The sequence below is a fragment of the Gopherus flavomarginatus genome, chromosome 2 (genome assembly GCF_025201925.1).
Source record: "Gopherus flavomarginatus isolate rGopFla2 chromosome 2, rGopFla2.mat.asm, whole genome shotgun sequence".
NCBI lineage: Eukaryota > Metazoa > Chordata > Testudines > Testudinidae > Gopherus > Gopherus flavomarginatus.
In genome coordinates this window covers 141,771,637-141,895,056 of record NC_066618.1, presented here as the reverse complement: position 1 = coordinate 141,895,056, position 123,420 = coordinate 141,771,637, and the positions used below count along the sequence as shown (strand labels likewise).

General features: G+C 43.2%; 1 protein-coding gene across 6 annotated transcripts; it reads left to right on the top strand.

The window, feature by feature from the left end:
• The first annotated feature begins 1,998 nt into the window (after positions 1-1,998).
• On the top strand, positions 1,999-116,291 carry RETREG1 (reticulophagy regulator 1). 6 transcript variants are annotated; one of them, XM_050937503.1, is made up of 10 exons: positions 2,073-2,088; positions 7,307-7,584; positions 29,095-29,201; positions 31,952-31,982; positions 83,150-83,276; positions 87,199-87,283; positions 91,701-91,838; positions 104,172-104,236; positions 109,476-109,602; positions 111,512-116,291. In XM_050937503.1, exons 2-10 carry the CDS (start codon positions 7,556-7,558, stop codon positions 112,021-112,023), a joined length of 1,221 nt encoding a protein of 406 aa, XP_050793460.1. In that variant the 5' UTR covers positions 2,073-2,088; positions 7,307-7,555; the 3' UTR covers positions 112,024-116,291. The 6 variants fall into 6 exon arrangements, with proteins under 6 accessions (XP_050793462.1, XP_050793460.1, XP_050793459.1 ...); XM_050937505.1 differs by lacking the exon at positions 7,307-7,584 and having other exon boundaries at positions 1,999-2,088; XM_050937502.1 differs by lacking the exons at positions 2,073-2,088; positions 7,307-7,584 and adding an exon at positions 2,803-3,080.
• Positions 116,292-123,420: the final 7,129 nt, after the last annotated feature.

The following is a 123,420-nucleotide window of genomic DNA, read 5'->3' as shown; positions in this document are numbered from 1 at the left end:
TCTCTTTTGGAAGGTCCTCAGCCCATAGTTCAAAATGCTCCTTTTAGTTGTAAATCCACAGTCCAGCAAATCAGGGAAGGAAAGAGGCAAACTGGAGATATCTCAGGGGTCTTTTATATCCTTTACCATGTGCATGGAATTTTACCATCTCAAACAATGCTCACAGCCTCTGTTTGTGGAAAGTTACGGACCCAAGATGGAGTCCAGGCTCATATGAGCATATCACATGTCCTTGCATGCTCTGATGACTCATAGGGGCAACCATTACCCATATTCTTGCCGAGGCATCTACAGGAAGGCTTACAGGGTAGGATGAGTTTCTTCTATGGCCCATTGTTACAGTGAAGTATCCTTCATGGGCCATCAACCCATAGCTGTCTATGCAAGCCTCCTGCTCTCCAGGATGGAGGCTCTAACAACCTCCACCAATTCTGGACCCTACACTTCTCCACTGGCCTTCACCAGGCCATGGTGCAATGCAGTCTGAAGGTCCCACCTCTCTTAATTTTCCCCACACCAAAGTGAATAACAACACAGGCTGAACCTTAGAAGAAAAGGCTCCTGTCCCATCTACATGCTGCTCTGCCCCCACCAATGTGATGGGTTGGTACCCAATACCCATAGTTTTCTGCGCCCAATGCCAAGACACATTAAGAGGAGCTAGAGCCACCAGTGCAGCCTGGATGGTGCAGAGCAAATGATCCCAGTCAGTGGTGGCATGTGAGGCACATATTATAAAATATTTCTAGCCTTAACAAATGTATAATTTAATAGCTATTGCAAGTGTACCTTTTTACAGTGAAGAAGCAGTAGGCCAGGGGTCTCAAACGCACAGCCTGCGGGCAGCATGCAGTCCACAAAGTTATTTTCTGTGGCCTGCGAGCTCTTCACAGCCTCCCCGCCCTCCCCCAGCATTTACCTAGAGTGGCTCCGGGGCAACGCGCACTGAGGACAGGGCACCTCCCAGCCTACCTGCCCTGCCCCCGCACCACTTAGGAAAGCCAAAAGAATGTGGGGAAAGAGAGGCACAGGGGTGTGTGTTGATGTTGCTTCAGGCACCACCCCCAGCAGCTCCCATTGGCCGCAGTTCCCCATTCCCAGCCAATGGGATATGCTAGGGGCGGTGCCTGAAGCAACAGCAACACATGCTCCTGTACCCTTGCTCTCCCACCTTCCAGCCGCTTCCCAGAGGCTGCCTGCGCCAGCCCCTCCTGCAGTCAAACCCCTTGCCTTGAGCCCCTTGCCGCACCCTGCACCTCGACCCCCTGCCACACCCCTCCTGCACCCCAACCCACTGCCCTGAGCCCCCGCTGCACCCCAACCCTTCTCTGAGCTGCCTGCTGCACCCTGCACCCAACCCCCTGCCATGAACCCCCTGCTGCCCACCGCACCCCAGCTCCCTTCCCTGCACCCAGCCCCCACCCTGAACCCACTGCCACACCCCACACCCCTCCTACACCCCACACCCCTCCTGCACACCACACAAACTCCCTGCCCTGAGCCCCTGTCACACCCTACACCCCTCCTGCACCCCTACCCACTGCCCTGAGCCCCCGCTGCACCCCAACCCTTCTCTGAGCTGCCTGCTGCACCCTGCACCCAACCCCCTGCCATGAACCCCCGCTGCACACCGCACCCCAGCTCTCTTACCTGCACCCAGCCCCCACCCTGAACCCACTGCCACACCCCACACCCCTCCTGCACCCCACACAAACTCCCTGCCCTGAGCCCCCGTCACGCCCTACACCCCTCCTGCACCCCCTGGAGGATTTCAGGGAAGGTGTTGGAATGGGGGCAGGGAAGAGGTGGAAAGAGGCGGGTTGGGGCGGGGGGGGGGAGGTGTCAGTAATGCCAGCCCTTGTGGTCATTTGAGTTTGAGACCCGGGCAGTAGACCAACCCAGGAGCGGGAGCTGTCACTGACTGTTGGCTCCTCCTGCAGCTACTTAGGGCCCGCCCCACGGGGCAGGGGGAAAGGCAGGAGGAGCACAGGACGCAGGCCCCCCCCTCTGAGTTTAACAGCTGCAATCGTCTCCGGAGACCTCCCTGCGGTTCGCACAGCACCACCCTTACCAATGGGCTGAAGTGTGGTACGCTGCCGTGGTAACAAACCAGCTTTGTGAGGCACGTTTAGCCCTACCCGGCCTGAGCCTCACCCAGCGCGACCAGCTGCCAACTTTCTGGCCTTGCAGTTCCCGAGGGCTGCCCCGCAGTTGTGACACTTGCAGCGAACCGCAGGCTTCAGGGTTGTCGCGTCACTCACATCGCATCTGCACAGCGCCCTCGGCAGCTCTGAGGCCCTCGGGCTCGGCTGCGCCTAACGCCCGGGCTCAGGAGCCGCCCCAAGGGGAGCCCACTTCCTCCCCCTCCCAGACCTCGCAGCCCAAACCGGAGCAGCTTCCTCGCGGCCTCCCGCCCCGATCCAGCGGTAGCGGGCTCCAGGAAGCACATTTATGAAGCAATCGCTCCCCTGGTGACGGGCACCGTTACCCGGACCTGGGCGGAGCCGGGGAGAGACACACGGGGACGAGGCATTGCTGCTAGCAACGGCGACAAAACGCTCGAGCTGTGCGCGCGCGCCCCTGCCTCGTGTGCTCCCCTCCCAGCACCTGCCTCGCGCAACCCCCTGCCCCGGCTCCTCCCCTCACCGCTCCCAACGGCTACCGGCCCCGCGGTGACGTCAGCCGCTGCCTGGCAGAGGGAGCTGCTGTGCGCGAGCGCGGAGCCCACCCCCGCCTCCCCCAGGGGCGCCGCGCCCTCGCCCCGCCCCCTCCCAGCTCGCACCCAGCAACCGCCGCCGAGACATGGCGAGTGCGGGGTCGCCGCGGCAGCAGCGGGTCGCAGAGGCGGGCGGTGGCTGCGAGGTCCCCAGGGCTCGGAGCGCGGCGGCCGGGGGGCCCCAGCAGTCGCTGCCGGAGCCAGCGGCTGGAGATGAAGAGCTGGAGCAGGTGTCAGGCGGGGCCGCGTCCGCGCTGCTGGGGGAGACCGGGCTGGCGCTGGGCGGCTGCATCGCGGCTGCTCTGAGCTGGGAGAGGCCGCTCCGCAGCCTGGGCGGCTTCGTCTGCGCCAACCTGCTGTTCTGGTGAGAGCGTCTCGCCGGGCGCGGGGGGCCTGGGGGCGATGCCCCGCCCGGTCCCTCGGAGAGACCCGACCCCCCCCAACCCCGCTCGGAAAGTGCCAGCCTAGACCCCGACACACCCCGCCCCCCTGCAGCCCTTCCCCAGCAGCAGAGCCTGTGCCCAGTGCACCCTGCTCTCCGTTCTCTATGGGCGAGACCCCCGTCCCCTCTCCCCAGTAGGGCAGAGCTACCCCCATGCACCCTCTCCCCTTATTCTCCCCCCACACCCCCTATGAGGGCACTGCCCCCTTTCCATTCCTCTCCCCAATACACCTCATTCCTTCCCACGCGGGAGACCCCCACTCTGCCCCTCCTGCCCTTGGGAGAGACCCCAGCCTTTCCTTAATATCGCCGTGATACCCAAGGGAGAGATTCCTCAGCACTTTTTTCCCTTCCTCTCCCACCTTGCTGTCCAACACCCAGGACTGAACAGAGTACAGTGTTTCCTCTCTGCACTTATTTTCATCATTTTTGTCCTTTCCCAACAAATCCATGCTATGGGGATTAGACTCACCCAGGCACCAAATATCATCATCAGAGTTTCCAACGCATTTTGGGGAGGGAAGTGAAGCTCATGAAATTAAACCCCAATCGGGAAATGAGCTCTGCACTGGTAAAGTGGTCCACTGATGTGGAATTGATAGTAAGGGGAGTGAGGCCAGAGGCATAAAGTTAAGCATGTGTGTGTTTTGCAGAATCAGTAGTCTTATTTAAAAGCCTATTGCAGAATAAGGGCTTTCTGTATTTTGTGTTTTGTGCAGCAGCAAGCATATTTTCTGTGATTGACTCAGTCTTTTCTAGTTGGTTTAGGTCAACTTTGTGTACAAACAAGGAATATTTATAATTGAAATAGGCATATTTGCATTGTGTTGAAAATCCACCCTGCGTGCTCCACCCTCAAATCTTTATAATTTAAGTAATTTATTCCTATAGGAATATTCTACATTTTTCTACTCGTGTTTCAAGTCGTCTTTGATCTGTGGTTGCACCAGTGCATAAAAAATCCCTACATCTATCACCAGGTCTTACATGTATTCTGTGTTCATACATTCAGCATTGTATATATACATACATCTTAGGGCTGAATCTTTTAATACAAGTGAGACTAGGGCACCAAGCGATGTTTTCTCCCATAGGATCGTCCTCTTTCCTCCTCAGTATGGCAAGTAAGAGACAAAGCAAAAAAACAGGTGGATTATTGACAACTGCATTCAGTGCTGTATGACCTTGGAAATGTTCAGTTTTTAAATAGTATGCAGTCCAAATCATAAGGAAAGAACTTGAGTATTTTCTTAAGCATCACACTACACAGGAAAATATTCTGTTGAATACAAAAATATAGGCCTGTACTCTTTAATTAAAGGGAATGTGGTGTCATTTGCTAATTTGAAAGGAGAGAAATGTTCTAGTGCCGAGGCTAGACTAAAGAGTTCTTTCCTGGCTTACGAGATTGAGCTTCAAATGAATTATGTATCACCTAACGATCGCAATTCATAATATACATTACTATACTTGCTATAGCAGGTAAGTCTCTTGCATTAAGAAAATAATTATGAAGTTGTACCATCATTTTCTAGATCTGTCAGATCCAGTTTCTGCAACAATGGTTGCTTACAATCCAAAAGGGCCATAATGCCTTGTTGACCTGTTTTTAACCAAGCTGTGTAATGATGAATAGTAGTATTGGTAATAGCACTAAAGCTGGTTAGATTATAAAATAATTGTATTAAATTCTGCATTTCAGGTAGAGATGGTTGCATTTGTTTAGGGCAGGGGTCGGCAACCTTTCAGAAGTGGTGTGCCGAGTTTTCATTTATTCACTCTAATTTAAGGTTTCGGGTGCCAGTAATACATTTTAATGTTTTTAGAAGGTCTATTTCTATAAGTCTATAATATATAACTAAACTATTGTTGTTTGTAAATTAAATAAGATTTTTAAAATGCTTAGACGCTTCATTTAAAATTAAATTAAAATGCACAGACCCCCGGACCAGTGGCCAGGACCCGGGCAGTGTGAGTGCCACTGAAAATCAGCTCATATGCCGCCTTCAGCACGTGTGCCATAGGTTGCTTACCCCGGTTTAGGGCATCACAGGGCTTCCCATTTGTCATTGAATTTGAGCATAACTGAGCATAAGGAATAGTCAGTTAGGATAAGGACATTTGGTCTGACTTGAACCTGTGGATTTGTAGATGGGTGCAACCATTGTTACCTCTGTTCCTTTAATTAAAAAATTGTTTGTTTTTTCTGTTGTACTCATGTATACTGTTGGTTTTGATGGTCTTATTGGCAGCTTGCATTCTACTATATGGCTACTGATATTTAAGTGAAATGGTTCTGTCAGAATTTCTAGTTCATGCTACATTCCTAGTGCCAAAGAGAGACAGAATGAAGAAAACCTGGCTTTCACTGCAGAGCAGTGCTTCTTGGGGCTTCATCTGTCTTATTGTGCAGGGGAAATTGAGAGGTGGGGGTAAACTAGGAAAGATTCAGGGGTGTGAATGATAGCCAGTAGCTTTGGCCTGGAGCAGCGAACCACGGCCAGTGTGAGCCGCGATTGGCTGAACCTGCGGACACGGCAGGTAAATAAACAGGCCTGTTCCAGCCTGCCAGGGGCTTTCACTAAACAAGCGGCGTCGGAAGTTTGGGAAATGCTGCTGTAGATGAATAAAAATGATGTAAATAACTTTTAATGAGTTTAAATGAGTATTGGATGGTGAGACACTTTATTCTTTTACTTCTCTGAATTTTCTTAAACCAATTAGTTTATATAATACCACTGTAGTATATTATCCATTCATTGTGTTTTGTTTCCAATTTTTCTATCCATGCATATACAGTAGTGTAATTTACAAGTGTAAATGGACTTACATTGTCACATTCAAAAGTTGCTGCCACACAGTAAGGCTAAAATTGTTTGTGACACAGTTAATTTAGCCTCTGCAAATATGCGTACTTATACATTTTACGAGGGAAAGAATGATTCTATATGGATGTGTGTATACATTTGTTTTTGTTTGTGTGTGTGTAAAATGCATCATATTGCTGCAATTGTCTTACATTTCCTAGAGACATGACAGATATGGATTTATGTGGCTTACAGTCCGCTGTGGGATAAAGTGATCTGCCTCAATGTGACTTTGTGTACTACTCAGAGTGAGCAAGAGTCCATGAAAGTTGTTGACAGTAACACTACATTAAACATTAATTGACATGAGGAAGTATATCTGCATTTACACAGCTTCTTCACTGAACAGGGTGGAGGGTGCGTGAGCTGGCTAGACTTCTCAAGAAAAAACAAGTGTAATCTTCTTGGTTTTTTTTGTGCTTTTTTTTTTTTTTTGGTCATTATATGAAGCCTTCTTTGTTCATCTCCTGAAAGAGTGCAGTGACACAAATATCGGAAGAGGAAGCAGCAATTCATCATCCATCCGAAGTGTCTGTATGCGTGGAGACTATGCTAAGAGAGTTTTTCCACCTGATACCATGAAATCAAACTTACTCTTGGGGGAATTCTGCACCACTTTGCATGTGCAGAATTCATATCCCCCATAGAAGAAACAGCCAGAGAGGTGCTACAGTTATACCTTTCCCTCAACAGGGGCTGTTATGGTGCCAGGACAGAGGGCAGCCAGCTCACGGGCTGGCTCAGCCAGCTGAAGAGCTGGAGGTGGCAGTGTCTGTGTTCCTCACAGCACTCTGCCTGCAGGGCCAGATGAGGAGGCACAGGATATAGAGGGACAGACAGAACAGGGCACACAGAGCTGCTGGGGGCTCACGTAGACTGGAGTTCAAAAGTGTTCCGGGGGGGACAGACTAGAGTGGGAGCACAGGAGCTAGTGGGGTGACAGCATTGAGCCAGGGGCTGAGTGGGGTGCAGGGACACATGGGGAGGGGGGTGTGGCTGAGTGGGAGTGCAGGATGACCTCAGGATGGGAGGGAGGAGTGCAGGGCCACATGGAGAGGAGGGTCCAGGCTCCTTCCCAGCAATTGTTCCCCTGTCCCTCAGCTCCTCCGTTACCTCACTCGTCCAAACCTCTGCACTGCTTATGAGGGGTGTGGGAAATACGTTTCTGTATTGCTGTTTAAATGAATTATTACTCAAAGTTCTGTATTAATATGCCTAGTAAGGAATCTGTTTGTCAGAAAAACATTTCCTGAACCTGTTTTGTTGTCTGTATTGTTACAGACATACTTGCTGACAGGTATTTTGAGTGCACTGCCCTCGCCTGCAGGCACTGCCCCCTACAGCTCCCATTGACTGGGAATGGGGAGCCGCGGCCGATGGGAGCTTCAGGGTGGTACCTGCAAGCAAGGGCAGCACATGGCAGAGCCACCTTCCATACCCTACCCCCAGGAGCCACTGCTGGACATGCTGGCCACTTCCAGGAGTGGTGCAGGGCCAGGGCAGGCAGGGAGGCTGCCTTAGCCCTGCTGCATGCTGCTGCCACCTTGGAACCGCTCGAGGTAAGTGACTCTGGATCAGAGCCTGAACCCCTTTTGTACCCCATGCCCTAACCCCCTTGAGCCCCCTCCTGCATTCCAAACCCCTGCTTTGAGCCCCCTTCGGCACTTCTCCTACACCCCAACACCTTGCCCTGAGCCTCCTAACTCCCTGCTTTGAGCCCCTGCTGCACCTTCCTGCACCCCAACCCCCTGCCCTGATCCCCCTCTTGCACTCCACACCCCCTGTACCCCAACCCCCTGCCGCACCCCATACCCCTCCTGCATCCTAACCCCTTGTCCTGAGCCCCTTCCTGCACACCACACCCCCTCACACACTCTGCACCCCAACCCCCTCCCCCAGCCCTACATTCATTGCCCTGCATACAATTTCCTCACCCAGATGTGACATTTAGGCCAAAAAGTTTGCCCACCCCTGATATATATGTTGCTAAAGTATTTGATGTGCATTAAGACTTGTGATTAAAGGAAAGTGGATTCTTCTCCTTATTTGAAATCTTCTAATAATACTTGGCATTTATAGTGCTGACCGTGCAAATATCTCAAAGCAATTTACTAATGATTTTTAGGTGTGAACACTCCTGTGAGGTAGGCAGATATTGCTGGGCTAGTTTTTCGAATGTGCACACACACACTGTAAACAACGTCACTGGTATATGCCTATAGGCAAGTCACATGTACATAAGGATTTGCTTGCTTGTATTGGAATGTGCATACATGCTATATGACAATCTGCTCTTTATTTTAACATGAGGAAGAAACTGAGCTACTTGACCTGGTGACTAAAACCCAAATTTTTAAAGAGAGGTATGTGCCCTTGCATATGCCCTCATGTAGCATGCTATCTCTTCCTTCTACAAAAGTGCACATGCATATTTGAGGAGGGGAAGTTCATGTTTCAGTCTGGTATGTAAAGAGTTGTTCATAGCCACCCTAGAAAATTTGGTCTTCTATGACTTCCCCATTGTCACCCAGGAAGTTTTTGTCAGAGCAGGGAACAGAACCTCTAACCACAAAACAACCCTTTCTTTTTGGCCTTGCCTACATGAGGAGATTTTGTGCTTAAACATGATTTGTACCAGTTTAGTTAGCTGACATGATGCTGACCACAACTTTGCAGTTAGTGTAGTCAAGTATAAGTCATGTTCAGCAATGTCAGCTAACTCGACTTTTTAAAAATTGAGCTAAGATTTCCTGGTATAGTGGAGGCTCATCAGAATAAAATCCTCCCTTGCACACACTTTTGTACCAGGGAACCTCCATAGTACTCCTGTATGCAGGAGAGGTAGGTATGTTGGGCTGCTAATGAGATTCTCTTCACTCTTTGCACACAAGTGTAGTAGTCTGTGTGCTGTCTCTGAGTATGCTTAGGCAGGCCAAAGAGGGGACACTGGATCCACACTTAGGCATAGCTTCCCCAAAGGGTTTAGTGAAGGATAGCATCCTTTTATTCCAGTCTATAGTTAAAAGTAATGTCTGTGGAGGAGCTGCACAATAATCCTACTGCCTAATCTGGGTTGGGATGGTTGTTTTTCCCCTCCACTCCTTCCCTGCTCAGTTCCTTGCATAAAGATGACTTAGATAGTTTTTGGAGTGACGATAGGGTGTGAATTTCCTCCAAATGATCATCTAAATCACTCCCCGATGCTGATATGTTATCGGATGTTTTTGAATGTCTCGTAACAAATAAATTAGAGAGCCTTTATATATATATATCTATATAGATGTTCTTTGCTGTGTTTAGTTTAGTTTAAGCATAAAAAGAGCAGCGGTCCCAATTTTCAGATCAGTTACTGAAATTGCAAGTAAGTAAATGTAGATAGCTCACTCCTTAACATGTTCAGCTTTGCTTTAGTTTATTTCCTTTTTTACAAATTTGTATTATATGTTTCAGGAATAGTATAACAAATGTATAAAGAGCAAATTGGACAGTCCATACCAAAAGAGATTGCACTCTACATGCAAATATAAATTGGGGGACCTCATATGCCCCTTATTTATTTATGAACAGACATTGTGATAAGTCTGGGGTCTGCAGCTCAATAATATTCTACAGGTGGTGAAATCAGGAGCTGGTGCTGCAACTCACCAGGAAGTTTCCCCTCATATATCTTTTGGGGGTAGGGTGGGGGAGTTCTCTAATGGGGACATGGGCTGTGGTCAAGAATAAATTGTTTTGATTCAGTTTAAGGTTTATTGGAATGAAGGAAACTTGTGATTTGTCTTTGACTTGGTTGAGATTAACCTTTTGGTTCAAAGTGAAGTTTTATAAGAAGAATTGGTATTCTGTGTATCTGTCATCCCCATAGTTTGCCAGACAAGTGATGAGGTCTGAAGACCTAGAGAACAGTGGAAGCCCACGTTTCCAGAAGCACATACTGTACACACTTTTGTAAATTTTGGAGTATGAGAAGATAAATTTCTCCTGTGTAATTAAGAGTAAAACAAAGTTTTTATGTTTAATGTTTATTCCTATTTATTGTATATGTATTTTATGTTGCGTTGTATTTAAAAACTGGAATATATAAAAATCTACTTATTTTGTTTTACATTATCCAGCTAGAGCATTGTTTGTTAATCAAGGAAATAAAAGGGCACAAGTAACCTAACTTGTTCATCCATATGTTATGGACAAACCGATCGGTGCTTCTGAGAAATGAACTAAACTTTTGATAAATGTACATGCCAAATGCACATCTAAACACTACATAATGAGTCAATCAATCAGTGAAATATAATGGCTGTAAGAATATAGAGTGGCATGGCATTGTGTATAGGTAAGAATTTGCTGACAGAATGCGTCATGGTTAATCCTTGTCTGCATTTAGGACAATTACTTGTAACTGATAATAGAAATTCAGCAATGGCTGCAACTGAACTGGTACTGAACACAGCTTAACTGTAAGTACCAAACAAAGTATACCGTGTTCTGCATCTTTTCTGAAACAGTGGTTACATTTTGCAAGGATCAAGTGTTTACCTCTTCCTCTCTCAAGTGGCAGTTTTAATGCTGTTTTAGAGAGCTTAAAAATCAATTGTACACGGAGAATTTAAATTTTTCTTTAAACTTTTGAGAGATGCCTGTTGGCATAATGTTTCATAGCAAACTATTGGGTGCTATAAAATAGTGGCTCTCAACCTTTCCAAACTACTGTACCCCTTTCAGGAATCTGATTTGTTTTGCGTACCTGAAGTTTCACCTCACTAAAAAAATTACTTGCTTACAAAAGCAGGCATAAAATACAAAAGGGTCACAGTATTGTATTATTGAATCATTGCTTACTTTCTCATTTTTACCATATAATTATAAAATAAAGCAATTGGAATGTAAATATTGTCCTTACATTTCAGTGTATTGTATATAGAGCAATATAAACAAGTCATTGTCTGTATGAAATTTTACTGACTTCGCTAGTGATTTTTATAGTCTGTTGTAAAACTAGACAACTGTCTAGATGAGTTGATGTACCTCCTGGATAGGGTGACCCGACAGCAAGTGTGAAAAATCGGGAAGGGGGTGGGGGTAATAGGTGCCTACATAAGACAAAGCCCCAAATATCGGGACTGTTCCTATAAAATCGGAACATCTCGTCTCCCTGCTCCTGGAAGACCTCTATATACCCTCCTCCCAGAGAAAGATATACCCCTGATTAAGAACCACAGATATAAAATATTATTGTTCCAAGAATCTGAGAAGATACAGAAAAGCATGGTCTCAGCCCTGCGTACAGTAGAACTCAGAGTTATGAACTGACTACTCAGCCACATACCTCAGTTGGAACCAGAAATATGCAATCAGGCAGCAGCAGATAGAAACAAACCAGTACTTTGTTAAATGTGAACTACTTTTAAAAGGGGCGAGGGGAGCAGTTTACAAAAAAAAGTTTGACAAGGTAAGGAAACTGTTTCTGTACTTGTTTCATTTAAATTAAGGTGGTTAAAAGCAGCATTTTTCTTCTTCATAGTAAAGTTTCAAAGCTGTATTAAGTCAACATTCAGTTATAAACTTTTGAAAGAACAACCATAACATTTTGTTCTGAGTTATGAACATTTCAGAGTTACGAACATTCCTGAGGTGTTCATAACTCTGAGTTCTGCCATAGTTTAAAATGTGCCTTAGGTATAGATCACAGGGCCTAGAAATCATTTAAAAAAATTATACTCTTTTTAGTTTGATTTTTTTTTTAAAACCAACTTCTGACTTTCTCCTATTCTTTTACAGAGATTTTTCTCAAGAGTAATTGTTATAGGAAGATTTTGCTTTACTATTGCAGTTAGGGTGAACTCATTCAAAAGGGAAGCATTTTTATTCCCATTATTTCTTTATGCCCAAAAGACAAGGGGAGTAGGGAGGCTAAAAGGCTTAAAATTAATCCAGGGCTGTATGGTGCCATAATTTCCCTGTTTTTCATTCATAGATTCAAAGGCCAATCGGGACTATTGTGATCATCTAGTCAGACCTCCTATATATACAGGCCATAGAATATCCCCAGAATAATTCTTAGAGCAGATTTGGTCTTGATTTAAAGATTTTCAGTGGTGGAGAATCCGCCACAACCATCGGTAGACTGTTCCAGTGGTTAATTACCCTCACTGTTAAAAATTTACACCTTGTTTCCAATCTGAATTTGTCTAGCATCAGCTTCCAACCAATGGTTCATTTTATACCTTTCAGTGATAGATCAAAGACCCATTATTAAATATTTCTTCCCCATGAAGGGACTTGTAGAAAGTAATCAAGTCACCCTTAAATCATTTTTTGTGACTCTTCTCTGAACCCTCTCCAATTTACCAAAGTCTTTCTTGAATTGTGGACACCAGAATTGGATGCAGTATTCCAGCAGTGGATAAGTAAGTAGAGAAATAAAATAACTTCTCTACGCCTACTTGAATTTTCCTTATTAATGCATCTGAAGGTTGCATTAGTCATTTAGGCCCCAAGTGCAATGCTGTGGCCTATGTTCAGCTGATTATTCACCACAACCCCCAAATCTTTTTCAGAGTCACTGCTGCCCAGGATAGTCCCCCATCCTCTAAGTTTGGTGTACATTCTTTGTTTTCTTTGACCTATTATCATGACCGGGACGGGGGCGATCTGACCCACTGGTCAGAGCAAGTGTCCTGTGAGGAAAAGGGTTTTCTTTGTAAGATTTCAAAAATAATACATGAAACACCAAGTGAACCTTCAGCGAGCAGGATAGTTGTAGTTTAAAAGTGACTGAATTAACCTGCCAAAAGATCTTTAAAGGGCCCTGGGAATTGAAAGTCCAGCTTGCAAGCAGGTCTGTTTGTGCACAGATGCTGGGTGGAGAGCCATACTCATGCCTAGTCCTGATGAATCTCTCTGCTACATTAAGTCTCAGGTGGCTAGGTTGGGAGATGTTGCGGGTAATTATGGGTGGAATCAGGATGGTACCCTTTGTTGATGTTTTTAAGAAAAGGCTTTGTCCTATAGATTCATAGACTCTAGGACTGGAAGGGACCTCGAGAGGTAATCGAGGTCCTGTCCCCTGCGCTCATGGCAAAACCAAATACTGTCTAGACTATCCCTGATAGACATTTCTCTAACCTACTCTTAAATATCTCCAGAGATGGAGATTCCACAACCTCCCTAGGCAATTTATTCCAAGGTTTAACCACCCTGACAGTTAGGAACCTTTTCCTAATGTACAAACTAAACCTCCCTTGCTGCAGTTTAAGCCCTTTGCTTCTTGTTTTATCCTTAGAGGCTAAGGTGAACAAGTTTTCTCCCTCCCCCTGATGACACCTTTTTTAGATACCTGAAAACTGCTATCACGTCCCTTCTCAGTTTTCTGTTTTCCAAACTAAACAAACCCAGTTCTTTCAGCCTTCCTTCATAGGTCATGTTCTCAAGACCTTTAATCATTCTTGTTGCTCTTCTCTGGACCCTCTCCAATTTCTCTACATCTTCCTTGAAATGCGGTGCCCAGACCTGGACACAATATTCCAGTTGAGGCCTAACCAGCGCAGAGTAGAGCGGAAGAATGACTTCTCGTGTCTTGCTCAAAACACACCTGTTAATGCATCCCAGAATCACATTTAGTTTTTTTGCAACAACATCACACTGTTGACTTATATTTAGCTTGTGATCCACTATAACCTCTAGATCCCTTTCTGCCGTACTCCTTCCTAGACAGTTTCTTCTCATTCTGTATGTGTGAAACTGATTGTTCCTTCCTAAGTGGAGCACTTTGCATTTATCTTTATTAAACTTCATCCGGTTTACCTCAGACCATTTCTCCAGTTTGTCCAGATCATTTTGAATTATGACCCTGTCCTCCAAAGCAGTTGCAATCCCTCCCAGTTTGGTATCATCTGCAAACTTAATAAGCATACTTTCTATGCCAATATCTAAGTCATTGATGAAGATATTGAACAGAGCTGATCCACAACAGACCCCTGTGGAACCCTACTTGTTATACCTTTCTAGCGGGATTGGGAACCATTAATAACTACTCTCTGAGTACGGTTATCCAGCCAGTTATGCACCTACCTTATAGTAGCCCCATCTAAATTGTATTTGCCTAGTTTATCGGTAAGAATATCATGCAAGACCATATCAAATGGCTTACTAAAGTTTAGGTATACCACATCCACCGCTTCTCTCTTATCCACAAGACTCATTATCCAATCAAAGAAAGCTATCAGATTGGTTTGACATGATTTGTTCTTTACAAATCTATGCTGGCTATTCCCTTTCACCTTACCACATTCCAAGTGTTTGCAGAGGATTTCCTTAATTATTTGCTCCTTTATCTTCCCTGGCACAGAAGTTAAACTAACTAGTCTGTAGTTTCCTGGGTTGTTTTTATTTCCCATTTTATAGATGGGCATAATATTTGCCCTTTTCCAGTCTTCTGGAATCTCTCCCATGATTTCCCAAAGATAATAGCTAGAGGCTCAGATACCTCCTCTATTAGCTCCTTGAGTATTCTAGGATGCATTTCATCAGGTCCTGGTGACTTGCAGGCATCTAACTTTTCTAAGTGATTTTTCACTTGTTCTTTGCGAACAAGGGGCTGGTAACAGGGAGTTTCGCAAGGGAGTTCTCCAGGTGAAGGAGGAATAAATACAGCATCTGTGGGGTAAGTGACTGTCTGTAGTGTGTGTTTGTTTGTGTTTGGGGGTTACTTGCTGTGTGCTGAGCTTGTGTTTGTCAGTCTGGTGGGTGGGTTGGTTGGTTGTTTGAAGGACCATGTGCTGTGGCTGGCAGTGGATGCTGTGAGCTTCACAGGAAGGTTGGAAAGCTAGAAGCCTATGGTAATTGGCTGAGCCTTAATCAGGGGGCGGGGCATTCACTCAGGCCAGGGCTTTATAAAGCCATGCACAAGCGACCAGGGAGCTTTGCAACCAGGGGCTACTAACAGAGTGTTTCGCAAGGGAGTTTGGAAGGGGAGCAGGAAGGGAGTGGGGGTCCCTTGTCGGTTCTAACCATGCCCCTATATTCCCCTTAAAACCTATAAACCAAACTACATTCAAAACTTCTTTCTTTAAATCATCCTTTCATTAACTAGGAGACAATGCAGGCAGAAGCCTAGCAGCAGGGTGGGGGCTATCTAGTTTATTGCACCAAGTGTAGCATGTATGATTACCCGCCCTGTGGACAGGGCAAGGTGCAAGGAGCTCCTGGCCCTCAGAGACCATGTATGGTCTTTGGAGGCCAGGGTGGCGGAACTGGAGGAGCTAAGAGAGGCAGAGAGGTATGTTGATGAGGCTTTCTGGGACACTGTAGAATTGTCCCACCTCCAATTGTACAGCCCTGGCAGGATGGCCACCTTAAGGTCTGCTATAGTGTGGCCAGGGAGGTTGAAGTGCTCTCCTACAGGTTTTTGTATATTGCCATTCCTAATGTCTGATTTGTGTCCATTTATCCTTTTCCGTACGGAAATATACAAAAACCTGTAGGAGAGCACTGTGAATTAGGGCAGAGAACAAGTTGAAGACTGCCTTCCAAATCTGGTATGGCCAGGATGAATCTCTCATGACACCCTTCGGTTGACCAAACTTCAGGACCAGACTTCAAAGAGAAACTGCTGAGCTTCAGTTCATCTGCAAATTTGACACTATAGCAGACCTTAAGGTGGCCATTCTGCAGCAAAAAAACTTCAGGACCAGACTTCAAAGAGAAACTGCTGAGCTTCAGTTCATCTGCAAATTTGACACCATCAGCTCAGGATTGAACAAAGACTGTGAATGGCTGTCTACCTGGCCACTGCATCCGATTTCAGATTGCTGTCCAGAGCGGTCACAGTGGTGCACTGTGGGATACCACCCAGAGGCCAATACCATCAATTTGCGGCCACACTAACCCTAATCCGATATGGTAATACCGATTTTAGCGCTATTCCTCTCGTTGGGGAGGAGTACAGAAACCGATTTAAAGAGCCCTTTATAAAGGGCCTCGTAGTGTGGACGCGTGCGGCGTTAAATCGGTTTAACGCTGCTAAAATTAGTTTAAACGCATAGTGTAGACCAGGTCCTAGGACCAATTCTATTCAATTTATTCATAAATGATCTGGAGAAAGGGGTAAACAGTGAGGTGGCAAAGTTTGCAGATGATACTAAACTACTCAAGATAGTTAAGAGCAAAGCAGATTGTGAAGAACTTCAAAAAGATCTCACAAAATTAAGTGATTGGGTAGCAAAATGGCAAATGAAATTTAATGTGAATAAATGTAAAATAATGCACATTGGAAAAAATAACCTCAACTATACATATAATATGATGGGGGCTAATTTAGCTACAACAAATCAGGAAAAAGATCTTGGAGTCATCGTGGACAGTTCTCTGAAGATGTCCACGCAGTGCGCAGAGGCAGTCAAAAAAGCAAACAAGATGTTAGGAATCATTAAAAAGGGGATAGAGAATAAGACTGAGAATATCTTATTGCCCTTATATAAATCCATGGTACGTCCACATCTCGAATACTGTGTACAGATGTGGTCTCCTCACCTCAAAAAAGATATTCTAGCACTAGAAAAGGTTCAGAAAAGGGCAACTAAAATTATTAGGGGTTTGGAGGGGGTCCCATATGAGGAAAGATTAGAGACTAGGACTCTTCAGCTTGGAGAAGAGGAGACTAAGGGGAGATATGATAGAGGTATATAAAATCATGAGTGATGTTGAGAAAGTGGATAAGGAAAAGTTATTTATTTATTCCCATAATACAAGAACTAGGGGTCACCAAATGAAATTAATAGGCAGCAAGTTTAAAACAAATAAAAGGAAGATCTTCTTCACACAGCGCACAGTCAACTTGTGGAACTCCTTACCTGAGGAGGTTGTGAAGGCTAGGACTATAACAGGGTTTAAAAGAGAACTGGATAAATTCGTGGTGGTTAAGTCCATAAATGTCTATTAGCCAGGATGGGTAAAGAATGGTGTCCCTAGCCTCTGTTTGTCAAAGGATGGAGATGGATGGCAGGAGAGAGATCATGTGATCATTGCCTGCTAGGTTCACTCCCTCTGGGGCACCTGGCATTGGCTACTGTCAGTAGACAGATACTGGGCTAGATGGACCTTTGGTCTGACCCGGTACAGCTGTTCTTATGTTCTTTTTTTATTTTATCTTCTAAACCTACCCCCTTCCCATTAGCATTCACTATGTTAGGCGTTCCTTCAGACTTCTCAGTGAAGACCGAAACAAAGAAGTCATTAAGCATCTCTGCCATTTCCAAGTTTCCTGTTACTGTTTCTCCCTCCTCACTGAGCAGTGGGCCTACCCTGTCCTTGGTCTTCCTCTTGCTTCTAATGTATTGATAAAAAGTCGTCTTGTTTCCCTTTACTCCCATAGCTAGTTTGAGCTCATTTTGTGCCTTTGCCTTTCTAATCTTGCCCCTGCATTCCTGTGTTGTTTGCCTATATTCATCCTTTGTAATCTGTCCTAGTTTCCATTTTTTATGACTCCTTTTTTATTTTTTAGATCATGCAGGATCTCGTGGTTAAGCCAAGGTGGTCTTTTGCCACATTTTCTATCTTTCCTACCCATCGGAGTAGCTTGCTTTTGGGCCCTTAATAGTGTCCCTTTGAAAAACTGCCAACTCCCCTTAGTTGTTTTTCCCCTCAGTTTTGATTCCCATGGGACCTTACCTATCAGCTCTCTGAGCTTACCAAAATCCACTTTCCTGAAATCCATTGTCTCTATTTTGCTGTACTCCCTTCTACCCTTCCTTAGAATTGCAAACTCTGATTTCATGATCACTTTCACCCAAGTTGCCTTCTACTTTCAAATTCTCAATGAGTTCCTCCCTATTTGTTAAAATCAAGTCTAAAATCATATAAATAAAGATACATGGTCTGCATTGTTATAGGCAAACTCTGCGTAGGGGAGAAGTGAACATCTATTGTCCTCCTGGTGTTTACAGCATCACAGATACTATTCAAAAATTGGTTGACCCTTTCTGTTTGGCCGTTGGACTGGGGATGGTAAGCAGAGGAAAGATGCATGGATTCCCAACAGGTGTTGTGCCAGTACCGGGCTATGAACTGAGACCCTCAGATTGGAGGGTGTTGCATTCTGGAAGGCCGTAAAGACAGACTACATGGTTAATCCAGAGCTAGGCTGGCCCTTCAGGAGAGGGAAGGGATGAAGTGGGCCATTTTAGTAAATTGGTCATGGCTGTCAAAAATGTTTTAAAATTGTTGGATTCTGGTAATTCTGTAATCAAGTCTAGGGTGATGGCTGCCCAATGTCAAGATGGGGTTTCCAAGACTGGAGGAGACTGCAGAGCTAGTGGTGTGATGTTTTGGTTCAGGAACAACTATCGCAGGGGACAATAAATGACTGCATCATCAGGTGCATCCAGGGTCACCAAAAGGAGCAGGATATTAGTCATTGGGTATTGAAGTACCCCAAATCTCTTGCTAGGGGAATATTGTGGCATAGTTATGGGACTGCAACCCATGAATGTAGATACAGTTCCTTACACATGTGACACTTCCCGGGAGTCATGCTGCTGCTTGTGGATAATAGCTTGTTAATAAGACAGAATTCCTGAGGCAGAGCATATCAATCTGCGTATACTGTGGTGACAAGCTGCACTGAGAAAGTTACGGGATTTGAGAATGAGGGTTGGTTCCTGGATGGGGCCTCGTGGGTTGGTACCACATCTTTGGGACAGGGCATTCGCCTTGCCATTTTCGGGTCTTGGGCGGTAGGTGATGATAAAATTGAATGGTGAGAAAAAATTGGGCCCACCAAAGCTGCTGTTGGTTTAAGGCTTTCACCATATGTAGATATTCCAGGGAGTGCTGCCATTCTGTAAAGTAGGTTATTATCTCCAGGTGTTCCTTATCAAGTATTTTGTAGCTTAGTTTTTTGGGAGTGAACTTCCTTGAGTAGTAAGCACACAGGTATAACACACATTTGGGACCACATCACTGGGAGAGGACAGCCACAATCACTGTACTAGAGATGTCAGCTTCTCTTGGTAGTCCATCGATCCAATGCAGTGATGACAAATCTGAGTAAATCATCTATTGTTGGTCTCATGGTGTGCTCTCTGATGGCTATACAAGCCAATTCTAGAGGTGCACATTTGGCTGCAGATGTTGCATGGGAAATTCGCAGTCAGTGGGTTGTACACTGCTGGTGCTCTGTGACATCGTTCGCGTGCCTCTTGTAGACACTGGCAGCGGTCTTCCTCAAAGGCGATGCAGGTATTTCTGACTGTTGCTCGCCACTGTGTTCTGTCACTGGTGGCATCCTCAAGGTCCCTGGGTTTGATACTGCTATACTGCAGATTGGCTTTGATGTGTCCTTGTAACGTTTTCATGGACGACCTATATGCCGGATGTCCTGGGAGAGCTCACCATAGAGAAGCTGGCGGGGGATTCTTTTGGCATCCATGCGGCTAACATGACTGGTCCAACGTAGCTGTGACTTCATGATGATCATTTCGATGCTTGTCATCTGGGCTCTCTCGAGGACCTCAAGATTGGGCAGTTTGTCTTGTCAGTGGATCTTCATGATGTTGCAGAGGCAATGCATGTGGAATGATTCGAGCTGCTTGATGTGACACCTATATAGTGTCCATGTTTCACACCCGTACAAAAGAGATGAAAGAACAGCAACTCTGTACACAAGCAGTTTTGTTAAAATCCGGATGTTGTAGTGGTTTAAAACTTTGACACGCGGATGCTGAGTGCCTGGCTTGCTTTGGATATTCGTGCGTTGATCTCATTATCCAGTGATCCATCACTGGATATGACACTGCCCAGGTATTTAAAGTTCTCCGCTACTTTAAACTGAGTACCATCTATGGAGATACTTGGGACAGAAGCATTTGATCCAGGTACAGGTTAATGGAGAACTTCTGTCTTTCCGAGGCTGATAGTTAGTCCGAAGAGTTGCGAGGCCTCGGCAAACTTGTTGACAATGTGCTGAAGATCATTTTCAGTGTGAGCCATGAGGGCACAGTCGTCGGCAAAGAGTGCCTCAAGAAGGAGTTTCTGCACTATCTTGGTCGTTGCATTCAGGCGACGGAGGTCAAAAAGTGAACCGTCGTGCCGGTATTTCAAATGTATACCTCGATCCAGATCTTTCATTGCATGTTTGAGGACGCATGCAAAGAACAGGTTAAATAAGACAGGAGCGAGAACACATCCTTGTTTCATGCCGTGGTGATATTGAAGGGGGCAGATGTGGCTCCATCAGACAATGCTTCGCCTGTCATGCTGTCATGAAAAAGCCGTATAATCTGGACAAATTTTCTTGGGCAGCCAACTCGTGTTAGAATAGTCCAAAGGGCTTCCCTGTTGACGGTATCAAATGCCTTTGTCAGATCTATGAAGACAGCATACAGGTGCATGTTCTATTCAATGCACTTCTCTTGTATTTGTCTGACAGCAAACACCATATCGACTATGCTCCAGCCAGGTCGAAAACCACATTGACTTTCAGGTAGATTTTCCTCAGAAATACTGGCTATTAGGTGGTTCAAGATGATGCGGGCGATGATTTTCCTTCCAACGGAGAGGAGGGATATGCCTCTATAATTTCCACGTTCTGCTTTGCTGCCTTTGTTCTTGAAAAGAGAGAAAATGGTAGCGTCGCGGAGGTCCTGTGGTATGTTTTCATCCTCCCAGATGCTGATGATCACGCTGTGTAACGCTGCTAGTGCTGCTGGACCTGCTTCTTTGTATATCTCTGCTGGTATCCCATCTTTTCCAGGAGCTTTTCCTGAACTGATCTGACTAACCGCTTTCTTAATCTCATCTATAGTGGGCAGAGAGTCAAGATCTGTCAGAGCAGGTTGTTGTGGAATTTCATTGAGGACGTTGTTATTTACGGTTGATAGTCTATTGAGAAGGTTGCTAAAGTGTTCTCGCCATCTTTCGTTGATGCCTTCTTTATCTTTAATCAGCGTTGTGTTGTCTGTTGAAAGCAGTGGGGTGATCCTTAGTTTAGAAGGTCCATAGACAGTCTTAAGAGCATTGAAGAACATCTTTGAGTTGTGGGTCTCAGCATAGTCCTCGATTTCTTTGGCTTTGCTCTCCCACCAATTGTCTTGTATCTGACGGAGGTCCTTCTGTGTTTTGCTCTGAAGGTACTTGAAATGGTCCCGTTTGGAGACTGAGGAGGGATCGTTCTGCCATTCTATAAAGGCTTTTCTCTTTACTTCCAGAGCTGAGCATATTTCTTCAGCTTCTACAACAAAGGCAAATGTAATATTGGCATGAGCCAATATGGGTGCTTTAGCAAAGGCAAGTTTTAGCTGAGTGTATGCATGCTGGGCCTCGGGAGACCAATGGAATTGGATGTTTTTCTGGACGACAGTAGTAAGGGGTTCAGTTTTATTTTGAAAAGTTCAGGATAAATCATTTGATAAAAATTGGCGAATCCCAGGAAGTGTTTCAAGATGTGTACTGTGTGGCGAGTTGGCCGATTTTGTATGGCTTGGACCTTGTGTGGGTGTCTCTGGTTCTCTTCTGGGGATAAGATGAAGCCCAAGAACTCTTTGAAGGTCTGATAGAAGGAAGGCTTCTCAAGCTTTTCATAAAGGCCGTGCTGCCATAAGCATTCCCTGGCGCTTTGGACATGAGCATTATGATGATCAGGGCAGTTGGAGAAAATCAATATGTCATCTAGGTCCCAGTATGTCTTGGAACACATCATTTATAAAATGTTGGAAGGTGGCAGGGGCATTGGTCAACCGAAGGGTGTTATGAGAGATTCATCCTGGCCATACCAGATTTGGAAGGCAGTCTTCAACTTGTTCTCTGCCCTAATTCACACAAGCTTCTGTGCCTCCCGAAGGTTCAAATTAATTAATATATGGGCAGCCCCCACACAATCCAGCAACTCAGGAATCAAATTGCAGGCGACAACTCCTGATAATTATCTGATTCAATGCAAGGTAATCAACACAGAGTTGGAGACTGCCATATTTCTTCCTGACAAAAAGTGGTGCACCAGCTCATGAGCTTGACTTGCCGATAAACCCTCAAGCCAGGTTCTCCTGGAGGTACTCTTGGAGCACTGTCAGCTCGGGTTCTGATATGGCATAAATTTGTGTAGAGAGTATTTTTCCTTCCGGCTGCTGCTTTGTTGAGCAGTCGTAATCCTGATGCAGAAGTAGTTTCCACATTCTTCTATTCAAGAACATCATTGTAGTCTTGGTATTTTGAGGGAAGTTCAGATGTAGCTTCAATGGAAGGTTTTGCCTGGACAGCCACCCCCATCTGAGTCTCAAGGTTTGGATGTTGGGACAGCAACCCCTGGTCTCCAACAGTGTCGATAGAAAACAGACTTTTTGTGTTTGTCACCAAGTGAGTGGATTGTGGAGGACCAGCCAGGAGATACCAATGATCATGGAAAACATGGTGAATGGATCACATCAAACTGTAACGTTTCCGTGTGCCTCTGAATCATGGTCTCCAGGGGAGCTGTTTCCTCCGTTATTGGATCAGAAGACGGGGAGGAGCTATCAGTTAATTGCTATAAGGTCAGGAGTGGCCTTAGGTTTCAGATGTATCGATGACTCAGATGTAGCTCACTGATTCAATCAGGGCTGGTAAGACGGGATTTTATAGGGGCACCGCAGGTATGTCCAACTGGACCAGCACCTAGAAGTGGAGAACCCATGGGCAGGGCTCCAGGTGCATTCCAGTCAAAACTGAAATGTGAGGGAGCTCTTTTCTCTGACTCCTTGGAGTTCATAGAGGGCAGGCAGAAATGGAGTGACCTGACTCACCGTAACAGAAGCAGAGATGGTGCTGGCGTCATCGTTCCTTTTTTTCTATGGGGATGAGCCATTGATGGCCCACATCTGCCCACATTGGTAGAGACCTGCAAATTTGCAGATATCCGCAACATGTTTGCGGATTGTGGATGGATGTGGATCCAAATTTTATGTGTAGAGCCCAGCAATCTGCAGATATATGCTTTAGATCCAGGGGTCATGTTTGCAGATCGGATGCAGATACAAATTTTGTATCCGTGCAGGGCTGTATGCATTGGCTTGGCTGGAGGCAGTGGTGAAAAGATCACAGTACCTGGATTGGAGAGTCACAAGACCTCCGTTTTTTCCCTCTTTGTTCTAATAACAGATTGTCTATATGGATGGAAAGATCCACCGGGGCATCCAGACTCATGAACGTCTCTACCCGGGCTAATTTGTCCTTCATTTAGTCTTTCAGGTCCACCAGAACAACTAACTCTGTGCTGCCTTGTTCCAGTCAGTATTGGCCATGAGGCGGTGGAATTGCACAGCACAGGAGGCTACTGTTCCCTGCCCCTGTTGGAGCTTCCTTAGTGTAGCCTCTGCTGTTCAAGCTCGGTGTAGATCATCAAAGAGGACTGACATGCCTTGGAGGAAGACTTCCCAGTTGGACACTACTGGTCTATTGCACTCCAAGAAGGAGGAGGCACAGTGTAAGACTTCCTTAAACAGCCAGCTGATAACCAGACTCATCTTTGCACAATCAGTGCTATGGAACTGAGGGGACGTCATGAACAGGAGATGGAACTGGTTTATAAACTCTGGGTATCACTGGTGATTATTGTCAAACTGTTCTGGCTGTGGTGTGATGCTGACAGTCCAGATGCCAGCTCCTGCCCAGGTTGCAGGCATTAGCTAAGAACTGACAGCCTTGTAGCTGGAGACCAGGCCAGGTCTCCTGTATGTTAGTTTTGCTCAAAATAGGTGTTTGTCTTATAAGAATGAATTTAGTGTTTAGACTCTATGAAATGCTTGTAAGTTGCTGCATGCATTAATCTCACTTGTAATGTGTATATTCCATGTTATAAGAAAATTTATAACTTTAAAAATGTTTGCCCTCAACTTGTGAATTTAGGCATGGGAATCATTCCTCCTCTCCCTCGTTCCAAACGACTATCAAAATCAGATAGGCCATCAAGAATTATTGCAATATAAATGACTGGTTAATGGTCCTATCACACCTTGGAAATACTACATGCAAGGAAGTCCTGTGGGCTTGGAAGATGAATGGAGGAAATAAAACAAAGCCACAGGAAAATTTTCCATCTTTTTGGCCATTTGAACTATGAACGGCCAGAGACTCTAAACTGAAGCCAGAAATCCCCAGGGATGGACTCCTGGGTCTGCTCTGCAAGATACTTTTCATTGATAGATCACTACAACTCTGTCACTCTCCGGATTTAGATAGTAACTTTTGTGTGTATATGTTTGTTTGCTTTAACCTGTAAATAAGAGTCATTCCTTTTTTGGATTGGCTACCAGTGCTGCCTTTGGTGTAAGATCTAGGGTACCAGTTGATTTGGGGGTAACTGACTGGTTTCTTGGGACTGGGAGCAACCTAAATGAGAAGGAGTACTGTCTTATAAAACCCCTGAATCACAGGTGATTATCATCAAACTGTTCTGTCAATGGTATTGGGGAACAGGGCTGTACGAGCCATATATGGACGGTGATGTGTCAACATGCAACTGCATGACTTGGTCCAGCAATAGCTGGTTCTCCAAGGTCAGATGGATGACACGGGCCTGTAGGGTTTAGTTGTCCGTATGAAGGCATGTAGTCCACTCATATGTGTCCAGTGCTCCCAAAGGGTTAGCCAGGTCCATTCTGCTGGCAGTGGGATTGCTCCTGCGGCTTAAGTGGTCCATGCAAAGTGTTGTGACCAGGATGTGGGCAGTCTGAACTAGTAGTTGGTGCAGGAGTTGGGAGTCAGGCCAGATCCAATACCACGAGCTCATAATCCAAGACAGGCCAGAGGGCAAACCAAAATCAGGTATCATGAGGCAGGCAGGGCCAGGGTACCAGGCGGTCGGCAGCATGCAGTAGGAGCAGGGATCTCAGGGGGCGCAGCCCAGGGAAGCAAAGAAGGGAAAACCCAGTTGCTTGGACAGCTTCCTGTTTCTGTGCTGGGTTTATATAGAAGCTATGAACCAATCAGGCTGCATAGCATCCTGTCAGTCAGATTCCAGGACTGGAGTCTTCTGTCAGATTTCAGCTCCTATTCTGACAACAATTAGCAGGTCACTGAATGACAGTATGGAGCTTACTAGCTCTGGAAAGCCCTGTGGACAAGTGTTCAAGACCTGTGGTCCCTGCACCTGTCCTCTTAATTATTTACCACTCCCACATTTTTGTGCAATCTGAAAACTGAGTGATTTTTTCTTCCTGGTCATTGCTAAGAATATTAAGTAGCATAGGGCCAAAAACTGATACCTGCGGGACCCCTCTAGAGACGCACCTGAGCAGCAGTGATGCTCCATTTACAATTACATTTTGAGATCTGTCAGCCAGTTTAATGTGTGCCATGCCAATTCTGTATCATGCTGATTTTTAATTCAAAAGTCATGTGGTACCAAGTCCAAGGCATCACAGAAGTATATTACATCGTTACTGCCTTTATCAACCAAACTTGTAGTCTCATCAAAAAATTGGCACAACATTAGCTTTCTTCCAGTCTTTTATAACTTCCCCTGTGATCCAGGACTTGAGAAACAACATTAGCAGTCCAGAGAACTTCTTAACCAGCTCTTTTAAAATGTTCTTGGATACAGCTTATCTGGGCCTGGTGATTTTAAAAATGTCTGAAAAATTAGAATTAATTAGGACTACTTTGACTCACTGAAATTTGTAAGCTTGCAATGCTTAGGTTATCATACAGCAAGTATCGTGGCTCAAAATGAGCAATGACCCCATCAATACAAAGTACATATTTGGGGTGGCCATGGCTCTCAGACCTTCACAAAGGGACCTATTTTCAAAGGTAATGAGTCACTTAAAGATGGAAAGAGATGCCTAATTAGATTTCTTTTCAAAGCACCTAGATGTCTAAATCCCATTCACTTCAATGGAGTTGAGCACCTAAGGGCTTTTGAAAATCCCATTAGGCACCTATTTGCATCTTCAGATGCCTATTACCCTTGAAAATCTGGACCCAGGTGCCATGCAATGGTGTCTGCTCACTGTCTTTTAGAGGTCCAATACACTTTTCTTGGACTACTGGGTCATGAGACCCCATTTTCTCAGGGAATAATGTGGACGATTCACACCATATACAGTCTCTTCAGTAAGTTAGACATCAGGGCAAGTCTTCACTGCAGCCAGATTAAATGCTCATGTTATTTCAAGGATGTTTTCATGGTACAAAATATTTGAGGAAATATTGGGACAACATAGTTTTGGAACCATTATGGAAAGGGGTTTTGAATTAAGGAGATCTAGTACTTGCATGTCAGAGAGGGTGCATGTGTACCTTGTGGTATTATTCTCTGTACACTTGCTAGTTTCTTACGGGCAAGCATGTATGCTGAAGCACACCAAAAATGCCAATTTGTGGTACCATCAGAGTGACTAATTTTTATAATTCACATCTTTTCTATTCACAAGAAAGCTAATCCTATGGAGTTGACACATTGTATGTGTGTGAGAAAAAGAGAGACAGACACTGAGGTCTGGTCTATACTAGGAAATTAGGTCAATATAACTACACCACTTGGGTGTGAAAAATCCACAGCCCTGAGTAACTCAGTTAAACAGACCTAACTCCTGGTGTATACAGTGCTAGGTCAATGGGAGAATTCTGCTATTAACCTAGCTACTGCCTCTTGGGCAGTTGGAATATCTACGCAGATGGGAGAAACCCTCCTGTTGGCGCAGGTACCATCTTCACTGGAGAAGAGACAATCACTAATATTGCATGCCTGTAATCACTGAGGAATCTAGCACACTAGGTTAATTCTGGGTAAATCATCTGCCTGATATACTATGGAATTGTTTTAAATGTTGCACCCTTCTTTGGTTGTTGGGGACTGGAGCTACCTATTTATTTTATTTATTTATTTATTTTCAATAAGCAGAATGCGAGTTTACTTCAAAAACTGTATATTGTTCCCTCTTCTGGGCCGAAGTGGTTAGCTAATATTTGGGGCCTTGTTGGGTTGTTTCCATTAGAAGGAGAAATTGATTATAAGAATTAGGTATTTTGTTGATGTAATGTAGTTTATTTACAAAGATTGTACATAAAATCCGGTCTCTCTGAGCAAACTAGAAACAAGCACCAGGCAGTTTCTGTGCTTAGAAATCCAGTGTGCCTTTCTAACAAGTACTGTTAGATCTGTCTAAAAGATCTGTCTCTTGGTTCCCTCCCAGGTGCGCACTCACCAAAACTTGTCTTGCTGTTGGCTTCTTGCATGCAGACTTGAACATCTGCAAGCAATCAGTCCACAGTCTCTGGGGAACCCTCAGTTAGGGTGACCAGATGTCCCGATTTTATAGGGACAGCCCCAATTTTTGCGTCTTTTTCTTATATAGGCTCCTATTACTCCCACTCCTGTCCCGATTTTTCACACTTGCTGTCTGGTCACCTTACCCTCAGTTCATATATCTTATTTTCTATTTGGCCACATGACGTGGGCCAGTGTCTTGGACAGTGGCTTCCTTTGTTTTCAGCTACCACTATGTAAAGGAGCTTTAAATTGTTCCTTCTGTTTATCCTGAAAGAAAGGAGCATAACACACCCCATCACCTTTAATGAGGTCTATTAGTGTTCATAGATCAAAGACCTTCTTGCAGAGAGCCATTAATATCTTCCAGTATAATAATATATTTTTTCCACTAAGTGAATTTGGATCCTGTCAACCTTCCGATGATTTCTTGTAGGGATAACTCTAGTGGAAAGTGAAAGATCTGCAAGTGAAAGAGAGAAGATTCTAATTATTTGATAAATGTTTCTATACATACTTGCATGCCAAGATCAGCAGTAGTATGGTAAACAAGTGTATGCATGCTCTCTAAGTCAGTGGTTCTCAAATGTTTGTACTGGTGATCCCTTTCACATAGCAAGCCTCTGTGTGTGGCCTCCCTTTTAAATTAAAAACACTTCTTTACATATTTAACACCATTATAAATGCTGGAGGCAAAGTAGGGTTTGGGATGGAGGCTGACAGCTCGCAACCTCCCCCCCACGTAATAACCTTGTGACCCCCTGAGGGGTACCAACCCCCAGTTTGAGAACCCCTGCTCTAAGTCCAACTTCTCTTGAATGGACATGGTTACCATTTTGTTATGAAAAAGAAAAATAAATAATAAAATAATTAATAAAAATAATTAAAACTTAATTTCTTTAAAAGCAAATTGTGGTATTATACCCTGAGCAGTATAATTGTCTAATCTTTCTATAAAGCTGGATCAATCCTTATTAAGTAATTGGACTTCCATATGAATTTAGTCTGACCATAGATTAGATATTTAGGGTTGTTGCTGATTCTGTATTAAAAAATAAGCAAACAGAAGGGCTTTTCTATGGGGTACGGTAGTGTGCATCAGTGGCACATGAATTCTAATGCACATGAGCATGTCACTTGTTAGTTGGCCTATGTAGACCTTGCCAGTTTACATTAAAAGTTCTCTAATACCCATTTCAAACAGTACTGTTAAGACACACTAAGGAACTTTTAGTGTGCAGCAGCAGGTTCTCTGAAGACCAGTTAGTGCGCAGCATGCAAATGTGTATTAGAATTCACACCGCACTAAAGTGCTCTACCACATCATATAAACAAGCCCATTCTGTCCTGTTTTCCTTCCTATCCTTTGTTCATGTTGATTTTAAAAAAAGGCTCCCTAGGATGTAACGCCTAGACGATTTCAATTACAAAGCTTTTCCCCCTAGAACCTGTGGAAATGCCCATGGAACACTTGAGCATATTTTGTTTTTGAGGTTTTTTCTTGTTGCTTCTTAGCTAAAATGTTTCATGGGTTTTTTTGTTTGGTTGGTTTTTTTTAAGAATGTTTCCGCTATCAAGTTCAAGAGATGCTTAAATATAGTTTTTTTAGGCCAGGGTATAATGGCCATACTATACTATTATTCAGTGTTTGCTTCTTGGAAATGATACTGAGAAGAGCAAATTCAATAGAACTATTAAAGCAATGTCAATATACATTTATTTTGTTTGTACTTGGTTATTCAGGTTTGGGTACAATCATGGTCCTATATAAAGTAAGTCTATACTATAAGTTAAAACATCTAGAGTGATTTTTTTTTTAAATATATCCTAGGTTCCTTGCACTGACTCCCTGGAGAGTATATCAACTGACTTCTCTCATAATACTTGGGGTTGTAATTATGCAGATAATGAAGGATATGGTATTGTCTCGGATAAAAGGTAAGGCAATCATCAGTTTCGTAATTTACCTTTAATTTACAAATGTTTGCCTATGCTGGCTCTCATCTTACTGGTGCTCCTATTCTTTGTTTAATTTTTGTGAATGTGTAATGTGTCATAGTAAAAGCATTAAATGTGTAACATTTTCTGAGACAAATGACTAGTAATCTCTGAAGAAGTTGTAAAAGGAAATTCTACTCTGAAAAATCACTTTCAAATAAAGTTGTACTCATTATGTCATTGCCCATGTTTCATGACTCTTGTTTCCTGCAAAGTGTATAAAAAGTTTCTAAAGGTATGTTTACCCTACAGTGTAAGCCCAAGGTTCAAACTCAGGCTCAAGCCTAACCCCCCTTGCATCTACACACAAATCACTATGACCCAGGGCTCGGACCCAGCATCCAAGGATTTTATGGGTATATCTACGCAGCAAAGAAAAACCCCATGGGCCAGCTGTCTTGGGCTCGGGCTGTGGGGCTGTTTCATTGCTATGTAGACGTCCAGGCTTGGGCTGGAACCCAGGCACTGGACCTCCCTCCCACCCCCCTATCCCTGGCTCTGAGCCTGAATTAAGCTGGGAACCTAGGTTCAAGCCCTATTGCTTAACCATGTAGATTCAACCCCACTGGACTTGTGCAGTGGGAGTACATTAAAAGTATTCCACAATCCCAGAGATCAACTTTCTTTGTCCTCTGGGACAGTCAGGCTTGGTGAACAGTCATGTTTTCTCACACTGCACCATGAAAAAAGAATTAGAGCAGTCACATTTGGGGCGGTGTGGTGAGAGGCGCGCTAAGAAGTCTAGGATATGAGTGGTTGGACTCAGGCCCATGTAATGCAGTGTAGGCACCGGCCCCCCAGATTGGGACCCAGGATTCAACAGTTTCTAACCTGGAATTACAGATGAGTGTAGATGCTCAAGCCTTAGGCTGATAAAAAGTTGAGTCCGCCAACCCAAGTTCTGCTATCCCGGGACTTACATTGCAGTATAAGCATACCCTAAAAAGTAGCAGAAGAGTAAGGAAGTATATTTCCTATCTGTGCTGCTGCTTCAGATAACTGAGGCCTTGGTGTTTTCTGTTATGTTACAGGTTTTATGTGATCTTTAGTAATGAGTACCAGCTAATCATTTTTGGCACCTAATATTACTGATCTGATTGGAAGTGCAAGAGTGTACTCCTATTTTATTATTTGGCAATCCAGCAATGTTAGATAAGGCCAATAAAGCTCTATGTTGCTAACTGTGAAATCATGGGATAGTCATATTTCACCTGAGCTAATATAAAATGTCTCCAGTGACTTCAGAGGAAGAGTTCAGGAAAGTCCAAAACTACTAATTGAGTACTTTCATGAAGAATCTGTCTTTTAGCTTGAACCAGAAACTTCATTAGATCTGAAATCAACAAATTATCACTTGAACTAAAAGAGAAAATCTGTTAGCTCTTCGTGGGAGAATAACTTTTATTTAACTCTAGCCAACCACTAGATGGCAAAACTGTTGTAGTATAATGACAAATACAGAAAGTGATTGTCACATTTTTGGATTGCAAAATTAGATTACATTTGGATAACAAAGTTAGATTACATTGGGTATCTAATCTTTCTAGTTTAAAGACAGACCAGGTTAAAAAACTACATTGATTTTTCATGAATATTTCAAACTGTTTTGAGATACGAAGTTTACAGAAAACATGTTAAAAGAACAGGAGTACTTGTGGCACCTTAGAGACTAACACATTTATTTGAACATAAGCTTTCTTGGGCTACAGCCCACTTCATTGGATGCATAGACTGGAACATACAGGAAGAAGATACTTATACATACAGAGAACATGAAAAGGTGGAAGTAGCCATACCAACTGTAAGAGGCCAATCAATTGAAATAAGCTATCATCAGCAGGAGAAAAAGAAACTTTTGAAGAGATAATCCAGATGACCCATAGAAGGTGTGAGGATACTTAACATTGGGAAATAGATTCAATTAGTGTAGTGCCTCAACTATTCCCAGTCTCTGTTCAAACCTAAGTTAGTTGTATCTAATTTGCATATTAATTCAAGTTCAGCAGTCTCTCTTTGGAGTCTGTTTTTGAAGTTTTTTTGTTGTAAAATTGCCACCTTCAAGTCTGTCACTGAGTGGCTAGAGAGGTTGAAGTGTTCTCCCACTGGTTTTTGAATGTTATGATTCCTGATGTCAGATTTGTGTCCATTTATTCTTTTGCATAGAGACTGTCTGGTTTGGCCAATGTACATGGCAGAGGGGCATTGCTGGCACATGATGGCATATATTACGTTGGTAGATGTGCAGGAGAACGAGCCCCTGAGGGTGGGGCTGATGTGATTAGATCCTATGATGGTGTCACTTGAATAGATATGTGGACAGAGTTGGCATTGGGCTTTGTTGCAAGGATAGGTTCCTGGGTTAGTGTTTATGTTGTATAGTGTGCGGTTGTTGGTATTTGCTTCAGGTTGCGGGGGGTGTCTGTAAGCAAGGACTGCTCTGTCTTCCAAGATCTGTGAGAGAAACATGTTGATTTTCTGAAGCATGTTACTCCATTGTTTAAAATGGAAAGGGTGAATGATTTTTTTTTTTACTAGTTATATGGGTAAATGTGACTTGTATTATAGAACTACAGAGATTTTTAGAGTAATTCTTCTGTAATTTGGAGCACTGTTGAAAAACTGAAAGGGGGGAAAACAGTTCTGCTGTATATATCAGTGCTATTTTTCATTTTATGCTTTGCTTATTTCAGGTGCACAGCTATGGAGGAGCCTCACTGACAGGTAGGTGCCATTTAAAAATTCTGAATTTTACAAATGATTCTCCCAAATAGCTCACAAAACAAGAACTTAAGTTATTTTGACCACAGTGTAGTTTATTATTCTATATTGCTGGCTGTTCACATGATGCCTCAGTTTTAAATAGTATTCTTTGTGAAAGTCATAACGTTTTTTATTTGAATTGTATCACAATATATTATTCAGTCAAGTATCAGATTTTACAAAGCAACCTTCTTTTTGAATGTTACCATTTTCTTTAAGAAGTATTTTCCTCTTCTGGGTTTTCTGCCACTTACAATGTGTTTAATTTGAAATTACTTCTTGAAAGATGCTGGATTTACAGCTCTGAAGAGTAATGTCTTCCATTCTTAGAAGTATCAGTACAAAGTTCCCCTCTCCATTGCATGTCTGGTTAGTAGTGACCAGCACTAGACTGAAACAGTACAGTGGAACCTCAGAGTTATGAACACCAGAGTTACGAACTGACCACTCAATCACACACCTTGTTTGGAACCACAAATATGCAGTCGGACAGCAGCAGAGACCAAAAAAAATAAAAATAAAAAGTACAGTACTGTGTTAAATGTAAACTACTAAAAAATAAAGGGAAAGTTCAAAAAAAAATTTGACAAGGTCAGGGAACTGTTTCTGTGTTTGTTTAATTTAAATTAAGGTGGTTAAAAGCAGGCTTTTCCCTCTGCACAGTGAAGTTTCAAAGCTGTATTAAGTCAGTGTTAGGTGGTAAACTTTTGCAAGAACAACCATAACATTTTGTTCAGAGTTACAAACATCTCAGAGTTACGAACAGCCTCCATTCCCAAGGTGTTCATAATTCTGAGGTTCTACGATAGATCAATTCAATGCTCTGTCAGTTGCTAGCATCTCTAAAATGGCTACCATGGATACCAATTAATGATGGTTGTGAAACCTATTACTAGGCATTGGACTATCACAGCTGGCTAATTTTGTCTGTCTAAACCCCCTATATTTATCCCCCACACACAAATGTTTGTATAGTGTCATTGGGGTAGGTTAGCTATATTTCATTAGTGGATGAAATTAATCTTATGTACAGTCTATGAAGTAATTTGGGAACCTTCTGAATAAAAATGCTATAGAAATGTAAGGCATTGTTACTTTACATAGGCTACCAAACAGCTGTTAGATGGTAATGATTTTCAGTTACCTTACTACTGACAACATTTGAAACAATGGCCTTGAGGTGTAAGGCACAGACTTAGTGACATCATTTAAAAATTCTACTCAGCTCTAGCTGTGCGCTGGAAAGCTAACAATCCATAATGTGGACACGGAAACACAAGATTCAGCTTTTATTCTTTTCTAAATAGGTATTTATGTCTTCCTCATTCAGTATTGTTGTATCGCAGTGCTTCCACTGTTGGATTAGACAATGTAATGCAGGTCTCCTCTTTTCTCTCATCCTCTTTGTAGGCTGTGTAGTGTTTTGCTTTGGTAGTTTTTTAAAATACATAAATGCAGCTGTATGCTTACATTAGTGCGCTTGGAATGGAAGGTGGTGAAGTGTGTTTACCACAGAATCTTTGGACCCACATCCAATTTAGTTTGCAAAGAGAGGCTTCTGGATCGTAAAGGAAAATGACTCCTTAGAGAATCAGGGTAGTTAAAACATCATTCCAAGACCCTTTGTCCTCTGAAAATGACAGGCAAAGGGACAACTCTCCTGGGCAGTTGTCAACTAGAGCATTAAAGGATAAACACCATTAGTAAATCCTTCTTTAAATAACTTATCTCCATATTTTTAAAATATATGTACCTATAATACTTTACTGATGAATGAGATCAACTATAAATTAACAATAATACAGGTTCTGAACTGCATATTTGAGTGTTATGCTCAATCTTTGCCATATCATTCCTTCTTTCCTGTTTTCTTTGCTGAGAATTTTTTGGTATTGCATTATTTAATATTGTGGTATTGGATAAGGGCTAGATCCTAACCTCTGCTGTGCTGGTGCACAAGGTGGAGAGAGGGGAAGAAAACACAAGGAATCTCTTCCTCCCTGTGCAAGTAGATGGTCCGGACCTCTGCCTAGGGCTGGAGACTGTGAGGCATTGAGTTGGCCTGCACACTACAGTTCCAAAGAGATGCTGACTGCTAGATAGAAGGTGTGTCCATTGCCAACTGGCAACTAGCCCTTGTACCTGGTCGATGGAGCATACACTAGCCAGGAGCATCTGCTGCCTCGATCAAAAGGAAAAACAGTGTCTAGCAGCATATTGGCAGTAGCCCTGCCTGTGCTACCTTGATCTATAACTATATGATGGCATTATGTAAAGTGCTAAAGTGGCATGTCTGTCCCCTACTCATGTCCTTTATGAAAGGGGAGGATTTTCCTTTAAGTATTTGTAGTTATTTTCTGATTTACTGTCTAAAAAAAGTTTATAGAAGATAACTAGTAATGTAGAACAAAGTAATGTATTTAATAAGGTTATTCACATCTTAGTTTTGATTTCAGGCATGCAAATTCAAGTGAAATTACATTTGCCTATTTAATAATATACCTGTGTGCTATTCATATGATAAAATTGCCTGTACAATTTATCACATGCTTATGACCGCATCAGTGCCAACTAAGCCATCTCTTGGGAATTGTTCTGATGTTACAAACTCATGAGCAGCTTCAAATCACCCCCATTTTGTGCCGCTTACCCTACCACAAAAGCATTTCCTCCTTTTGCTTCCAAATGTGGAATTTCCTCCTCCCTCCTCAGATTACCCTTGCCTGAGTTCCAAAATAGGTGGGATTCAATCCTGGGCCAGTAACAGTTTTTTCTAAACATAAAATATGATAAATTTACATTTCACTGCCATGCAGAGTTAGAAATGGAAACTTTATACGTTTGGGAAGGGGATATTCTTAGTTTTCCAGTTGATTACAGAATTTGGATTTAAAGGAGTGACCAATTTTTGTACAGAAAAGCTATTTAGGCCATTTTTGGAGGTATTTTTAATGTAATAGTTTTAATTTCTTTCCCCCTTTGAATCCTGTACAGCTGTATTCTTGGCAACTGAGGCATATGGCTTTAGAGTTGGATGAATAAAAAAGTCTCAATAATCATTTTTTAAAGTCCTCTAAAACGTTTTAAAGAAAGCATGTTTTAATAATGTGGTGCATACAGAACATATCATGGTGTGGAGTGACATAAGTTTTATTGGCATGCATTTGGCACAACCTATATTATTTGCTTACAACTTTGCCACTGGTGAATGATGTGATCACCTCTAACACATGCCAATAAAACATTCATCCTTCACAACACCAGGTATTCTGAAGGGAAAAACAGTTCAAGAGAGTTAGCACTTTTTCAAAGAGACATTATTAAGGACACACGAGCAAACTATCCTACTACGTAGGAAAGATAGGAAGTATGGTAGGAGACCACCCTAGCTTAACTGGGAGATCTTCAATGATCTGAAACTCAAAAAAGAGTCCTAGAAAAAGTGGAAACTAGGTCAAACTACAGAGGATGAATATAAACAAATAACACAAGTATGTAGGGACAAAATTAGAATAGCCAAGGCACAAAACCAGATTAAACTAGCTAGAGACATAAAGGGTAACAAGAAGACGTTCTACAAATACATTAGAAGCAAGAGGAAGACCAAGGACTGGGTAGGCCTGTTACTCAATGAAGGGGGAACACAGTAACAGAAAATGTAGAAATGGAAGAAGTGCTAAATGACTTTTTTGTTACTAATTTTTTTGGTGAATAGTGAAACAATTGGACATCTAACATAGTAAATGTCAGTGAAAATGAAGTAAGATCAGAAACTAAAATAGGGAAAGAACAAGTTAAATATTACTTAGACAAGTTAGATGCCTTCAAGTCACCAGGGTCTGATGAAATAGATCCTAGAATACTCAAGGAGCTGAGAGGAGAAATATCTGAACCATTAGCAATTATCTTCAAAAAGTCAGGAAAGATAGGAGAGATTCCAGAGGACTGGAAAATGGCACAATATTTGTCCAGGTATATAAAGAGGAATAAGGACAACCTGTGAGTTACAGACCAGCCAGCTTAACTTCAGTACCCGGAAAAATAATGGAGCAAATAATTAAAAATCAGTGTGTGAAGACCTAGAAGATAAGATAAGTAACAGTCAGCATGTATTTGTCGAGAACAAATCATGTCAAACCAATCTAATAGCTTTCTTTGACAAGCCTTATGGTTGGGGGAAGTGGTAGATGTGGTATATCTTGACTTTAGTAAGGATTTTGATAATGTCTCGCATGATCTTCTCATAAACAAACTAGGGAAATGCAACCCAGATGGAACTTCTAGAAGGTGGGCGCAAAACTGGTTGGAAAACCATTCCCAGAATTTTCAGTGGTTCACAGTCAAATTGGAAGAGCATATCGAGTGAGGTCCCTCAGGGATCAGTTCTGGGTCTGGTTCTTTTCAGTATTGTCATCAGTGATTTAGATACTGGCATAAAGAGTACGCTTATAAAGTTTGTGGATGATACCATGGTGGGAGGGGTTGCAAGTGTCTTAGAGGATAGGATTAAAATTAAAAATGATCTGGAGAAATGGTCTGAAGTAAATAGGATGAAATTCAATAAGGACAAATGCAAAGTACTCCACTTAGGAAGGAACAGTTGGTTGCACACATGTGAAATGGGAAATGACTGCTTAGGAAGGAGTATTGTGGAAAGGGATCTGGTGATCATAGTGGATCACAAGCTGAATATGAGTCAACAGTGTAACACTTGCAGAAAAAAAAAAGCAAACATCATTCTGAGATGTCTGTACTTGACCTTATTAGGGAGTGGAAAATAAACTTGAATTACAAGAGTTCCATAATAGTAATTCACCATGCTTCTCTGAACGTTTATTCTGTTGCACGCGTAAAATTTTCAACATTGGCTGTTTGTTACTTTTTCCCCCTGTACTCTTACTGCTTGCCATTTTAATACTTGAACAACTGGTAGAGAGAACTTATAATCCTTCAGTCATTTGGCTTGTCTTCTTAGAGGGTATTTATAAACTATATTGTTCAGAGAGTTCCATAGTGTCACTTACAACACAGAGAGTACTTTCAGTATTAAAGAAAAAATGACAGTTTGTTTAAGTGGCTTTTCTGGATCATAATGCAAGTGACAGTTTAATGAGAAATTTTCATAGAACCTAACTCATTCCACAAATGCAATATGCTAAAACTTTCTATAGACCTATTTTCTAGTAAGCAGGAAAGACTACATTCAAAGTAAATTACACCAGTTATGTCAAACTCAAAAATCTAATGGCCAAATTCTGCCAAATATATAAATAGCATTTTTAAAAAGTACAAGTCCAGATCCTTTCTGACAGGAAAAAAAATGGTGGCAAGTGGGGCTATAGGGAGGAAATATCCATGGGGAGATTTCCTTGAAAACGTGGGTGGATTAGGGAAAGGTATACTCCCCATGGAAAAGACTACATGGTTCAACCTAAAACCTTGTCGTGTTATGTGACATATGTTTGCATGGAGCATTTATCTCCTATTTTCAGGGATCATTCACCACAGCCACTGCCAGTCACAAGTATCAGTCCTTTTACGCAAAGCTGGTGAGCAGCAATCTAGTTACAAGAATATGCATGTGGTCCTGTACAGAGATGGTGTAATAAAGTAGTTGTTCCTAAGCTTTGATCCATTACTTCGAATCTGAGTGTCTGATAATACTTCAGATGCCTTGTTGTGCTTTCTGGTGCTAGAACATGGGCATAGAACCTCCAGTCTTCTTGCTGCTGCCCTGACATCATCACCCTTTTCCATGCTGTTACATTTTGTTTCAGAAAGCTAATCATTTTAAACACTTTCCCAGTATCCCCTTTGCTTTTTTTTTTTTAAAGGCTTGTAAATTCTATAAAGCAAAATGTTCAGCTATAGGCAATGTACTGTAGATACAGCAATGAAAATAAATATTTTCAATTAAGAAAGCTGTTTTCTTGAAATCTGTGACTCGAGAAAATATTTTCAGCACTCATAACAAACCAAAGTTACATAACGAGCTAATTACTATTAATTGTTTCTAACTTCAGTTTGTAAATCACATTGCAAATTTCAGAAAGGAGAAATTTCAGAATTTTAAAAGAAAAAAGAATGCTGGCTTCAGTTAAATTAAGGATTCCAGGAATGTGTTTCACATTACTGTTATAGTGAATGAAATGAGACACCCAGAAACAATTACTAAAATATTTTTTGTTGCTCCTAAATAAAAATGTTAAAGCTTAGTGCCGTAGAGTGAGGGCAGAGAGAGAGAGGAGATGATAATGTGTGAGAGTGAACTTAAAAAGTGGTAGGTTTTGACCTTTACTTGTATCCTGGTTCACTAAACACAAGCATTAGATTACAAAACGTAATACGGAAATTATTTACAGAGGCACAAGAACCTACAGTGACAGCTTTTTTTCTCTGGGTGTCTTGTGCAAACATCCAGGTTCTCATGACAGTTGAGGGTGTGCTTACTAGCACAGCATCTGATTAGTCACTTAACTTAGCAAGGAATGTCCTGGCACATACCTTATCAAAGCATGTGAATATATCAACAGAATAACATGTTTATTTATTACGAAGCATTTCAACACACAGTCTAATGAAACAACTTCGTTTTTGAACAGTGTATAGAATACTAAGTGTTATGATACTTTATTTGAGTTGGTCTTCCCTATGAACAGATATTCAGTGTGTTTATCTATTGAAATATATTTTATTCTCCTTAAACTGATTCTCTAGCAGTTTAGTCAGTGCATGGACAATGTTCAAAAGTGTAATGTTGTCTGTCAGACTTCAACTATTTCTCATCTTGCACTGAAAAAGATTGAAGCTAATATAGCCAACTTTTTCTTTTCATGCTTAGTAGTATTACTTTTGTTTTATTTATTATTTTTTGAGACCAGGTGATCAAAAGTATCCTTGAGATTAGTCCATTACAAAGTTCCATGGTGATTAATATTTAACATAGGGAGAAAAAGGATTTTAAAGTATAAAATTCCTTCTCAGTCCACCCAGATGCAACTGCCACTCATTTAAACTGTGTCATGACATAACTCTCAGTCTCCAACCAGGAATGAAGCTTAATCTAATAAAAATGATATCCTTTTAAAACTTGAAACTTTCTTTCATTGCATAATTTCCCGTGGTAGTACACGTGAAGTAATTCACTGAATTCATCTGTCTGCACTCTGGTCATTGCTTTCTGTACTGTCAGAATGATGCTTAAGAGAAGTTCTTTATGAATGTTCAAGAAATCCATTTATTTCTGTAACATCCAAAGAGGCTAATGGGGACAAAATACATGTTAAAATAATTCTTGGGATTTCCTTGTCCTTTAAGGCATACAACAAGAAAGGCATTTTCAACAAACCTCAATAAAATTTTAACTTCCATGGAATCATAGAAATGTACAGCTGAAAGGGATTGTCAGAGGTCATCAAGCCCATCCCTCTGAGGCAGGACCAAGTAAACCTAAATCATCCCTGAAGGGTGTTTGTCCAACCTGTTCTTAGAAACTTCCAATGATGGGGATTCCACAACCTCCGTTGTAAGCCTATTCCAGAGTTTAACTCCATTATAGTTGTTCTTAATATCCAAGCTAAATCTCCCTTGCTGCAGAATAAGCTCATTACTTCTTGTCAGGGCTGATTAATCTTTTGTGGGCCTGGCACCAAACATATTGTTGGTCCTTATGGGAGCAATGGAACATGGCACAGTGAGGTCGTCCCCAGAGCGAGGGACTGGCCAGGGACAATGGGGCATGGCAAGGTGGGGGCAGACCCGCTCCACCCAATGCTAGGGCACTGTTTACACACCAGAATTCGCCAGACATGCACTGGCCCACCCGGCCCTGTGCTGCCAGTGTGCCACTTCCCTTTGGGAACAGACCATGCTGCACCACACAGCACACACTCCCCACAGCATCCCCCAGACCCGCTGTGCCCAGCACCCCCCACACACACAAATGCACAGTGCCCCTTCTCAGCCCCACCACAACTGCCCTGCGCCCCACACAAAACCCCCACTCTGTAGTGCTCCAACAGGCACAGATCTCCCCAACTGCCCAGTGTCCTTCCCCACAGCCCCACCATCACAACTACGCAGCGCCTCACACAGACCCTCCTGCTGCCTAGCATCCCAAAACACACAAATCTCGCCCAGCACCTGAGCCTCTCACCTCCTCACAGCTCAGCATCCCCCCCAGAGACCCACTCCCCCATGCCCTACCAAGCCCGTGCAGCAGGGATTCCCCCTCCCAGCACACTGCTAGGGGGGTGTCATAACTATAAAGGGAAGGGAACAGCCCTCCTGTGTACAGTACTATAAAATCCCTCCTGGCCAGAGACTCCAAAATCCTTTTACCTGTAAAGGATTAAGAAGCTCAGGTAACCTGGCTGACACCTGACCCAAAGGACCAATAAGGGGACAAGATGCTTTCAAATTTTGGTGGGGGGAAGGCTTTTGTTTGTGTGCTCTTTGTTTTGGGGGTGGTTCACTCTTGGGACTAAGAGGGACCAGACATCAATCCATGCTCTCCAAATCTTTCTGAACAACTTTCTCATATTTCAAACTTGTAAGTAACAGCCAGGCAAGGCGTGCTAATTTTATCTTTGTTTCCTCAACTTGTAAATGTTCCTTTTGCTAGAGGGTTTGCCTCTGATTGCTGTACTTTGAACCTGAGGCTAGAGTGGGTTCCTCTGGGCTCTTTGAATCAGATTACCCTGTAAAGTTATTTTCCATGCTGATTTTACAGAGATGATTTTTACCTTTCTTTCTTTACTTAAAAGCCTTCTTTTTAAGAACCTGATTGATTTTTTCCTTGTTTTAAGATCCAAGGGGGTTGGATCTGGACTCACCAGGAATTGGGGGGGGGGGGAAGGGACAGGGGGAGGAATGGTTAATTTCTCCTTGTTTTAAGATCCAAGGGTTTGGATTGGTGTTCACCAGGAACTTAGTGGAGAAGTCTCTTAGGGCTACCCAGGGAAGGGATATAGTACTTGGGAGGGAGATATTTTAGGGGGGATGTAGATAGTTTCCCAAATGACTCATAAATAATTTGGGTGGTGGCAGCAAAACCAGATCTAAGCTGGTAGTTAAGCTTAGAGGGTCTCATGCAGGTCCCCACATCTGTGCCCTAGAGTTCAAAGTGGGGAAGGAACCTTGATGAGAGGCTGGACAGCTGAAGCTTGGGAGCACAGAGCATCCCCATCCCCCAGGGCACCACCCAGCCCTACCTGCCTGGTGCTGATGGTGCCCACAGCGGAGGATGCATTTTCTTGCATGAGTTGGGGGCAGGCAGCTGCCAACTTCCCCATCCCGCTGCTTCCGCAGAGTGGCATGGAGAGATGGGCCCTGCCCCCAGGGAGCCCAAAGTGGACAGTCACTGACCTGGAGAGGCAGCAGCTGAGGGCTCCTCTCTGCCAGCACCTGCCTGCTGGTGATGGGCACAGAGAGGAGCCCTCAGCCAGCCACCGGCTGAGAAGAACAGGCAGTGGGTGGGGGGAGGGATCAAGGGGTGGGGAGGAGCCGGCGGACAGGGCTGAGGCAGAGGGAAGCTCTGGGCAGACCAAGAGATGTGAATGGTGGGGGGGGGGGAGCTGGGGATGGAGAAGAGCCAGCTGCTCTGGGTGCACTGCAAGTGGAACAGGGCAGGGCAGGGCCCCTTTTGAACATGGGCCCAGCACCATGGTGCCACTGGCATCATTGTAAACCCGGTACTGCTGCTTGTTCTATGTTCAGTGGACATAGAGGACAATTGATTGCAATCCTATTTATAACAGCCCTTAACATATTTGAACACTGAGACCTCATCAGTGCCAAGCAGAGGGAGACAGTTACCTTCCTTGTCTTATTTACAACACTCCTCTTAACACATGCCAGAATATTAGCCTTTTTCACAAATGCCTCAACATTTTGAAAATGTTGACTCAGAGTACTCCCACCTACCCGCTTTTCCCTATTTTGTAGTTGTGCATTTGATTTTTTTCTTCCTAAGTGAAATGCTTTGCATTTGTCTTTTATTGAATTTCATTTTATTGATGTTGATCAGTTCTCTAATTTGTGAAGGTCTTCTTGAATTCTAATCCTCTCTTCCAGAGTGCTTCAGACTCCTCCCACCTTGGCGTCATCCGCAGATTTGCAGTGCATAGACTCCAGTCCTTTATTCAAGTCATTAATGAAAATATTGACTAGTGCTGGACCCAGGACTGACCCCTGTAAAAACCCCATTAGATATGTCCTCCCAGCCTGACAGTGAACCATTGAGAACTACTCTTTGAGTACGGTCTCTGAACCAGGTTTGCACCCATATTTTAATAATTTCATCTAGACCACATTTCTCCAGTTTGCTTGTAAGAATGTTGTGGGACTGCGTTAAAATCAAGATATATTATGTCTGCTGCATTCCCCTTAGCCTGGGGTGGGCAAACTTGAAGGCCACATTGGGTTTCTGAAATTGTATGGCGGGCCGGTTAGGGGAGGCTGTGCCTCCCCAAACAGCCAGGCATGGCCCGGCCTCTGCCCCCTATCTAGCCCCCGCCCCGGCTTCTTGCCCCCCTGACAGTGCCGCCAGGACTCTTCTCCCATCCAACCCCTCTCCCCTGTCCCCTGACCGCCCCCAGACCCCCCATCTCTGACTGCCGCCTGCTGCCCCATCCAACCCCTCCTCTCATTTCTGACTGCCCCAACCACCCCTTCTGCCTGACTGCCCCTGGACCCCCTGCTATCCCATCCAACCCCCCATCTCCTTCCTGATTGCCTCCCCTAGGACCCCTGCCCCCATTCAGTCCCCCTGTTCCCTGCCCTTGGACTGCCCCAACCCCATCCGCATCCCCACCCCCTGACCACCACCCTGAACTCCCCTGCCCCTCTATCCAATCCCCTCTTCTCTCTGCCCCCTTACCCCACTGCCTGGAGCACCGGTGGCTGGCAGCACTACAGCCGCACCACCCAGAGCACCAGGACAGGCACCTGCGCCGCCCAGCTGGAGCAAGCCATGCCACCGCGCAGCACAGAGTACCGGGTCAGGCTGCGGCGCTGCAGCTGCACTTCCCAGCAAGAGCTCGCAGTCCCACCAACCAGAGCATTGCACTGGTGGCGCAGTGAGCTGAGGCTGTGGGAGAGGGGGAACAGCAGGGGAGGGGCCAGGGGCTAGCCTCCTGGGCCAGGAGATCAGGGGCTGAGCAGGAGAGTCCTGTGGGCTGGATGTGGCCCACAGGCCATAGTTTGCCCACCTTCTGCCCTAGCTAGTAGTCCAGTAACTGTGTCAAAGAAGGAAATTAGGTTGGTTTAGCACAATTTGTTCTTGACAAATCCATACTTGCTGTTCCTTATTATCCTGTTTTCCTGTATGTGCTTACAAATTGTTTAATAATTTGTTCCATTATCTTTCCAAATATCAAAATTAGACTGACTGGACTATAGTTCCCTGGGTACTCTTTATTCCCTGTTTTAAAGATAGGTATTATGTTTTCCCTTTTCCAGTCTATTGGGACTCACCCGTCCTCCTGGAGTTCTTGAAGTTAATTGCTAACAGTTCCAAGATTGCTTCAGCTAATTCCTTAAGTACCCTCAGATGAATTTCATTAGACTCTACTGACTTGAATACATCAAGCTTTTCTAAATATTCTTTCCCTATTGTGGCTTGGGTTCCTTTCCTTTTGTTGTTAATATTAATTGGGTTGAGTTTCTGGTCACAATTAACCTTTTTAGTGAAGGCTAAAACAAAATAGGAATTAAACACCGCAGCCACCTTTATATCCTCAAATATTACTTCTCCTTCCCCACTAAGTAGCAGATTTACACTTTCCTTCATCATTGTCTTGCTCCTAATGTAGTCAGAGAACCTTTTCTTACTGCCTTTTATGTCTCTTGCTAGGTCTAACTCATTTTGTGCCTTAGCCTTTCTGATTTTGTCCCTGCATGCCTGCGCTCTTCTTTTGTACCCCTCCTTAGCAGTTTGTCCATGTTACCACTTTTTGTAGGATTTCTTTTTGATTTTCAGGCATTAAAGAGTTCCTAATGGAGCCACATCGGCTTCTTACTAGTCTTGCTATCTTTCCTTCATATTGGGATAGTTTCCTTTAATGTTGTCTCCTTGAGAAACTGCCATCTCTCCTGAACTTCTGTTTTCCTTAGATTCTTATTGCCGAGGGACTTTACCTACTAGTTCTCTGAGTTTGTTAAAGTTAGCTTTTTTGAAGTCCATTGTCCTAATTCTGCTGCTCTTGCTCCTTTCCTTCTTTAGAATCATGAAATCTGTCATTTTGTGATCACTTTTATCCAAATTGCCTTCCACCTTCAGATTTGTTTCCAATTCCTCCCTGTTGGTCAGAGTCAAGTCTAAAATGGCTGTTCCCTCCCTCCCTCCCTCATTACTTCCTCCACTTTCGGAAACAAAAAGTTGTCCCCAATACATTTCAATAAGTTTTTGGAAATTGTGTTTTGCTGTATTATTTTTTCCAACAAATGTCTAGATAGTTAAAGTCCTGCATTACTAGCAGGGCTTGTGATTTGGTTATTTCTATTTTGTACTAGAAATGCCTCATCCACCTCCTCTTCCTCAGTTCATGGTCTGTAGTTGCTCCTTTCCCTCATGTCCTCCCCTATTTTTTTCCCTTTCATCTTTACCCAGAGATTTCAGCTGGTCTGTCTCTTACCACCTACTGGACCTCAGAACAACTGTACAAAATTTTAACCGTGTGATGTATAAAGCAAGTTTATTTCTGTTTTTGTATTTTATTTTTGTGTATTATGCATTGTAAAGTCCTGGAAAGGCGCACAGAGTAGCTATTGCCTAAATTCAAACTGAGCACCTGCTACTACCATGAACTTCCAGGAGAGGTGTAGGTGCTCAATGCTGCTCAGGATTTGGCCTTTAAACAGCTAGGCTACAGGTTACAATTTAATATGCTACATCAGTAATGGGTGTAAGAGTGTTGTCTGTCTGCACTTGGAAACTACTGGACTTCAGGGGCATTTTTAAGTGAGGTCACTTTTAAACAAAATTTTTTGTCTTTTAAATAAGACAGAATTTTAAGCTGCATTCTCCGATGTTTCCTTTGAACACTGGCCTAAGGCAGATAAATGTAAGGAAAATGTCACCATTGTTGGTTGTGAAAGCACCAACTGAGCCTGACCAATTGCAACACAGGTTTCTTAAAATCTCATGCTGTGGCTGTACAGGAATGAAAGAAGAGATTCCTTGTTTCCACCACAGTGTCTGGAATCTCATCAGCAGACCACTTTCACATGGTTGACTGCTTGTTATTAGTCCTTATTTTTGCTAGCAGTGGCAAGTGTTTCCTACTATGAGAAGTTTTTAGCTAACTTTCCAGATGGGATCATTCAGATTTGGATTAATCTGCTGGCAGCTGTAGGTGCAGTTACTAGAGAGGACAAATACAAATACAATAACAAAACACATACATAGTTACACTGATTTTGAAAATGACCCAATTCACTATTCTTCTTCGAGTGCTTGCTCATATCCATTCCAATTAGGTGTGCGCGCGCCGCGTACACGTTCGTCGGAGACTTTTTACCCTAGCAACACTCGGTGGGCCAGCAGGTCGCCCCCTGGAGTGGTGCCGGTATGGCGCCTGATATATACCCCTGCTGGCCCGCCCGCTCCTCAGTTCCTTCTTACTGCCCGTGTCGGTCGTTGGAACTGTGGAGCACGGCTAGCCGTTCTCCACCTCCCTAGCATTTCACTCTTCTGCATTTAGTGTATATAGTTCAGTTATTATATCAATAGTTGTAGGTATAAAGTTAATTTAGTGTAGTTGTAAATACTTATACTGAGGATCGGGGGTTCGCCCCTTTTTCCTCCCCGCGGTGCCGGGGCCCATGCCCGGTTCACCCGGCTTTAAGCCTTGTGCGGCCTGTCATCGGCCGATGCCAACAGGAGATCCGCACGACTCCTGCCTGAGGTACCTAGGCGAGTCCCACCTTGTGGACAAGTGTCGGATCTGCAAGGCGTTCAAGCCCCGAACGAAGGAGTGGGACAGTCGCCTGAAGCAGATCCTGATGGAGGCAGCGCCGACTCCCCTACCGTCGGCACCGACTCCGGCACCGGGACCAAGTGTCGCCTCCGCTCCGGACCGCCCGGTGCCGGCGAAGGCTCCAACTTCCCGCGCGGCACCGGCCCGGCACCGTAGCCGGCACCGCTCCCTCTCCCCAAGGAGCAAAAAGCACAGGGCTCCTGCGGTGCCTGCCACTGCACCACAGTCAGAGCGTGCCTCAAAACCTGACCGCCCGGCACCGTCATCCGCCGCGGCACCGAGTGTCGTCGCACCGTCGACTCTGGCCCCTCAGAGACCGTTGAGTCCGGTGCCTTTCAGCTCCCCAGTGAGGACAGGGGTCGAGTTTGTCGCGCCCTCCATGCCGGAGGAACTTCTCAGCGGCACGCGACCTCATCGCACTGACAGAACCCGAGCTGCCCCAACCCCTGGCACCGCCGGTGCGGGTTATCCAATCGATGGGCAAGCCCGCCATGGTACGGCCGCAATCACCGGGTACTACCGGGCATCGGTCCCGCTCCAAATCGAGGGACCACTCCCAGCGTCGCCGCTCGAGATCTAGACGCCGCTCACAGTCCCGGGACCACTACCTGCGGCACCGGTCGTACTCGCGGCACCGTTCAAGATCCCGGTTGCTGTCGTACTACTCTCGGCACCGGTCTAGATCACAGCACCGACGTTCCTACCGCAGCCGGTCCCGGCACAGCAGTGGACGGCACCGGTCGACCTCCCGGCACCGAGTTGGTAGCAGGTCCCAGTCTAGATCGCGGTACCGCCATGACTCCCGGTACCGTTCACCGGCATCGCGCAGCGACATCGGGATGCGCAGGGGCCTGCCACAGTCATCGATGGCTCCTCCATGGCCTTCGAGGCACTCGTCCGCTTCTTCCCATACGGACAGCGCCTCTTACGGGGGTTCGGATGTTCACGCCTGCACGGACCAGGGTCCACCGCAATGGTCCTTTTGGACGCCCTGGGCGTACCACCAAGCCCAGGGCGAACCTTCGGGACAAGCTCGCTCCAATCCATCGGAGTGTCGTGCACCAGAGACCACAGTCAGTTGGCCCCCCCCCCCCAGGTATGGAGGAAGACCCCACGGATCCCCTGGTGCAGCAGGATGCCCGGGAAACGGAGGCCCCTCTGGACGAGGCTTCCGTGCAAGAACCACTCCTCCTTGGGGTGTCTTTGTCCTCATCCCCGGATGAGGCGGTAGCGGGCACATCTTCATCAGGGCCCCCGCCGATTGATCTCTGGGCGCATCAGGACCTGCTGAGGCGAGTTGCCCAGAACATAAACCTTCCTGTAGAGGAAGTCCCAGAAGTAGAGGACCCGGTAGTAAGCATCCTCTCGGCAGAGGCACCGACCAGGGTAGCCCACCCCTTCATTAAGTCAATCCAGGCGAAGACGGACACCATCTGGCAGTCTCCGGCCTCCATTCCACCCACTGCCCGCGGCGTGGAAAGGAAGTATATGGTACCATCCAAGGGGTATGAGTACCTCTACGTACACCCCGCTCCCTGCTCCTTGGTGGTACAATCAGTCAACGAGCGGGAACGCCATGGCCAACAGGCTTCTGCACCAAAATCCAGGGAAGCCAGACGCATGGACTTGCTGGGCCGTAAAATTTATTCTGCTGGAGGCCTTCAACTCCGTGTGGCGAACCAGCAGGCCCTCCTGAGCCGTTACAGCCACAACACCTGGGAAGCTGTCGGCAAATTTACAGAGCTGCTCCCCCAGGACTCACGCCAGGAATTTTCATCTCTCCTGGAAGAGAGCAGGAGGGTCGCCAGGACCTCGCTACAGGCGTCCTTAGATGCCGCAGATTCAGCGGCGAGGACTCTGGCGTCGGGCGTAGCCATGCGCCGTATATCGTGGCTGCAGTTTTCCGGGCTACCGCCGGAGCTACAATACACGATCCAGGACCTGCCATTCGACGGGCAGGGCCTCTTCTCTGAAAAGACGGATCCCAGACTACAGAGCCTGAAGGATAACCGGGTTATCATGCGTTCACTGGGAATGCATGCGCCCCAGACTCAGAGAAGGCCATTCTGCCCCTACCATCAGCGCACTTACCCCCCGCCTCGCCCCAGACAAGATTTCAACTGGAGGCAAGGCCGGCCAAACCGTAGACGGCAGTCAGGTCCTCAAAGGGGTAACACTTCCGGGTCCGAAAAGCCACCGCAGGGACCCAAGGCGAACTTTTGAAGGTTCGCCCGAAAGCAGCTTACCAATCCCCCCTCTGGATCCACTTCATTTCCTCAACCGCCTCCGCCACTTCCTACCGTCATGGTCCCAGCTGACTTCGGATTGTTGGGTCCTGAGCACGGTGCAGTTTGGTTACCATCTTCAGTTTGTTTCTCCACCCCCCTCCCACCCTCCCTCCTCGTCCCTCTTCAGGGACCCCTCTCACGAGCAACTTATCGTCCAGGAGGTTCGCAAGCTCCTGTCCGTGGGACTACAGAGGAGGTGCCAAGGGAGCTAAGGGGCAAGGGGTTTTATTCCCGGTACTTCTTAATCCCCAAGTCAAAAGGGGGCCTACGACCCATCCTGGACCTGCGAGGCCTGAACAAATTCATCAAAAAGTTCAAGTTCCGCATGGTATCCTTAGGAACCATCATCCCTTCCCTGGATCCCGGAGATTGGTACGCTGCTCTCGACATGAAGGATGCGTACTTCCACATTGCGATCTTCCCCCCGCACAGACGGTATCTCTGCTTTGTGGTGAATCAGGACCACTACCAGTTCACGGTCCTCCCCTTTGGGCTCTCCTCGGCCCCCCGGGTATTCACCAAGTGTATGGCGGTCGTCGCGGATGCCCTGCGACGTCGTCGTATCCATGTCTTCCCTTACCTCGACGACTGGCTCGTTCGAGGCACGTCGGAAGCGCAGGTGACCGGGCACATCACCATCATCACGGAGCTGTTTATGAGCCTAGGTCTGACCATCAATCCGGACAAGTCCACTCTGGTGCTTACGCGGAGCATAGAATTTATAGGGGCAGTACTGGACTCCAACCTCGCGACGGCCAGCCTCCCCCGGCACCGATTCCAAGCCATAGTGTCCATGGTCACAAGCCTGCGGGCCTTCCCGACCACATCTGCTTGAACGTGCCTCGCTCTCCTGGGGCACATGGCCGCATGCACCTTCGTCACCAGACATGCAAGACTCCGCATGCGCCCGCTGCAGACCTGGCTCGCATCGGTCTATCGACCAGGCAGGGATGCCATAGACACAATCGTAATGATTCCACCGAATGTTCTAGGCTCCCTAGGCTGGTGGACAACGCCCTCCCAAGTGTGTGCGGGCCTACCGTTTCACGCCCCACAGCCCTCAGTGTCCCTGACAACGGACGCATCATCGCTGGGCTGGGGTGCGCACCTGGGGACCCTGCATACACAGGGTCTGTGGTCGCAGAGAGAGTTGACTCTTCACATCAATGTGCAGGAGCTACGGGCCGTTCGCCTAGCATGCCAGACATTCCAACGCCATTTGCACGGCCGTTGTGTTGCGGTATTCACGGACAACACAATGGCCATGTATTACATCAACAAGCAGGGCGGGACCCGGTCCTCCCTGCTGTGTCAGGAAGCAATACGTCTGTGGGACTTTTGCATAGCCCACTCTATTCATCTAGTGGCCTCCTTTCTCCTGGGAGTGCGGAACACCCTTGCGGATCACCTGAGCAGATCCTTTCTGTCCCACGAATGGTCCATCCGTCCGAACGTCCTCTATGTCATTTTCTAGAGGTGGGGGTTTCCCCAGATAGACCTGTTCGCCTCCAGATCGAACAGGAAATGCCAGGTGTTCTGCTCCCTACAAGGTCGCTCCCCGGGCTCCCTGTCGGACGCGTTCCTCATACCGTGGACGGGTCGTCTTTGCTACGCCTTTCCACCCTTCCCTCTCGTCCATCGAGTCCTGATCAAGGTCCGGAGAGACAAGGCCCGCCTCATCCTGATCGCTCCGGCATGGCCACGGCAGCCTTGGTACACCATGCTGCTCAATCTGTCCCTGGCGAATCCGATTGCCCTACCTCTTTGGCCGGACCTGATCACGCAGGACTTCGGCAGGATGCGCCATCCGGATCTACAGTCCCTCATCTGTCTGCGTGGCTCCTGGCTGGTTAAGCCAGTCCGAGTTGCACTGTTCCGATGCAGTACAACAAGTGTTGTTGGGCAGCAGGATGCCTTCCACGCGTTCAACCTACCTAGCGAAGTGGAAACGCTTCTGCTGCTGGTGCAGTCAGCACGGCCATGACCCACTCGCCATGCTAGTCCCCACCATCTTGGACTACATGTGGTCTCTCAAGCAGCAGGGCTTGGCGATCTCCTCTCTACGCGTCCACCTCGCGGCTATATCCACCTTCCACCCAGGCGAGGCTGGCAAGTCCGTATTTTCTCACCCAATGGTGTCCAGATTTATCAAGGGTCTGGAGCGACTCTACCCTCAGGTCAAACGGCCTACCCCTACTTGGGACCTGAACCTGGTTCTAACCAGGCTAATGGCACCCCCCTTCGAACCCTTAGCCACATGCTCGCTGCTGTACCTATCCTGGAAGGTGGCCTTCCTAGTCGCTATTACGTCGGCCCGGTGAGTCTCGGAGCTTCGGGCTCTGACCGTGGACCCTCCATATATGGTGTTCCATAGGGACAAGGTACAGCTGCGACCGCACCCGGCGTTCCTCCCTAAGGTCATCTCCGCCTTCCATATTAACCAAGTCGTCTTCCTGCCAGTCTTTTACCAAAAGCCGCATTCATCCCGAAGAGAGCAACAGCTCCACTCCTTGGATGTCCGAAGGGCTCTCGCGTTCTACATTGAGAGAACTAAACCTTTCCGGCGTTCACCACAATTGTTTGTGGCAGTAGCGGAATGCATGAGAGGCATGGCAATCTCCTCCCAGCGTATCGCATCCTGGGTCACATCCTGCATCAGGACATGTTATGACTTGGCCAGTGTGCCAACGGGACCCCTTACCGCCCATTCTACCAGGGCTCAGGCTTCCTCGGCCGCGTTTTTGGCTCATGTCCCCATACAATAAATCTGCCGTGCGGCCACATGGTCTTCTGTACACACCTTCGCATCACACTATGCGCTGGTACAGCAAGCTAGAGACGATGCTGCTTTTGGCGCAGTGGTTTTACAGTCCGCAACGTCTCACTCCGACCCCACCGCCTAGGTAAGGCTTGGGAATCACCTAATTGGAATGGATATGAGCAAGCACTCGAAGAAGAAAAGTCGGTTACTCACCTTTGTAACTGTTGTTCTTCGAGATGTGTTGCTCATATCCATTCCACACCCGCCCTCCTTCCCCACTGTCGGAGTAGCCGGCAAGAAGGAACTGAGGAGCGGGCGGGCCAGCAGGGGTATATATCAGGCGCCATACCGGCGCCACTCCAGGGGGTGACCTGCTGGCCCACCGAGTGTTGCTAGGGTAAAAAGTCTCCGACGAACGTGCACGTGGCGCGCGTACACCTAATTGGAATGGATATGAGCAACACATCTCGAAGAACAACAGTTACAAAGGTGAGTAACCGTCTTTTATCTCTGGCGTTTACCTTCAGCACATTATTTTAACAAGGGAGCCTTGTAAGTTTTTTGAGCCAAAGCCATTTGAAACCCTGTTTAAACATAAAAATATAAATACAACTCACCATGCTGTCTAAGTTGCATTATATGAAAAAGCATTTTTGGTTGACATGCGCAGGTATTACAGGTCCCATTTTACTTCACAAAGTCAAAGGCCCAAGCCTGGAGAGAAATACATTTACGTCTGTTAAACTTTTTTTAAAAAATGATAAGTGTACTTCATTTATTGACCAGTATATTCAAAAAAAAAATCATAGAATCTTATTCTGTTTTCTCATAGACTATGTAATTTGTAATCTCCAAAATCCGGTTCAGGGAACATAAACTTTACGTGCACATCAAGCATTGTTTATAAACTCTGTTCTTTGATTCAAGGAAAATACGAATTCTGTAGACGTACAGGTGGAGTTTTTATGATCTCCAAGTCTGATTCAGGGAAACTCATATGCTTTGTGAACACAGCAGGTCAAGCTTGTAAAATGTGGTTACCAGCTATAGCTCATATGGAAAAATCTTCACCGCTTATTTTGGAGGGTTGAGCCTACACAGTGCCTTTATTTTGTTTGGGAAGTTTCTAAATCAGAATAGAAAACTTGAAAAAAACAAAGTGTGTGTGCATGTGTGTGTTTAAAAAAATCATTCCAAATAGGTCTTCTGACAGGAAACTTGGACAGTGTTAGATCTCGCTCTGCGTTAAAGTAACACAGGCTTTTGATGCATTGAATTAAAGTTTGTCAAATCAGCACTTCATATCCTTTGCTTTTTGTGTATTTTATATAAGGGCATAATATTGTATTATGAGAAGATGAGCCTCCTGAGCAGAGTGGCTTCAGTAAGTCATAGCAATTCAGTATTAATCCTAACATTGAAAAGAATCAAGCAGCTAATTAAAGCTTGATTTCTTTTCCGCAGAAAGAGCTAATGCCATTTTTTAAGAAAGACTTTCTTTTCATCTGAGGCAGATAGAACCAAATCACTCTGGTTTTATTCCTAGCAGTTGCAGAGGTGAGGAATATTCCCTTTTTAATGTTATGGTTCATTATCCCACTGTGTTCTAAAGTTAAACGGTCACTATCTCTAGCTTAGTTAGACTACAGCATGTACCCCACAGTACCTTAAATTCTGAATAAGTCTTCCTAAGTTCTTCTGGTGTCCAAATAAACATGATTTAACATTGTCATATTAGCACTGTTATGCTGCATGTTATTTTATATGATCTCTTGGGCAAATGTAATGTTAAACATATACATTGGGGTAGACTGCAGTGAGAAGTGACAGACTAACTTAACTAGTCAAGGAAGTACAGGCACTGAAATAGAATCACGTTTGTGACAACTTAGTGGAGGAATGCTTCTGGTGCTATGGATAAATACACAGTTTAGAAACTATAAAAGTGGTGTTCACTTGAGACATAAACATAATTTTCATTAAAAGATCTCAAACTCTTTAAAGATCAGTAAATGTTATTCTCATTTTACCTTGAGTTAGACTAAGAGAAAATTTTTGCGACTTGCTCACTGTCAGATGGTAAACCAGTGGCACAGTTGACAATGGAATCTAGTTGTCTATTTGTCTTCTAAGCATTAAACCAGAATGTTTTTCTTAAGGACAACTTAAGGCAAACTGTTGTCTTACAAATACCAAGCAGCTGGTATATTAACATGCTGATGCTTTTTCAAGCACTTCAGGTTATCAGTCCAGAGTTAGACCTTGACTTTGATCCTGTGGTAAGTTTGACACTTTCTTTCCGCTGGAATTTCCCCGGCTGCACCTCAAATAAGTTAAATATCCAATCAGGAAGCTGACCTCCATACCCTCCCACTTGCTTCAAACATTAGCTGTACTGAGCCATGTTCGTTTGCCTTGGCAAACTGGTGTGTATGATCTGAGTTAAACACAGGCATTAGTACTGTGTAGCTGCATATTTCTTATTTACCTTAGAAATTCTGAATGATTGAATGATTCCTCACTACCTGAGCTGGCTTACATATAACATTGTCTTTTAGTGGCCTCCGCTATCTTCAAGGGGTAAACTGCTGTTTGCCTCTCATGCAGGCATATACCAGGTTTGATAGTTGTATTGGAATATACAATGTGCCAACAGTAGCTTAAACACTTTTTTCAGGTCTGTATAATAGCTTCTCATGCAATTTGTCTAGACACTCGAAATATTTTAAATATTTTAAACTAGTGAGCCTTTGAGCAATGTCACTTGTTATCTCAGGCTAATTTCAAGGATGTAGTACAGGATTCATGAGTCACATCTTTGAAGTTTTCAGAGTAGCAGCTGTGTTAGTCTGTATCCGCAAAAAGAACAGGAGAATTTGTGGCACCTTAGAGACTAACAAATTTATTTCAGCATGAGCTATCGTGAGCTACAGCTCACTTCTTCGGATCTTTGAAGTGTATACACCGTTGCCTTAACAAAAGACAGCATATATGTTACACATTTATCTATTGCAGGAATCGGCAACCTTCGGCACACAGCCATCATGCGGAAGGTTGCTGATCTCTGATCTATTGGTTTGGAATTTTCCTGCTCTATAATAGGAGTGCCTGTCTTTCAAAAATATACACATAAGTAGGCCAATAAGTTACCACAAGATAAAATCAAATAAGCCAGTAATAGTATCAATATGACAAAGTAATTTTCCACGAGTGTCTCACACAACTACTCCCCTTATCCATCACCCATTTTTACAGATTAGGGAGAAAAGATGACCCTGAAAGCTAATAAACTTGGGCAGTTACAGATCCGCCGGTAAAGCACATTCCAAAAAATCTCAAATTCACTGCTTGCTGAGTGAAATACTCTCTTACTGCCTTCATCAGGTAGGGAATGTGAGAAGCCTAGAGTGCATGCTGGAAGGATGGGGGCTGTGACTTCCCATTCGCCCTTTGGTCTTTTGCTTAGCTATTGGCTGGAGCAGGAGGTGATGGGGCCAGTGAATTGGCTTCCAGATGTCCCTTCACTGCCTATTTAAGCTAGCCTAGGCTTTTCAAATGCCTCTTGCTCTCCAATTAGCTGCCCTGCCCTCCTTCCCCTTTGTTGTAGTTTAGGAGCAGTCCCTTTTTTGTTGCTAGGAGTCTGACTGATTGGCTGTTTTCTAGGGATCAGGGAGGAATTTTTCTCCTTGAGGCCACATCGGCAAGTAGTTCAGTGGTTTTTTGTCTATCTTCCGCACAGCCTCCTGGATGTACAGTTAATTGAAAACAATAGGTAATTGGAAGTTTTATATAGTGACGGTAGGACTACTGCCTCATCATATGCCCGATGCATGTAAAGTCTAAAAGCAGCCGCTCCCAAAGGCCAGTGGGACTCAGGATTTCACTGTAGGACCTTATACTTATATAAGGGGAGAGACCCAAAATTTTTGCAGATTAAGGTCTCTTCACCACCAGCTTTGTGGCCTCTACTCCCCCCCCCCCCCCCGACACACACACCCCCTTACACAGGGATGGGGAGAGAGGTTTTGTAATTAAGCTGAGTTCGTGGGGTAGGTCAGGGAGTATCTAGCCCAAGTTATCGTTTTGTTTGTGAGATTGGAGCCCTGGAACCTGCACTGGAACCTATTAAAATGCGTGGTATGTAAGAGTGAGGAGTGAGCATTGTAGTGCCAATCCCAGTGTATAATTAATAAAGTTGCAGCCTGCTGATTAAACCCATCCCATGTGTCTGTCATTTATTTGCCTGCCTGGCCCAGTCAGTAATTTAAAATTCATGTAATTAGCTTGAGTTGCAGATAATGATGGATAAAGTGGTATATATGTACAGTCTATAGACTTCAGGATATATAGAAGATGGGCTTTGTGAGAAAAAAGCTCTTACAGTTTCACACAACAGGAAATAATGTCTTGAAAATATGAATGGCACTGAATTCCTCTGACCAGTTCATAAATTAATTTCTCAATGTGATTCAAGGTGATTCTTCCCCCCCCCACACACACACATTTGTTTCCATGGCCAAGAAAGTCCCAAGGCAGTTGAGATTTTCACCCTTAGTGGTAAGGACTCCTGGCACTCTATCTAGATCCTCTCTCACTTTGTCACATACATTCGCCATGATCTATGACATGGGTAGGCAACCTATGGCACGTGTGCCGAAGGCGACACACGAGCTTATTTTCAGTGGCACTCACACTGCACCGATCTGGGGGGCTCTGCATTTTAATTTAATTTTAAATGAAACTTCTTAAACATTTTAAAAACATTATTTACTTTACATACAACAATAGTTTAGTTATATAGTGTAGACTTCTAGAAAGAGACCTTCTAAAAACATTAAAATGTATTACTGGCATGCGAAACCTTACATTAAGGTGAATAAATGAAGACTCAGCACAGCACTTCTGAAAGGTTGCTGACCCCTGATCTATGATATTTGTATCTGAGGAAGATGTGCTCCTTTGACACATCTAGGAATGTGATTGTTTGCTTTTTACTCTCTGAAGTATTTTCCGGCTCTCATATTCTTTCTATAGCTTATATGCAAAAACCAGAGTGCTCTGTGTTTCACAAAAATGGGCTAGCATGTGTGCCTCATGGTGAGACACTAACTACACATAATGACAATCCATGGCTTACAAATCCGGTGTAGGTGTCTATTGACAGCCATGCCTCCACCATGTTCCATTTTTGTATGTTTCATTAACAAAAATGTGACTTGTGTGCTTTGCTCGGAGGACTAAATATTTGTTGCATGTGCTTTAACTCTATCTGTGGCTGTTTTAATATTGCGCATATGATTTTTGCCATCCAACCTGAATGGATCTTTTCTGTTTTAAAAATGAGGTGATTTCCTCCGGGTATGGAGAAGGAACACAACTTGTAGAATTCCATTTGGAGATGAGAATTTTTCATTACAGCTTATTTTGGCTGGCTCTCTAAAGAGTTTCATGAACTGTTGTATAGAATGTTTTTCATTTGCTATTATGCAAAACATCCTGCTTTCAGAGAACTAAGCGAAAGTGCACTGGTCTAACTGTTAGACAAGGATGCTTCTATCTGATTATTCCTCTAGCTAAATATATTTTTTTAGTAAACAATTTTTTGTCAAATTTTAAATATAATAAAGTAAAAAAATACCATCTTTAAAACTAGTTTATGGAAAAAAAAGTAATTGTGTATGTGCATACTCAAACCCAATGGACACGTATAAGTATGAATATATAAACAAAAGTCTGTGTTTTTATAGTAAATGTATAAAAGTATATTTTGTGTATGTGCAAGGGGTCTGCCCTCACATAACTTGTTGGATCAGGGCCTTAGCTAATGGGACAATACTTATGTAAATCACATTGGCGGGGACATATCAGAAATTCTGTACACACAGTATAGACTGTGGGAAGATTTTCAAAGTTTAGCATGTACAGTCTTGCTCATACATTTTTAAGTCAGTGGGGTGCCACACAGAACAGCTTAAAGGGTTAGGATCAGGGGCGGCTCTAGGCACCAGCGCAGCAAGCACGTGCCTGGGGCAGCCTGCCAGTCGCTGTGAGGGCGGCAGGCAGGCAGCTTTCAGTGGTGCGCCTGCGAGAGGTTCGCTGGTCCTGTGGCTTCGGCCGTAATTCAGTGATGGGGACGCCGAATCCGCGTGACCGGCGCACTGCCCGCAGGTGTGCCGCCGAATCCGTGTGACTGGTGCACCGCTGAAAGCCACCTGCCTGCTGTGCTTGGGGCGGCAAAAAACATGGAGCCGCCCTTGGTTAGAATATAAGTTATACATACAGCATATATCCTTCAGCAAGTTTGCAGTGTTACAGAGAAGTTGCTATAATAGACTCTTCTAATGTAAACAATGTGAACTTGCATATTTTATGTTGTACTAGATATAAAAATAAATGAAAATTATTTGGAAAATAATTATTTGGGTAATAATGTTCATGGAATATTGGGTTGTATTTATCTTTAGTTGATGTATTGTCTTTTAGTAAAAAATAGACATTTCCAGTTCATTAGAAAGGGGAATGTACCTTTACATTTAGACTTGGTTTCAAATTATGAGAAATCCTAACTTCTGACATTAATGCTATAAGGAGCTATTATGCAGCTTTAAAGTTGAAAGGACTGTTCTTAAAGTAGTAAAAGTTTGTGAAATATCACTTTATTGGAAAAGAGTGTATATTCTATGTTCATAAAACATTTTCATCTTTACTGTTATATTAGGGAAAGATTAAAGATTATGTCCAGGTTATTACTTCAGTAAACAAATACAAAGTATTTTACTTTGCAGTGTTTGCTGTCATTATTCCTGCTGCTGAAGTCAAGCATGAGTCATCATTAGGCTTTTTTGAAAGTAACCCCAGAATAATCCATATCTATAGAACTATAAGGTTTAAATTTGCAATTCTCTTTGAGAACAGTATGATTTAAATTGGGTTTAGCAGAGCAGTTACTATACCATATGATTTGTTCCTTAAATCAGATTAGGTTTTATTATATCTTTAAAAATATGAAGTTATGTACGTGACTTTTTTCATTCACCCAAACCATATTAAACTTATGGGATTTATTCATAGCTCATAAAATTCGTGCTGTACATTAAAACCTAATCCTCGTTTCTTTATTCATCTGAGTAGTCCATTGAGTTAGGCAAGTGTGTTTCTGTATTCATATGGAAAAATTGATCCATGTGGTGAATTTATTGGCCTGTTGCCTTCACACCACTGTGTGCACAGTCACAGCAGAGGTTCTTATTTCAAATCCTTCTCTACTTAACAATTAAATCTAAATTTGTGTGGATCTAGCTGTGGGACAGGCTTCAAGAACTGCACTCAGTGCACGCGATCAGTTCAAATAGTGAAATCCATCTTTGTGTATAGAGTTCAAGATACCTTGGTTCTTTGTTGCCAGACACTGAAAGGGTTTCTTATGTCCCTCCTGTCTTGCTGGACAATACAGACTATCATAATGGGGCAAATCTATACTAAAGTATAGATTTCTGTGCATGTATGTTTTAAAATAAACACTATGCAGCCCTATCAAACAGTAGTTTGGCTTTTTAGTTATGATTATCAATACCTTGAGAAGGCTGTCACACTGAACAGCACAAGGAGAAGACTATAAGGGAACATGGAAAATATGCTTATTCAATATACAAAATTGACATCAAGATTGATTTAAGCTCCTATCTCAATTCCTTAGATATACATCTTTAATAAATATTGTTAGAGATTCCTCATTTTTCCCTCCTCTGCTTTTTAACAGAATAAATATAACTTGCAAAACAAAGTCTCAACAAGGTAGGGAGAAATCATTATAAATTGATAATCTTGTAGGAATATTATTCTGTGCAGTTTCTACTGTATTTAATACATTGTACCAACTATACCCTTCATGCTTACCTAATCCTTACAGAAACAGAGCCTTACAGAATAAAATAATATCCTAATGGCAATCTGAGTAATGTAGAGTCATTGTAAAATGATTCATGAAATGTATGAATAACCTTCTGTATACAGAAGCAGTATATACTCTACTAGTTAAATATAAATAACCAGAAAATTAAGACAATTGTAACAGACATAGATCCTATTTTCCACAACTAGGTTGTAGACAAATTTGAAAAGAATGCTACACATTCCATGAGCATGTTCCATACCTTGCCTGGCTTTCCTGTGCGGATTCAATACCATGTGGAATGTCACGAAACTAAATAGTGTGTGGCGAGTACGCCTATGTGTCTTGCTTGTGCAGTTTGTCAGATAGAGATGGGGAAATTACATAGATTTGAACTACGGAAGAAAAGAACTGTTAAATGGAACTCATATTTGACAATCTTGCCAGCACTGACAATTGGTATGGCAACACAGTGATTATGCATATTTACTACCAGCCTGCTGCTCATCCTCTAGAACTGGGAATGCATACCAAATCACAGCCCATGTGATCTAGTCCTGCTGCCTGTCACCTTCACCCTGTGGAGGGAGGAACAACAACCCTGATGTGACTCATCTCTTATGTGACATGGAAACAAAATGTATTTTAATAACATGCATTCAAACTTGTATGTCACAGATATTCTCTGGGTCTATGTAGAAGACAGTTACTCAACAGCTGTCCCACACATGAGTGCGCGCTCGTGCACGCTCTCTTTCTCTCTTGCCACATTTGTAACAGTAAAATTCTTTATCTGGCTCTCTAGTAGCCCAAAATGTCACTGGTGCCAAACCAGTAAATTGTCAGGATGAAATGTTTCTTTTTCCTGTCACATAATGAATCCTTGGTCATAGTAGTACACACTTTGTACTGCCACCCAGAGCTTTATGGCACTGGCCTGGTCTTGCTGGAAAGGCATCGTGATTTAAAATAAAATTAGTGAAATTGATATGAAATTACTTGACAATCATATTAATAAAGGTATGGGAAATTCACTTGATGATTTAGTGTTGTAATTCTTGTCCAAGTTTTGTCTTGTTGCCCTGACTACATCACATATACCCTTTGCTTCCTTCCCTTGACTCCCACTCTTCCATCTCAAACAAAAATGTATTGTCCTTGGTTTCAAAGCTCATCACAGTTTAGTTCCATCCTACCTATCCAACCTGTTAACTTTTTTGTCAGGTCAGTTCCTACCTATGATGCCAGCATTGATTGCCTGCTTCTCAAATAAGCACTTTCCTGGTTCCTTCCATATTACTTGAGTGGGGAAAGCTCCTAGTCAAAGTCCATAAAGCCAACTCCTTACCTTTTCTTAAGTCCATCTTCAAAACTCTCTTCTGCTATAATACAGAATGAAACTGCAATGTAATATTGACTAGGTATTTTGTGAATTGTGTGGTGGATATAAAGGTCCACGCCAGTTGATGAGCCATGTGGTATCAATATTATACCACATGATGATGGATTTTTTTGATTTTTCTGTTTGCTATTAAAAATGCTGCTTGAGAACTTACTAGAGTTTGATTTAAGAATATTTATGTTTTGACAAGTTGTTGACAATTTGTTTTTTAATGGCTATAAAGCTTTATTTTTTCAAATCTCAGTGTCAAATGATTGTCTGATCCCCTCCCATGATTTCCCACAACTATGAAAATTTCAATAAAAATGGAGGAAAAAATGCTTAAAAATAAACACTGTCTGTTAAATTTATTTTAAAAGCTACTTTGGGGATGAATGAGTGTAAAGGAGACAGTTGTTTGTAGGTCCCTAGCCTCATTTGTTACAGAAGTTGAGAAGGTGTATATTGAATGAATCAGGGAGAAAAAGGATGGTTTTATGGTTAAAGCAATTGAGTGCTGCCTTGGAGAACTGGATTCTATCCCTCCCTCTGCCACAAAGTTCCTATATGATGCTAAGCAAGTCACTTAAACCATACTTTTCAGTGTGAAGTCACAAAGGATAATTTTCCTGCTTGCTTGATTTCATATCCAGGGTCTGATTTGCAGAAGTGCTATGTACTCACAGTTCCACCTGAAGTCAGGGGGAGCTGTGCTTTGAACATACAAAGTGCTATATAATGCTAAGTACCCCGACAAATGAGGTCCAAGGCATCTCAAATTGGGCATTCAAAATTAGTGGACACCTTTGACCATAATCTCTCAGTGGCTCAGGTCCACATGTGTAAAATTGGGATAATAACTCTGACAGGGGTGTTGGAAAGATAAATTATTGTTTGTGAAGCACTGAGATAATATAGTGATGATCACCAAAGAAAAGCCCAGGAGGAAATTAATAATTGTCTTCAGAGCTGGGTTTGAGTAGTGCAGTTAATAAAGCCTAAGGCCACATATTAAACAATGAGGATAAAACAAAATATTGAATAGCTGATCATTAAGTGAGCAACATCCATCCTGTGCACTGACTCAGGCAGAGATCATGTGGAAAAAATACTATATGTTCATGTAATTAAAGATCATATCATAATGCATGTGCACAAGGCAGGAATTAAAGATGTGCAGCAACCTTAGTTCTGGCATTTCCTCATTTTGGAGTGCTTGACTTTACAATCTTAATGTTAATTTAATGAGGTGGATGGGCAGATAGGTGTACACACACGTTCTATATAAGAAAAACACATTCTTTTTGATAACTGATAAGCCTGCAAGCTCAGTCTAGGATCTCAGAGTCAAACTGGGTTCTTTTCTGTATAGCATATCAAAATTAATTAAAGAAGATTAGGGAACATAGTTAACAATTTTATGAAGAGTTGCAAGCCAGAATGGAATCTAGCTCCCTCTATCTTAGGCTAACACAGGGGTAGGCATGTGAGCTGATTTTCAGTGTCACTCACACTGCCTGGGTCCTGCTGGCTCTGCATTTTAATTTAATTTTAAATGAAGCTTCTTAAACATTTTAAAAACCTTATTTACTTTACATACAACAGTAGTTTAGTTGTATATTATAGATTTATAGAAAGAGACCGTCTAAAAACATTAAAATGTATTATTGGCACACGAAACCTTAAATTAGAGTGAATAAATGAAGACTCGGCACACCACTTCTGAAAGTTTGCCGACCCCTGGGCTAACAGGAGCCAAAAGCAGTACACTTGGTCATTGAAGGAAGCAGGTATGACTGAATATTCATAGGGAACAGATCTGTTGTGTAAGGCAGCATCACTTTTACTAAGAGGTGTATACAGTTAAATTGGGGTTTTGGGGTGCAGTAACCACCTATGCCTGCTGGCCCCTCAACATCTGTGACAAAGGGAGGAAGGAAGGAGTGTGGGTTGCAAGGAAGAGTTGGCTAGCTGAGGACCGATGAGAGGAACAGTGTGGAAGACTTGGAAGGGGGAAGGAAGCAGAAAGTGGCTGAAAAGTTGGGGGCACACAGAATCAAGGAACTCATGCTCACAACATAAGAAGGAAGTGAATCCTAACTGGAAATATAGATCTTCCAGTACATTTTCACTGATGAACTGCCAGTGTCTCTTGATTTCTAGATGTAAGAGGGAAAAAATAGCAGTATGTTGTGTCTGCCAACTGTGTGGTAGAGACAGCCAGTAAACAAAGTTTTTAAATATTACAGTACACCTTTTTTCTAACAAACTACACAGTATTTTCTATATGATTTTTTAGACTGACATTCCTGGTAAACTCCACGTACTGTAGCTTTCTATCATTTTGGTTTGTACTTAGTTACAGCCAAGAAAAGCAGTGACGAAGCAGAGGAGCGTCAGTGGAGTCAGGCAAATAAAGGTTAATTACTGGCTGATGATTCCTTCTCACATGACCATAAAAAAAACATTTGGCTTTTGAGCTGTGCTTGGAACCTAACAGCCTGTCACAATACTTGTAGTAAGATGTAACCTGTTTATTTATAGAATTAACCAGTCAAAATAGAACACTCTGAACTTCATTCAAGACAAGCAGTTGCTTAGGACGTGTGTAAACACATACTCTCTGCAGTTTACTCAGAAGCACACAAAGCAGAGTCCTGGACTGTTTTTCTTTTAAAACAAAAAGAATTGAAAATCTTTGTCTGGATTAACTAGTTTGGTGTAGATTTTTTTTTTTAATCTGAAATGTCGGAAGGTGAGGACTTTGGACAAACTAAAAGGTACTGTAATTTACTTTTATAGCTTTTTCATATAGAATTATATATTTTGAAGTAGCATAAAATAAGAGCCTGGAACTCCTGAATTCTGATCCCAACTCTAACTCAAGCCTGCTCTTTGATTATAGCAAGTCATTTAATCTGTCTCAGTTTCCCATCTTTGAAATGGACCTAAGGATACTTAGCTCACAGCAATATTGGGAATTAGTTAATGTTTTTAGAGAGATTTTTTTGTTGCAGAATGCTGTATAAGTGCTAGTGTATTTTTTAAGTAAAAAAAAAAAAGTGAATGACACAAAAAAATTTAAGATTTCTAATAAATCATTCCTCCCAGCCATCATCCTGAAAACAACATAAACCTCAAAATATCAGAGACACAAATAACTTTTGTAGAGCCTGTTATTAACAGATCCATAATTCATACTGCTGGATAGGGCACCATGTTCCTGTGAGGCATGCCTGTGGAATACTTTCTTGCTATGATCTGCTCTGTTTGTTTAGATTAGATTGTGAAATCATAGGAGATAGACTGAGAAAGAGCTGCTGATCTAAAATTTAGTTTTAGAAGCAACTAGTTTGATGAAAATGTAACAATATAATGCAGCATGTTCCAGTGGAAATAAATTGAATGTCTTACATTTAGCTACATGTATATGTTAAATGCAGATATTATCAATATTCCAATTAAACTGTGTTTAAAGCAAAGGATGAAGTTAAACAGATCTTCAGTGTATCCCAGGAATAAGTGAGTTTGAATTCCTTAAAGGGAATAGGAAAATATGAATAATAAATACATTGGATTTAACATTGTGTGGGCTGCCAAAACATGTTGAAACTAGTAACCCTTTAGGAAGTAACATCTTGGCTGTTTGTAGGGAAATGCTTTTTTTCCTTCAGAGACAATAAATGTGTAAATCAGGCTGCAGCAAAGTTTCTGCTTGGGGGGAGAGGGAGGGAGTGTTGTTTTTTGAAAGCCAAACTATTTCTCCACTTTGAGATTATATTAAGTGTTGTGGTATTAGTGAAAAATATTGACTCCAAAGTATGACCAAAGGAGCAATTTGAGACTCCACAAATTACACAATGCCCTGTGTCAATCAAAAGTTTTAAAAACACATGAAGATGGCAGAAATTTGCTTGAAGACTTCTAGCTTTTCAAAAACAATTTTGTGCAGCCATGGCACATTTTAAGGAATTTTAAGAGCCAGAACTCTAGATTCACATAGGGTTTGAGTTTATCATTCCAACTGATGCATCTGGTTACAAACACAGTAGTTTATTTTTTCCAGGATTTATGGAAAAATATCTCTAGTATAAAATATCTATTTCTACCTGTCTAGTCCAGGATAATAGCTTAGTACCTGATTCTGCAATTGGATGTGGCAAACTCCTCTCCCCATGTGGATCACTGGTGACATGATTGGGGTTCTGTGCAAACACATTGGTTTGCCCACACAGATCCGATGGCAGGATCTGGGCTTCAGTAAATATCTGATTTTAAAGTACTGTAACTCAGTGTAACATAGTTATTTTTAAAGTGGAATCCTAATTGGTTATTGATAGTCTTTATTTTAAAGTATCGATTTAGTTTCTTTTTATTAAAAACACTTTCGCTGGTACTTTTATTAAAATTTGGTTATATTTACTATACAAGGAAGGAATAATATGGGGGGAGTTAAACAAAAGTGATTTTTTTCATTATATCACGTCAGTCTTATGAGGGGACACTATCTTGCACAGGAGAATGGAACACTTTGATCAGAGAGATTATTTTCCATCTCTGTTGTTTTAACACCAGTGAAAAATAATTGATTTAACTACTTACTCTGAAACTTTTTGATTAATCTGATGTTTAGGAAGCTAGAAGTATATGGACAGCATATGGAGTTCAGAATTTGTTGTAAGGAGGCCTTGGCTATTAGATAAGAGAGAATGCTGTAAAAATTAATGTTTAACCTGTTAGAGTTTTGTAAACTGATGCTTTAGTTAGCAAACATTTGAGAAGAGAGAACTTGAAACAAAACATTAATATTAATAGGGCTCACTCCTTCCATAATGAATTCCTGGAACACGCCTTGAATTCATTGGCCTAGATCCTGGTTCCCACCCTTTGTGCATCTCCAGTGGAACAAAAGAGTTGGAAATTCAGTGTAATCAACAAATTGGGAATTACAGCTCTGTGCCAACCCCCACTTGCCGCCTCCATCTATACCTAACATATCCCTCCAGGCTGAAGTGCAGTATTTGTTTTCTCTTTTCTTTCCCTTTAACTGGACTCAGTAACATGAATTTCCCAGTTTTCTGTTTTATAAATTCTCAGACTGGGAACTGTTTTTATATTTTAAAAAAGACTCAGGTGTTTATAGAAGTTGGGGGGGAAAGGGGACAAAAAGGGGTTTTTCTGGTTTGATTTGCCATTTTGTCTTGGCAAAAAGGGCATCATTTTTACCAGTGGATTTTTCTGGGCATTTAGCCTGACTTGAATAAATTTTAGATCAACATTTGAAAATAACTACTGAGCATGTACAGGGGAAAACACTTATTTTAGTTCTATCACATGGTTATATTAGTTTTATGTTGTACACCTCTACCCCAATATAACACTACCCGATATAACACGAATTCGGATATAATGCAGTAAAACAGTGCTCCGGGGGGAGGAGGGGCTGCGCACTCCAGTGGATCTGAGCAAGTTCAATATAATGCAGTTTCACTTATAACATGCTAAGATTTTTTTGGCTCCCGAGGATAGCATTATATCGAGGTAGAGGTGTATATAGTTTTCCAACAGTCTGTATCTGTCAGTGCTTTTGAGTGTTAAATACAGTTAGTTTAGGATTTCCTCTGCTGTTTTGGGGGGGAATGTGATTTTCAGGCACCCTTTGATAGATGGAGAGGTATACAGAGAAACAGGAAGGGTGTTTCAGATAGCAGGAGAAAGCTCTTGCACCAACAGTGCTAAGATTGTGTGAACAATCAAAGTAGATAATTTCTAGCTGAACAGAAAGAAGTAGAGAGGTTTGTTCGGTAGATTGGAGCAATTCATTTTAGAGGTTTAAAAGGGGCAGTTTTGAAATGGATTTTAAAATGAATTGAGAGGTAATGGAGTAACTTTGGTGTAAATGCTTGCTACATTTGAGAAAGTATCAGAGGGGTAGCCGTGTTAGTCTGGATCTATAAAAGCAACAAAGAATCCTCTGGCACCTTATAGACTAACAGATGTTTTGGAGCATGAGCTTTCGTGGGTGAATACCCACTTCGTCGGATGCATGTGGTATTCACCCACGAAAGCTCATGCTCCAAAATGTCTGTTAGTCTATAAGCTGCCACAGGATTCTTTGCTGCTTTTACATTTGAGAAAGAGGGTAATGGCATTTCTGCACAGGCCAAGTGCCCACAGAACAAGGACTCTGAAGATATTTTTCACTGGTCATATTCAGTCCACTCCAAATTTAAACACTAAAGATGGGATTTTCAAAAGTAGTCAGTGATTATCATTGACTTCCAGGAGAGAAGTGTTAGGCCAGTGCTGAGCACTTTTGAAAATCACATCCCAGATTCTTAAGAATTATGTGGCCTGCTGTGTTTCTAATTTTTATATATTTTACCCCACTCTCCAGTTGAGCTGTTATGTATTGTTTTATTTAAAATGATCTTATAGGCAATTAACTTTTACTCCCCAAAAGGACTGTATATAGCAGCTTCCGCAAGCCAGTAGCCATGACAACCACCTTCTAATAGTCAAGATACCTGTGCTCAAGTTACCTAGTATTTTATCCTCTGTTAGCAGTTTCAATAACATCTTTTTAAAAAAGTCACAAAAATATTAACATCTGTCAGGAATGGTCTAGGTTTCTGTGGTCCTGACTCAGCAAAGGGGGCTAGATTTAATGACTTCTCGAGGTCACTTCCAGCCCTCCATTTTTGTGAGTCTATGAAATATGCTATAATTGCTCACTGCTCAAGAAGTGTAAACACAGCTGTGCTTCAAAAAGTATTTGAAATATAACTGCCTATATCACTGAAAGCTTCAATTGTACCAAAAATAGAGAGATGTTTATTATTGAGAGGTAATGTGGTCCAGTGGCTAGGGCACTAGGTTGTGAATCAGGAGACTTGGGTTACATTTCTGGCTTGGCCACTGAATTTTTGTGTGACATGGGCAAATTACTTGATCTCTCTATGACTTGGTTTCCCCTCTCCCTCACTATCTGCCTTGTTTATTCAGACTTAAGCTTTGTAGGGTATGGACTGTCTCTTACTATGTGTTTGCTCAGTATATAGAACAACAGGATTCCAATCTGAGTTGAGACCTCTAAGTGTTATGTACTATAAATAATTACTCCAAACATGGCATTTGCATAAATAGAATAATAGATGTTCCCCTGTGTTTAATAGTAAGTAATAAAGTATAATGTGTTTATTCTTTTGGAGATTTAATTCAATGCACAGATTTAGATATTTGAATAAGTGGTTGCTCATTTTCAGTAATTACATCAAATGCTTGGAAGTGTTATTCATTTGATATGGCCAAGGGCATGGTCACGTGACCATATCACTAAATGTTTACAAGGCAGAATAACTGGTTTGATTATATGGCCGTAACATATGACGATGATAATACTGTTATGGCAAAAGTTGCTAATGGCTTGCACATTAACCATGCAAGAACATATTGGAATGATGCAGGCTGGAGTGACATAGTACCTGGTCTACTCAATCAAAGGATGGTGGGATGCCTCCATGGAAAAAGCAGAACCAGAAGACCCAAGAAGGAATGGGGATGGCCAAGGTGTCCAAGGGAGGAAAGGGGCTCAAAGGAGGATGAAGACCCAGGAGAAGTACCATTCTCACAGATTTAGTTGGGGTTGGTCTTGCTTTGAGCAGGGGGTTGGACTGGATGGCCTCCTGAGGTCCCTTCCAACCCTAATCTTCTATGATTTTATGATTAAGGGGCATTGAAGTATAAAATTCCCCATGCAAAGAGCTGAAAAAACCACGCAATAACTAAAGTCAGAGTTATTATGGGTATTTGGGGAGTTAAAGCACTCTTCTTTGTCTGGCAGTTGAAGATCTGAGTGTTCTCTGTTGAGGAGCAACTTCACAAAAGGAAGATAGATAGATGCCCCACTCACCGTTCAAAATCATGTGAGCTTGGTGAGCAGCCTTCGACTAGAGGTCTCCCAGGTGAAAAGTGTGGAAAACTCGCATAGAGTCTGTGAGCCAATGAAACATTAGTGAGGCCTGGGGGAGGGGAGAGAGAACTGCTTCTGGGGATGAGATAGAGCAGGGATCGGCAGCCTTTCAGAAGTTGTGTGCTGAGTCTTCATTTATTCACTCTAATTTAAGGTTTCGCATGCCAGTAATACATTTAAATGTTTTTAGAAGGTCTCTTTCTATAAGTCTATAATATATAACTAAACTATTGTTGTATGTAAAGTAGATAAGGTTTTTAAAATGTTTAAGAAGCTTCATTTAAAACTAAATTAAAATGCAAAGCCCTCGGACCGGTGGCCAGGACCTGGGCAGTGTGAGTGCCACTGAAAATCAGCTCGCTTGCTGCTTTCAGCACCCATGCCATAGGTTGGCTACCCCTGAAATAGAGGTATCTGATATTAGGGTTCTGCAAGAAGGGAGTTGCCTCTGTTGTTTGTTACCACTCTTGTTCAAGGAAGCACAACTTCTATACATTTTGTAAACAAACACATACTAAAAAAAGCCTGTCACAAATTGTGCTCCAAACAGGAAATTTACCTGTAAGGCCCCAAATTCTGCTACTGCTTGCTTGGCAAAATGGCAAAAATACAGTACAGTAGAGCAAGTATCATATTGTGGATATATAAAAATCAAGTTTCAAATGGTTTTAGAGTGGTAGCCGTGTTAGTCTATATCAGCAAAAACAATAGGGAGTCCTTGTGACACTTTAGAGACTAACACATTTATTTGGGCATAAGCTTTCATGGGCTAAAACCCATTTCATCAGATGCATGGAGTGAAAAATACAGTAAGCAGTGTATATGTGTGTGTGTGTGTATATCTATAGATAGATATAGATATATACAGCACATGAAAAGATGGAAATTGCCTTACCAAGTGGGGGGTCAGTGCTAACAATGCCAAGTGTGGGGTGAGTGCTCACAAGGCCAATTCAATTAAGGTGGAAGTGGCCTATTCTCAGTTGACAAGTCAACAGTTGACAAGAAGGTGTGAGTATCAGCAGAGGGGAAATTACTTTTTGTAGTGACACATCCACTCCCAGTCTTTATTCAGGCCTAATTTGATGGTGTCCAATTTGCAAATTAATTCCAGTCCTGCAGTTTCTCATTGAAGTCTGTTTTTGAAGTTTTTTTGTTGAAGAATGGCCACTTTTAAGTCTGCTATTGAGTGTCCAGGGAGACTGAAGTGCTCTCCTACTGGTTTTTGAATGTTACAATTCTTGATGTCTGATTTGTGCACATTTATTCTTTTGCGTAAAGACTGTCCAGTTTGGTGTCTTATATATTAACACTGAAATGCTTATTTTGTGATTTGGCAGAATCAGGACTTCAAATGAATAACATTTGGCTACAGTGTCATATTACACATTATTTCTAAAATTACCTCAATACTAGGAGCCTTGTATTATTGATCATCCTCTTCCTTGGAAATCCTAGACTAGAGGATCGACTATATCTAAGAGATACTGGAGGCATGTAGAACCAGTAGTCTAAAGCAATCTTTTATGTAAGGGCTGGCCCATCAAAATTTGCTCCAAAAAGCAGGTCTGTGTTTGCAGACATATGGGATGGTAGTTGAAATGCACAAAACATTTAAACTGGAATTTATGTAGCTCATCTATCAATAAGTCTTACACAGATTAGAGCAAGCTATGTGTGTTGAGGAACTAGAGGATAGGATTCTCTCCAAGAAATTTTAAATTACAGTTTAATTATCAGTTTTGAGAAAGACATCAGAGGAAAGTCAAAATATCTCCAAATCAAGTCATGGAATTGTAGAAAGTCATATCTCTAGCCACAGGCCAAGATAAGGGTTTCCTCAGTATTGTAAAACAACTTGGAAGAATAACACTAACAGTTTGATCATCTACTTTAGAAAGATTTGACTCTCAACTAGCAATGCCAGGCAAGTTCTTCATTTTACAGGAGTAGTAGTTTTCAAGAGCTCTCCTGAGACATGATATTCCTTTACCAATCTTAGAGAGAAAATAAGCACAACAAATGCCAGCATTAACGAGTAAGCGAGGTAGCGTATTAGTACACAGATCAAACATGAATATATGTGTGGTTGAAACAGGGAAGGTACAGAGTCATATGTACTATACCATCAGATCTGCAGTACAGTCCCCTGAAAAACACATCCAGGATCGTCAAATGCTAATCATGTAATAAAATACTACAGTCATCTCCTGGAAACTGTGAAGAAAAGTAAAAGAAACTTCTCTAACCAAAAAAAGCCATTGTTTTGAGTAAGAAATGGATGTGCAGTCCGTAAGGGATACAGACACTAGAGTATCTGAATGAGAGTGTGGATTTGTTAAGCTGACAAATTGTTCATCAGCAAGTGAAACCCACATTCAGAATCTTCCAGTGGATAATCGGAAATTTTGAATACAGGACTTAGAGTCTTCAGCTACCAGAAAAAATAGGCTTTAGTCAATATGATGTCCCAGATTACGTCAACTAATGTATACATATCCTCTGATGCCCTTATTTCCAGGAAAGATTCACAAGGTAAAAGAGGAAAGGAAATTTGTATTATTACTTATACCAAATAAATAGACACTCGCTTGGTTTCTACACCTAATGAAGATGTTCATTCAGAGTTTAATGTAGGAGCAGCAGTACACCAACTTCTTGAACTGAGGACCAGTACTATATGCAATTATGAAATGTCTACATTAAATAGCATGGCTATTGAAAGGAAAAGACTTGTAGATCAGGACTGTTCAGAGCTATTTATTTTACTTATAATTAGGGTTGTCAAGCAATTAAAAAAATGTCCCCTGAAAGTGAGAACAGGCGTTCACATGGCACTGCTGTAGCTGGCGTTGCAAGATATCACGTGCCAGATGCACTAAAGGTTCATATGTCCTTTTATACTTCAACCACCATTCCAAAGGACATGCATCCATGCTGATGATGGGTTCTGCTCGATAACAATCCAAAGCAGTACAGACCAATACATGTTCATTTTCATCATCTGAGTCAGATACCACCAGCAGAAGGTTGATTTTCTTTTTTGGTGGTTCGGGTTCTATAGTTTCCGCATCAGAGTGTTGCTCTTTTAAGACTTCTGAAAGCATGGTCCGCACCCCATCCCAATCAGATTTTGGAAGGCACTTCAGATTCTTAAATCTTGGGTCAAGTGCTGTAGTTATCTTTAGAAATATCACATTGGTACCTTTTTTACATTTTGTAAAATCTGCAGTAAAAGTGTTCTTAAAATGAACACCATGTGCTAGGTCATCATCTGAGACTGCTATAACATGAAATATATGGCAGGATGCGGGTAAAACACAGAGCAGGGTACATACAACTCTCCCCCAAGGAGTTCAGTCACAAATTTAATTAATGCATTATTTTTTTAACAAGCATCATCAACATGGGAGCATGTCCTCTGGAGTGGTAGCCAAAGCATGAAGGAGCATATGAATGTTTAGCATATCTAGCAGGTAAATACCTTGCAATGCCAGCTACAAAAGTGCTATGTGAATGTCTGTTCTCACTTTCAGGTGACATTGTAAATAAGAAGCAGGCAGCATTATCTCCTGTAAATGTAAACAGACTTGTTTCTCTTAGTGATTGGCTGAACAAGGAGGAGGACTGAGTGGACTGGTAGGTTCTAAAGTTTTACATTGTTTTGTTTTTGAGTGCTGTTATGTAACAATCTACATTTATAAATTCACTTTCACGATAAAGAGATTGCACTATGGTACTTGTATGAGATGAGCTGAAAAATACTATTTCTTTTGTTTATCATTTACCAACACAAAAGAACTCTAGAAAAAGCACTCTTCAACTCTTTTATCATGAAAAAAGCTGCTTTGATGAAAGCATGTGTAAGAATTTGCTTAAAATAATAACATTGATCCACAACAGAGAGGTTTCAACACAAAAAGATGCTGTTCCTCAAATATTGTTTTCTTTTCCTCTAGGGTGGGCCAGTTTTAATGGTTGTAAGCATTAGTATATTCAGAGCACCATTTAATAAAGTACTGACTTCTACAGATCATAGTTATCAAATGTTCCACATATCTCATTACCTATCGGGAGTGAACATCATTGGCACCACTGCTGATCAAAATGTGTCCTACTTGTACCTGAATTTAATAGGAAAATTTGTTACTGAGTACATTTCAGTTTTATGCATTCATTATCTTTATTAACCATTAAAACTTGTTTCCTGAGAGTAACTACATCTGACAAAAGAGACTAAGATAGGAGCCTGATCCTTTACTGCTAAGTAGTCTTTTTGGACTTAACCTGAGCATACACTCTATACACATTACCATTGATTGTAGGTAATAATTTTGCCTTCATTTTTCCAAAACTTTTTCAAGCCAAGGACAAAAGTTGATGTAAACTATTAAAAAAGTTACAATACATTGTACATTATTAATGGGATTCATCCATTCAGAGCCTTTGCAGCTTTGACAGTAGTGATATGCTTGGACTGGGAAGAGATGTAGTTAATTAGAGAGATTGGATTTGGAGATGTTGCTCTTTTCTTCTAGTGGTCAGTAAGTTTCATTAACTTCAATGTAAAAAGAAAATCCCTTGCACGGAGAGGAAAGGTGCTGCCAGATCATTAGTGTTAAAAAATATGGATAATATAGTGACTATAATGTAAAGTGCTGGTGAAATCCGGAAGACTTTCTTCAGGACTGCTTTTGTCAGATACGGTGAAGGAGAACTCCGACATGGATGCCCAATGGTGGGACTGATTAGGAAGAGAGACTATAAAGATCACTTTAGAAAACTTACTGTTTATAGTGAGTAAATTAATAACCACGAGTTTTGGACAAAGAATGTTAACAGTTCATGTGGGTGAGGGCAGAGTATATTTCTAGGTGGTGACTATATGCCTTGTTCCTTGCTAACTAAGCAACACTATGAAACTGTTAAAAGAAAATAGATATTTGTCTCATCTCCCACTGTTTGATTTATGCCACAAATACAAATTTATTCCATTTGCTTTGTCATAGTCAGCTGACACAAATTACTCTCAATATCTTAATATACCTAATTATTGCATTGGGATCTCCAAGTAGCATAGGAGAAAATACTTAGACTACATAATCAGCCTTCTAAATTAGACAGATACATCACTAAGAATGTGCAGTCTGAGTTAAATGGTGTTTAAAACTTGATATTTCTACTTAGCACTAAATGATTCCTACACACCACATTCAGTACTGTTCATAAATCTGTAATACTTTTATTACAGTAAACATAATACTATTGTACCACCTTATAATAGAAGTTTTAGAAACTTTTGCTTGAGAGGTGTTAACATTACATAATTAAAATGATTGATAACCCTTAATTCTAGAAATATACATTAAAATCAGTGTGCTTTTTCAAAGTAATTTTTTTTATTTTACATATTGAAATTTAAATTTTTGGGGAGGACTGGAAGCCATTTTTGTTATCTGAATAACATGTAAAACTGATTTTCATGTGATGTCAAACTTGTGTGCATCTGTAAGTTTTTGGCGTTAAGAAATTGCAGATGTAATATTTTAAATATCTAGTTTTATTTATGCAAAGGGGGCTTTGAAGAAGTGTGCTTTCTAGGATCTCTTCTACTTATATATAACTTCACAAACTTGCTTTTGTTTATTCAAGTTTTGTAACTATTGCTAATACCCAGAAAGAAATGTTCTTAGGCCTCTTAGTCGATTAGTTGTAATATTTATCAAACTCTGTAAAGGTCCTAATTGATGACTTTCTAGTTGTTACTTAGAATTTACTTCTCTGTTGAGCTCTGGATTTTGATTTTTTGTAAAGACTGCAATAATAGATTGTTTTAATTTATAGATCTATAGGAATGTAACTTTCAACTCTACTAACTTGAGTAGTAGGTCCTAAATGGCATCTTCTAGTCCACAAAGCCTGCAGAGGCTCAAGGCAGATGTGATTATCATTGTTGGAAAATTACAAAGGCTTGAAGCTGTGTAATTACTAACTCTTTGTTTGTGTTTATAATCCTCCAGTTGCCACATCATGTTCTGCTTTGTCATGGCTGTAATTTTGAGTGGTGTGTGTGTACACATATATAAAACATGTTCACGTGATTAAAAACATTCCAGCACAACTCGTAGAGATTTTTAAATCAGTAACTTGAGATCAACTGACCTTTCTAAGAAGAACTTGATGGGTCTTTGCTTGAGCAGATGTCTACATACAAACTGAGAGCATGAGACTATTAGTCATTTCCAGAGAATGCAATGCTACTAAATCTCCTGGCCAGAGTTTGTGACAGTGATGGGTTGAAGCATCTGCTTTTACAGCTATGTGATAGCTTGTGCATTTGCTTGTCACAATTTTAGAAATGATGCAGCAGTTTGCCAGAAGGATGAGGAGAAGAAAAAAATAGCAATTAAAAACAGTGGTTTATTTTTGTTAGTTCTAAACATCTGGTAGCATACACAAAAAAGGTAACACTTCTATAAAGATACTGACATGAAAGGATTCATAGGATCATTCTTGTACAGGCATATATAACTCTATTATAAAAAACCTAGTGGTCATTTCAGGCTCAATCCTGCAAACTGCTGAGCACTGTAGCCACTGTCAAGTAAAGCGATTTAAACACATGCTTAACTTTAAGCACTTAAGTAGTTCCATTGAATTCAGATGGAACTACTCACATGCTTTAAGTTAAACATGTTTAAGGTGTTGCTGAACTCTTAAACCCTGTTCAAGTTCCGATAAGGAAGGGTACTGAGAGCAGGGAGGTGGGTTCTGTTTTACAGAGGGGTACTAGACCAGGGCCAGATGGCAAGATTGAGCAAATAAAGAATGGGGGGAAGAGAGACCTTTCCACTCAGATGTTCCTAAATCTCCTCTTCTCCTGGAATCCTACATTGAGAGCCCAAAAAGTCAAGTAGTTGGTAGAATCTTTAGTTATTTGTATGTTTAAAAAATACCACTATATTTCCTTAAATATTATTTTAAAATAAGGGATCTAGAATTATGGAGGGCTAGATTAAAAGAAAACGGTTTATGAATCAGCGAACAACAGAGGCAATACTGGTGATGCTTCATTAAGAGGGACGAGAGGCTAGTAAAATGAGAATCTGGTGTGCAACAGTGTTCAGTGTTGAGCTATAATGGGACTGTGAATGTTGGTAGTTGTATGAAGAGTTATTGGCACAAATGGAGGGAGTTGTCAGGAATTCTCTGCAATAAGACTATGTCAAGTGAACTAAAGAGCAAAGTGTGTAAGACCTTGATTAGGCCAGCCATGACGTATGTATATGTAGGAATGCTGACCATCGAGAAAGAGAGAACTACTACTACTTCACATTGCCAAAATGAGGATGCTCAGATGGATGCTGACTAAGATGAGAGGTAATTGGCTATGAAGTGAAACAGTACAAGCCATGATACAGGTGGCCCCCATCACTCAAAAGCTGAGGGAGTATTAACTGAGATGGTTGTGTTATGTGAGACGAGACAGAGGGCACTGTGGTCAGAGGGCATTAGATCTAGTAGTTACAAGACTGAGACCACAAGGAAGACCCAGAAAAAAGTTGTGCAGGATGCTGAAGGATTTTAAATTTAAAGTATACATTTTATAGAAAACAAAGGAAAAAGTACAAGTTCACTAAAACCATGCCGTAAGGCAGGGATTGGCAACCTTTTGCACACGACCTGTCAGAGAAATCTGCTGGCAGGCCAGGACGGTTTCTTTACCTGTAGTGTCTGCTGCAGTGTCTGCAGTGTTCGGCCGATCGCAGCTCCCGCCGCAGTTCACCATTCCAGGCCAATGGGGGCTGCAGGAAGCAGCACAGGCCGAGGGATGTGCTGGCCGCTGCTTCCCACCGCCCCCACTGACCTGAAATGGTGAACCGTGGCCAGTGGGAGCTGCAATCGGTCGAACCTGCAGCCGCTGCAGGTAAACAAACCAGCCCGCCAGCGGATTTCCCTGACCGGCCACGTGCCAAAGATTGCTGGTCCCTGCTGTAAGGTGTGATTTCACTGAGGGAGTCATCCCACACACACATCAGAACAGTGTCTCGTACAGAGAGGATTGTAGCATAGTCATTGTAATGAATGTTGCACTTCATTATTTCTGTGTTAATGCTTCCAGAACCTCGGATGGAAAAATCTTTTGTATGTGTAAAGTGTTGTATCAACATTAAGTATGTGACAGTCCATGCTGTGATGGTATGGATATCTTCCGTAATATGTAAAAAAGCCAAACTGAGAATTTAAAAATTGGATGGTAACAAACCGCGAATCCCAGTGATGATTGACCCTCGTGATATTCTCAACCATGTAGCTGTTTCCATCAATTCACACTGAGTTAATAGACATTCTAGGCTTCAGAGTGACACATCGTGCCAGACCTGGAATCTTACTCAAGCCTCACAGCACATCTGTGAGGAAGATACATTATATTATGACACCCTTTTTACAGATGGGCAAACTGAAGCACAGAGGTTGCCCATGGTGACTTGCCAAGGTCACACTGCACATCAGAGTCCTGCCTTAACCACTGAGCCACACATGTCAACCAATGTTTTTATTGTTTGATGTAAAACATACATTGGATTTTACAAAGTCAAACATAAGGAGACAAGTAAGCTGAAAAGGTGAGACAGTACAATGTGTAGAAATAACATACATATAGACTTAGAAGTACTATATTTAGTTTGATTCTTGCTTGGATTTAAATATTAAGTAATGTTGATGTATAGAGCATGCCATCCTTTTTGTTACTCCTCAAATCAGATTGTCTGCAAAATAATTAGAGATCATTAACGTTATGTTGGAGAGTTCTTCTAGTGGCATTCTGCTTTCATGTCTGTTAGTTCCTGGTAGTGTTTTCACTTGTTTATTTATTTTTAATTAGTATCGTATTTTGGGGAAGGTGGAAATACGATGTAACTTTTAAATGTTTGATTAGTCATTTGAGTAGCACATTTAAGTAGTTCTTTACAAACATAGATACATACAAATGCATCCCCTTCCTTGACCAGAGTCAAGGCAAGTAACAGTAATCCTGGGAACTGAGCCTGTACGGCTGGGCGGAGCAACCTAAATGAGTTAAAACATTTTTTTTATTTTTTTTTTTAGTTGATTTAAATCAGGTCAAGACTTCATAAAACTAATTTGAAAAACTGCTGTTGCAACTTCAGATTTAAAATGTATAAGGAACTAAATTATAAATGTCTGCTTTTTAATGCTACAACAGAGAGAATATGTCACATTTTACAAAACCACTGTAGTAAAAAAAAAAAAACCAAAAAATTGAAAGTTAAGGCCCTGATGATGCAAACACTTAAGTAGGTACATAACTCAAATAATCCAATTGATTTCAGTGGGACTACACTCTGGTGTACAGAGATTATTGGTGAAGAGAGTTAAATATGAAAGACTCATAAAGGATTCAGAAATTAGGAAGTGGGTTTAAGAAGAGGAAGCTTGGGGAGGAGAAAGTGAAAAGCTGTTCCAAGTGTCTGAGGCACCTGAGTGACAGTACAAACCCATAACTTGGAGAAAGGAGCAGTAAAGAGAGAGAAGCAGAGGGACAAGGGAGCAATGAGAACCACAATACAGGTGGGGACAAGATGTGCAAGGCTTTGAACATGAGCATGAGGAGCTAGAATTCGACATGGTTGAAATGGGAAGTCACTGATGAGACTGAAAGGGGATTGATAAGATTGGAGTATCAATGAAAAAAATTAGTTTTAGTAGCTGTATTTTGGCTTAGGATTTGGGATTTTGTTTTCTTTTGGGGTTTTAGTTTTTTTTTTTGTATGTGGTGGTGGTGGTCATTGTTTTTAATATATATAATATATACCGAATTTCTCCCAAAAAATAAAGGGAGAACAAAACAGTAAAGGAATGGGAGCGGGGACAGAGAAGGAGAATGACATTGTCATTTCCATCTGCTAGGAATTAATCAAAGATTTCTAAAAATTCAGACCAGATATTTTCAAATTTGTCTGGGGTCCCGCTTCTCCATAGTGTCGCCCATTGTTTAACTGCCAGGTAAGCCAAGTTGTTGTGCTATGCTTCTATGCCTGGAGCCAATCTACTCTTCTGTCTAGTCCAGGGCTGGCAAACTTTTTGGCTTGAGGGCCGCATCGGGTTTTGGAAATTGTATGGAGGGCTGTTTAGGGGAGGAGGTCATGGCGTCCCCCCTCCCCCCCACAGACTCTTGCCCCATCCAACCCCCCCACCCCCCATTCCCTAACTGCCCTCCCAGGACCCCTGCCCCATCCACCCTCCCCCCACACACACACCCTGTCCTCTGACTGCTCGCAGAACCCCTACTCCTGACTGCCCCCTACCGCCTCATCCAACCCGTCCTCTCATTCCTGACAGCCCCACTGGGACCCCTGTCCCATCCAACCACCCCATCTCCCTGTCCCCTGACTGCCCCCGTAACCCCTGCCACCCCATCCAACCCCTCCTCTCATTCCTTACTGTCCCCATGGGACCCCTTCCCCCACTCAACCCCCTGTTCCCTGCCCTCTGACCGCCCTGACCCCTATCCACACCCCCACCCCATGACCACCACCCCAAAGTCCCCTGACCTCTAGCCAACACCACCCCCCGCAGCTCCCTGCCCCCTTACTGCACTGCCTGGAGCACTGGTGGCTGGCCTGCCTGGAGCCAGCCACGCCGTCGCCACCGCACAACACCCTGCCCCAGGAGCTCACAGCTCACCATCAAGCACATTGTCCTGGTGGCAGGGTGAGCTGAGGCTGCGGGGGAGGGTGAACAGCGGGGAAGGGGCCGGGGGCAAGCCTCCCGGGCCAGAAGCTAAGGGGCCAGGCAGGAGGGTCCCATGGGCTGGATGTGGCCCACAGGCTATAGTTTGCCCACCTCTGATGTAAGCACTGAGTCATTTGGCTACAAGCACTGTTCTAGAGACCTTTATACCAATATTTCAGTCATGAGACTTATCCCACCAAGTCTCTGTGGTACTAATTGTCATAATTTATCATATGGATGAATACTCTCAGTTCTTAATGTGTGTTCCCCATACTCCTTGCATTTGTGTATAAACATCTGAGATGTTGAGCAGATTCCCCCCACTGATTTCCCTCTTGTTTCTCCTATGATCCTATTGTGTTTTTTCATGTTCTTTTCCCCTCTCAATATCTAGTCCTCTATTAAGATGGCCTCTTTTTATGCTTACCTGTTAGCTTTTGTCACATCCCCCTGGAACCTAGTTTAAAGCCCTTCTCATTAGGTTGGCAAGTCGATATGCAAATATGTTCTTCCCTTTCTTGGTCAGGTAGATGCCCATCTTTTCCCAGCATACCTTCCTCCTGGAACGGCATGCCATGGTCGAGAAAGCTGAAGTCCTCCCATCGACACCATCCATGCAGCCATTCATTCATCTCCAGGATGTGCATGTCGCTGCCTGGGCCCTTACCTTCAACCAGGAGGATGAGTGAGAAGACAACCTACTTCTCTCATCCCTTTCACTCTTGCTTCCTGAGTCCTGTAGTCACTGATCTACTTGGGGTCAGACCTGGCAGTATCATTAGTGCCAGTGTAGATGAACAGCATGGTAAGAGGAACACATGAACCTTGGCAACTTTTCCATAACATCTCAGATGTGTGCTACAGGCATGCAGTGCACATCTAAAGACATCATATCATGTTGGTAGATGGAAGCCTCCATCCTACTCAGATGAGAGTCCCCAACAACCAGCACCCTATCTCTCCATCTGAAAAGAATGGTAGAATGCAGAAAGCACAGCTTGCTATTCAGCTGCTATTTTCTGTTTTAAGTCTAATAAATTGTGAGTGGGCTCCGAGCCACAATATCTTGTGAGACTGCAACTGTATACCATATATTAATATTTATAAAGCCTAATAGCATAGTAATTTCTCTCTTAAATTAGTTTTGTTGCTTATTGTTGGAGGTTAATTACTGATGTAGATAAGTGCCTATATAACATTAGTACTGAATAGTGTTTTCAAAACCGTCTCTATAGCTTTAATTATTTTGTTGCATATTTTTAAATATCAGCAGTACTTCACAAGGGTACAAATAAGCTTAAATTAATGCTTGCAAAACACTTTGAAGTCTTATTTATAGTTTGTCATTTTATTCACATTTTATACTGATGCAAGACAGTCTCATATTATAAAATATAATGACAACAATATGCAATTAAGAGTGAATATTAGCTCATCACTAACTCCCTAACACACTGACTAAAGAGTAATTTTAAAACAATATACAATTTTTAATTAGGCATATGAGGTTTTACACAGAGAATGAGACCAAAGCAGCTTGTTATTTAACCAGCTTTCAGCTTAAAAAAGTCAATCAATACAGGAAAACGTTTGCAAGTTTTAAATCCACTGACACTAATAAAAAAAGGCTGAACAAGTTAATACAGTGCAATATTCTGGAAGAACCACATTCATTTCAAAATTTCTTAATGATTTGAAATTTTTAACAGTAAAGCTGTTTCTTTAAAATCCATTTTGAAATCATTTAAAAATATTTTATATTAGTATACCAACCCAAATAAATTGGACAAATGTTTTGGGGTCCGTTTTGAGTACATTTGCCTTCCAAGTTCATGCTAGTTGAATTTTAAATAGCAAAAATGGAGCCAGTATAGCTCTTACAGTGAAATCTTACGATTTTTTACTACTCTGAATGGTATGAAAAACTGAAAATAATGGTAGTTTGTCTTTGCTATCTAGCTAAGAAAGTCTCCTCTTCCAACTGAATGGTAGAACAATCATCTGGAAAGAGGGGCCTGTGTTTGACAGCTTATAGTATTATGCAGTGTTGCTGTAGCAGTGTCGGTCCCAGGATATTAGAGACCCCCTCCTTGAGCCTATAATTTGTGTATTTAGCGCTGTGCGTCTAGTATGAGAGATTTTCTTTCCCCCCATCCTCCTTTTATCTAGTTCTTAGGTTAAACTAAAGAGAAACCAATCTGTGACCAAAAGAATTATTACTGCTAATAGAAAAGTTTTTGTTGATTGTTGTTGGCAATCTCCTAGTAATGCATTAGACTTAATAGATTGAGTGTCAAAGTAAAAGAACTGTAGTACTGTATACATGTTACTTCCATACAGTCTGATCAATGCTGTGCTGCGTAGTCACTGATCTGGTTGCCAACTCCCTTTCTCCTAAAGTGGGACATGTAATTCAGCTTCTAGATATATATGTGATGGCACGTCTTTTACATTAATAGGACATAATATAGGCCAGTACCAATTGTTCATTCTGTTTGCCACCGTTTCCTGTGTTCATGCACTCCTCCAAGCGAAAATTAAAAGCAAACAGGCTATCACTTAAAATGTTGTATAGGTTGCTAGGACAAAAATTAGATCTATTTTGTGGTTATTTTTTCCCTAACATCTTTCTGCAAGTTCTATATGGGTTCTAATTCTTCTATATATGGGTTCTTAAAAAAAAAATCTAAAATAAAAATAGCCATAGGCCTGTTCTCTTGAGCAACCCTACAATAATAAATTAGGGTGCCTGCACAATAAACAAACAGAAAAAATAAGAAAATAGATTTAAACCTCAACCCTTCAGCAGATGGCTTTGGTTTTAGGATAAAAAAATAAATCTGATAAAGATTTCTCAAATTTGCCAAAAATTTCTCATTTGCATGCTAAAAATACCCACCAGAATATTATACAATAAATGAACCACATTAAATGGCACACAAGATGGCTTTAAATGTATGACAAATGCCCTGATAATGTTCTTTTTAAAAGGAAAAACCAATAACACAAACTTGGTGTTTACTTAGTTGTGTAAGGCAGATGTGGATCTAGACTTTGAAATTAATGCTTCCAGCATTAATAAGCAATGATTCCAGCTGTGATTGTTTATAGGGACCTAGAAATATATTACACAGAACTGAGCTATCATTTATTTTAGGTCTGTTTAACTATGTAGTTTCAATAAGAGAATGTATTGATAAAGAGTGTAAGATATTGCTATAAGCAAGAGTACAAGTAGTTTATTATTCAAAACACAGTCAAGCTGTGGAAAGATTCTGAAGCTAAGGAACCTGCATGTGTTTGACGACTGTACATAGAGATTTCCCAAATTTTAGCTTAGGCTTTTCATCACTGTGGCTAACTATTATTAATTGTTTGTATTCCAATATCATCTAAAAGACTCTGCCAGGTTTGAGGTTCTATTGTGCACGGTGCAAACATAAAATAAGAGACAATAATACCCCCTCTACGTGTTTAAATCTAAATAGACAATGCAGAGAAAGGGTGGGAGGAAAGGATGTACCATATAATTAGAGTAAATAGAGTGGTGGTTTGCAAACATGTTAGGAAAGAATGTCCAGAGGAAAAAACTGTAGAAAGTAGTCTGATGAAATAATTGGTGCCTGCCAGCTTGTAATCTTTAAATTGAGTTGTCTGTGTACAAGAGAATACTGTGGTTATTTATTTAAATATTTATTTAACAATATAACAAATAATAATCTTGACTTGCACCTCACTCCACAAGACTTAATTAGATCATTGTTTCAGAGTAGCAGCCATGTTAGTCTGTATCTGCAAAAAGAACAGGAGTACTTGTGGCACCTTAGAGACTAACAAATTTATTTGAGCATAAGCTTTCGTGATCATTGTGTAATTCATTAGCCAGAAAATATGGGATAATAAGCACTATGGATTTCTATAGCAGTAGCAGTAGGATAAATGGAGGACATCAGTTTTCAAAATGGTCAGATTCTGTTTAGTGTTTTTTCTTTTCTTCCAGAAATAGTATGAAAGATTAATAATAAGAGCAAAATATTCCATAAAAGCAATACCTTCTCAGTTTTACTTGTAACTAAAGATTTGTTTTTCTATACTCAGCTGGGAAGTCATCAGTTCCAAACATGACTACAGGCCCAGAATAAACCAATGTATTGTAGATGCATTGGTGAATTTATTTCTATTTCTTCAAGAAATGTCCCACTTCAAAGAGAAAAACCCTGGCAAGGTAAGTTCAATAAAGTAAGCTCAATATCTTTATCCTGTTTTATCAGGAGGTGTTCTGTCTCAGCAAACTATGTTTGATAATATAGTATGTAAATTTGCTAAAATGAAGACACTAAGCTAGATTCAGTCAGGGTTTGTGCTAGCTTCTTCCTGTATGGATTGTAAGGGAGACTCCATGTAGCAGAAAAGTTGCCCAGAGGAAAGTTTTATGGCAGTAGAGCCCCTCCTCCCTTAGCTGCTGGACTCTTCGCCAGCCACTGTGTAACACCAGAATTAGGGCAGGATATGACATGACCAGGGTGGCTATGGGATGCACTGCTCTGGAGCTCCTGGTGGAAATTCCATCTGTCTCCCTAGGGTACAGACATCAGAAAGATCAGATCACAATAATAGCTTTAACAAAAACAGAAAAAATCCTACATCATTTATAAATTTATGTATTATTTTTTAAAATAGGTTTAATTGATTTTCAGAAAGTTTTACTCAAGTATTACATAAATAGCACCTAATATTATGATATGAGAGGATCCTACCTATATCATAGTGCTATCATTTATCTGCTCCTACAAATGTAGCATAGTTTTTCCGAGAAAACACATGAGTGATAAAGGCAAGCAGGAGTATAATACTCTTCTTCTATTGGCAGAGTACTGTTGTTTTTGGCCAGATCTGAACTGATCTTTTCTCAATTAAACAAGATAAGAGTAGCATGAGCAGCATTGATAGTGGAATAGTGTATCATGGCAACTGTAGTGAACATTGTAGATTTTGCTTGTATCTTCGGGAATTTCACTATTTTTTTTTCTTTTTTACATTCAAACTTACTTGGACAAGTTACATTTTCTTCTTGAGATCATAACAAGATTTTGCATTGAGATTTTTCCTGGAAAGAATGCTCTCCGATGTAACAAAATGAGTTTATATATTCCCAGATTAAAAGTACAGTAAGAATGTAAGGTTGAGAGTGTATATCAATAGCATAGGGTAAAATACATTATAGGGAAGTTGTGATTATCCTAGAAACAAATATAAACCCAGGAAATTCAAAGTTAAGATTAAACTGGGAAAAAAAACCCAATCATATGAGGTATGGAAATTCAGCTTTAATCTGCCGTTTACTGATGCCATGCAATAACCATATTGCACGGGGGGGTAGGGGCACTTATCTCTTGAGCACCTCTTTGTGGCTGAGTGTAGTATTTCAGTCCTTTTGCTGCTCCTGGCACCCCCTCTAGGCTATCTGCCTGTCTCTGCCAGTTTTCTTTGGCTTGGACCTCCAGCCAAGTCACACAGTCAGACTGAACATCTTGCAGAGTCCAACAAAAGGGTCTGTCTACCCTCACCAGAGTCTTTAGCCCTAGCATTGGGCCCTTTAAATTCATCCCTTTGCTTGGGCTTCTAAGCAAGACCTGTCCCCTTCATGGGGCTTAGGTTAGGCTTCTCCCCCCGCCTCCCATTTCTTGGGGTTGATGCTATTTTGCTGGTGGATCCACCCATTACTCTATGTTCCAACCTAGAGGCCGTATAAACAGCAGCCACATACTGTTCAGTTACATTTGTTGCTGCCACTTCCCTAGACCTCTTCCCATCTGGCCCCTTTATCTTCACCAATATCCCAGTACCAGACTTCTCAGGTTCCTCTTTCCCTGCAAACCCAACTGCGCAAGTGAGGGCTGAGTTGTACCCTGGCTAGTACTCCTTTGGCCAAAGAGGAACACCTTCCCACCCAGGGACTGCCCTACTAAGGCCCAGCATCAAATGTTATCTGAACCTGTTGGGCACTGATTGGCTGTCACTAGACTTTCTAGCCCTTAGAGGACCAGGTCTTTGTAGTTTCCAATATGGCTGCTTCCAAGAGATCTCTCTAGGCAGGCCTGGAAGACCCAACTTCACTGGTCTTTTCCTTGCATGTTGCTCCTTTCTGGGGCAGGGTGCAGCAGAGGAGTGGGGCCTCGAGCTGGAGTCCAGAAGGGCCTGGTACATTCTGTCACATCTATCATTAAGCATGCCTGAGGGAATTTTGCACCACTGTGTACACACACAATTCATGTGTGCCACATAATTTTTCCTCAGAAAATACATTCTGCCTCAGAAGTGCTGCAGTTCTGCCTTTTTCCCGCTAGAGGCCACTGTGGCACCAGAACAGCCAGCAGCTGGCTGTTCTAGTGCCACAGCAACCTCTGGTGGGCAAAACGAAGTGCTGCATTTCTGCTGGGGCCCAATGTGTTTTCTGTGGGAAAAAAATTCTGTACATGAACAGTGGTACAGAATTCCCCTCGGAGCAGAGGTTCATCACAGCATCTGCCTCCAGAGCCAGGCTAGGACAGACAGTGGGGCACATGGGGCTGGTGGGAGGATTCACAGACTGGGGTTCAGAATGGCTAGTGGGGGGAGCAGCGTTGAGCCAGCGGCTGAATGGGAGTTGGGGTGCAAAGCCACATGAGGAGGGAGGTTTGGGGACAGGGGCAGATGTGCCTGACTGAATGGGAGAGGCTTGGAGTCAGCCAGGGTCTGCATGGGGGAACCTCACCAACTCCCTAACAATCCCGCCCCTCCCCACCCCCAAAAAAACCTGTTCCATACTTTTCCACCCCCACCTAACAACCCTCCAGGTTCACTCCAGGCTCCTCCTCTCTCTATCTGCTCCTTCCCTGTCTATCAGCTCCTCTGTTACCCCAACTCCTCTGAGGCTTTTCACTCATTCTGATAGATGTAGGAAATATAGTTCTGTATTGTAATTTAAATGAATTACTCAAAGTTCTGTATTAATATGCCTAGTATGGGGTATATTTGTCAAAAAAAAATTACCAGAATCTTTTTTTGGTCTGTATTGTTACAGACATACTTACTGACAGATATTTTGAAATAAATTACCAAAATAATTGAAACTGGCATGATTGTATTGTATTATTTTGACAAATAAAATAGGCAGAATTTTGCAGAATTTCAAAAAATTGTGCACAGACTTTTTATTTTTTTTGGCACAGAATTCCCCCAGGAGTAGTTAAGGCATTTTAGTGTTTGAGGTCTCAGTTTAGACAAAACTGATTTTTAAAGACACATTAGATTTTTTTCCTCCTCTTTTCCCCTGATGTTGTCGCTGTTCTATTGTTAAGACCATAAGAGAAAAAATAAAGTTTGATAGTGCGTGCATCTCCTTCTTAATTAATTTTATCTCATAATTTAATTAATAAGCTTGTAAATTCTCAGAAAATTAATGCTGTTTTCTAAAAATAAGTACTGTAGTTTTGGGGAGGATACGTTGTATTTTTCAAACACAACAGAGATTAAATTCCTTCTTTATATATGCAAAATTCAGATTCATTTATAGAGCAGTAACTGATGCTTCCATAATGATACGTTGTACAATGTTGACAAGTGCCAAGAGTTAGCACTATACAAGACAAAACAATGAAAATGTCAAGTAAATTACAACTTAATTTGCATAAAGCTATATCTGGCTTTAGCGAGATCTTGTCAGTGCCTTCCTTTTATGAATGAAATCAACCCCCAGTTTTAAGTTTAAAAAAAAAAAGTTGTAGTTTTCAGATGGATTTCGAAAATGGTGACCTAACAAAACGAGCACCTGTTATTACTGCCTATTGTATTCCTTCTGATATTCTTTGTATTCAGTTTTCCTGACTGGTGATGACCTAGAGGTTGTTAAAACTTCCATATGGGAGGTGGAGGGAAGAAGCCTTATTTTTATAATACCGCCTGAGACATAGCCTAATCACCCAAAAATAGGCTGTTTAATTCTTACTGTAATACTTGTATTGCAATTATGATAAAAAATCTTCAAAATTGTACTTTTAAACTAGAATATTACCCTGCTGGGGAACTGTTCTTATCACAAAGTGTAAATATTTAATGTCATAGCAATATGAATTCTAACTATCATCTCTGATCTCTTCTGTTTTCAGTTTTGCCTTCTGGTCTGCAGTGTGTGTACATTTTTCACCATCTTGGGTAGTTACATTCCTGGAATTGTACTCTCCTACTTTCTATGTAAGTATAGTCTTTTATTTTCAAGTCATGTCTTATGCATGTTGTGTGTTCATTATGCAGTCTAACATACAGTCCGTTTTTTAAATAAATAGTTCTGTATATGGATCTTGATCGATGATGGTTTTATATGGATGTCAGGTTACAGATTTTTCAATTTCAGTTAAAATTCTGGCACATCATGGCACAACTGTATGATATCTTTTAGGCAGTGATACAGAGAGAGACATGTTTATGCCAAAAGAGAACATGATCATGAATAAAAATATATGCTACCATGACCACAAATTCCCTATAGTTAGTCACTTGGTATAAGTAGTTGTTGTTATAATGTTGCTATCCCATAGAAGAGAAACCATACAGTCCTATCCCACAATGTCTGGAGCTGGTTAGAATGTGCTGGTTTTGATGTTTACTTTATCAATGATTTCCATCTTTCAGCAGTACATTTCCCTTTCTCAGAAAGCAAATGATGTCTTCAAACACTGATGGTGGGCTGTGAGCTATATCTCACTGAGATGTCTCTTCCATGGAAAATCATCCCACTACCCCTACTGGGTTTTTTTGTTTGTTTGTTTTGTTTTTACAAATTATGCCACCAACTACTGTAGTGTATTGTGTGTCCATACTGTCATCTAGTGCTGTTCTTTATATATGAATGGAGTTTTAAAAAATTCAAAAGAGTGGGTAAAGAGCTGAGTAAATTATATGGAAAAAAACCCAGATGCCTCTGTTTTGCCAGCATATTGGTGTCAGTCTCTGCTGCTGTGAGAGAGTGCCTTGTCCTTTCAAGAGAACTCCTAGTTAAGGAGGGGGAAAAACAGAGTAAACTGAGGCTGATGCGTGTATTAATCCATTGCATTGGAGTGTGATATCAGTTCAAGCGCACCATGTCAGGACCTTAATAGGTATAGTCCAATGGGTTAGCAGAAAAGTTCAGTGAAAATAGCAAGGATTATTAAAAGAATTATTACCACCATTACCAAATTTATTATAATGATGGAGCCCTGGCAGATTTAAGAGATTTATATTTAGCACTGTTGGAGTATTGCAGCACACAGCACAGTGATTTATTAAGATCACCAATACAAAGGTTTACAGGCAGAAGAACAAAAACCTTTCTGCTTACATCGAGCTTTTTGAGTCAAATATAATAAACCTTTATTTGTTCTAAAAGAGCTATATATCAGCTATACAGAATTAATAAAACAAGAATGCCAAAAGTTTACCCCCATTGCAATTGGGAGAGAACATTAATCGCAAAAAAATGTGGCTACCACCCTCTTAAGATAATGACTTATACCTTTAGCACCAAGGATCTGTCCTATACCAGGAATAGAAAATATCTACTCAAAATCAAGGAGGCCACTGGCTCCCCCCCCCCCCCCCCCCGGACATCCAGAATGCCATTGATAGTACTCCTGTGCTGACAGAAATGGCACACACACAGAGTCACTGACTGGAAAATCACCTGAAGCAGCAAACACAATGTGGATCCAATCTCAGATACAAATAGACCACTGCAGAAGTAACAGTTTTTAGAACAAGAGGTCATGTGATCAGAAATTCATTGAGATAGTAGTTATTGACAAATGTCCAATACATTACCTCCTCCTAGAGCTTTCTATTTGTTTTGTTAATTGGGTGTATTTGTTTGGGGTTATCTTTAGTTTATATTATGTTTTATTTGCATTCAATATTTTCTTTAAATATGTTATAGTAACCTCTGGAGTTTATGAATACTGACTCCGTCACATGGTAGGTGGTTACTCTTTTGTGACGCTGACCGATGTCATGTGACTAGGAACAGGAATTAAAGTTCAATGTTTTACAAGCCTGTAATATTATTATATTGTGGTAACACCTCGAAGCCCCAATCAGAGATCCTGGCCCATTAAGTTAGGCACAGTAAACAGGTTGTGATATTTTCTTGGAGTATCCAGAACTGTAAGCCACCCTGTTACTTCTCTGCCTAAGCATAAGAGGGATCTTCTGGTGCCTAACCGAGTGACAATTCCTTGTCCTCCAGTTTGTTAGCCAGCCTCACATATTCCTCAGGACTCTGCCAGTCATAACTGTCTTGCAGATTAACCCTTGGACTACTTCAGTTCCAAAACTCTCTAGAAGCTTCTCCCTACGACATCCAGATCCTGTCCCTGGACACTCACAGAAATTACCAAGTGTGCTGTTTCCAAACAGACAGAATATACATCAACCTGTTGGTTCACCTGAGGATGCGCACCTCACTTTAATATAACAGCATTGAAATGAATTTATAATAAAACAATAAGTTTATTAATAAAGAACTGAGATTTAAGTGAAACTAAGCAGACTGTAGAAACAGAAAACAAAACAAATAATGACATTTTAACAGTTGATATATTATCTGCCGCCATTTCCCCAGCATATATAGAAATGGGAGATAGTTACCCTATAAATCTATTATGATACTGGTCTTGGCAGCAATTACTGGTTGAATGCATTGTAAGACCACACCTTTAAATCCTATTTTGGGATGAGCCAAAATTAACGAAGCACGGATTTCTTTTAAGTATATAAATACATTTTGTATTTTTGCTGACAGCACCAGCAATATTATTTCATCTAACGGTTAAACTTGCTGATTGACATAGATTGATCTTCTACAACAGCAGAAACTTTCTCCAGAGTAAGTGGGACAAAATGCACATCAGTTGGATTCAGTCAGGGCCATTACTTGGTAACATTTTTCACTACATTTTAGTGACTTTGCTTTGTTTTTCTCCTTTTAAAGATTTTATTTGCCTAAATATATATATTTTAATCAGACTGTGATTGTGACCCAGGGACCTCTTGATGCCAAGTGACAGCAGGATTAAGTGGTACATAACAGTTAGAGGAATGCCCTGGGTCTGGTATTTACATTCTGGTTCACCAAAAGAGTGTCATGTGAGCTCTTTAATAAAAGCCTCTGTCGTGCTGGTTGTCAGTATCATTGCAAAATGCATGTACGAATGTTGTATATGGAGTTACATATGTACACTGAAAATTATGTTCTTAAGGTCTATGTGTAGGGACTGGTCACCAGGAACAGGGAGAAACTGGTTTTCTTTCCGGCAAGAAATGTTTGTGTTTCCATGTAAATGAAGTTGTGTCTGATTCACAATGGTAATCTACTCACCAGTCTGAACCAAATGCTAATGAAGGATCCTGAACTCTTCAAAGAGAGGAAAGGAACAGGAAGAAGTAAATAGTGGGGTAGACAGGGGCAGGGAAACCCATCTTGAGATGCACATCAAAGGTATGTGCTGGTACATTTAAGGGTGCAAAGAGACACACTGGCATCCTTCACCTAGGAAGTCGGATAGCAAAATTTGCTTAAGGGAAAAGGGGTCTCAACCAGGCCTGGCTGAGAATGTTGAGAGAACTTTGGGTGAGATAAGCTTTTTTAGACAGAAGGATAACTTATTAATTAAGTTTAGTCTCTAGAAAGCATGTTATGATTTTGTTTTATATGAAACCATTTGTTTCCAATATTCTTACTCACTGTCACTTGAATTTCTGTTCTTTGATAATGAAGTTATACTTCTTTTCTCTGTAAATATATCTAAGTGCTGTGTGTTTAGCAGAGCTGTGTTCTAAGGTATAACTAGTAAGCTGCAGTGTCCTGTTCCGTTGGGAACACCAGACCTGGTAGTTGTGTGAGAGTTCAGTGAATAAAGGGCTGACTGTAGGGAACACTCCTAGGACGCATGGGTTGGTGTGTGCCTATCGCTAACCTGCACCGAAAGAGAGAGGTCTGAAAGGTAGTGCTTGTGCCACCAGATGCTGCTGGTTTCAGGAAACGGATCCACAGCAGATACAGACAAGAATTCTTCACACTAAGAACAGGTGATGGTGAGGTGCCTCACAACCTTGGCTACCCGGGGAAGTGTCATAGGGATATCATTTTGCTTCTGATTTACACTTGGAATGGACAAAAGATTAGGATGAAGAGGACTAATTATTACTCATGTATTTTGAAAGGCAAATTTAGGTCCTTGTGAGAAGGCTTGGATTGATGTTACTAGAGAGTAAAGCTCTGTTTATCCAGATAGATTATGGCATAGGCAGCAGCTGTGGAAAGCTTTGCCTACCCTGACCTCAATAGAATGCATTTATGGGGGCAGAAGAGAGGGTAATTTGATCTAAGTGCCCAGCCTTCTAGAGAGACTATGAAAACAGGAGCCAGTTGATTGAATATAATGGTAATTTTTGTGATGTGGACCAGTAATCAGTAGGAACTGTACTGAGACCAGTAACTTCTCTGATGTGGCATTTACTGTTGTTTTAAGTTATGTAAAGGTAATTCTCTTTATATGTATGGCGTAATCTTTAGTTAGTGATTTAAACATAAATATTTAAGTAACCTTTCTGTTTATATCTTGGTTTTGTGTTACAGTACTGTGTGCCTTTTTATGTCCGCTGTTCAAGTGCAATGAACTTGGGCAGAAGATATGCAACAAAATCAAGTCAGTTCTGCTGAAACTGGATTTTGGAATTGGGGACTATATCAAACAAAAGAAGAGAGAGAGGTCTGGTAAGTAACTAATATGGAGGGGGAGGAGGGAGAGATTGTTTAGTTTTTCCCATATGCAGTATCAAATATTATATATCTATAATTAGGCAAAAATCTGCTCATATTGTAATCATCACAGTTCATCTTTTAAACCAAGCATGAATATACTTGTCATTATTGGAATTCTAAACTAATGGGTGGGAGCAAAGTTGAAACAGTATGTCAGACTGACCGGTTAGGATGGGGTGAGGAGTTTTCTCATCTTCTTAGACTTGATCCGCCCCATCACGTCATATATTTAGGAAAACTGCTAGTTTTAAAGTATGAAACATTAATCGAGCCACCTTACTCAGAGTTAACATGTACTTCCAAATGCATATGTTCTATTCACATTAAAGCACCTAATGTATAGTGACTAGATTGAGGCTTCTGAAATAAGGACTCCTAGATTCTAACCCATCTAAATTATGCTAGTGACTGTGCAACTTCAGGCAATTTACATAACCTCTGTGTGTCTGTGTTTTCCGATTGAGGTATTGTGAGGCGTAAGCAGTTTGAGATCCTTTGAACTAAAAGATACTGTATAAGTGCATGTTGTTGTTTATTTTATTAAGATGTTTATTGTGGAAGGTGTGGGGGGGGTCTCAAAGCAACTGCTGGGAAGGATATGAAATAATATACTCAACTATTTTTGAACCATGAAATTGCACTATAATATAAAATCAAAAGGCAATACTTCTGACACTGAAATATGAGGAAGATGAATTAAAAAATGCCATCTTCATCCCAGATTTTCTCAGATAAACTTTTATTCTGGATCATCTTTATATGAGCAAAATTATGATATTGCTTATTTGATTGTTCACATGAGGGAGTGTGGCAGGGTGCTGCTAGGAAAGCCCTTAATCAGCTCCCGCCACCCCAGCCCCAATCAGGGGAATGGATTGGGGCTGGGTAAATAGCCAGTGCTTGCCAGGAAGCTGCCCACATCTGCCAGCTTCATTAACAGGAGCTAAAAGGCTGGAAGTGGAAGGGGGCGGGGTGGAGACCGGGAGGGAAAGGTCAGGCTCACAGGGAGGAAAGAGCCTACTAGTCTGTTGCTGGTCAGGCCGGAGTGAGGCCAAACTGTGTAAATGGCCTGTAAATAACACTGCTCTGCAGCCAAAATGCTTCTGAAATAAATGTAGTGCAACTTTACTAATTCTGGGTTACTGAGAACGAAAATGATGCTTAAAATTGTTGATTGGTTCTAGTTTTCCAGATCTGCTATTGGGTCAGTATATACGACCCTTGACTTGGGAATGACGGAGGATAAGTGAGTTATAAAGGAAAGGGATCTCAGTTTAAATCAGAGATGACTAAAATACATCTTTGACTGGATCTATGAATAAATATGACTGGGTTTGGACAGTACTTGCTTTTTAGGCAAAACAATGAATGATGCAATCTGAAGCTGGTATTGCGTCATACATGATATGAATTGCATCATGTTATTCCTAGAAGTCATGGATGATGCAATCATAACAAAGCTTACATCACTCTGCTGAACAAATTGCCCTATATCAGCACTAGAAATCATACAGTGTCGTGCTCTCTTCTTTGTCAGTGTTTGATTTTGCAAAGGGACACATTTCTGTTTAGCCAAAGTCAGCAGAGATGCCTCGTACTTGTGTGAACAGTACAGATAACTTCTGCTATGTTTGTGGTGAAGTGACTTTTGCATCACAAAAGCACAGTATAACCACTATAGTTAAGAAAGCCTATCACCTTTCTTTTGGCTGCAAAATTGGAGATCAGGACAAGAGGTGGGCCCCACACATATGCTGCAACACTTGTGCAACAAATCTTCGCCAGTGGTTGAACAGGAAAAGGAAATCTATGCCTTTTGCAGTGCCAATGATTTGGAGAGAGCCAACAGATCATACCAGCAATTGTTACTTCTGCATGGTGCCTCCAGTTGGGAAAGGTGTGTCAAAGAAGAAAAAGTGGACTGTGCATTATCCAAACATTCCATCAGCTATACGCCCAGTACCCCACGGAGAAGGACTGCGGGTTCCTGATGCACCAGAATCATTCTCACTTGAGTCAGACGAGGAAGAGGAAGAGGATGAAACTTCTGGTCCTGAACCATCAATGTCACAGGACCCACATTTGCTCCCCTCCTCCTCCTCCGAACCACACCTGTAATAACCTTAGTCCCAGATTTGGACCTTAGCGTCCAAAATATGGGGGTTAGCATGAAAACCTCCAAGCTTAGTTACCAGCTTGGACCTGGTACCTGCTGCCACCACCCAAAAAATTAGAGTGTTTTGGGGCACTCTGGTCCCCCTGAAAAACCTTTCCTGGGGACCCCAAGACCCAAATCCCTTGAGTCTCACAACAAAGGGAAATAATCCTTTTTCCCTTCCCCCCTCCAGGTGCTCCTGGAGAGATACACAGACACCAGCTCTGTGAATCCAAACAGAGTGAATCTCCCTCTCTGTTCCCAATCCTGGAAACAAAAAGTACTTTCCTATTCCCCCAGAGGGAATGCAACATTAGGCTAGCGATCCAACACACAAATCTCCCCTTGATTTCTTCCTCCCACCAATTCCCTGGTGAGTACAGACTCAATTTCCCTGAAGTAAAGAAAAACTCCAACAGGTCTTAAAAGAAAGCTTTATATAAAAAGAAAGAAAAATAAGTACAAATATTCTCTCTGTATTAAGATGATACAACACAGGGCAATTTTTTAAAAGAATATTGAATAAACAGCCTTATTCAAAAAGAATACAAATCAAAGCACTCCAGCACTTATATTCATGCAAATACCAAAGAAAAGAAACCATATAACTTACTATCTGATCTCTTTGTCCTTACACTTAGAAACAGAAGACTAGAAAGTAGAACTACTTCTCCAAAGCTCAGAGAAAGCAGGCAGCCAGAAAACAAAGACAAAGACACTCAAATCCCTCCACCCAAAGTTGAAAAAATCCGGTTTCCTGATTGGTCCTCTGGTCAGGTGCTTCAGGTGAAAGAGACATTAACCCTTAGCTATCTGTTTATGACACGCCCCCCAAATTGCAGACAGTGGGGAAGCTCACTGGCGGCGATTTCCTTCTAGAACTTGAAAATAAACAGATTAATACAACACATACACCTTTACATATACTCCTAAGTATATAACTAACAGACTTCTACATTTTAAGAACACTTTTTAACTACTGAATTCTGGGAAACTCTCACGGGAGAGTGCATCAGCTACTTTGTTAGAAGCTCCTGTGATGTGTTGAATTTCAAAATCAAAATCTTGGAGAGCCAAACTCCAACGAAGAAGTTTCTTGTTGTTCCCCTTGGCAGTATGAAGCCACTTTAGTGCAGCATGGTCAGTTTGTAGTTGGAACCGCCGTCCCCAAACATATGGGCGTAGCTTTTCCAGGGCGTACACAATGGCATAGCATTCCTTTTCACTGACTGACCAGTGACTTTCCCTCTCAGACAGTTTCTTGCTGAGAAACACGACAGGATGGAAGTTGTGATCTGTTGCTTCCTGCATGAGCACTGCTCCTATACCACGCTCAGATGCATCTGTGGTTACTAGGAATGGCTTGTCAAAATCCGGGGCCCTGAGCACAGGGTCAGACATGAGCGTTGCCTTAAGTTGGGTAAAGGCCTTTTGACACTCATCAGTCCACTTAACTGCATTTGGCTGGGTCTTTTTGGTCAGGTCGGTCAGTGGGGCAGCGATTTGGCTGTAGTGGGGTACAAATCGCCTGTAGTATCCGGCCAAGCCTAAGAAGGATTGGACCTGCTTCTTTGACTTTGGGACAGGCCACTTTTGGATAGCATCCACCTTGGCCTGTAGGGGGTTTATGGTTCCTCGACCCACCTGGTGCCCCAGGTAAGTCACTCTGTTTTGGCCTATTTGACACTTTTTGGCCTTAACAGTTAGTCCTGCCTGCCTGATGCACTCAAAGACCTTTTCCAGGTGTAGTAGGTGTTTGGGCCAGGAGTCTGAAAAAATGGCCACATCATCGAGGTAGGCAACTGCAAATTCTCCCAGTCCAGCTAGTAGACCATCTACCAGCCTCTGGAAGGTGGCGGGTGCATTTCGAAGGCCGAAAGGAAGGACATTGAATTCATACACCCCCGCATGGGTGACGAATGCTGACCTCTCCTTGGCAGGTTCATCTAGCGGTACTTGCCAGTACCCCTTGGTTAAGTCTATTGTAGAGATGAACTGGGCACGTCCCAACTTTTCCAATAGCTCATCGGTACGTGGCATTGGATAGTTGTCCGGACGAGTTACCGCATTTAGCTTACGGTAGGCCACGCAAAAGCGTATTTTCCCATCTGGTTTGGGTACCAGAACCACTGGAGATGCCCATGCACTGGTAGATGGGCGGATTATACCCATTTGTAGCATGTTCTGGATCTTCCGTTCTATAGCAGCTTGGGCATGAGGAGACACTCGGTAGGGTGGGGTTCTGATTGGGTGAGCATTACCTGTATCAATGGAGTGGTATGCCCGTTCAGTCCGTCCTGGGGTGGCTGAGAACAATGGGGCGAAGCTGGTGCACAGCTCCTTGATTTGCTGCCGCTGCAGACGTTCCAGAGTGGTTGAGAGGTTCACCTCTTCCACGCCACCGTCTTTTTTCCCGTCGTAGTAGACACCGTCAGGCCACTCAGCATCCTCTCCCTGGACTGTAAACTGACAAACCTGTAAGTCTCTGGAATAGAAAGGCTTGAGAGAATTAACATGGTACACTTTAGGCTGTAGTGAGGAATTGGGAAATGCTATGAGGTAGTTTACAGCTCCCAGGCGCTCTTGGACCGTGAAGGGCCCTTCCCATGATGCTTTCATCTTATGGGCCTGTTGCGCCTTCAAGACCATAACCTGGTCTCCTACCTTGAAGGACCGATCTCTGGCATGTCTGTCATACCAGGCCTTTTGCTCTTCTTGAGCATCCTTTAGGTTCTCTCTAGCAAGGGCTAAAGAGTGTCGGAGGGTGCTTTGTAGGTTGCTTACAAAGTCCAGAATGTTAGTTCCTGGAGAAGGCGTAAACCCCTCCCATTGCTGCTTCACCAACTGTAATGGCCCCTTAACCTCGTGACCATACACAAGTTCAAATGGTGAAAACCCTAAACTGGGATGTGGTACAGCCCTGTAGGCAAACAGCAACTGCTGCAACACTAGGTCCCAATTATTGGAGAATTCGTTGATGAATTTTCGTATCATGGCCCCCAAAGTTCCATTGAACCTTTCCACCAGGCCATTGGTTTGATGGTGGTACGGGGTGGCAACCAAGTGATTCACCCCATGAGTTTCCCACAGTTTTTCCATGGTCCCTGCCAGGAAATTAGACCCTGAATCTGTAAGGATGTCAGAGGGCCAACCTACCCTGGCAAAGATGTCTGTTAGGGCCAGGCACACAGTGTTAGCCCTGGTGTTGCCTAGAGCGACTGCTTTTGGCCATCGGGTAGCAAAGTCCACTAAAGTCAGTACGTACTGCTTTCCTCTGGGCGTCTTTTTTGGGAAAGGGCCCAGAATATTCACAGCTACTTGCTGAAATGGGACCTCAATTATGGGGAGTGGCTGGAGAGGGGCCTTGACCTGGTCTTGAGGCTTTCCCACTCTTTGGCATACCTCACAAGACCGGACATACTTGGCAACATCCTTGCCCATCCCCTCCCAGTGGAAGGACTTCCCCAACCTGTCTTTGGTTCTGTTCACCCCAGCATGGCCACTGGGATGATCATGGGCTAAGCTTAAGAGCTTCCCCCGGTACTTAGTTGGAACCACCAACTGTTTTTGCGGCTGCCATTCTTCCCGGTGTCCACCAGAAAGAATTTCCTTGTATAAAAGTCCTTGGTCTATAACAAACCGGGATCGATTAGAAGAGCTGAGAGGCGGTGGGGTGCTCCGTGCCGCCGCCCAAGCTTTCTGTAGGCTGTCATCTGCTTCCTGCTCAGTCTGGAACTGTTCCCTTGAGGCTGGGGTCACCAGTTCTTCCTCAGACTGTGGACTTGGGCTTGTTCCCTCTGGAAGCGATGTAGGTGATGGGGTTGTTTCCAGTGCTGGTGAACCGCTCTCCGCTGGTGCACCTGAGGGTATTTCAGGCTCTGGCTGAGCCTTTTGGGTATGGCTGTCTGTTGCTTCTGCCAGTTTTGGCTCGCTGGCGCCCTCTGGCGTTGAGTTTGAAGATGTAGTTGCACTTGCTGGTGCTGGTTGCTGTTCCAGTTCCGGGCCTGGGACTGGAGATGCTGTGGCTGTTTCAGTGGTAGGCATGGAATCCGGGTCCACTACCTCTGTCTGGGTCTCTGGTAACACAGACGGGGCCTCTGTGGACGGTTCAGGAACAGGAATGGGTCTGGAAGCTTGCCTGGTTTGGCTACGTGTAACCATTCCCACTCTTTTGGCCCGCCTCACCTGGTTGGCCAAGTCTTCCCCCAGTAGCATGGGGATAGGATAATTGTCATAGACTGCAAAAGTCCACATTCCTGACCAGCCTTTGTACTGGACAGGCAGTTGAGCTGTAGGCAAGTCTACAGCTTGTGACATGAAGGGGTAAATTGTTACTTTGGCCTTTGGGTTGATGAATTTGGGGTCAACGAAGGATTGGTGGATAGCTGACACTTGTGCCCCCGTGTCTCTCCATGCAGTAACCTTCTTTCCGCCCACTCTCAAATTTTCCCTTCGCTCCAAGGGTATTTGAGAGGCATCCGGGCCTGGGGATCTTTGGTGTGATGGTGGTGTAATGAATTGCACTCGCATGGTGTTCTTGGGACACTTGGCCTTGATATGTCCCAGTTCATTACACTTAAAGCATCTTCCATCTGATGGGTCACTGGGCCGAGGTGAGTTACTGGAGACTGGTGAGGTTGAAGGGTAGGGTATCTGTGGCTTTACTTGGGTGGTATGTGGGGTCTTTGGCTGTCCTCGGTTGTAGGGTTTATGGTCTGTGTGCCCCCTGGGGTAATCGTTTCCCTTGACAGTAGCTTTTTTGCTTTCTGCCAGTTCCATCCATTTGGCTTCAATCTCCCCCGCCTCAGCGATATTCTTGGGGTTTCCATCTTGTATGTACCGTGTGATGTCTTCAGGAACACCATCCAAGAACTGCTCCATTTGTATGAGGAGGTTCAGTTCTTCCAAGGTTTGAATGTTGTTTCCTGTTAGCCAGGCCTCATAGTTTTTTGCAATGTAGTAGGCGTGTTTGGGAAATGACACCTCTGGTTTCCACTTTTGGGTTCTGAAGCGCCGACGGGCATGATCTGGGGTTATCCCCATCCTGTATCTGGCCTTGGTTAGAAAAAGTTTATAGTCATTCATTTGGTGCTTAGGCATTTCAGCTGCCACCTCTGCTAAAGGTCCACTGAGCTGTGACCTCAATTCTACCATGTACTGGTCTTCGGGAATGCTGTACCCAAGACAGGCTCTTTCAAAATTTTCCAAGAAGGCCTCGGTGTCATCACCTGCCTTGTAGGTGGGAAATTTCCTGTGCTGTGGAGCAATATTTGGCGCCGGGTTGTTAGGGTTGGCTGGCACAGGCAGCCCAGCTTTTGCCAACTCCAGTTCATGTTTTCTCTGTTTTTCCTTCTCTTTATTCTCTTTTTGTTGTTTTTCCATTTCTCGGTGGTGGTTTTCCATTTCTCGGCGGTGGGCCACCTCTTCTTCTTCTAGTTTTCTTTTGTGTGCTGCCTCTTGGGCTGCCTGTTTTCTTTGGAAGGCTGCCTCTTTGATCTGTTCTGCTCTTTCTTTCATCTCCATCTTTTTTTGTTTTATTTCCAGTTGTCGCCTGTGTTCAGCTTCTTTGATTTGTTCTTCGGCGTCAATTTTTGCCTTAGAAGTCATGGTTCCTGTTTTCTTGTGTTGGGGTGCCCTCCGGTGTTTATCTTCTGAACTGCAGGTTCTCTGTTGCCTCCTGAAGTTTGCCTAGCAACAGTGCCTTTAGCTAATTTTCCTTTTCTCTTTCTAGCTAATGTTCAATGAAGGGAAACCAGAAAAACCACTTTATTTGCATGCCTATAAGTGCTGGTACTTGACTCCTAATGGGAGGGCTATTGCATGACAAAAGACCCTTAACATGCAAGCCACAAACTGCGAGAGAGAGCAGAAAAAAAAAATTCTCTCTGGTTCCCTTTTAAAACCAACTGCTTCTCTTTGCTAAAAAGCCCTTAGCAGAGAAAAGAAAAATATAATATTTCTACTGGCTTCTGGGTTCTGTCTATATCCCACCGCTGCCACCATGTAATAACCTTAGTCCCAGATTTGGACCTTAGCGTCCAAAATATGGGGGTTAGCATGAAAACCTCCAAGCTTAGTTACCAGCTTGGACCTGGTACCTGCTGCCACCACCCAAAAAATTAGAGTGTTTTGGGGCACTCTGGTCCCCCTGAAAAACCTTTCCTGGGGACCCCAAGACCCAAATCCCTTGAGTCTCACAACAAAGGGAAATAATCCTTTTTCCCTTCCCCCCTCCAGGTGCTCCTGGAGAGATACACAGACACCAGCTCTGTGAATCCAAACAGAGTGAATCTCCCTCTCTGTTCCCAATCCTGGAAACAAAAAGTACTTTCCTATTCCCCCAGAGGGAATGCAACATTAGGCTAGCAATCCAACACACAAATCTCCCCTTGATTTCTTCCTCCCACCAATTCCCTGGTGAGTACAGACTCAATTTCCCTGAAGTAAAGAAAAACTCCAACAGGTCTTAAAAGAAAGCTTTATATAAAAAGAAAGAAAAATAAGTACAAATATTCTCTCTGTATTAAGATGATACAACACAGGGCAATTTTTTAAAAGAATATTGAATAAACAGCCTTATTCAAAAAGAATACAAATCAAAGCACTCCAGCACTTATATTCATGCAAATACCAAAGAAAAGAAACCATATAACTTACTATCTGATCTCTTTGTCCTTACACTTAGAAACAGAAGACTAGAAAGTAGAACTACTTCTCCAAAGCTCAGAGAAAGCAGGCAGCCAGAAAACAAAGACAAAGACACTCAAATCCCTCCACCCAAAGTTGAAAAAATCCGGTTTCCTGATTGGTCCTCTGGTCAGGTGCTTCAGGTGAAAGAGACATTAACCCTTAGCTATCTGTTTATGACAACACCTTATAACACAAGGTGAACTGAATGACCTTGTCAGGGATTTGGAACTACCCAAGAGTAAGGCAGAGCTGTTGGGCTCCACACTACAGCAGTGGAATCTCCTGGCAGGCTATCAGGGCAAATGGAGCCCATCAATGCTTGCAGACTATTGCTGGACAGTGACAAGAGATGCTCCATTTAATGAATACAAGAGACAAGCCAAGAAGCGCCGAGTAGACACTGAATAGGACTAAACTATGTACAGAATAGTTTTTTGCCTTTTGTTTCATAATAAATTTTATTTATATAACCCTTTTGCTGATTTTTAAAGTGTTACATAAACAGGACGGGTGAAATATTATCATGTAAAGCAATCATAAACACATGAAAAGACCTAGGTTTACAATTTATGATTAAAACTCTACTATCTACACAATATACATAGACATAAAATGTAAAAACTTAAATATCTTAAACAGTAGCCAATCAGTTGTTTTAATTGTCATATTTGAATTCAGCATATCAAAATACATAATAAATATCACATTTTATCTCTGAAGCAGACGACTTCTCAAAAATTGTAGACCGGTGTAATGGGAAACCGCTGGTGGGGAAAGGACACAAAATAAAGAGCATGGGTGTTGCACCAGCTTGGAGCATCCCTGAGTCTTTAAAGAGTGGGGCCAGCAGGCCAAATCCTATGGGGCACGACATGCACCCCGTTACACGTGGGGGCTTGTCCAGGACTCAAAGCTACTGCCAGCGAGTGGAAACCTGAGCATGGAGGGAACAGTGCAGTGGCTCGTGAAGCAGCAAGAGGAGCTGCAGAAAACCCTGCAGGCCTTTCAGCAGTCCCACTGGGCTAAGAGACAGGTCTTACTTGATTGGGAGGCCAAGCAACAAAAGACCCTCCTGGACTTCATCAGGGAGCAGGCCAGTGTACAGCAGCAGCTCCTTCACCGGTTGGGGAGTCCCCCAGGAGGTGATAGCAGCCATGCACCAGGGTTGATGCTGTGTAAGATGGGCCCCACCGATGACCCCGATGCCTCTCTGTTCACTTTTGAGCATGTAGCCATGGGCGCCAAATGGTACAAGGAGACCTGGACCCTAAGACTAGCCCCCTATCTGGTCGGAGAGGCGCAGGCTGCCTACAAGGCCCTAACTAATGAATAGGCCAAAGATTATGAGGCGGTGAAGGCGGCAGTCATGGACCAGATGGGACTGTCAGCCAAAAAGTACCAGCAGAAGTTTTGGGTGGCGCAGTGGACAGGGGGTTTATGGCCCCGCACGTTTGCCCAGAAGCTCATGGGCTGGGCCATGTGGTGGTTAAGGTCCGATACCCAAACAGTGGGAGAGATAATGGTCCAGATAATCCTAGAACAATTTGTGCAGGGTCTCCCACTAAATGTGTGAGCCTACTAGTTTGTTGCTGGTCAGGCCCGTCAGAGGCAAAGCCGTGTAAATAGCCTGTAAATAGTGAGAAACTGGTGATGGAGAAAGGACACAAAATGAAGAGCACAGGTGTTGCACCAGCTTGGAGTGTCCCTGAGTCTTTAAGGAGCGGGGCCAAGTGGCCAAATCCTACGGGGCACGGCGTGCACCCTGTTACAGGGAGAAAGCAAGTGATGTTGGGAAAATGTGTTTTGTCATTAGTATGAGGCTATTATTGATAATGCATCTTTAGCACCTTCATTGTAAGATTTTACATAGCTTTACAAAAACAAATGTAATTAAGCTTTACACCATCCTTGGGGAAAGGTATTCCCTTTGTAGATGAGGAAAACTCTGGCACATAGATCTAGAGAATTACCCAGGGACACAAAGTAGTACATGACAGAACCAGGGATACAACCTACATTAGGAGATTGGAATCCAGACCCAGTATCAGCATCTGCTTTTTTCCAGCTAGACTACAGGAAAAAAATTACACTTAAAATATCCTTTTTTCCAAAGATTCAATAAACATTTAAGAGAATTCCAATAAGACAGTCCAAAAAACAAATAAATCAAAACTATCATTTAGCTAGGAAAGAAAATCTAAAATAAGAATTCTTATCACACCTGTGTTCCTTTCAGACATAGATTACAGTAAATTCTGTAGGCTTTGTTAAGGACTAAATCTGTCAGAAGCAAATTTCTATTAATAAACTTCTGTTAACTTTACCTCATTGATATTTTTTTCATTTATATTGTAATTTTAAGCTGAAAACCAGGAACTACAATGTTATGTTTCCCACAACTGTACTTGCGCACACTGCATGTATTTATGGAGCTTGACTCTTCAGTCACTTAAATGTTAGATCAGTAGAATGCACATTCATTTAAAATTTTTTGTGCCCTATAACCATGCATCTTGCAGTGCACTACTCCCCAGCTTTGTTTTTCTTCATCTTAATATGTATTGGGGGTGCTATCAGAGAAAAGTAAAAATTGCATTTGGAGGGGCCCAGGAGTCTATCAGCTTTTCTGCTAGGCTATAATGCTGCTTCCAGTTAACTTCCTTCTTTAAAAAAAATGGATAGAGGATGAGACTGTTTCTGAGAGAGGGGCAGAGAAGGGTGAAGGCAAAATGTGTGTTCTTTGTATGTTAATTGGAGACACCTGTGACCCAACAAAAACTACCAGACCTACTTTGTCACTTCCAGTGCAAATTTGAAGGTAGTTAGGATGAATGCAGGGGGAAGAATGAGTGGGTAAAAAGGAGGGGAAAATCCTGTGCATGAAGACCTATATATACATATCCAGAAATTACATACATTTTAATCAGTATGAAAATAGCATAGTTTGCATACCCACTGCCTGTTTTAAATCCATAAAATACAGCCATCTCAACACTAGACTAGCTATGTGGAAGGCACAGTTTTGAACTGTAGTTACTTGAATTGTTTAATTTGTGTTAACTTGTACTCACAATGTAGTTTCAGGGATGTATAGTCTCAAAGCACTTCACACAGCAAGGAACAACAGGTTTTTAAAAGAAATAAACATAATAAAGGCGGATGAGTATGCGGCAAGACAGTGCGGACGAATGTTCTCTCTCCTATAAATGCTACAGAATAATAGCTCAATAAATATCCAGCTTCTCAGTCAGCTCGTTTTACACCACCAGCTTATTGTATATAATATATGAATCATTCATTGTGTTAACAAATGAAGCCCATTTATTTATGATTGAATTATTTAAGGAGCTGTAACTCAACAGAGACAATAGAAATAACTCAGAAATGCTTGGTCATCAGGATAGATAGAAAATAACTAACTGTAATTTTCTTTCTTTCAGAAACTGCAAAACCAAAATCCACAGAAGATGACAGTGAATTAGACATATCAGCCCTGTGTCCTAAGGTGACTGGATTTTAGTCAGCTCTTTTATGTGAAAAAGCACTGAAGAGTATGAAAACTTCTCTTGGTCTCTGTGCTCTGTGAAAGACTAGTTTTTTTCCTCCTAATAAGAGACATGCTGTTGCTGACCAGGAACACAGCCATGTGCATCACGTTCTAAAAGTGATTCTCACTGTCTCCATCCTGAGAAATTGACCCAGAAACTAACGACATCTATGACTTCAGGTCCCCCAAATATCTGTAGCCCACTGGGCTATTCATTTGGAGAAGCTACAAGATGTTACACCCCTATGGTATTGGCTGCATAAGGACTATACCAGAATTTCACAGCAATTGAATCTATCCCACTTCTCAGGAGTGGAGATACGGATTCTTCTTAGTATTACAATAGTGCCTAGAGGCCCAACTGACATCATTGTAGAGGAGATTCATTTTGCTCTTTGCAGCACCCCCTCTCTAACCTCAAAATATGTAAAGAAACATTCTTCTTCAAGTAGTGTCCATGTGGATGCTCCACTGTAGGTGTGCCTGTGTCCCTGTGCTGCTGATAGGAGAACTTTGGTAGCAGTGTCTGTTGAGCCAGCACATGCATTGTCTCTCCTCCTGCTGCGCCAGGAGGCTAGCCAGTATGCACAGGCTAACTGTCCTTAGTTCTTTCTCAACTTCCCCTGGCTAGAGACAGAGCCATTACCTGTCTGTTCACAGATCGTTAACCCCTTTTACAATTGCAATTTTTAGCTTCCTCTGAAGCCTCTTTTCTTCATTTGCTTTTCTTATCTGTTGCCTTAAAAAAAGAAATGAAAAAAAAAAGGATTTTATTCTTTTGTCAACCCCTTCCCCCCCCTCGTGGGCAGGAGGACAACCCCTCCCCCCAAAAAAGGTTATGCCCAGCTCCCTGGCTTCCAGAAGTGACGCACTTGCAGCAAGGTGATCCCTGTTGCGAACAAGCACTTTCAGTTTATCAACTGCCTTGGCAAGGGCTACATCAAACAAAGGTGTACCCTCTGCCAGCAGCTCTGGCAGAGATCCCTCAAGGCAGAGAGCTTCACCAAAAAGATATCTTCATGGAGGCAGCTCTTTGACCTCAATCTTCTGATGGACGGTCTTCCCCACAGCCTTCAACTTTGAAAGGACAGTGGGTCGAGGAAATGGAATGGGAACTCCTCTCTCAAGTCAAAAATACGAGCAGGAAGTCCCCTCAGTGAGCCTAGGGATAGCCATAGGCAATAGCCATCTCACTCAGTATCCTCGGCACCGGGATCACAATCCGGCACTCACGCCTCAAGGCAACCATTGGTATCCAGTACCACTCACAGGCCCATAGACCCGTTGGGCATGGGCACTGAATTATCAGTACTGAAAGATAAGGACAAACATCCTAGGAAGATGCTCCTAGTATGCAAGTCAACCTCGGTACTGCTAGTGACAGTAGCCCACCTGGCACCGGAGAGACCGGTACAGACAAGGTCTCCATCTCCCTGACACCAGGAGGATCAGTACCAGCAGAATTCCACCAGACCAGAGACTTCTGCATGACTTCTGCACCTGAGTCTCCACCGCTCAGTACCATCGTCAAGGCATCATGTTTTTGCTGAGCACAGAGGATATCCCTGCATGCCCATCCACTATCTAGTGAGGGGTCAAACAGTGAGCCAGAGGAAGTATCACAGGACTCCTCCCAAGATCCATATGCGACCAGCTATCAACAGGATCTGGGAATGTACCAGCAGATGGTATACCAGCACCATCTTGGTACAGCCACCTATGGGAACCTCCATTAGGCCCTATGCCACCATAATGGTCATACTTGGGACCCTTAGGTGGCACATTGAGAGCCTGCCTCGCAAGCTTCAAGCCTTGCCCGAAAACCCTCCCAGAACACTCCTTTGGCCACGGCAACTAGGGCCTCAGAGCCTCAGGAAATGGAGGAAGAAGAGGCTGACGAAGAAGTAACATCTAAAGCCATATTCTCTTCCCCAGATGAAGCGGTCATGCCTTTACAACTGTCCTTAGTAGACAGTTTCCATCCACTGGAGGAGGTCACCAGCTTCTTGATATCCTCCTTGAAGATCGCCCTCCCAGTTCATGAAGCTGTCTTAGACCTGGCTAAAATGGTGTGGCAAACCCCGGCATCAATAGCCCTAATGTGCAAGCATGCGTACAAGAAATATTATGTCCCCACAAAGGAATCAGAGTTCCTTTTCTCCCACCCACCACCATTCTGTCGTGGTAGATGCCATGAATTCCCTTATCTGACAACACCATTCCAGGGCAACATACTACTACAGGGATAGGAAGTGCCTTGATCTATTTGACAGGAAGGTGTATTTCTCGTCGTCCTTACAATTCCGCATTGCCAACTATGAAGCGCTCACAGCAAAATACGATTACACAAACTACAATAAGTTGAATGACTTTATTGATAAACTGCCAAAGAGTCATCGGGAATCCTTCAAGGCCATCATTCAAGAGAGACAACTAGTGGCAAAAACATTGCTACAGTCAGCCCTCAACACCACCAGCATGGCAGTTAGATCCATCTCCACAGCTGTGGTGATGAGGCAGGTGTTATGGCTCCAGTTGTCAGGATTCAAATGAGATGCAGACCACAATAGAAGACCTCTCCTACAAGGATGCAAAGCTCTTTGCTGAGAAGACCAGTGCCTACCTCCATACCTTGAAGAATTCCAGGGCCACCCTCAGGTTGCTGGGAATTTATACACCAGGGCAAAAGAGACGGTTTAGCGCCCAATCCCAACACAGACCATATATGACTCAATTCCCATAACAACGCCATTATGAGACGCAAAGAAAAAAGGGGAAATTCCTGAAGTTCAAGCCATCCAGTCCACAGTCTTTAACCCAGTCCCCTGCCTGTAAGCACCACTTTTGATGGGCAGATTGAGGTGCCACAAGACCACTCCCTGGAACTGACTATGATTATGCACCCATCTGGCAGCATTGCACAGTTCCTGGGAACACGTAACATCAGACAGATGAATCTTAGAGATCATCTGATCCGGATACTCCATCCACTTCACCTCCCTGCCTACCACCCCACAATACCCTTCCCTGTCCCTCTTCGGGGACCCTTCTCACAAGAGTCTACTATGACAGGAGATAGACTCCTCCAGTTAGGAGCCATAGAACGAGTACCTCAACATCTATGAGGCAAGGCGTTCTACTCTTGTTACTTCCTAATACCGAAAAGAAAGAGAGGTTGGAGATCCATGCTGGACCTCGGAGCTCTCAACAAGTTTGTCAAAGCTCAGAAGTTCAAGATGTTCAGATTATCGATGATTTTTCCATCACTGGACCAGGGAGACTGATTTTCAGCCCTCAACCTACAGGACGTCTACTTTAACATTTTGATCCTACTGGCTCACAGACGATTTCTCAGATTCACTCTGGGACACGACCATTACCAATACAGAGTCTTCCCTTCAGACTCTCATTGGCCCAAAGAGTATTTTCCAAAGTTCTCCCAGTGGTAGCAACTCATTTACACTTGCAGGGGATAATGATCTACTCATACCTGGACAATTATCTCCACAGAGCCTGATCATTTCAGGAGGCTCATTGAGCCATCAATACCACAATACACTTGTTTACAGAACTGAGCTTACAGATCAATACCCAGAATTCAACCTTCAGGCCAGTGCAGCACCTGGAATTCATAGGGGCCGACCTCGATGTTCTAGAGGCCAAAGCCTTCCTACCTCAACACAGGTTCCTATCCCTGGTCTCACTCATAGACACGGCTCAATACAATCTCCAGATACCAGCCAGACTGCCTCTAACTGTTGGGGCATATGGTGGCAGGAACAGCTGTGGTACCACACACCAGACTCCACGTGATACCTCCAACTATAGTTCAGTTTGGTTCACAGATCAAACGGGGACAGGCTGGACAAACCCCTGTCACTATCTACCAAGATCAAAAACTCCATAGTCTGGTGGAAGTGTGTGTTACCTCCCAGCACTCCTTAGACCAGTGGTGGACAACCTGCAGGCCACATGTGGGCCATCAGGATAATCTGATTGCGGGCCGTGAGACATTTTGCTGATGTTGACAGCCCATAGGCATGGCCCCCGCAGCTCCCAGTGGCCGCAGTTTGCCTTTCCCAGCCGATGGGAGCTGCGGGAAGTGGCAGCCAGCACATCCCTGCGGCCAACTGCTTCCTGAACCTCCCATTGGCCGGGAATGGTGAACCACAGCCACTGGGAGCTGCGGGGGGCTGTACCCAGGGATGGTCAACATCAGCAAAATGTCTCGCAACCCGCAATCAGATTACCCTGATGAGTCACGTGGTCCACAGGCTGCGGGTTTCCACCACTGTCTTAGACCCAGCCAATACATGCAAAGTGATCACCCTCTTGCAGACATCACCATTGTTGCTCCTTACCATCTACGCATCACTCATATGGTGGGGTGCACATTTAAATGGCTTCTACACATCAATTTCCTCAAACTGAGAGTGGTCAGGAATGCCTGCACCTATTTCCTCCCTCTGATAGCAGGATCACATACAAAGCTCCTAAACAAGACAAAATAGCCGTTGTGCGGGGGTGGGCGGTCACCCTCCCTGTGCACGGAGGCAATGAGACTATGGAACTGGTACTTTTCTCACAACGTCAGTTTGTCTGCGGTTTACCTCCCAGCACTAAGAATTCGATAGCGGATAACCTCAGTCACAAATTCCCACATGATCACAAGTTGGAGGTGCCCATCAGTACTTCATGACCAGGCTCCGGGCAGCGCTTACCTCAAGCAGCTCCCAGAAGCAGCGGCATGTCCCCCCTCCGGCTTCTATGCAGAGATGTGACCAGGCAGCTCTGCACGTTGCCCCGTCCGCAGGCGCCACCCCTGATGCTCCCATTGGCTGTGGTTCCCAGCAAATGGGAGCTGCGGGGACGGGACTTGGGGCGGGGGCAGCGTAAGGAGCCCATTGGCTGCCCCTACGTGTAGGAGCTAGAAGGGAGACATGCTGCTGCTATCAGAAGCCGCGTGGAGCTGGGCAAGCCCCTGACCCCACTTCCCGACTGGAGCTCGAGGGTCAGATTAAAATGTCTGAAGGGCTGGGTGCAGTCCCTGGGTTGTAGTTTGCCCACTCCTGGTCTGTGTGATATCACAAGCAGGATGCATTACATTGTTTTTCAGTGTCTAGGCATTAATTTAACTGTAAAATGAATTCTCTGAGTGTAAGAATGCCACATTTCATGTATTTTTATATATTTATAGATTAGTCCTACAGTTATTGCTAAAGAGCTATCGGTGTCTGACACAGATGTATCAGAGGTATCTTGGACTGATAATGGGACCTTTAATTTATCTGAGGGATACACTCCACAGACAGATACATCTGATGGTATGTAATGGTTTCATTTAAGTCTTCATTTATTACAGTACTCAAAATTATCTAAAATTTTAGGGTACATCAGGACATGACAAATTCCTTGTAAAAGCTGACATTTTTTATTAAAATTATATTGCAACAGGTTTAATTTATTGTGTTTTGGGGACATCTGCTGGAAAAGGATTATCTGTGTCTTGTACATTATGCAGCACATCAGTGTATAACTTAAATAACATCAGCAGCAAAGACTAAACTAAACACGTTCAGAGCCAGCAAGACCAGCAATCTACACCAGAGTTCTCAGGCAGGGTGGAAAAATAGGATTTATTCTCTTGCTCTATGGTGTATGTGTGTGTGTACCATGTTAATATAAAGGAAGGAAGAGGAAGAGCATATCTTAACATGTTCGGTAACCACTCCAGCAGCCAATTAAAGAAAAGCATTAATGGACTCCAAATAATAGAATCTTGGGGGAGATAGGCATCATTGAGCCAGGATTGGATGGAGAGGCTCATATGCTAGAAGGAGATACTCAAAGACATCTTTTTCAAGGCCAGATCATGAGATCCTTACTCTGTTTTTACTCAGCCAATCTCCCAATGGGAATTTGCCTCAGTGAGGACTGAGCAGAAGCACAGTAAGGAGTTCAGGATCTGGCCCTCTGAATAAGTTATGGAGAACTTCCACCTAGCTAGATCAAGAGAAAGACCATAATATTGTAAATGTCGTTGATATTGTATATACTGTATCTGGTGTCACTACAGAAGTCTTGATGTAATCTATTCAGTTAGTGGTTCTGCTATTCTGCAGGTCGTGTATTTTTCTAATCTGGAGGTTACTTAAAATTGCAAGTAGGAAGTATTGCAGGATAGTTATAAATGCCAAATCAGTGTCATTTAATTTTCTTTTTTTAAAGTAGCTATCACAAGTTGTAATCAAGCAGCAGTAGTTGGTGGAAAAATATAAGTTTACATATTTGTGATTCATTTAAACTTCAGGGCTTTAAAATCTGTTAGCCTTTATCAAAATGCCTCATCACTTGTTCTTATGAAACACAATAAATTCAATCAGAGTAATTTTTTTTTATATCCTCAGTGCACATTAGAACAAAGGTTCTTTTCATATATATATATTCTCCTTAATTCACTTCCTTAAGGCCTGGTTTACCAGCCTGTGGTCACTTGATGTTTTAGTAGAGTAAGGACTTTAGCATCAGGTCGTAAAGGCACACTGTGAAGTTTTAATTTTTTTTAAAATTCCGCATGTTACTAATAACACTTTGGATTATTAAAAACAAAACTATTAAAATCCAATTTACTTTTAACCATTAAAAGTGAAACTACACTGGTCAGTTTTGCTAAGGTTTTGTGTTCAAAATTTGTGGGGGTGTTTTACATACAACTTTGATATTAACAAAAATGTTTTCATGATATTTTTTCATACCTTAATGAAGAGATTTGTTAATGGATTCAGACATTCCTGAGCAGATTTTACAACCAACCCCCTATCAGTATGGTGCTCATACATGAGGACCGCAAGATGAGTTTCACCAGGCAGTTTTTATTTTGTAGGCCAAGTGAAATGTAAAAAGTAAACAATGTAAATGGTAAAAAAGAAATTAATTTTTACATTTTTAATAATCTAAGGAAGCTTTTAATATTTACTTTTAACCTGACATTCTCCCATTAAATTATTAATGTTTTCTCACTGAAGTAATATAGTCAGATTTTGAGCAACAATGTTTGCAGCTTTGAAATACTGAGTATATAATTTGAGAAACATCTAATCTGAATGATGCCAGAAAGCTCTCCTTGTTAAATCACAAAATTGTGGTAAGGAATAAACTTTACTAATAATTATTTGTGTTCTTGCATTCTCCTTTGTTTGCTAACAGTATTTTCAATTGTTAATCACTTACTAGATTTTGACCGACCTAGTGAGCATGAAGAAGCTTTTGCCAGAGATCTTGCAGAATTTCCCTCTCTGGAAAATGGTGCAGGAACAAATGATGATGATGACTCAAGCATTGGCATTCCCATCCAGCAGAAGAGAAAAAAGGAACAGATGCCTTCCAAGATGGCTCATTCTCCTAGACAGAGGAAAGAGAGGCAGTCTGCCACAGGTCTCTCCCTTCCTTTGACCACTGACCAAACCTTTAACTTAGTGAGTGATATTGCTGGTGATGTTATTGCAGCTGCAGTGTCTGCCGCCATCAAAGACCAGTTGCAGTCCACACAGCGAGCACCCTCACAGGTAGTCCCCAGTTTGAGTGAGGAGACAGACACAGAAGAAGCTGATGATTTTGAACTGCTTGACCAATCAGAGCTTGAGCAGATTGAGAGTGAACTGGGGCTTACACAAGGCCAAGAAGAAAAGCCACAGGAAAAAAAGAAATCTTCAGGCTTCCTTTCAAATCTGCTTGGAGGTCATTAACCTGGAAATTGGAGCTAGTAACGTAGCAGAAGTGAAACAAAAAAATCAAATGCAAAAAAAAAGGAAAATGCTCAGCTGTAAGCTTTAACTATTACTTCAGATGTGTTGTAGTAATATCCCTTACACAGAGTGAATTAATTGAATACATATCAGCTGACCCTGATAGTTAATGTTTCTGATAGTTATGCCTCAATGTAGGAGCATGGAAATGAAGTATCTAGCCACTTTGGTCACTGATGAATGTTAGAAGTCAGTTGTTATCTAAGAAAAAATTAAATTGCCAAATCTAGATTTTGGGGCCAAATCTAGATTTCGGAGTCCTTAGTCAAATGCTCTTCACCTTCAGTTTGTTTACACTTAGTTTTCAAGCATCCAAAGCAGTTAACGATATGTACAGTGAAGAGAAATTATGAATAGGATGCAGTGAGATTAGCAGAATCTCATCTGCCTCTATTATAGTGAAATATCTAGATCCCTATTGTGTGTGGCACGTTTGATGTCCATATTCTGCATAAACCTTGAATTTAAGGATGTGTGCAACGCCATCAAAATTAACAAAAGTGGTGTTGCATATGTAAACGTTCAAATTAATTTTTTGATAAGCTGATACATTTCCAAGTTATCTCTGATGTTTTAGGCTTGTAGAGTTATGAAATGGCATGCTACTAAATTGACCGCCTGCTGTATTCTCTGCTAGAGTCTGGTACTGGGCAGCAATGTCCATAAAAAGCAAGGCAAAAACAATGTTACACTTGAGATTATGGATATCATGTAAACTGAACAAGGCCTTTGTAGTTTTTGTTTTTTTAATTTTAGTTTGGAATAGGGAAACCAAGAATATTCAAGGTGAACAGAGAGAGGCTTTTTACCTGCCAATACCTGCAGTCAGGGTTCTGTTTTTTTTATGAGACAGCTGCTATCACTCCTAACTGAAGTCATTAGAGAGTTATTCTTTAAGCTGTATCTGGTGTTCAGTGAGGCCAGATGTTAGAGAAGAAACTCAGAAACTTCTTGGCATACAAGTGAAGGAGGAACTTGTATAAAAATATTTATTGGTAATTTTTAACTCCTCACATACTCAGAGTGGCTTGGGATCTTAAGTAACTTAGTCTGATTTGTTTTTGTTTTTCAAGATTTTTGGTTCACCTTTAAACAAAGATGAAAGGCAATGCCCATTTAAGGTAAACAAAGATTAACAGGAAGAAGTAAAGCTAGTTTTATTAGTGAGCTGTAAATTGTTAGCAGGGTTGAGGGACCATGTCAGCTGTTATCACTAATCTTTGTGATCTCCTATTTGCTGGCATTTTACAGGTGAATGTTGTTATCTAGATCTGTCAGAAAGTACAAACCAAGCTAATAGCAAGGTCAGCTTTTCTTCCATAATAGAATATATTTAGAAAAAAACCTTGTTTTGAAGTAGCACCCTTTTACATTTGTTTTTCTTTCTGAGGCATTTAAAAGCTAGACAGATTGCCAAAAAGATTTTAGGTAAAGGAAAGCTATGGAAGACTTTTGACACTAGCTTTATTGTTGCTTATGCTTATGTGTCAGTAATGCATATTAACTGTGTTTGCTGTCCTTTATCGGTACAAAAGTGAGCCTGTGCCTTCATTATCTAACCCATCCTGAAAGAAGTGAAAACTGGATATAGAGGCCACAAAATGTAGTTTTTAAAATTACATCATTTTGACATTTAATACAAGTTTCTGAAAAATATAGAAAACACAGCCATATATTTTAAGCAGTGTTAGCTGTTAAGTTGTTTTATGACTTTTTCCCAGCTTGTGCATTCCCGTTTAGTAAACAAACACACACAAAGGCTGTGGTCACAAAATTAGTGAGTGTAAAAGCCATTTCAGTTTCTCAGATGAATAAAGAACACTGTTTCCTTAATGCATGTTTAAGACAATCTACATAGTCAGAGTATAAGTTACAAGTCACTGATGAAGCTTTCAGAACATCTTGACATTAGTATGCTTCCTTGTGTGCTAGTGCAAGTAACAAGAATATTAACAGGGTACAACACATGAAGAAACTGGATGGGAAGGGCTGGAAGGGGGGTGTTTAACAAGACTGTAAGTGGATGATGCTAGCTTACTGTTGATGGTGGCATTGTAACAGTGTGCACTTTATTGTTTTCTGAAGAATATTTGTGGTTACAAAATTATATAATACAGGGGCACTCTTACAGAAATGCAAATTACATCAAGGAAGAAAAGCAGTTGCAGGAGGAGTTGCTCAGACTTTTTGTAAATGATCCATTTTCTGGTTTCAAGATAGAAAAGTAAACCAATTTGACTACATGTTCCAATGTGGAATAAGTCCTGAATTGTCCATAAGGAAGCAAGGCAAAACAAACCTGAACATACAACATACTGAAATGTGGGAGCACAACTGCTCATTACCCGTGTTTGGCTTTTTAAAATATTTTGTCCTTCTGTTTTTATAGTAGTTAAAGAATCATTAACTGTTCAAGACCCAAATACTGCAGGATTGGAAGAATAGGACTTAATAAAAATTATTAGTAGCAATAAAATTATAGCATATCTTGCATACTTTATTAATATTAGATTGACCCACGAGCATCTGTGAGAGCTGAAAAAGGAGGCTTTGAACTCTGAATAGTAAGTAATTGAGCATGCCATGATTTTCTGCAGAACTTTCTCAAAAAAAGACAGCAGAAGTCAGAAGTACTTGGTTCAGAAATAATTAAGGAATATTGGTTATGCATTCCCTTTGCATTAGTTGGATAGCTGAGCATGAAGAAACATTTTCTGTCCTTCTAAAAGATCCCGTCCACAGTGTGTTCAGTTGGAATTCGTATTAGGGATCCTAAGTTTGCTGCACTCAGCAGCAGCAGCAGCAACAAAATAAGCTACTGAAGAATTACATCATTTTACAATCTTGCAATAATTCGCATGGCTTCTTTCTTACCAAGAGTCCTGCCACCTTCAAAAATTAATAAAATTACAAAAACAAAGTCATATGAGTATGAGAGTAAATTAAATAGTGTAAAAGTGTTATTTGCTTCATAGAAAACTTGTTTAGACACAATGTATTGTAAAATATTATATACACACATTGAGCTAGATAGTGATTGTATCTTTAAAGGATTTCTCCATTTGTTAGAAGAGTATATATGGACCCTCCTAGTTCAGTCCTCCTTACTCAATAAAATTCCTATTGACTTAATTAGGCCTGTTGCCCTAGTAAGAATGGCTGAATTGGGGGCAGGGCCGGCTTTAGGCCAATTCCACCAATTCCCCCGAATCAGGCCCCGCGCCCTGTGAGAATCTCTTCTCTGGCAAGAGGCGCCTTTTAAATTTTTACTCACGTGGCGGCACTCCGGGTCTTCAGCAGCACTTCAGCAGTGGGTCCTTCACTTGTTCTGGGTCTTCGGCGGCGGGTCCTTCAGTGCCGCCGAAGATCTGGAGCGAGTGAAGGACCCGCCGCCGAAGACTCGGAGCACCACCCGGTGAGTACAAGCCCCACGTGTTTTTTTACGTGTTTTTTTTTGTCTTCCCTGTCGGGGCCCCGTCGAAACTGTTCGAATTGGGCCCCGCACTTCCTAAAGCCGTCCCTGATTGGGGGCCTTAATTATGTCACTCCTGTTTCTTGAATATGTTAAATTCAGAATAAAGGACCTTTTCAAAAAGCTTAAACTTGGAGATAGAAGCGTTTTTGGCACATACATAGTCATAAATGCATACCTTTAATCCTTTAGGGAGCTTGTTTCTTTTTTTAAATTGAATCTACAATGAGGAGGGATAGCTTAGTTTATTTGAGCACAGATAAATAGGACATTACTAAATATGAAAAAATACAGATTTTACTTGCTTTTAGTTCATTTTGCACTTATTCCAAACGAATACCAATTTAACTAAGCACTCTGTTGAACAGACATACCTTGGTCTCCATTTATTTAATATGAAAGCAATTAATGGTCTCTATACAAGCTAGCCAGATAACCAGAAACTGGAAAATTACAGAATGTCTTAAACTGTTTATCTAAAATATTTTGCAGCACTTTACCTAATATGATTACTGTTTTATAAACATGGAATTATTATTAATTATTATTATTGTAATTGTAAAACCATTTAATAAATATGGTAGTTTTTATCTTTCATTATATAAAATTGTACATTTGTTATTCCAAAAGTATAACTTTAGTTAAGTTAATGCCACTTTTTTTCCCCTCCTAATCTGATGTGAACCACTGTTTAATAGTGTGGAGGGTCATACTAAATAAATGATCTTAACTCTCAGCTACAGCCTGATAATTTTAGAACTTTATCCATGCTGAATTCCAATGAGCTCTCTGCTGACATATTGTGATGAGCTGGAGGGAAAGATTTCAGGAACAGACTGTATTTGCATAGGCACACCTATTCTGCCTATATACACAGCAGAGGGAACTGGTCTGCCAAAATGATCAATTTGGGCTGGTGTTGGGTTACAAATCACTCTAGTATTTGAATGCAGGAGTAATGGAATGTTGTTATCCTGATTGTGTGAGTAAAGGGCAGCAGAACTGTATTTAAGTTGCCCTGATTGATGGCTCACCCTAAACTTAACCTCACTCTCTAAGAAGCAAGTAGGGATGCCAAATTCCATTTGAAAAACAGAGAGGGTGGAAATGGGTGTTTATACTTGGTGTTGTGGGTTCTGTCTAAAGATCCTTCCCCTGTCCACTGTTTAAAGACAGAGCTGATTACACTCATTGAGAGTCTTTGTTTTGTTAAGTGATCACTACAGCTGAAATCACTGATAACCACTGTGCTGAGCACAGTGACAGCATGGTGGTGAAAGGGACTACCCAGCCTGCAGGAAGGTTCCCCATTATCTACTGAAATCATTGAGTGCTGGGTTAAGTTGTGAATATCAGAATGAATGGTGGTGGCAGCGGCCAGTGGTGGCAGAGTGAATGAGGCCAGGAGAGAGAGTCGCAGGAACTGAGAGTCAGTTGCTGAGATGGCTGCAGCAGCTGAGGCACTGCTTGATGCTTTCGGCAACTCCCCGGAGACGGGAAGTGAACTCACGTGAACACACCTCTGAATTCCGGGCCTTCACTGACCTAGGACAGTAACTGTGAGTAAGGTGTAGTGGGAGGAGAGGGAAACAGCACATTAAAGGAACATTTGTTGGACTTTTACACTGCAAGGTGAGAGCAAAGGACACGGCCAACACACTCTGAGGTGTGTGTTTAAACGTACATAAGAATGACCATACTGGGTCAGACCAGTGGTCCGTCTAGTATCCTATCTTCCAACAGTGGCCAAAGTCAGGTGCCCCAGAGGGAATGAACAGAACAGGCAACCACTGAGTGATCCATTTCCTGTCGTCCACTGCCAGCCTCTGGCAATCAGAGGCTAGGAACACCCACAGCACAGAGTTATATCCCGGATCATCTTGGCTAATAGCCAGTGATGATGGACCTATCCTCAATGAGCTTATCTAGTTCTGTTTTGAACCCCATTATAGTTGTGGCCTTAAGAAAATTCCCCGACAATGAGTTCCACAGGTTGACTGTGTTGTGTGAAGAAGTACATCCTTTTGTTTGTTTTAAACCTGCTGCCTATTAATTTCATTGGGTGCCCCCTAGCTCTTGTGTTATGTGAAGGAATAAATAACTCTTCCTTCTTCTTCGAGTGATTGCTCATATCCATTCCAGTTAGGTGTGCGCGCTGTGCGTGCATGTTTGTCAGAAGATTTTTACCCTAGCAACTCTGGTGGGCCAGCAGGTCGCCCCCTAGAGTGGCGCCAGCATGGCGCCTGATATATACCCCTGCCGGCCCGCCCACTCCTCAGTTCCTTCTTACCGCCGTGTTGGTCGTTGGAACTGTGGAGCGCGGCATAGCTGTCCTCCACGTCCCTAGCTCTCCATTGTCTCGTTGTTCTAATAGTTGTATATAGTTATAGTTGTAGTTAGAGTTTATAATATTAGTTGTTAGTTGTAGTACTTGTTGTATATAGTTAGCGGGCTTGGGCTCTAGCCCTCCCTCGCGCCCGGCGCCGGGCTCATGCCCAGTTCGCCAGGATTCAAACAGTGCTCGGCCTGCAAGAAGCCGATGCCAACGAGCGATCCCCACGACGCCTGTTTGAAGTGCCTTGGGGAATCGCATATCTCTGAAAAGTGCCGCATTTGTAAGGCATTTAAGCCAAGAACAAAAAAGGAGAGAGATCAGCACTTAAAGACCCTCTTAATGGAAGCAGCGCTTAACCCTCCAGCCTCGACGCCGAGCGCCGGCTCCACTCCAGCACCGGACCGCTCCAGCACCGGGAAAACGCCTCGGCACCGGCCCTCCACGGCACCGGGCCCCGAAGCAAGGCCTTCGATGTCTGCCACTCCAGTCAAGCAGACGCAGACGGAGCGTCCGGCACCATCTACTGCCGTGGCATCGATGCCAGGGATTCCGTCGACTCCGGGCCCGGGAGGTCCGTTGACTCCGGTCCCTCACAGCTCCCCCATAAGATCTGGGGTCGAGCTAATGGTCCCCTCGACGCCGGAGACATTTGCTTTGGCTCAGGACCTGATTGCATTGACTGAGCCTACACTACCTCAACCCCCGGTGCCTCCAGTGCGGGTCCTGCAATCAAAAGGCAAGCCTGCGGCCATGCGAGCTCCATCTCCGGTTTCACTGAGCCGGCACCAATCCCCATCAAGATCCCGGCACCGTGGACGATCTCGATCGGGACGCCGCTCACAGTCCCGGCACCGCTCTCTGCGGCGGTACCGGACGTACTCGCAGCGCCGGTCTTCTTCATGGCGGTCCCGATACTCCCGGCACCGCTCTGGCTCGAGCCACCGCTACCGGCACCGAGATTCCAGAAGCCGCTCCCATCGTCAGCATTCGACATCCTGGTCGACCTCCCAGCACTGCGCTGGTGGTAGCTCCCGGTCTCGATCCCGGCACCGATATGACTCCCAGCACCGGTTCCCGGCACTGAGGAGGTCTCCGCCGTCTAGACCAAGGGACCCATATCAGTCCCGTTTGGCTCCACCCTGGCCGTCCTGACAGCCGTCTGTCTCCTCTCAAACAGCGCGTACGCTATGGACGCTGACAGGCCTGCCGCTCTCTTCCAGGATCCCCCTCCTCAGAAGCATGGACCGCAGCAGTGGGGCTTCTGGACCCCCTGGGCATATCATCAAGCCCAAAGGCCGCAGCAGGTTCCCCCGCGTCCAACAACATCAGAGCACAGGGCTCCGGAGGCCACATTGTCTCGTCCTCCACCATCCCCTGCAGAGGAGGGATTGTCTCAACATCGGGATCCTGATCTCCCTCCAGAGCCGGAAACATTGCTCCAGACGGAGCCTCCTGCAGATCCGTTCCTGCCGGGTGTCTCCTCATCATCCTTCCCGGATGAGGCATTGGCTGGAACAACATCCACCAGCCCTCCTCCGCTCGACCTCAGGGCGCATCAGGACCTCCTCCGGCGCGTGGTGCAAAACATGAATTTACAGGCCAAGGAGGTCTCAGAAATTGAGGATCCAGTGGTGAGCATATTATCGGCAGATGCTCCCACTCGTGTCCCCCTTCCCTTTATACGGACCATTCAGGCCAATGCCACTACCATCTGGCAGTCGCCGGCATCAGTTCCCCCCATGGCACGCGGCGTGGAACGTAAATACATGGTGCCCTCGAAAGGGTACGAGTATCTCTATGTTCACCCGCCCCCATGCTCCCTCGTCGTACAATCTGCAAACAAGAGGGAGCGTCACGGCCCGCAGGCCCCGGCACCGAAGTCTAAAGAAGTGAGGCGCATGGACCTGCTTGGCCGAAAGGTCTATTCTGCGGGCGCTCTCCAACTTCGGGTGTCCAATCAACAAGCTCTCCTTAGCCGCTACACTTACAACACCTGGGCGGCAGCGGACAAATTTAAGGAGTTGCTTCCACAAGATGCACGACAGGAATTCGTGGCGATCCTTGACAAGGGCAAGAAAGTAGCACGAACTTCCCTGCAAGCATCTCTCGACGCCACAGATTCGGCTGCCAGGACTCTGGCTTCTGGCATTACCATGCGCCGAATTTCCTGGCTACAGGTCTCTGGCCTTTCTCTGGAACTCCAGTACACCATACAGGATCTCCCGTTTGAAGGCCAGGGCCTGTTTTCGGACAAGACTGACCCCAGGCTGCAAAGCCTTAAAGACAATAGGGTCATTATGCGCTCCTTGGGGATGCATACACCAGTCACCCAGCGCAGTCCCTTCCGGCCTCAACAGCAATGCCGGTCCTACCCTCAACCCCGCCAGAGGCAGGACTTCACCAGACATCGAAGTAGGAACGGTCGGCGTAGACAATTGGGCAACCAAGGGGGGCAAAACCAGAGCTCCTCCAAGGCTCCCTCTGGCCCAAAGCCTTCATTTTGAAGGCGCGCCCGAGGGCGCTGCACCAGTTTCCCTCCCGGATCCGTCCCCTCCTCCAACTGTCTTTCGTTTTTCCTCCCGGCGTGGTCCCGACTGACATCCGACCGTTGGGTCTTACGCACATTACAAGCTGGATACCATCTGCAGTTTGTTTCGCGCCCTCCCTCCTGCCCCCCTCCTTCGTCCCTCTTCAGGGACCCCTCTCACGAGCAACTCCTCCTTCAGGAGGTGCGGACGCTCCTCGACAAAGGAGCCGTAGAGGAGGTTCCAGAAGCCGAGCGGGGCAAGGAGTTTTATTCCCGTTACTTTCTGATCCCCAAAGCCAAGGGAGGCCTCAGGCCTATCCTCGACCTGCGCGAACTCAACAGATATGTCGTGAAGTTGAAGTTCCGTATGGTATCCTTGGGGACCATTATCCCATCCTTGGATCCTGGAGACTGGTACGTCGCCCTCGACATGCAAGACGCATACTTTCATATAGCCATCTTCCCGCCGCACAGACGGTTCCTTCGGTTCGTGATCAACCGCTGCCACTATCAATTCGTGGTCCTCCCATTCGGCCTTTCCACGGCCCCGAGGGTGTTCACCAAATGTATGGCTGTAGTCGTCACCCACCTCCGTCGCAGCCGCATACATGTATTTCCATACCTCGACGACTGGCTGATTTGGGGCCCATCAGAGGCACAAGTGCTCAGCCATGTCCGCATGGTCAGCAGTCTCTTCGAGAACTTGGGTCTCATCCTCAATATAGAAAAGTCAACGCTAATCCCCATTCAGAGGATAGAGTTTATCGGAGCCCTTCTGGACTCTACTCTGGCCAGAGCCGTTCTTCCTCTATCAAGGTTCCAGACCTTGACGGCCATTATACAACGACTGCAGACAGCACCTTTGACCTCCATACGCACGAGCCTAACTCTATTGGGCCACATGGCGGCTTGCACGTTTGTCACGCAGTATGCGCGGCTTCGCATGAGGCCCCTCCAGTTCTGGCTCATCAGTCAGTACCATCCGGCCCGGCACCTTCTGGACGCGGTTGTTACCATTCCCCAGGACATATTAGGTTCCCTGCGGTGGTGGCTGGACCAGTCCGTGGTGTGTGCGGGGCTCCCGTTCCATCCGCCCCAGCCTTCGGTGTCCCTGACAGATCTAGGTTGGGGGGCCCATCTCGGAACCCTACGGACACAAGGTCGGTGGTCACCTCACGAACTAGCCCTCCACATCAAAGTACGGGAACTGAGGGCAGTCCGCCTTGCTTGCCAAACATTCCATCATCAACTTCAAGGTCGCTGTGTCTCGGTATTCACCGACAACACAACGACCATGTATTATATCAACAAGCAGGGCGGCACGAGGTCTTTTGCCCTGTGTCAGGAGACCGTGAGGCTCTGGGACTTCTGCATAGCCCACTCCATTCACCTCATCGCATCCTTCCTTCCCGGGGTTCGGAACATGCTGGTGGATCATCTGAGCAGATCCTTCCTTTCCCACGAGTGGTCCCTTCGCCCAGACGTCGCCCTTTCGCTCTTCCAGAGGTGGAGATGTCCCCAGATGGACCTCTTCGCGTCCCGAGGGAACAGGAAATGCCAGATGTTCTGCTCTTTTCAAGGCCGGGAACCCGGTTCGGTAGCAGATGCCTTCCTTATCCCCTGGACGACGCTTCTGTTCTACGCATTCCCTCCGTTCCCGCTAGTCCACAAGGTCCTTCTGAAGGTGCGCAGGGACAGGGCCCGCTTGATCATGATAGCTCCAGTGTGGCCCAGGCAACATTGGTACTCCATGTTGCTGGACCTGTCTCTAGCTGACCCTGTCCCCCTGCCTCTTCACCTGGACCTGATCACCCAGGACCACGGCAGGCTACGTCACCCAGACCTGCAATCACTGCACCTCACGGTGTGGCTCCTGAGTGGCTGACCCGGTCCGAACTCCGTTGCTCTACTCCAGTGCGGCAGCTGCTCCTGGGCAGCAGGAAGCCTTCCACTAGAGTGACTTATTCAGCAAAATGGAAGCGCTTCACCTGCTGGTGTGCGGAACGCAGTTTCCTTCCCACTGAGGTCTCCATTGCCATTATCTTAGACTACATCTGGTCCCTTAAGGAGCAGGGCCTGGCGATATCATCTCTTCGGGTTCACCTGGCGGCCATCTCCACCTTTCACCTAGGGGAGGATGGCCACTCGGTGTTCTCTCACCCTATAGTGACGAGATTCCTTAAAGGCTTGGAGCGTCTCTACCCCCAGGTTCGACGCCCTACCCCTACCTGGGACCTGAACCTAGTTCTGACCCAGCTCATGTCACCTCCATTTGAGCCATTAACGACTTGCTCCCTGCTCTATCTCTCCTGGAAGACTGCCTTCCTGGTGGCCATCACCTCAGCCAGAAGGGTGTCGGAGCACCGGGCTCTCACTGTAGATCCCCACTATACGGTGTTCCACAGGGACAAGGTCCAGCTGAGACCGCACCCAGCCTTTCTCCCCAAGGTGGTCTCAGCCTTTCATGTCAACCAGGACATCTTTCTCCCTGTCTTTTACCCAAAACCCCACTCGTCCCGCAGGGAGCAGCAGCTTCACTCACTGGACGTCCGTCGAGCGCTTGCGTTTTATACAGAGAGAACCAAGCCGTTCCGCAAATCCCCCCAACTCTTTGTGGCGGTAGCGGAACGGGCCAAGGGGTTACCTGTTTCCTCTCAAAGAATCTCCTCGTGGGTAACGTCCTGTATCCGAGCCTGTTATGACTTGGCTCGTACTCCTCCGGGTCACGTGACTGCGCACTCTACCAGGGCTCAAGCTTCATTGACAGCTTTCCTCACCCACGTGCCCATCCAGGAGATCTGTAGGGCAGCAACCTGGTCCTCCGTTCATACCTTTGCTTCCCATTATGCCCTGGTCCAGCAGTCCAGAGATGACGCGGCCTTTGGCTCCACAGTGCTACACGCCACGACTTCTCACTACGACCCCACCGCCTAGGTAAGGCTTGGGATTCACCTAATTGGAATGGATATGAGCAATCACTCGAAGAAGAAAAGACGGTTACTC

Excerpts from the sequence above, each read along its gene's own strand:
- RETREG1 (XM_050937502.1), top strand. The coding sequence starts at position 2,803 with ATGGCGAGTGCGGGGTCGCCGCGGCAGCAGCGGGTCGCAGAGGCGGGC. Across the intron at positions 29,202-31,951 it reads GGTATTGTCTCGGATAAAAG|GTGCACAGCTATGGAGGAGC; the intron begins GTAAGGCAATCA and ends TGCTTATTTCAG. Across the intron at positions 91,839-104,171 it reads AAAGAAGAGAGAGAGGTCTG|AAACTGCAAAACCAAAATCC; the intron begins GTAAGTAACTAA and ends TCTTTCTTTCAG.